General features: G+C 42.3%; 1 protein-coding gene across 1 annotated transcript; it reads right to left on the bottom strand.

The window, feature by feature from the left end:
• Positions 1 to 1,033: 1,033 nt before the first annotated feature.
• CFAP58 (cilia and flagella associated protein 58) lies at positions 1,034 to 118,983 on the bottom strand. Its single transcript, XM_062214771.1, has 18 exons — positions 118,927 to 118,983; positions 113,615 to 113,896; positions 111,096 to 111,244; positions 107,209 to 107,365; positions 105,811 to 106,005; positions 102,144 to 102,281; positions 100,028 to 100,187; positions 95,352 to 95,434; positions 90,144 to 90,335; positions 74,877 to 75,038; positions 74,043 to 74,189; positions 64,744 to 64,884; positions 63,762 to 63,985; positions 60,594 to 60,705; positions 58,366 to 58,470; positions 9,522 to 9,641; positions 7,134 to 7,267; positions 1,034 to 1,183 (listed from the first exon to the last, which is right to left on the bottom strand). The coding sequence occupies exons 1-18, from the start codon at positions 118,933 to 118,935 to the stop codon at positions 1,072 to 1,074; spliced, it is 2,622 nt and encodes an 873-aa protein (XP_062070755.1). The 5' UTR covers positions 118,936 to 118,983; the 3' UTR covers positions 1,034 to 1,071.
• Positions 118,984 to 126,865: the final 7,882 nt, after the last annotated feature.

The raw sequence follows: 126,865 nt of genomic DNA on the forward strand, positions 1-126,865 counted from the left end.
AATGGGACTCTCTGTCTCTATACAAAGGGGATATTCTAGTGATTTGCTCCCATTCTTCCTGTACATCCCTGAGCTACTTACACCTCAATAATTTTTAACTTACAGGGGTCAAGTTATTGTGAGAGAGATGGTGGGAGAGTCCTCACACAATGCTATTGAATGGACACTCTGGAGGGGGAAACTGCACTGATGTTCAAATAGTTGTGGCTTTAACAAAAGGGAAATGTAGAGGATTTAAGGGCTCCAATTGCTGGCTGGCAGCCTGGGAGCCAAACCTTGCTCTAAGTAACCTTGTTGTTAAGTGTGAGGTCTATAAAGGATGGTCTTTTGGAAGATACAGCCTCAAACCTCACATTTTGTAGTCATGGGTCCCCTGAATCAAATACATATGTTAAACATTTCTCACAGTAGTTTTAAACTTTAATTACATATTCTACCAAAGCAAAGATCAAAATCTCTACAAAGGTTCTCTTTTTTATGATGAAGTATTTATTGATATGTCTCTTTGGAATGGATTTTCCTGTGGCCTGAAAAGAAATTCCACATAGAAATCATTCTCATAACACTTTGTCAAAAATACTTGCAAATTTGCCCTTCTTTCTCATCACATGCAATGACTTGTTAATGAAGAATAATTAAAACATTGTTATTAATAAAGGATGAGGGGATGAGTTGCATTTCAAAAAATATTATTTAAAGATGAAATCTTCAAGTTCACCAGTGTCTATAATGGAGAGATTAAAATGCAAAGCTTCATCCATATGGAGTGTCTAGACCTGGTGCATTTCAAATCAATCAACGTGGTGGAAATAGAAGATTTGCTTCACGCGATGGGTCAGCCTGATTGAATGTAGCATTGCAATCTGTTAATATCCATGTGGACCAGGTAAAACGTCATTGCTCTTAACAGGTTCACATCTACAGTGTTTCTGCATTTCTTTCCATCCGGAAATCTGAGCACCTGATTTTCCTAGATATCTGTGATCCAAGGGGTCATAAAAGAGATTCCTCCAAAATGTTCCAGAGCAAGTTTCATGAGCCGCTGAAATGAACCCGGCCAGCAGCTGCAAGTTAGGATTTCACCTTGGAAAACTTGTCAAGGGGAAATCCACCCCCAGTAAAACGAGGTCCAGTTGGCTTGGCCATTGAGAAGGTGCTGTCCACGTGTATCCTGTCTCTGTTTCTGTGAGAGAGGAGGCGAAAGTTAACTTCCTTAACATCCGTTGCCGCTTCTAAGTTTGATGTTCTCTAAGTTCCCAGGGTGAGTTAGCCACTGAAAACTACTTTGATTAACGCTTCTAGTCTTCAACAAGGTGACTGTTTAAATCTAATTACGTGTCCCCTAATAATACATAGAATTATAGGAAGACAATTAAATGTAAAATGTGTTTTCCTGATGTTGATCTTAATGTGGTCAGAAGACCTCATTATAGCTCAGACACTGTGGATTTGGTGACTCCCAACATGTAATCATCATTCCGCTTTCAAAAACATTTGTTTAGTTCCAGAGATCAGTCAGAGGAATCTTGATCTTAGCTCAATTATAATGACTAATTTTATCATCCATCAACTTTTGTATTCCAAAGTTTAGGTGGAAAAGCTTATAAATATTTATTACACACAGATATCTTCATCAAACTTGGACATTTATAATATACAAGTTTTCCTGTAACTCTAAATAAGCAGCAGTTATTACTAGAAATAATTTAAGATACAAGAAAAGCTGGCAAAGGCAAATAAGATAGTATTTGTGGCAACAGATAAAGGGAGTTCTACCCTAAAATCTATAATGTATTTTCTATATAGGATCTCCTTTAAATAAGCACACATACACATGCATATTTAGGTTTCCAGCAGAGGGAACTCAGTTTTACAGAAGTTACCTATGGTGTAATTAGGGGTTCTATTGAACACCTAAAGAATCCCTTTTCTACAAAAAAAATTAGGTAAACTACTAAGGCCAAAACCAAATAGATTGAACAATGAGGAATGATTTACCCTGGGGAGTGAATTCTGCCTTTTGTAAAACAACTGGACAGGTGCTGCAGACTCTAGATCAACCCACAGAGTCCAGAGTAGGGGGAGACAGAGGCAGGCAGGGGCGTGGGTAGGGAGCAAAGAATGAGGAAAGTATGCTTGAGAAAAACAAAAGAAGGTAAAATGTTCAAAATGATAGGAGCTGCTGTCTTAGGAAGGGCATGATGGAGAGAACATCCACAGAGATTATTCTAAATTATTCCATTTGGAAAGAACCTGTAGAGGACTGGTTAATCAACCCAGCTGTCTTTAAGCAGAATTGATTTCATTATGCGAAAAACTCCCTCCATAAATAGGACAAAAGCTTTAGCCCTGAGTGAGTGAATCAGCAAACAGGATCCCTCTCGGTACTTTGGCAACTCCTCTGGCTCTTGACTGCGCTACAGGCAGACAGAGCTCTCTTTCCTCAGCCCTCTCTTGCCTTAAATAACCTAAATTCCCCTCTCTGAAGGAACTTACGTTTAATGCTTCTGGCTTGGGATAAGCTGACTAATGGGAATACTGTCTCCTTTACATTATCTTTTTAATATATTTATAGACCATTATAGCGACTCCCCACAGCCTTCTTCCTTCCAGCCCCAACCGGCTCAGCACTTTTGCTCTTGCCTCTGCCTATTTTCCTTTAGCCTCTGAATCTTTTTTGCAGCTCTCCTGCAAACTCATCTCTCTGCCAGTTTACAGATCCCCAACTAAATGAAACCAATGAAAGCCTACCCAGGTCAAAGAGGCCACAAGCAATGAGCATTTACGAACAAGAGGAGGTCAAGCAAAGGCAAAGGTAGTAATTTTTCATGCTTCATTTTTTAAAGATTTATTTATTTATTTATTTGAAAGGCAGAGCAACACAGAGAGAGGAAGAGACAGATCTTCCATCTGCTGGTTCACTCCCTAAATGGCTGCACAATCAGGTCAAGGCCAGGCCGAAGCCAGCAACCAGAAATTCCATCCTGGTCTCCCATATGGGTGGTAGGAGCCCAAGCACTTAGACCAAAGACAAAGATTCCAGGGCTGTACAATCTAAGAGAACTTCCTATTATGATGGAAAAGCTCTGTGTCTAGCCATCAGGCACATAGTGGCCAATACACAACTTAAATGTGGCTAGCACACTAGAAGAACTGAATTTCTAAATAGAATTTAATTGGAATTCATTTAAATTTCTACAGTTGTAAGTATAGGTTACAGCACGGTGTAGGTTAGGGGCAGCACAGTGCTACAGGAGGAGCTATTCAGAAGGGTTGAGCCAACAGAGGGGCCACTCCTCTCCATGTACTCTGCGTCCAGAAAACTGCCATATGATCGGTAAAGTCCAAGAAGACAAGCAAAAGCCCCTGGGCAAAGCAAGAAAGTCAACCAGCTCTGCAAAGATGATAAACTGTTGAACCAATCTGGCTGTTTAGAACTAGGGAAATTACATTGCTGGTTACAAAATGGACTGAATACATAAACTCTAGATGAGTGAGCTGATACACTGGGGGTGGAAAGAAGATATTAGAGGGGCTGGCGCTGCTGCGTAGCAGGTAAAGCTGATGCCAGCATCCCATATGGGTGCCAGGTCAAGTCCTGGCTCCTCAATTTCCAATCTCTGCTATGGCCTGGGAAAGCAGTAGAAGATGGTCCAAGTGCTTGGGCCCCTGCACCCACATGGGAGACCAGGAAGAAGCTCCTGGCTCCTTGCTTCGGATCAGCACAGCTCCAGCTGCTGCAGCAAATTGGGGAGTGAACCAGTGGATGAAAGACTCTCTCTCTCCCTCTCTCTCTCTTCCTCTCCTCTCTTTCCCTCTCCTCTCTGTGTAACTCTGACTTTCTAGGTTTTTTTTATTTTTAACTAGTTTTTTTAGATTTATTTTATTTATTTGAAAGAGTTAGAGACGTAGATTCAGAGAGAGAAGTCTTCCATCCACTGGTTTACTCCCCAGCTGTGCAAATCTAAACCCAGGAGCCAGGAGCTTCTTCCAGGTCTCCCACATGTTGGGCAGGGGCCCAAGGACTTGGACCATCTTCTACTGCTATCCCAGGCCATAGCAGAGAACTGGATCGGAAGAGAAGCAGCTGGGACTAGAACCGGCGCCCATATGGGATGCCAGCACTTCAGGCCAGAGCGTTAACCCACTGCACCACAGCACCAACCCCTGACTTTCAAATAAATAAATAAATCTTAAAAAAAAGAAGATACTAGAAATTCTATTTATACTTTTATCTTTAAAAATTGTAAATAATGCTTTACTAATAAATACAAACTGACAGTAGTGTATGCAAGTAATTTTATAAGTTAAGCTCTATTGGTGGCAAATTTAAAACTATTCTAAAATTAAAATTTTACTTTATGATCAGTTTAAGTTCATAATTGATCAAAAATATAGGATTAAGTGTCAAAGGGATTACATAAATAAGACCAGTGTCTGAAAATAATAATTGATAGAATTAAAAAGGAGAGAATGATCCTACATGGGAAGCAGGATACACAGCAGACTCATAGAATGGCAAATGTCCTAAACAGCTCTGGCCTCAGAATCAGTCCTTAAGGCATTTGGATCTAGCTAAAAAGCCCATGAGAGTATTTCAGGCATGGAAAGCCAAGACACTGTGGCAAAAAAAAAAAAAAAAAAAAAGAAAGACATAAATGAAAGATCTCTGTGAGTGAGATCCCAGTGGAAAGAAGGTTCCTTTCTCTGAAAGGAGGAGAGAACTTGCACTTTGCTTATGGCCTTGTCTAAATAAGATTGGAGTTGGTGAACTCAAGAGGCTTTCATAGCCTTGGCAGCTCATGACAAGAGCCTAGGGTGATTACTGATGCCATAAACAAGAGTGTCAATTGTTAAATCAACAACAGGAGTCACTGTGCACTTACTCCCCATGTAGGACCTCTGTCCTTAATGTGTTATACTATGTGAATTAACGGTATAACTACTACTCAAATGGTACTCTATACTTTGTGTGTCTGTGTGTGTGCAAACTGTTGAAATCTTTACTTAATATATACTAAGTTGATCTTCTGTATATAAAGATAATTGAAAATGAATCTTGATGTGAATGGGATGGCTGCGGGTGGGAGGGAGGTTATGGGGGGGAGCCACTATAATTCAAAAGTTGTACTTTGGAAATTTATATTTATTAAATAAAAGTTGAAAAAAGCAAAAAAAATTTACTTTAAAACTATTTGCAGCCGGCGCTGCGGCTCAGTAGGCTAATCCTCCGCCTTGCGGCGCCGGCACACCGGGTTCTAGTCCCGGTCGGGGCACCGATCCTGTCCCGGTTGCCCCTCTTCCAGGCCAGCTCTCTGCTGTGGCCCAGGAGTGCAGTGGAGGATGTGGGCCCTGCACCCCATGGGAGACCAGGAGAAGCACCTGGCTCCTGCCATCGGAACAGCGCGGTGCCCCGGCCGCAGCGCGCCTACCGCGGCGGCCATTGGAGGGTGAACCAACGGCAAAACGGAGGACCTTTCCCTCTGTCTCCCTCTACTGTCCACTCTGCCTGTCAAAAATAAAAATTTAAAAAAAAAAAAAAAACTATTTGCATACCTCCGGAAGTAGCAAGTTCAAAAATTTATTATTGATAAGTGGGTGTGATTGAAAGCTTGAAGACCTCAGAACCGCACACCTGCCTCAAGTAGAAACCAGAAACTACAGTGTTTCCACTCCAATACTCATTTAATTCACACCACTAATAATGGTTTTTTTCTCAAATTTAAATGTGCATGATTATCGCCTGAGGGAATTGTTAAACTGCGAATTTCTGGGGTAGGAGTTTGGTCTATCAAGTAAGATGCCTGCATGCTCTATCAGAATACCTTGAGTTCAGTGCCTAGACCCTGACTCCAGCATTCTGCTAATGTAAAGTCTCAGAGACAGCAGTGACAGCTCAAGTGATTGAGTTCCTGCCACCCATAGGGAAGACCTGCATTGAGTTTGCAGCTTTGGCCTCGTTGGGAATGAACCAGCAAATAGGGGTGCACAATCTCTCTTGCGCTCTCTCTCTCTCTCTCTCTCTCTGCCTCTCAAAGAAAAATTTAAAAGAAATTGCAGATTTCTAAGGTCCATGCAGAGCCTGTTGAATTCCAAATATCTGGAAACCTGCATGTTTGATAAATCTCATTGATGACTCTGAATCAAATAGCTGCTAGACTCTCACATTAAGATAGACTTATCTAAATCACAGCAGTATTTCACTCTACTAAGGAACTGGCATCTAAGTGTGGATTTATAAGAAGGGCAGATTTTTACTGGCAAATGAATTTGCATCCAGCTACTTTACATAGTTGTTCACCACAGGGAATCATAGGCAGATGCACTCAAGTCATATTTCATCATCCCTGAAATGTCCATGTGGATGAAATACCAAAAATGACTTTCAAGCCATAATGTGAGTCACTACACAATTAACTAGATGCTTTTGGCAATTCCACACAACCAAAGCAAGGTTCAAAACCACTGATTCATTCCCACCCACCACACACCTTCAGATCAGACAAATGCTAAGAGCCAAGTGAAGGGACCCTTTTCAATGTGTGAACATCCTGAAACTCAAGATGTTAACCTGACATCTGCATCACCACCTCCCAGGAGGATGATAGCTCATGTCAGTCCCCCACACAGATGCAATGGCGTCAGTCACTGGACATGAAATGTGGTCCAGAGATTATTTATTTAAAACTCATAATTCCAGGGGCACAACTACATTATTAGAAAGAACACTGTTACAGCCCTCTCCCCCCTAGCAAAAGTACTTGTGATTTTCAACGTGAACATGTTTCATTCAGCCCGTACAAGGCTAATTCCGATCCTAATGTGCAAACATAGCTAGAGCATGGATTATTTCCAACCCATGAGAACAATGTGGACAGCAATTCCATGCTGCTTCCTCTATTCCGTGTCAGAGACATCAATAAGCAGAATTAGACACAAGTGGATTCCTTCTAGCATCCTAAGGAGGATCTTTTCTGATTCATACCTAGTTAGTGACCTGGTAGAATATCAGTTGCTCACCCGTTAGCTCAGTTTACCCCTGTGAAAACTGCAACTCTGCAACTGTTCACCAAATGTTTTCTCTTGAGCAAGTAACAGGCACAGCAAAGTTAGAACACCTGACTAATTCTTACCTCTGAATGAGTTCTTTACGTTTCTGAGCGAGATACTTCTTCTTTAAATTCATCAGTTCATTGGTGAGTTTCTCGATCTCATACTTATATTCTTGGCTCTGTGATTCATACATATTCAATTCTGAAGACAAAACCTAGCGTGGAAAAGAAGGCAGTGTTAACAAAAAGATGTGCAGTGAGACAATATTCCTTTTCTGAAAAATCTGTTTTAGTCTGCTACCACTTACCTTGGTAGGGCTACGGGTTCACAACTATGTCTGGGTGGAATAGTTAATCACATGTTTCCTGGCTAAGTAAGGGCTGATGATGACTCAAATCGAGTGACAGACCTAAATGACAACCCTGCCCCAAAGGAGAACTCTCAGGCAACATTCAAACCAGCTCGCAGATGAGCAGTGAGTAGAGGAATATTGTGAGTAGAGACAGAAAAACTCCCAGACACGCCGTCTGAAATTGCTTTTCAAGCCTTTTCTTTGAAAAGCATTCAAGAAAAACATCACTAGAGAGGTGGGATTCATCTGAGGATTGTGGTAAAAATGATTCTGAAATCATCCTGCCACTGCCGCTAACTAGGCATTCCAATTGATGCGCTTGCCAAGATTGTTGTTCCGCTCAATGTCTATCGCCTCCTGGTTGTGTTCTTTGAGACCATTCACATGTTCTGCCTTTATCCCAGCTCTGGGCCACTTGCCTGGAAGAAGCAGGGAGCTGTGACATATGCACAAGAGAGCCTGAGGCAAGAGAGGGTCTGTGGTGAGAAGCCTGACTATCCCACTCCTTCCATGGCTACGTTCAATAGATGCTCTTGTCTCGACAAGAGTAGGAATTATCTCATGCAAATACGGAGGAAAGCATACCAAAAGGAGGGTGTGCTCCCCACCAAACCCAAAGGCAGCAAAGGAAGGCTGTGGTCCTAAGGGGCATGTAATTGCCTCAAGTTCTTTTTCCCTTTGCTCTCCATTTTAAAGATTTGCATAAAAAAGAGATCTTTGCCTTTTGAGCACTCATCTGCTTCTGAACTCCTCTCTCTTCATTGCTGTAAAAATGATTCTGACTGTGTGTTCCCAGCTAAAGAATGTGACCTTCATGCTGGAGGGGGTGCTGTCTCAATAGTTAAACTCTTAGGAACAAAGACCCCGTTTTTAAACAATTGGGTTTAAATGGAATTTCCCAAGAGTCCAGATAATAAGGACCAGCTGGGGGCATGCTCAGCACCACCGACCTTGGACCCTCTTCCATGAAGTCTCACATTTCAATCCAAGAAAAAAAATCTGAATTTCCTCAGATAAAGAATTAAAGAGGCAAAAGGCCCCTGTGAGCCCCACTTCACAACAGCCCAGAGCTAAGTGTGGGTAAGATGCACGTGTGCACTTCTCTTCTATACACACCCCTAAAATCAAGAAAATAATCTTTTGTTTGAAATATTCAATTGTTTAAAGGAACAAAAACAACCAAAAGACTATGCCTTAAGCAAAATTCAAACTATGACTCAGGATTCTCTTGTGAAATGAACATTCAGGGTGATAAGTTGAAAATTAATGTTCTAATTAGATTTCTGTTTCATCTGCCCTTTTAAAGTAGAGGATGTGATTTTACAATGTCCTATTTTCAAAAGCGTTAGTGCTATGCCAGTGAGGTGGCAACAAGTGTTACCTTCATTGGGTAGGTAAGCGCCAGAGTTCAGCTAGCATGTACTGCCTTCAGTAGACATGTATGTGTAAAACTTCTCATACGTGCCAAGAACATATAATACTTGCAGAGGTAAAGTTCAAAGCTCAAAGGGTGAGCACACAATTTTTCAGAAAACTTTCAAAAGGCACAGACAATTGTAAAATACTCCATCCCCCAACTGAAGGGAATTATGCTAACAAAATTCTTGCATGATCTTATTTCTCTTCCTTGGCTACTTATATGATATGTGGTCAGGAGGCAAGGCCTTGGGGGCTGGGGAGTAGCTTGAAATTTGTGCACGGAGTGGCGGCAACCAGCTCAGGTCCAGGGGTCTGTTTCCACCAGGGGAGAGTGTGCAGCGGTTTCCTCTGTTCTTCTCTACCACCCACATCCTCTGAACATCCCAAGATCATCCACATAGATCCTGACTCAAATTTCCAAGTGATTGCCACCATCTTCTCCCCAATGCTTTCCTCACTTGCTCTCTTGCCTCTTTCGGAAAGGGAAGATTTTGGTGTCTAACAGCCTACAAGCTAGCAGAGGGCTAGCGTGGAGCTGGGGCCTGTTCCTCTGGGCCAGAGCTGTGAGGAAGCTGACCTGGTTGGAGGCTGGCATTTGGGAGAGCAGCTCGTTGCGCCAAGCCAGCGGACTTGTCCAGTGCATTCCCCCAAAGCGTGGCCTCCTCTGGGCCGGGAAAGAGCAGAGGCCAGTACTCACTTTCAGCTGCTTGGTCTTCTCCCGCAGCGTGTGCCGGTAGATCTGCAGCTGTTCCGCAGCCTCTGGGCCAGGCTGCCGGGCCAAGACGTGCTTTAGTTCCACATACAGTTTCTCCTTTTCCTGGTGGGCAGCAAAACCAGGAGCAGAGATAAACAGCCTCATCAAAGCAAGGAAGAAAGCCTTCAACAGCATGGCCAGGATGATTTGGCTGCAACTTGATTACAGATTCGCTCAACCGTGCACCCAACCAACCCTGAGAAGGGTCTAGGATGGCCCAGTTTTCAGATACAAATAATAAGATAAATGAGTAGGAGAAAGTCCCTCTCCCTGGAACACGACTGTGAGACCAGGTCAGTGATGGAAGATGTCCACAGAAGGTGGTGGGCAATAAAAACAGGGAGTAGCTGGTTTTTGGTGGAGGAGTTAGGGGAGGTTTTGCAAAAATGTCACTTGAGTTACTCTTCCAAGAATGGTTAGGAGTTTCCCCCAAGCAAGGAGAGAAAAAAAAGAGCCTTGCAGACCAAATGCCAATGATGGGACATATAGTGAGTCCAGTTCGGCAAGGGTACAGGGCAGGAGGAAGGGGGCAGGTAGACAAGTAAGCTGAGGCTCACAGGCTGAAATCAGAATGTGGGTGCCATTCAGGTACTGGTTGGGGACCACACCCGTTAGGCCACTGGGAGCTGGGGCTGAGCCATGACTGGGTCTGTGTTTAGGGAACCGACGCTGGCAGTAAGGCACAGTGCAGAGTAAGGGAGTTGCCCAGGGACCCATTACAAGCAGGAGGTGAAGAGCACTGGACCTGGCTTGCCTGGGGTGGAAGATGGGGAGATGGAGAGATGTGAAGGCATCGCTGAGGCAGAGTCAGCAGATCTGGTGATAGGTCAGACAAATGGAAAAGGAAGGGACAGGAGCCAAAGATGTCTCTGAAGGCTCTAATGTGGGCAGTGGTGAGGCGAGAGAGGTTGGGATGAGGGTCACACAGGTAGGGGAGGCTAGAAGAGGAGCAGGTGCTGGGGAAGGGAAAGGCTGAGCATGAGGTCCTGTGTAACAGCCACAAGAGGAGCTGAAAATGGGGGCCCAGTGTGGAGAAGCAAAGGGCACGCTGAGCCAGGACAATCAGATCTCTGAGCAAACAGGAACACAAGGGGTAGGTAGAGAAGGAAGATAAGAGGGAGAGCCACAGAACATCTCCCAAACAAGAAAAGGCAGGAGAAGGCAGGCATCTGAAAGGGTGTGAAAGGGGAGGAATGAGTGGAGTGGCCAGGGCATCAGATGAGGTAGAAAGAAACCAGAGCAGGGCCACACACAGAGGCTACCAAGACATCCTCACTGGCCTCAGTCAGACAGGCTGGGAAGCAGAAGTCACACAGGCTGAAGAACAAATCAGAAGGAAGACATTGAGTCTTCTAAGAAATATGACAGGGGAAGAGATCTGGAAATGAAATGAGACAATAGGCAGAAATCCAGGGAAACAGGGATATTCAAATTTCTAGAACAGAAGGAAAGGAGTTCCTGGGAAACCAGAACAAATTAGAATTCTGTAACATAAACATTAAATAACATGGACTTCCCACTTGTATCCTAGAGTCTAAATGCTTATAATGCCTTCTCATACGCTTGAACTAAAGATCCTACATATGAGCAAAGATTTATTTCTAGTGCCTCTCCCCTCTAGATTTCCCTGTCTCTAATGTGCCATACTTTGAGCAAACATTGATAAAGGTGAGGATGTCTACTCAGTTTCTGCATGTATTCATTTCCTTGCAGTAATTATGTTAAAGAAAAAAGGACGAGTTTAAAGTCCTCTCATTAAATGAAACTGCCAGCCAAAAGGAAACTAAATTTTACCTAGAGTTAAGTATTCTTGGCATTGTCAGGAAATAATCTATTTTTGCTGGAGAACACAAAAGTCATTAAAAAAAAAAGTAAAGGAAAATTCATTAACTAGTCATTGTTGCCATTTGGTTTAGTTTCCTTTTCCTCGGTCAAATTATAGAAACTTTATTGCAAATAACACATCTCTGCTTACAGAGGAGTGTATGCAACTTAAACACCAGTTGGATGGAATGAGTGTCTAGAGAAACACATGGAAAAGTAATACTCACCATTTAAGAAATAATTCCAGGAATGACAAGGAAACCCAAAAGCCTGCGCTAAAGAAGAAAGCTCTAACAAATAGAATTACAAAGTGATGATTTTCTTTTGCTGTTCAACACCTCCTGTCACACTTTACAACATAATCTTGGCAGTAAATGGATGTAGCAAGCAATGAGAAAGATATCGGGAGGTGAGTTTATTTTCTATAGCCACTTAACGCCTGCACTGTTGGAAAAATAACTCTGACAAGGCTTCAAGATTCAATTTGGAGAGGTTAATACATATGTGGAGAAGCCCATGAAACTGTTTTGTCCATTTCTTTCAGCTCACCTTTCTCTATAGCAGAGTATAGATCGACTTGAAAAGTAAAGAACCCCACAATGATGAAGAGGAAGCAGTCTGGTTTGGGATGTAATAATGTCTTAAAATGAAAATACCATCTTACTCCAAGAACCTTGAAATATTACATAGGTGTCATTCTTTCCTATTTCACTTAGTAGGTAGGGAGGAGACACAGGGAAGAAAGTTTTGGAGAAACAATTGCTACTACCTCATAGGTGATAGGTCAACAGGAATTAATGATGTGCCCAAAGTCCCTCAACAAGTCAGAATCCCAGTTACGATAGACCCAAGAATCACTTTTCCCATGCAACACTTCCTCTAGGGCTTGAATACCTTTACCCCTCTGAAAACATCTGGGCCAGACTGAGCTACAAAATCCCTGAAGACACCTGATAACATCAACAGAAGAATCAAGCCAGAGGTGAAGTAAGTTTCAAAACTATGGTAGTGGCCAGCATTGTGGTGTAGTGAGTTAAGCCATCATCTGCAATGCCAGCATCCCATTTGGACACTGGTTCATGTCCAGCTGCTCTACTTCCAATCCAGCTCTCTGCTAATGTGCCTGGGAAAGCAATGGAAGATGGGCCAAGTGCTTGGACCCCTGCACCCATGTAAGAGACCTGAAGGAAGCTCCTAGCTCCTGACTTTGGCATGGGCCAGCCCCAAGCCGTTGCAGCCATTTGGGGAGTGAACCAGCAGATAAAGACCAATTCATAGCTCCTCTAATAATGACTCTGTCCTTTTTTCTAGACCCTGTCTAGCGTACTTGGGCCTCATTCCTTTGTAATCATAACCTCTACTCTACCACCAATGGCTCTACTCCCAACCTGTGTGTACTGATGGTCCTCTTCCCCACTTAATGCTGTATAATTGTTCAAACCTGGTAAATGCCACTCTTAGGATCATTGGTTACTATCCTCACTCTGTCTTTTATGACCTTGTCTAAATATGAGCAGAGTCGGCAAACTTGGAAGGCTTCCATAGCCTTGGCAACTCATGACGACAGCCTAGGGTGATTACTGGCGCCATAAACTAGAGTGTCAATTTGTTGGGTCAACAACAGGAGCCACTGTGCACTTGCTCCTCATGTGTGATCTCTGTCCTTAATGTGCTGTACATTTTGATTTAATGCTATAACTAGTACTCAAACAGTATGTTTCACTTTGTGTTGCTATGTGGGTGCAAACTGTTGAAATCTTTATACTAAATTGATCTTCTGTATGTAAAGAGAATTGAAAATGAATCTTGATGCGAATGGAGGGGGAGAGGGAGCGGGAAAGGGGAGGGTTGCGGGTGGGAGGGAAGTTATGGGAGGGGGAAGCCATTGTAACCCATAAGCTGTACACTGGAAATTTATATTCATTAAATAAAAGTTAAAAAAAAAAAGGACCGATTCATTCTCTTTCTCTCTTTGTCTCTGGCTCTGTCTCTGGCGCGCTCTCTCTCTCTCTCTCTCTCTCTCTCTCTCTCTCTCTGTAACTCTGACTTTCAAGTAAGTAAATAAATAATTAAAAAGAGAAAAACTAGGGTGGAAGATATCAGAGGTAGAGCGTGACTCAACTCTCACCTCGTCACCTCCAGCACCTGAACGAGCCTGCCCATGCTCTCTAATAGGAAGTACAGTTTGCTGATATAGTGAATCATGGGGCCATTTGCCCTGTCTTCTTCTCTCACTTCTAGTTATTTTACCCAGCCTGTAAAATGGATTGCGACGGCTTTATTCTAAAGAATAACCGAGTGATTGAACAGTGAGGGCCCACAAGTGTGGAGAAAAGTAAAGAAAATGAACGAATTACCATTAAAACTGTCTGAGTACTCAAAGTCAAAAAGTTCTGAAAGTTAAATAAGCCAGGACAGTGATGCCTGTGAGTTCATTCATGGCGGGTGGGAGGAATACCAAATGCGGCGTCAGGGACTGAGGCGGCAGAAGCCATGAAGAGCAGAGGCAACAGGACTGGGGGCTAGTGGATGGAATGCATTGCCAGGCTTCAACAGGCACACATTTTGGTCTATGCTTGTAGTGGAAAACCTAAAATGATAAAACCAAAGTGATGTCTAGTCAGCATTAACATTCTAGTCATGTGTATCATACAGATTTGTATTTTGGGGAACCATGCTAGTAATTTAGACAAATATGGAGTGCTTGATGGATTGAAGGTCTTAAGTACGATTGTCTTCCAATTTATTTCTCTCCTAACCCTCTACAAGGGCCAACCAAGCTCTTCAAACATTGTGCAATGGTGTGTATAATAACCCCATTTAGAGACAAAGCGTGCAATTCTATTATAAAGAGAATCTATCTTATGCAACAGAGACTCATTAGCTGCCCAATGTATATTGTCTCCATAAGCCAGCAGTGGCAGAACCAGCTGCCTTGTAATACATATCCTGTCCTTCTTCATTAAGCCACATCCATTTCTCTTTAAACCTAGACAATTAATTTGTCACTTGGTTGGAGGCACCATATGTCAATGAAACATAATAAGAACATCATAAATAGTTTATTACTTCCCCACCAGCAGAAGATTGCATCTTCAGGTTAGCATGTCTTTATTTATTCAGAGTCTGTTCATAATGTCCATCAATACTACTTTGTAGCATGCCTCTCTCCTTACATTACTTTATGAACAGCTATACCAGAATAAACCTAGACTATGAACACTGAGGGACCGGCCTTCTCTTTGGCATGTCTTGAGAGCACTAACCATGCTATGTCCATCCTTGAAATGATATTCTCCTCCCAGACAGCCCATTCTTAACAGTTGGACAAACTGTCAGGCATGATTATGGATTCTTTTGCTGCAACTGTCTCTGCCAACTTATTCTGGATAACAGCACATCTCATTGTCAACATCGGCTGAGTGCAGTGGTAAGAAATTAATTACAATATTAGCTTCGAATAATGCTGTCATTATTTGGTGACAGTCTGTAACTCCAGTTGCAAAATGCATATACAGAATCACTCAGACTTCAGGTGCTTGTGTTTTATCTGACAACAAATTAAAAGCCGACATTCTGAACAGTCTATGCAAATAAGGGTCGGTGCTGTTCTGGGTTTGATTCAGAGGAAGAAATTGAGTCTCTCCCAGAATGCCTTTCCCCATCAAGCTTTCATAATCACTGTGAATACTCCATCTTCTGTTTTGCCTCTCCGGCTGAAAACAAAAGGCAGTTCACACTGAACGTGCACCTCAGCACCCCTTCTTTCTCAGCTCACCTGCTTCATGCAATGACTGACTGAGAGGAGCTAATTTATTCTGTGTTTCATTGGAATCTGTGTTTGGCAAATGCCAGTGCATGGATTCCACTCAACCTGGCGTCATCAATTTGCATGGGCAAAAGTAGGAATAATTGCCTCACTCTCTGAACTAGCTGATGCATGGCAAGCAGGCAACCTCCTCCTGACTGAGGACACATTTATCTACACCCACCAGGGCAAAAGCCACCCACACAGGTACTGGAGTATCAGGTACTCTGAGGGAAGGGACACCGCCTCATCTTCATTGTCAACTCACCCAAAGGACTGGTTCAACATAAGACTCGTTCTAAAAACAAAATCCCATGACCACAACTTCGGAGAAAACCTCCTTCACTGTATATACTGAAAAGTTCTAAAAGCTCTACAAAATGGCAACTGACACCATCTGTTACATCCTGCAGTGTTTAATTTTATGAACCTATTCTTCCTCTCCAATTGAGTTATGAGTCTATAAGGTCAAAACCTGAATGGGTAGATGGAGGGATGGATGGAGAGAGAGAGAGAGAGAGACTTTCTACCTACTTTTATGTTCTGCTCATTCTAGGTGTATAGTAATTTTGTTGATTGAAATTATATTGACGACATACATTGACAACAAATTATGTCCATCACATTTTAGTAGTCTACATCAATTAAGGTGTAAATATATTTGTGCTGAGAACTTTTACTTGGATTAGACCATTGAATAATATCTTCCAGTTAGCAGGGCCTACATTATCCACCCAAGGAGCTGGTATTATGAGTGTCATAAACTTAAGCTAAAATTTTTCTTTTTGTATACTGTAAATAATTCAGAAATTCACTTGAAGTATCACACGGATGTCTTAGTAAAATGTTTATTAAAGTTTTCTGATAGTTTGAGAGGTTTCAAACACTCTTTCAATTCATAAAACTTGCAAAAAATATTCAAATCAATTAGTTCTGAAAATACCACATCTTTGTGCATGTACATACCAGTACACATATTTGAAAATGCAAGCACATCAAAGAAGGAGGTACCTTTCTCTGAAGGGAGGAGAGAACTTCCACTTTGACTATGACCTTGTCTAAGTAAGATTGGAGTTGGTGAACTCAAGAGGCTTCCATAGCCTTGGCAGCTCATGACAAGAGCCTCGGTGATCACTGATGTCATGAGTAAGAATGTCAATTGTTAAATCAACAACAGGAGTCACTGTGCACTTACTCTCCATGTAGGACCTCTGTCCTTAATGAGTTGCACTATGAGGATTAACAGTAAAACTTGTCTTCAAACAGTACTTTATACTTTGTGTATCTGTGTGGGTGCAAACTGTTGAAATCCTTACTTAGTATAGAGTTGATCTTCTGTATATAAAAATAATTAAAAATGAATCTTAATGAAGAATGGGATGAGAGGGAGTAGGAGGTGGGATAGGAGTGGGGGTGGGAGGGCAGGTATGGGGGTGGGGGGAGAACCACTATATTCCAAAAGCTGTACCTATGAAATTTATATTTATTAAATAAAAGCTTTCTTTAAAAAAGGAAAAGAAAATGCAAGCATAATTCTCACACTACATTCTTCAAGTAAATAATGTGTTGACTTTTTAAACAGCTTCCTAAACACAGAAATTCTAATTGCACACATAACTCTCTTCTAGAATTTTTTTAAATGCAATATATTTTTGTCTCTTCGCTTGCTTTCAGTCCTTTTTCCATCTTTCTACCCCATCCATAATTCTTAACAAAAGACTAAAGCCAGGTTTGAAATTTTAAGCAAAATTACTTCCCCCTCTAAATAAAAGCAACTCCAGAACACTGTCTAATTTATCTGGAAATGCCTTCTTTCATTAGTGGGAAAATAAATTACAAGGTCTACAAACATATTACATTTCTCTCTAGCTTTAAAAAGGGAAAAATAATGGCTAATACCTTGGGGCTTTCTTGTTTATTGGCTTTATAAGAAAATGTCAGTGCAACTGAACTCTGGACCCATCTTGTTTATGATGTCATGAAGTGGAAAAGCCCCCTGGAGAGAGTGGGAGATGCTGGAATTGGGAATGAAACAGAATTACACAGCCAAGTTCCTCATGAACGCACAACTAGTTGGTTACACAGGGGTTCTAGGCTTCAGCTATAGATGATTAAGTGTTTTATGAGGCATAAAAGAAATCTGCATGCACTAACCTTCACCACTTTTGTTAACAATAGGAAAAGTATTTCTAGAGTTTTCTAACATAAACAACATAAGCTTTCGGAGAGATCTTTTTGCAAGAGATTTTATTCCCCAAATGAAAATAAATGTTTGTGAAATTCTGTTCAAAGCATACAATTCCCTCAACTTGCCTGAATTTTGTTACCAAGACTGTTTGCTGTATCTTTGCACCTTGCTTAGAAACTTATCATATGTGAAGAATTTGCTCATATTAAATCATGATAATATTGACTTTTCTTAAAGCTGATAATGAAGCAGGTCCTGAGAGGGTCAAGCCAACTAAGTATTTATTTAGTACTAGTTCTATACAAATGATTGTGTGAGGTTCATACAAAGTTAAGAAGATCCAAAATGTAAGGAGCTTACTATCAAGCCAAAGAAAAACAAATATCCAAGTCATTATGAAATGATCAGTGAGGCCATGACCCCAGAGAGATATGAGGAATAGCGGGCATTTATAGGTAGGTTCAAAGGCAGAGATGATATCCATTTGTTGGGCCATAGACAGGGAACTATTTCATATAGACCTTGGTGGGAGTATCAGTAGCAGTAATAATATTTGTATGTATGGGTCAGAAAACATCTTTACTGTCAAAGGACAACCTTAATACACAAAGTCACTTGATGTTGACTGACCCATTGTAAATGGCATCTATCATCTCTATGATGATTAGGTACCCCTGGTATGCACGGATGGTTTAATATAAAAAAATCAATAAATGTGTTACCTCATATTAACAAAATGAAGAATAAAAACCATATGATTATCTAATAGATGCAGAGAAAACATTTGATAAAATGCAACATCCTTTCATGATAAAAAAAAAAAACCTTGAGCAAATTGAGTTTAGAAGAAACATTCCTCAACACAAACCCAATGCCAGCATCATATTGAATGGAGAAAAGTTGGAAGCACTTCCACTAATATCTGGAACCAGACAAGGATTCCCAGTTTCACCACTCTTATTCAATACCATCCTAAGGTTCTAGCTAAAACATCACATTAACAAACTAAAGAATAAAAACCATATGATTATCTCAATGGATGCAAAGAAAGCATTTGATAAAATACAACAGCCTTTCAGGATGACAACTTTAAGCAAATTAGGTATAGAAGAAACATTCCTTAACATAATCAAAGCAATTTATGACAAACCCATGGCCAGAATCCTATTGAATCGGGAAATGTTGGAAGCATTCCCACTGAGATCCGGAACCAGACAAGGATATCTACTCACCATTGCTATTCAATATAGTCCTGGAAGCCTTAGCCAGAACCTTAGGCAAGAAAAAGAAATCAAAGGGATATAAATTGTAAAGAAGGAGGTACAATTATCCCTGTTTGCAGACGACATGATCCTATATATAGGAGAACCAAAAGACTCCACTAAGAGACTATTGAAACTCATAAGAAAGCTTGATAAGTTTGCAAAATATAAAATCAACACTCAAAAATCAACAGCCATACACAATGCCATGGCTGATAAAGAACCTGTAAGGTCAGTCCCACTCACAATAGCTACAAAAAAAATTAAATACCTTGGAATAAATTTAACCAAGGAGGTAAAGATCTCCACAATGAAAATTATAAAACTTAAAGAAAGAAATAGAAGTAGACACAAAAAAATGGAAAAATCTTCCATGTTCACTAATTGAAAGAATTAATATCATCAAAATGTTCATACTACCCAAAGTAATTTACAGACTCAATGCAGTTGCTATCAAAATACCAAGGACATTTTTCTCAGTTCTAGAAAAAACAATGCTAAAATTCAAATGGATACACTGAATAGCTAAAGCAATTTTTTTAATTGTGTTTGGATTATAAATCAACTCAAACTAAAAACTTAAAATCCCAGAAGTTGTCTTTTCTTCAGTAAAAGATTATTTAATTACCATTTAATAAGAAACTTCTTTACATGTAAAAAGGGTTAGTCTTGGTTATAAAGAAAATATTTGAGAACATTGGGATCTAAGTTGTTTCTTTTCTTGTTTAATTTATGGCTCACTGTTTGCCAGTCTTTGCTACAATGTAACATACTAAAACTTTCTATAAGCTAACTTTCTGCTCAGTCTTTTCCTCATTAACTTTTTTTAACTTTTATTTAATGAATATAAATTTCAAAAGTACAGCTTATGGATTACAATGGCTTTCCTCCCCCATAACTTCCCTCCCACCTGCAACCTTTCCCTTTCCCGCTCCCTCACCCCTTCCATTCACATCAAGATTCATTTTCATTTCTCTTTATATACAGAAGATCAGTTTAGCATATATTAAGTAAATATTTCAACAGTTTGCACCCACACAAAACATGAAGTGTAAAATACTGTTTGAGTACTAGTTATAGCATTAAATCACAATGTATAGCACATTAAGGACAGAGATCCTACATGAGGAGTAAGTGCATAGTGACTCCTGTTGTTGACTTAACAAATTGACACTCTTGTTTATGGCATCAGTAATCACCCTAGGCTCTTGTCATGAGTTGCCAAAAAAGCAATCTTAAATAACAAAAACAAAGCCAGAAGATCACAATACCAGATCTCAATACATACTACAGGCAGCTATAATGAAAACAGGCTGGTACTGACACAAAAATACACATGTAGACCAACAGAACAGAATAGAAACCCCAGAAATTAATCCACATATCTACAACCAATTAATCTTGGACAAAGGAGCTAAAATAAATCTCTGGAGAAAGGACAGTCTCCTCAACAAATGATGTTGGGAAAATTAGACCTACACATGCAGAAGTATGAAACAAGACCCCTACCTTACACTTTATACAAATATCAACTCACAATGGATCAAGTATCTACTTCTATGACCTGATACAGTCAAATTACCAGAGGAAAACTCTGCAAGACAATGGCAATGGCAAAGACTTCTTGAAAAAGACCCCCAGAAGCACAGTTAATAAAAGCAAAATAAACAAATGGGATTACACAATTCTAAAGCTTTTGCACTGCAAATGAAACACTCAACAAAGTGAAGAGGCAATAGACAGAATGAGAGAAAATATTTGCAAACCGTGCAACTGATCAAGGATTAATATCCAAGACCTATAAAGAGCTTAAGAAACTCAACAACAACAAAATAAATAATCTATTTAAGAAATGGGAAAAGGAAATGAACAGGCATTTTTCAAAGGATGAAATACAAATGGCCAACAGACTCATGAAAAAAATGCTCAGGATTGCTAGCCATCAGGGAAATGCCAATAAAAATCACAATGAAGTTTCACCTTATTTTTGGCAATCATCCAAAAACCAAAAAATAATAAATACTGGTGAGGATGCAGAGAAAAAGATCCCTTATATACTGAAAACAGATCTGCCAATATGACCCAGTCATCCCACTCCTGGGAATTGAGCCAAAGGAATGAAATCAGCATATGAAAGAGTTATTCATACCCCCATATTTACTGCAGCTCAATTCACAAATAGCTAAGATATGGAATCAATCCAGATGTCTATCAACTGATGACTAGAGAAAGCAAAAGTGGTGTATATATACGCTATGGAATATTACTCAAGCATAAAAAAGAATGAAATCCTGTCTTTTGCAATGAAGTGGATACAAGTGGAAAGCATTGTGCTTAGTGAAATAAGTCAGCAACACAAATATCATATGTTTTATCTGATATGTGGCAATTACTATAAAATACTCCCCCCCAAAAAAGTACAGGAATGAAATGGACATGTTGTGATTTGATCGCTGTGTTTAGCCCTTGTTTAAACTCCTACAGAATTATGGTCTTTCTACTTTTTACTTGTTGAGTATTATAGTTAGTGGTGCATTAAGCTTGTGATTATAAAGTGGATTGAAATTATTGGGGGAGGGGCTGGTGCTGTGGCCTAATAGCTTAAGCCTCCACCTGTGATGTCAGCATCTGATATGGGCACCAGTTTTAGACCTGGCTGCTCGATTTCCAATCCAGCTCTCTGCTAGCGCATCTAGGAAAGCAGTAGAAGATGGCCCAAGTGGGAGACCCAGAGGAAGCCCCAGGCTCATGGCTTCAGCCTGACCTAGCCCCAGCAATTGATGCCATTTGGGGAGAGAACCAGCAGATGGAAGATATCTCTCTTTCTCCCTCTCTCTCCCTCTCCCTCTCTCTCTCTCCCTTTCTCTTTTCCCCTCTCTGTCTTTCCCCCTCTCTGTCTTTCCCTCGCTCTGTAACTCTCTTTTTCAAATAAATAATAAATCTCTGAAAAAAAATAAATAAAAGATTGAGGGAGGGAGAGAGAGGAAGGCAAATATGATTTATCTTTAGAATTGTACCTATGAAATATATTAAATCTGTTCTCTTTATATTAATAAAAATATTTTAATAAAAAATGTTATGTTTCTAAAATGAATCTGAACACCATATAGAAACTTGTTTAGAAGATTTGAGGGGCGGAGCCAAGATGGCGGAAGAGTGAGGGCGCACACAACAGTTTGGGAAAAGAAATTTTAACAAGGGTGGAGTTACTGTATCCTTAAGAAGAGACTCAGAGGAAAAAACTGCAGAGGAAACTCTTCCGGATCTAGTGGATGTGACACGGAGGACCTACGAGGAGAGCAAGGTGGCCCACTGCCGCGCCGAGCCCTGCCAAGCGGCACAGAGCCACACTGAGCCGCACCTAGCAGCGCCCAGCCGCACCGCGCTGCACCGACCTGACCCACACTGAGCCACACCACGGACAGGGGGGCCACGAGAGTTGGGAAACAGCAAGCCCAGCTACAGAAGCCCACCCACAGAATTTGAGCCCCAGTGCTGGAAGGAAAGGTAACCCGAGACATTGGCCACGAAGGTTACACCGTGGTCTGAGCTCACATGGGGGGGAGGGGGAACTACACCAGGCTGACTGGAAGAAAAAAAAGGGGGTGGGGGGGAACCAGCTGGGACACTAGCCTCTCTCTGCACTCTCCTTACAAACCCCAGAAAGACAAAGAGCAGGGACCACTTTACATAAGTAAAACAAACTCTGTAGCCTAGGCAACACTGAAGAACCAGAGCTCTTTGGCCACACCTCCAAGATGCCAAACAAACGTAGAAACCAAGGTAACAAGAGCAAGGAAGACACTATAATGCCCTCAAATGAAAAAGACACCCCAATTCAAGATTATGAAGATGATGAGATAGAAGAAATGCAAGAAGCGGATCTCAAAAAATTGGTAAGAACATTAAGAAGCTCTCAAAAACAAATTCTTGAACTACAGAAATCCTTAATGGACAAGAGAAAATCTCTCTCGTGAAAATGAAATATTAAGGAGGAATCAAAAGGAAATGAAACAACTAGTAGAACAAGAAACAGTGATAGTGATGAGAAGTCATAATGAAATGAAGAATTCAATAGATCAAATGACAAACACATTAGAGAGCCTTAAAAACAGAATGGGTGAAGCAGAAGAGAGAATATCAGACTTAGAAGACAGAGAACAGGAAAGGAAACAGGCAAACCAAAGAAAACAAGAGGAAATTAGAAATCTAAAAAATACTGTCAGGAATCTACAGGATACTATTAAAAAACCCAACATTCGGGTCCTAGGAGTTCCTGAAGGCATGGAGAGGGAGAAAGGATTAGAAGGCCTTTTTAGTGAGATACTAGCAGAAAATTTCCCAGGTTTGGAGAAGGACAGAGACATCTTAGTACAGGAAGTTCATAGAACCCCTAATAAACATGACCAAAAGAGATCCTCACCACGACACATTGTAATTAAACTCACCACAGTGAAACATAAAGAAAAGATCTTAAAATGCACAAGAGAGAAACATCAGATTACTCTCAGAGGATCTCCAATTAGACTCACAGCAGACTTCTCATCAGAAACCCTACAAGCGAGGAGGGAATGGCGAGATATAGCCCAGGTACTAAGAGAGAAAAACTGCCAGCCCAGAATATTATATCCTGCAAAGCTCTCATTTGTGAATGAAGGTGAAAGAAAGACCTTTCACAGCAAACAGAAATTGAAAGAATTCGTCGCCACTCGTCCAGCCCTGCAAAAGATGCTTAAAGATGTGATACACACAGAAACACAGAAACATGGTCATCAATATGAAAGAAGGTAAAGGAAGGAAACCTCACAGCAAAAGATCACAGGAAACCCAAAAATGATAGGGCAAAGTTACTACTTATTGATAGTCACATTAAACGTTAAAGGCCTGAACAATCCAGTTAAAAGACACCGATTGGCTGATTGGGTTAAGGAACAAAACCCATCTATCTGCTGCTTACAAGAAACACATCTTTCTAACAAAGATGCACACAGACTGAAAGTGAAAGGCTGGAAAAAGATATACCATGCCAACAGAAATGAAAAAAGAGCGGGAGTATCCATCTTAATATCAGATAACATAAATTTTACCACAAAAACTATTAGGAGAGACAAAGAAGGGCACTATATAATGATTAAGGGATCCATTCAACAGGAAGATATAATGATTATCAATGTATATGCACCTAATTACAGGGCACCGGTTTATTTAAAAGACTTGTTAAGGGAATTAAATGGAGACTTAGACCCCAATACAATAGTACTGGGGGACTTCAATACCCCACTCTCAGAGATAGACAGATCATCAGGACAGAAGACCAACAAGGAGACAGTAGATTTAAATGACACTATAGCTCAAATGGACCTAACAGATATCTACAGAACATTTCATCCTACATCTAAAGACTTTACATTCTTCTCAGCAGTACATGGAACCTTCTCTAGGATTGACCACATGCTAGGCCATAAAGCAAGTCTCAGCAAATAAAAAAGAATTAGAATCATACCATGCAGCTTCTCAGACCATAAAGGAATGAAGTTGGAAATTAGCAACTCGGGAATCCCTAGAGCATGTACAAACACATGGAGACTGAACAACATGCTCCTGAATGAACAATGGGTCATAGAAGAAATTAAAAGAGAAATCAAAAATTTTCTGGAAGTAAATGAGGATAACAGCACATCATACCAAAACCTATGGGATACAGCAAAAGCAGTGTTAAGAGGAAAATTTATATCAATAGGTGCCTACATCAAGAAATTGGAAAGGCACCAAATAGATGAACTTTCAAGTCATCTCAAGGATCTAGAAAATCAGCAGCAAACCAGACCCAAAGCTAGTAGGAGAAGAGAAATAATTAAAATCAGAGAAGAAATCAACAGGATTGAATCAAAAAAAAAATTACAAAAAATCAGCCAAACAAGGAACTGGTTTTTTGAAAAAATAAACAAAATTGACACCCCATTGGCCCAACTAACTAAAAAAAGAAGAGAAAAGACCCAAATCAATACAATTAGAGATGAAAAAGGAAACGTAACAACAGACACCACAGAAATAAAAAGAATCATCAGAAATTACTACAAGGACTTGTATGCCAGCAAACAGGGAAATCTATCAGAAATGGATAGATTCCTGGACACATACAATCTACCTAAATTGAACCAGGAAGACATAGAAAACCTAAACAGACCCATAACTGAGACAGAAATTGAAACAATAATAAAGGCCCTCCCAACAAAGAAAAGCCCAGGACCAGATGGATTCACTGCTGAATTCTACCAGACATTTAAAGAAGAATTAACCCCAATTCTCTTCAAACTATTCAAGGCAATCGAAAAAGAGGGAATCCTCCCAAATTCTTTCTATGAAGCCAGCATCACCTTAATTCCTAAGCCAGAAAAAGATGCAGCATTGAAAGAGAATTACAGACCAATATCCCTGATGAACATAGATGCAAAAATCCTCAATAAAATTCTGGCCAATAGAATGTAACATCACATTAGAAAGATCATCCACCCAGACCAAGTGGGATTTATCCCTGGTATGCAGGGATGGTTCAACATTCGCAAAACAATCAACGTGATACACCACATTGACAGACTGCAGAAGAAAAACTATATGATTCTCTCAATAGATGCAGAGAAAGCATTTGATAAAATACAACACCCTTTCATGATGAAAACTCTAAGCAAACTGGGTATAAAAGGAACATTCCTCAATACAATCAAAGCAATTTATGAAAAACCTACAGCCAGTATCCTATTGAACGGGGAAAAGTTGGAAGCATTTCCACTGAGATCTGGTACCAGACAGGGATGCCCACTCTCACCACTGCTCTTCAATATAGTTCTGGAAGTCTTAGCCAGAGCTATTAGGCAAGAAAAAGAAATTAAAGGGATACAAATTGGGAAGGAAGAACTCAAACTATCCCTCTTTGCAGATGATATGATTCTTTATTTAGGGGACCCAAAGAACTCTACTAAGAGACTATTGGAACTCATAGAAGAGTTTGGCAAAGTAGCAGGATATAAAATCAATGCACAAAAATCAACAGCCTTTGTATACACAGACAATGCCACGGCTGAGAAAGAACTATTAAGTTCAATCCCATTCTCAATAGCTACAAAAACAATCAAATACCTTGGAATAAACTTAACCAAGGACATTAAAGATCCCTATGATGAAAATTACAAAACCTTAAAGAAAGAAATAGAAGAGAATACCAAAAAATGGAGGAATCTTCCATGCTCATGGATTAGAAGAATCAACATCATCAAAATGTCCATTCTCCCAAAAGCAATTTATACATTCAATGCAATACCAATCAAAATACCAAAGACATTCTTCTCAGATCTGGAAAAAATGATGCTGAAATTCATATGGAGACACAGGAGACCTCGAATAGCTAAAGCAATCTTGTACAACAAAAACAAAGCCAAAGGCATCACAATACCAGATTTCAGGACATACTACAGGGCAGTAGTTACCAAAACAGCATGGTACTGGTACAGAAACAGATGGATAGACCAATGGAACAGAAAAGAAATACCAGAAATCAACCCAAACATCTACAGCCAACTCATATTTCATCAAGGATCCAAAACCAATCCCTGGAATAAGGACAGCCTATTCAATAAATGGTGCTGGGAAAACTGGATTTCCACGTGCAGAATCATGAAGCAAGATCCCTACCTTTCACCTTACACAAAAATTCACTCAACATGGATCAAAAACTTAAATCTACGACCAGACGCCATCAAATTATTAGAGAGCATTGGAGAAACCCTGCAAGATATAGGCACAGGTAAAGATTTCTTGGAAAATACCCCAGGAGCACAGGCAGTCAAAACCAAAATTAACTATTGGGATTGCATCAAACTGAGAAGTTTCTGTACTGCAAAAGAAACAGTCAGGAAAGTGAATAGGAAACCGACAGAATGGGAAAAAATATTTGCAAACTATGCAACAGATAAAGGGTTGATAACCAGAATCTACAAAGAGATCAGGAAACTCCACAACATCAAAACAAACAATCCACTTAAGAGATGGGCCAAAGACCTCAACAGACATCTTTACAAAGAGGAAATCCAAATGGCCAACAGATACATGAAAAAATGTTCAAGATCACTAGCAATCAGGGAAATGCAAATCAAAACCACAATGAGGTTTCGCCTCACCCCGGTTAGAATGGCCCACATTCAGAAATCAACCAACAATAGATGCTGGAGAGGATGTGGGGAAAAATGGACACTAACCCACTGTTGGTGGGAATGTAAACTGGTTAAGCCACTATGGAAGTCAGTCTGGAGATTCCTCAAAACCTGAATATAACCCTACCATTCAACCCAGCCATCCCACTCCTTGGAATTTACCCAAAAGAAATTAAATTGGCAAACAAAAAAGCCATCTGCACATTAATGTTTATTGCAGCTCAATTCACAATAGCTAAGACCTGGAACCAACCCAAATGCCCATCAACAGTAGACTGGATAAAGAAACTATGGGACATGTACTCTATGGAATACTATATAGCAGTCAAAAACAATGAAACCCAGTCATTTGCAACAAGATGGAGCAATCTGGAAAGCATCATGCTAAGTGAATTAAGCCAGTCCCAAAGAAACAAATATCATTTGTTTTCCCTGATCAGCAACAAATAACTGAGCACCAAAGGGTAACCTGTGGAAGTGTAATGGACACTATGAGAAATAGTGACTTGATCAGCTGTGGTGCTGACTGTTGATGTACAATGTAACACTTTATCCATTTTAGTATTTTTTTGTAAACTCTGTAATTAACACACAATTATTCTGAGGTGTTTAAATCTTAACTGAAAAGTGATCCCAGTTAAATATAAGAATGAGAAAAAGAGAGGGAGGAGATGTACAATAGGGGACATGCTCAATTGGATTTGCCCCAAATGATGGAGTTAGAAAAGTGCCAGGGGATTCCAATATAATCCCATCAAGGTGTCATGTACCAATGCCATCTCACCAGCCCAGGTGATCAATTTCAGTTCACAACTGATCACACTGATAGGCCTAAGAGTCAAAGGGATCACACAAACAAGATTAATGTCTGCTAATACTAACTGATTAAAAAAAGGGGGGGGGGAGAAGGATCCAACATGGGAAGGGGGAGACACAGCAGACTCATAGAATGACAGATGTCCTAAATAGCACTCTGGCCTCAGAATCAGCCCTTAAGGCATTTGGATCTGGCTGAAGAGCCTACGAGAGTATTTTAGGCATGGAAAGCCAAGAGACGCTGGGGAAAAAAAAAAAAAGATGATGAAGAAGAAGAAGACCTAAATGAAGGATCTCAGTGAGTGTGATCCCAGTGGAAAGAACGGGGCCATCAAAGTAGGAGGTACCTTTCTCTGAAGGGAGGAGAGAACTTCCACTTTGACTATGGCCTTGTCGGAATAGGATCGAAGTTGGCGAACCCTAAAGGCTTCCATAGCCTCGGCAACTCATGGCTAGAGCCTAGGGAGATTACTGATGCCATAAACAAGAGTGTTAAATTGTTAAATCAACATCAGGAGTCACTGTGTACTTATGTCCCATGTGGGATCTGTCCTTAATAGGTTGTCGAAGGTGAAGTAATGATATAGCTAGTACTGAAACAGTATTTTTACACATTGTGGTAATGTGTGGGAGCAAACTTTACTTAGTATATACCAAAGCAATCTTCTGTATATAAAGATAATTGAAAATGAAAAAAAAAACAACCCTTGGTTTTAAATTGGAAATTACATAGAAAAATAATCAATCTTTTAAAAAAAATATCTTGCAGAATCTCTGTCATTAATGTGATGTACACTGTTATTTAATGCTATAACTAGTACTCCAACAGTATTTTTTCACTTTGTGTTGCTATGTGAGAGCAAACTGTTGAAATCTTTATATATACTAAACTGATTTTCAGTATATAATGAGAATTGAAAATGAATCTTGATGGGAATGGAAGGGGAGAGCAAGTGGGAAAGGGGAGGGTTGCGGGTGGGGGGGGGGAAGTTGTAGGGGGGAAAGCTTTTGTAATCCATAAGCTGTACTTAGGAAATTTATATTCACTAAATAAAAAATAAAAAATAAAAAAAGAAGATTTGATAGTTATTGATGACAGTTTTTGATGTACATCTTATTGACAAATACTTTGCCTCTTCTTTTTTGGTTTTGCTCATTTCAAAGGTTTGGATTGGACACCACTGAATATCAATTTTTGGAACTGGATCATTAGATTCAAATCATAATGTGGATAGGACAGGTGAACACGAATTACAAAGATTCATGAATAGAGATCAGGTCACTAGGAATGCAGGAATGGATTAATGTCCCCACCAAATTGCATTCATGTGAATTTTTTTAACTTAACTGGCTATTAAAAAGATTTTCCCCTAATCATGGTGATCAGAGCCCTTAAAGTACATAATTAAATTGTGTTTTGCATCTTTGGGGAAAAAAAGCAAAATAAAGATGAGGAGATATATGTTGGAGCAGTCTCCTTAGAATGAGTCAGCATGAAGACACAGTAAACATTTCACAAGGAAAAAAAGGGTTTTCAAAACAGTGAGTCAGGGGCCAGCACTGTGGCGTAGTGGGTAAAGCCACTGTCTGCAGTGCCAGCATCCCATATGGACACCAATTTGATTCCTAGCTACTCTGCTTCTGATCCAGCTCCTTGCTAATGAGCCTGGGAAAGCAGTGAACTATGGGAGACCTGGAAGAAGCTCCTGACTTCAGTCTGGCCTTGCCCTGGCCATTGCAGCCATTTGGAGAGTGAAGCAATGAATAGAATCTCTATCTCTCTATCTCTATCTCTGTCTGTCTCTGTCTCTGTCTTGCTCTAGCTCTAGCTCTAGCTCTAGCTCTGCCTTTCAAATAAATAAAATAGATCTTAAAAAATAAATTTAAATTTAAAGAAAGCAACATTGGCATTTAAAAGTATGAAGGTTTCCAATTGGCCATTTGTCCTTGAAAATATAAACTTTTGGGGCTGGTGCTGTGGCATAGCAGTTTGGGCCACCACCTGCAGCACTGGCATCCCATATAAGAACCAGTTTGAGTCCCAGCTGCTCCACTTCTGATCCAGCTCCCTGTTAATGCAGTTGGGAAAGCAGCAGAGGATGGCCAAAGTACTTGAGCCCTGCACTGATGTGCAAGACCTGGACGAAGCTCCTGGCTCCTGGCTTCAGTCTGGCCCAGCCCTAGCCACTGTAGCCATTTGAGGAGTAAACCAGTGGATGGAAGACTTCCCTCTCTCCGCCTCTGCTTCTCCCTCTCTGTAACTCTGCCTTTCAAATAAATAAATAAATCTTTAAAAAATATGTATATAAACATTTTTGAAAACTAAAGTAGGGGCAGATGTTTGTCCTCCTAGTTAAGATGCCCACATCCCACATCTGAGTGCCTAAGTTCAAATTCTAGTTCTGGCTCCTTACTCTAGCTTTCTAATAATACAGGCTCAAGCAATTGGGTTCCTGTCATCCACAAAGGAGAGCTGGATAGAGTTTCTGGCATGTGGCTTTGACTTGGCCCTACACTTTCCCAGACCCAGCTGGTACGGGCATGTGGACAGTGAACCAGCAGATGGGAGTTCTCTCTCCATTTGTCTCTTTCTATCTCTCTAATAAAATCTAAAATAAAATGAAATTGTGCCCAAATAAATAAAGAAAAAAGTTTTAATAAGATTTTTCCCTTCAACAATTCAACTAAAACTCACAAAACTTTTCTTCTTTAACAAAATTTACAATTTAATTTTAATAATGTACTATTTATTGGAAAAAAATTTTAATCAATTAATACCAGTTAAAATGACTGGAGTTTTCTGATATAACTGACAGTATTATAATAAATTGACTTTCTTCATACATCTGACTTATTTAGTACAATGTTACAGTATTATGTAACATTCATACAAAACATATAAGTAGCATTTATAGCTATAAAGCATACTAATAAAATAAATTCTTATGATGACACCAAGACCTAACTTAGGAAACAGAATAGTAACAATACCAACAAACTACCCATGTACTCCCTTCCCCACCCCTCCCTGTGCCACACACCTGCCACCATCATCCTAGGTGAGCACCATTCTGAATGTTGTTATTATCATTCTCTTGATTGTTTCATATGGTTTTATCACATATCTATTTTTTAGTTTTGCTTCATAAAAATATACCTGAATGTATCTACTTCCTTTTGGCGTGCTTGTTTTCCTCAACATTATTGTTCTAAGATTTATTGAACCATAAATCTTATGGTTATTCTGTGTTTCTGTTCATGCAGTTCCTTTCATACTCTACTGGGTAAGAATTCCACAATTTACCCATTCTCCTATCAGTGGGTATCTGGATTATTTCCAGAGTTTTGGTTTTATGAACAATATTATGACAAACATTCCTGTGAAGATTCCCAAGTTCACAAGTACTAATCTTTTCTAAATATAGACCTAGGAGTGGAACTGATGCATCTTAAAGACATATGAATGTTCAACTTTATCAGCTAAAATTCTCTTCCAAAGTGTTTTAGAGGGGCCAGCACTGTGGTATAGTGGGTAAAGCCGCCGCCTGCAGTGCCAACATCCCATATGGGCGCCGGTTCGAGACCCAGCTGCTCCACTTCCAATCCATCTCTATGCTACGGCTTAGGAAAGCAGTAGAAGATGGCCCAAGTCCTTGGGCCCCTGCACCCACATGGGAGACCTGAAGAAATCTCCAGGCTCCTAGCTTCAGATCCGCACAGTTCTAGCCATTGCAACCAACTGGGGAGTGAACCAGTGGATGGAAGACCTCTCTCTCTCTCTCTCTCTCTCTCTCTCTGTTGGCCTCTCCTTCTCTCTCTGTATAACTCTGACTTTCAAATAAACAAATAAATCTTTTTAAAAAAGTGTTTTAGAAAAATTTCCATTGGTCTGCATTCTTGCTTAGTATTATCAGGAAGTCCTAAGCAAAAGATCCAGTTAAGACATACTCAGATTCCTGAGCCACTGAATTTATGGACAATACATGTTGTTTTAAGACATTAACTTTGTGGTAATATAATCAAGCAACCATTAGCTAATACAGATACCTTTACTTTGTCCCTTTCAAACTGTAAAATGGCACCTCAGTGTGGCCATTTCCTTCCTTATAAAATAAGGTTGAGGGGTCTGTGCTGTGGCGTAGCAAGTAACACAGCCACCTGCAATGCCAGCATCACATATGGGCATCGGTTCAAGTCCCGGCTGCTCCACTTCCAAGTCAGCTCTCTGTTAATGGCCTGGGAAAGCAGCAGAAGATGCCCCAAATGCTTGGGCCCCTGCACCCACATGGGAGACCCAGAAGGCGCTCCTGGCTCTGGCATCAGATCATCCCAGCTCTGGCCGTTGCTGCCATTTGGGAAGTGAATCTGTGGATGGAAGACTCTCTCTCTCTCTCTCTCTCTCAACTCTACCTTTTGTATACATAAATAAATATCTTTTAAAACATAAGGTTAGGCTGGCGCTCTGGCTCACTAGGCTAATCCTCCGCCTGTGGCGCTGGCACCCCGGGTTCTAGTCCCGGTCAGGGTGCTGGATTCTGTCCCGGTTGCTCCTCTTCCAGTCCAGCTCTCTGCTGTGGCTCGGGAAGGCAGTGGAGGATGACCCGAGTGCTTGGGCCCTGAACCGCATGGGAAACCAGAAGGAAGCGCCTGGCTCCTGGCTTCGGATCAGCACAGCGCACCAGCCGTAGCAGCCATTAGGGGGGTGAACTAATGGAAAAATGAAGACCTTTATCTCTGTCTGTCTGTCTCTCTCTCTCTCTCACTGTCTAACTCTGCCTGTCAAAAAAAATAAATAATAAGGCTGAGCATTATTTCCAAGTTTATTCATCATTTGTGTTTTCTGAGAAATGCCTGCTTGTACATGTTGCTTTGCTATTTTTTTTACCGAGTGTCTTTTTCTTATTGATTTGTAAATATGTATATATTCTGAAAACATAAAAAAGAAAAGCTTGTACCTTATTCTCTTTATGATTTCTCTTAAAGGAAGAGACATTCCTAATATGAATGTAGTAAAACATATCCATAATTTCTTTTGTGGTTAATGCTTTTTTGCATTTTATTTAAATATTGCAACCAAATACTTTTAAAAGATGTCTTTCAGAATTAGTATTCAAAGGTTTTTTCTTTTCTCCAAATCTCCTCATAATCCTTTGATATTTAAAACATTTTTGAGATGTCTTCATTTACACCAGTTCAGTTTTTCTTTTACCACCAGATCTGATTTGTCATTGCCTTCATATATGATTTCAGCATTTTTCTAATATCACTTGTATTGACTTTATGGTATCTGACATCTTTTGCAAATTTAACAGTTTTGTTTTACAATTGCTTTGCATTTTATTTGCACTGCACTGTTGGATTTTAATAACATTGGACAGTAATCCTGAAAAGAGGCCAATCATGTCAAGATGGGCAGGAGTTAGTGATATGATGCTGGGGATGATGTCTGAGGTAGAAGAGTCGTCAGTGGCAGGCTCATTAGTGAATATCTTTCTGTTATAATAGCCTTCACTCTCCTGCGCAATCTCACCATTTAGGAAAATTGGACAAAGAGTATCAGAGCAGGGTAAAAGAAGCTGTACCAGCAGCTGTCACTTACAGAACAGGTATTATGGATGTGCCAGCAATAGTTCTAAGATAAGCACATGTTTTATTTCAATAACTCATCACATCAAACCTGGAAGCTGTTTGATGTTATCCTAGTTTCAGGACAAGAAAGCTGAGGCTCAGAAATAACAGTGGTTTTCCCCAATAAAACAAATAGGAAGGCACAGAACCAAGATCGGAACCCACTTAAAACAGAACATTTCATAGCAAGATCACACACACACACACACACACACAACACACACATTGCTTCTTAAAGCCAGTGGAGTGTGACAAAGAGGGGGTGAGAGTAAAGAGGTGAGAGTATAAAATCACCCAGTAAATGGTCTAATTTGGCCAGCATCTACAGTACATGCAAGGAAGGTTGCAAAGCAGTTCCTTACTAGCCTAGAAAGACTATGTCTCTCTCTCTCTCTCTTTTTTTCTTTTTTCTTTTTCTTTTTCTTTTTTTTTTTTTACAGGCAGAGTGGACAGTGAGAGAGAGAGACAGGTGCTGTTGGTTCACCCTCCAATGGCCGCCACGGCCGGCGCACCGCGCTGATCTGAAGGCTGGAGCCAGGTGTTTCTCCTGGTCTCCCTTGGGGTGCAGGGCCCAAGCACTTGGGCCATCCTCCACTGCCTTCCCGGGCCACAGCAGAGAGCTAGCCTGGAAGAGGGGCAACCGGGACAGAATCCGGCACCCCGACCGGGACTAGAATCCCGGTGTGCCGGTGCCACTAGGCGGAGGATTAGCCTATTGAGCCATGGCGCCAGCCGACTATGTGTCTTGAAGAGGCAGATTAACTTGTTTCTAATGTGATAGGAAATATGAAATCATTAAGGGTTTCTTGGTATATAAGATATTACTATTATGTTAATATATGCTATATATTAAATACACAGACCACTCCAATAAATTAAACTATAAGACATAAATAACAAAATGTTTCAACGATGCATAGATATGTAGAAGTTCTAATACTCTTTTCTAATACTCTGTGGATGTCTTCAGTGCTCTTTAGAGAACTGGTGTAAGATCACAGATGGGACCTGAGTCAGGGTAACACCCGGTAGGAGAAAAGAAAACAAGAGGTTGGAAACGGAAGCAAGAGTGTGTGGAGATGGAATTTACATGATTTGCCACTCACTGGGACCTGTGGGGTGGGGCAGAGAGTGGGCATCAAAAGTGACTCAGGATTTCAAGCCTCTGGGAGCCTGGAAAACTGCTGCACCAGGGATGTGCATCCTCAAACCAGCGGAGGGGCTGGCTTCAGGCAGGAATCAGTGAGCTCGAGTGTAAAGAGTCAACAGGACATCTTTTTGACAAATAAATATCAAGAAATATGAGCCCAGAAAGCAGGAGAGCCTCAATAAGTCATCTCAACTCCATCTACATGAAGGTGATAACTGAAGCCTTTATAAAAAATGAGATCCTTGAGGGCAGAAACATTAAAAGCGATGTTCAAGAATATGCCTCAGGGAATAGTTAACATTTAGGGAATGGGTAAAGAAGAAAGCCATGGAAGGAGAGAAGAGGAACAGTGAGAGAGGAGAATGAGCAGACTGTTGAGCCCTGAAAGAAGGCAGGAGGTGAGGACAGACTGTGTGTGACAGCATCCGATGTGGTTGAGGTCAAAAAGCACAAGGACTGAAATCGGTCTACTCAAGTTGTTTAGTCATTCATTCAAGCCTACATTCACAGAACCATTCATTTCTCCTTCATCCATTCTTTTCATTCACTCATTCAGCAAACAGAGTACCAGGTCTTATGCTTATTCTAGAAATTCAAAAAAGACACAAGGAAGGGCAAAGTCTAGTGGAAAAGAAAAATGTATAAAGAAAGGACTATAACTACAGCACATTGTGTTCAAGCATCATACTAGACACATAAACATTGACAAAATGTTATTGGATTTATATTTGGAAAACTTAGGTTAGAGCCTTATTTTCAATCATATACTAAATTTTAAGAAATATTGTAAAAGTTCTAGAAAAACTATAAATGAACCTCTATGAATTCATTTCTGAATGAATAAACTATAAGTGAATCCATGAATGAATGAAAGAACAGCTCATCTAAGCAACCAGCAATTCCCTACCACTCCCATGAGCACACTCACTGAGATTACATCAAGCATACTCAGTCAACCAGAAAGAAATTAACAGCCAAGTTGGTGCCCAAGTAATCATGACAATAAAACAGACCTGTGCACATCAGTACGGTACCCACTAGCCACCTGCATCTATCAAGCACTTGATTTGAACGTAGACAGTGTGAATTGATATTTGTAGTAAGTATCAAGACACACTAGCTGTTGTAGGCTTGGTACCAAGAAAGGAATATAAAACATCACATTCATATCTTAAAATTCATTTCATATTGAAATGATTTATTTAGGGCAATTTGGATTAAATAACATAGTCACTAAAATTCACCTCAATTGATTGTCTTTACACTTTTTTTATTGTGGCTACTAGGAAATTTAAAGTTACACATATGGCTCACATTATATTTTACCGGACAACACTGAAATAAAGCAACAATACTGCTTTAGGTCCAAAATTGTGGAAGAAGAAATACATCCATTTTCACATATGTCTTCTTGGAATGCAAGCCTCTTTGTATATATAATGGTGTGAAACTAGATGAAAGAAGCATGAGGTCATTATGCTGCACAGTTGGCAACTTGGAAAATCAGACCTTACACAAATTGTTCCATAAAGCACTTAATAAAATTTTAGGGAAGTAGAAAATTGTGAATTAAGTTCTTCATACAAAGTAGATTCATTTCCAAAAGACAAGAAGGTGAGAAGGTAACATGAAAAGTAATCTCCATAAGGAACTGATCTGTAGTTTTCTATCTCTTGTGTTCTTGTTGTACATGGATTATCATGGTATTAACTCATGATACTTCAGCAGTCCAATGCTGTCTACTCTTGACTAGAAAGTGATGAGTCTAGTGTCACCCTTCTGACACTTAGGTCATGTGGTTCAGCCAGGGGGGTGTATCATGGTCCAAGAAAGTGACCAACAAGTAAGGTTGTTAGTATCTCTCAGCTGTTGTGAGGAGCATAGGAGGAGGTAGTTACACACTCCAGGTCAGTACTCAAAATCCCCCTACCCTCTTAATGCTCAGCTCTCACATCCTTGACTTCAAAAGTTCCCAAGAAACTGCCTTCCTGGGCTGCCCATCCATCCACCCAACACTGTTGTCATGAAGTGGACCTCCAAGGCCAAGAGAACTACTCTGGGATAGACAGACCCCTGCCCCAGCTGGGGAGAAGGGGCTGACAGTGAGAATGCAAAGCCAGAACAGAACCCTCTACAGCAGGAACAAGAGGAAAGGCTGAGAGGACAAAACAAAGATTAATTTCATATTACTCTCCAAACCAACCAAAGCCAGAAAGTTAAAAGGTAAAAGAACAGTGGTTCCATGCATCCATAGCCCAGGGGTCACAATGGGTGGCTCAACAGATGAATGGGTCAGTTCCTATAAAAGAAAAGCAAGGAATGATACCAAGATGTAGCTTGAGTCATTTTTCTGATTTAGAAGACATTCGAGCTGTGTCAGAGCTGGCAGAAGGAAAAGATTTCACAAGTCAGAGAGCAACGGTAATATTCAACATCAAAGAGGAATTGAGGCTTCTCCAAACAGGTGCCATTTGGATACATATCGATTTCAGAAATGATCCTTACTGAGGGACCCTTAAATAACAAGGAAATTCTGATGAGCAAATTTGAGGGATAGGGGCTGATATGCCACAGTAAGCACTGGCATATTTTTTGCTTCTATCTGGTTGACATATTACACCTAAAATTCCACAGCCAGTTGAACATGAATGTCATTAATTCCAGAGCTGGCTTTGAAATGCTCTAACTCCAAGCTCCCCCTCTTGGAATGTAGGCTGCTAACGTATCATTTCTCTCACTCCTTTGCTCTCTGCCCTCGCTGGGACCTATAATCACTCAACCCTCCCACTCCATTCAGCCCATTAGCCTCCTCCTGCCTTTCTTGTTTTGCTTCCCCACCTCAGCCCCAGAGTCAATACTCACCAGTGCCCTCAACAGCACTCTCAACTTGCTCTTCCTGACCTTAGCTGCACCTGCCATGCATGCTCCCAGTCTGACTCCCTCCCGCTCTCCCGCTGCTTGGCTCTCAGGCCACCCAGTTCTGTCAGGGTGCGTGGCAGAACTGGACAGAATGGGGCCATTACAAACTCGAGCCCTGCACACTGATTTGTTCCCTCCTGCTGCTCAGCAGTTCCCAGCTGCGCTTCTTGTGAACATCCAGATATCAACTCCTCAGCAGCCTCTTCACACTTAGGACCCCAATTCTACCTCCAGCTTACTGACTGGCTCAGCAGACGACCCGATCTGTAGACAGGCAGTGCCTTCAGAGGCCCCGAGCTTCAGCATCGGGCTTCAGTGCCACACAAACCCTCTCTTCCTTGCTGTCGGCGTCAGATGACCAGCTAGCGTCTTTACCCCCTCTTCTGGTATGCACGCACAAGGAAACCTAGGCAGACACCCAGCCAGGCACACGCACAAACTACCGTCTGTGTCCACCTTGGCTGGCCCCCTTCTCCTGTGCTTGCTCGTGCCTCTCATCACCCTGACTCTCACTCCTCTCTCTAACACGTGTTCTGAGAGTCGGAAGAACACCTGTCACTCCGCTAGAGTCCGGGAGCGGGGCTGAGACAAAAAGGGACGGAGGTCTCACGTGGTTTATTCTAGGTGTATGTCTAAACCGTTTGAATCTTTTACAAGAATGTGTTGGTGATTAATGTGGGTGTGTTTTTACCTTTTCGTCCTTCAGTCTCTCGTGGCCAAACGTCTCATACAAGTAATGCAGGTCTGCTGTTGCCATTCTCTCACCAGAGCAGAGCCCCTTAGGAGCCCAGCTTCCATGCCAGACCACCCCCCAGGACTAGACTCTCAGAGAGCACCAGTGGGGCTGCTTCCCGCCCTCAGTGCTGCTTCTCTTGTCACATGTTCACAAGGACGACCCACTCCCTCCTTGAAGTTCATTTCCCCAGCCTCTGTGCCTGCCCTCTGAGTTTCCCTGCACTATCAGATGCATTGGTGAGAGACCCGGCCAATAACCACATATGCTCTCCCCTCCCTTCTCTCAGAATCAAGGGAAGTAAGTCTGTCTAAGCAAGGGATACTTCTGAGAGATGAGCTGCAGAATGGGGAGCCTCCAAGCGTGCCTCTGCACAGTGTCATCCTCTACACACAACTCACACAAGCACCTCTGCCATCATCTCCTCTCTAGGGAAAAAGCCCAAGATGACAAAGCCAAGCCAAAGTTTCCATAGCCCTCAGCCTTGCCGAGGGGCCTTCCTGTCAGCCATCTTCCTCCCACACACACCAAGGCACACAGGACCAGGTCCCTCCTCACTTAGTCTCTCTACTCCACCTCCATCCATTACTTCTGCCTCATAGGGAAGGGGAAAAGAAAATCCTACCCGAACAGGATTCTGAAAAACGAGGAGGGGCTCAGTGCCCGAGAGGGCAAGGATGGATATTCTTTGTGGGGAATTCCATCTCCAACTGCAGAAAAGAAAATCTCTCCTTAAAGAGCCACAATTAGAGAAATGTTTTAAATGTGTGTGTTAGAAATTAAAGAGTGTGAACACAAAGCCAGGTAGTATATGTAGAAGAGCTTTCAAAATGTAACTTGCTAGATGAACATTAGACCTCTATCATCATCCACCTCACAGAGTGGTCAAAGACCAAACAAGACAATATATGTAAAACGGTTTCATCAGCTGGAGAAAAAAAAAAAACACTTATATATTATAATTATCCCATGATGTTTTGCTTCTAGCAAGATTAATAGCCAGACCATGGTAATATTGAAGAAAATTAAAATATCTGCTAATTTCTTTTGAGTCCACATTTCTGGAACTGTTTATAAAGTGAGAATTATAATTAATATCCACCCTCTCACTTCTTTTCAGATGAATAGATTACAATCAACTTCAAACTCCCTTATTATACAGACAAGTTCCTGGGAACTATCAATTAGACCACGAGACTTTGAATTGGAGGCCTGAACATCACCCTTTGTCCCCTGCCTACCATCACAATTTTCTCTTGCAACTATTTCAGTTTCCTTCATTCCAATTTCACTGGACATTGTAACATCACAATTCCCTTGTAGCAGCTTTCTTACCATTGTATCTTATCTTTAGCTACCCTGATTTCTAAAAACTCAACATCATTTTCACTATTCCAACTAATTTTTTAAAATAACAAACAGCCCCTGGCCTCTGCATCCCTCTCAGAATTTCCTCCTCATCACTACAATGGGTCCCACCTCTGACTGGTTAATATTCTGCAAAACGAAGGCTTGGAAGAGCAAGCAGTATAGCTCAGGATTTACTTTTCACAACAACCTGCACAGGCCTAAGCTGAGCTCTGCCACTGGAAAGCCAAGTGGCCTTAACTGTGTTACTTAACCACTCTCCTCCACCCTGTGAATCAGGCGCTTTGACTCTCACTACTTCACAGGGGAATCACGGGTGCTCTGAGAGGCTGAGTTACTTCTCCAAGGCCGCAAAGCTGGTCACAGACGAAACCAAGACTCAAAGTTAGGTCCGGGCTCTCAACGTTTATGCCATCCTGCCCCCTGTGCATGTTTTTGAGTAATAACAGGAAAAGTCATTTTAACACCTCAAGGCTCAGTCCAAACACAACTTCTTTGTCCTTGAAGAACTCAGTTTTTATTCATCTCCCCTGCTTTTAGCACTTTGGTACTTACACCTGTTTTAAGCAGCGAACACCTTCCTATGTACATTCCTAGCCAACGACTGTACTGCACAATTAGGCACTCAGTATTGTCAGTATCCAGTAAAACAGGACTGGGTATAATTGTATATTGTTCATAAATGGAGCCTTTAAGAAGTGCCCTGGATTTTCACACACTGCTCCTAGAGACCAGTCTCATTTCTTCCCGGGTACACCTCAGGAATCTTCTCAAATAGACTATAGATGTCTTGCAGGCAGGGACCATGTCTTATATTCCCATGTGTCTCACAAACTTCTGCAGACAATAGAGATACCCCCAAACACCTTTTTGTTCATGATCAATCTTCCAAGCAATTTACCTTAATTGAGAGTGTGGAGGAGGTGGGGGAGGGACGAGAAAGTCTCTGAAGGTATTCAGGACAAGAGGATATAAAGCGGAATGATCTCCCATCACTGTCTCTGAACAGACAGGCCCACTGGGGTCCTCAATACACCAGTGGAGATTGTTTCTCATTGTCAGAAGTCAAAAGCAAACTGGGTGTGATGGCATCACCATAATGCTTAATATGCTGCACATTTGGCACCTGTTCCAGAGCAACTGTGTCAGGAGCTGCAGAAAGGTCTCCGGGCATATAGGCAGCTTCCAGTCTGCCTCCTCCATTAAATACACCCCGGGTAGGGAATGCACATTTTTAAATGCATGAAACATGAGCCAGTCTTGACACCCATCTATCAGAGCTGTTTTCAGGATAATAAAATCAGCACTGCCATTATAAGGAGAGAGAACTTGATGACCCACTGGAGGTTTCTTCCAATCTAAACGATTCTATAAATTCCACTAAAATCATAAAAAAGCAGATTAGAAATTCATGTAGGTGTTTGGACTATAAATACAAATTAATTTCTGCTCCAGCTGCAGTTTTTCTGATCCTTATAAGCAGCACCTCCATCTCTGAGATATTTCTGGGTGAAACACTAACCCAGGAGCTAAAGATAGACAGGACTCCTCCAGGTTTTTGTTGGCAACTGTTTTCTTCTAATTCCACAAATAAATCTGTACCTTGAAATGAACTGAATTGAATCTTGCTGCTGTCCAAAAACATTTATCACTGAAGATCTGTTTTGTTTGGAGAATAAGATGTAACTGTATACAGATCCAATAAGAATCTAAATGTTCCACTGAGAAATTCTTTATTGAAAATGTTTTGTTTGGACTCTAAGTAATCTATTTAGTTCCCTTTTCAGTTACTAGTCATATTATTACTATTTGTTTTTACTAAAAAGCACTATCTAAACACTGTTCTTATAAGAGGTTTAAATAGTTTCTAATATCAGAAACACATGCTTTTCTGCTTCTCTTTTCATTGTAGGCAATTTAATTCCAAATGACCCTCATAGAAGAGAAAATTAACTCTTTGTAAATATTTCCTCACCTAGAAAATAGTAATTGTTAATATTTTTAGATTAATTATCAACGAATACATTTTGTGTTCACATACTTGCTCTGAATCAGGATGAAGTCAGAGACCAAAATAGAAATGAACATGTGGGTGTGGAGCATGTTTCCGAATGCACAGATTAAAAATTCACATCCCTAAGGGAATGTGCTCACTTATGACACCACAGCTGTTTCACTTAAGAAAAAAATATGTCCTGCAGCAACCTATGATCTCCCAAATAAAAGGAATAAAATATTCAAGGTAAGAAAAACATAGCAGCAATAAAATCCAAAGGTAGTACCAGATGCCAAGCATATTTAAAAACCATATCTGACAAAGGATTTAAAACAGAAAAAGGGATCGGGACCACTTGAATACTTAAATGCAAGTATTTCCATTCAAACTCACCAAAGAAAGGAGATGATGATACATTTTTATAAAAATAGCCCCTTGTATCCAGGATCCTGGACAGTCCACTCCCATGATTAGCCTAGGCTTAGTCATGTGACTTAGCAAATACAACACAAATGGAGACCCAAAAACTGCTTGCACTTACTTGCTACTCTTGGCAAACCTAAGGCTGCTCTATGGGAATAAATCTGTGCTAGCGTGGTGGAGACACGGTTCAGTCATTCCTGTCACTCCAGCCAGCTGCCAGCACCAACCTCTGTACATGTGAGTGATACCCATAAACCAGCTGCTGGCCAATGCCACAGCTGAGTGAGTCCAGGCAAGCAGAAGCCAGCTGAGTGCAGCCCAAATTGCCAACTGACAGAATCACGACCCAATACATAACTATTTTAAGCCACCAAGCTGGAGAGAGGTTATTATCAGAAAAGCTAATTGATGGAGGGCGGGTCGTCACAAAAACCTCTCTAGGGTGCAGTAATTAATGGACCAGCCCACCAGAGCACCCTAAAAGTGGGTGAGTCTATGCAATTATTCCTGAGAGTGAGTTCACCTATTAAATCCTGAGTAGTACTAAGACATTTATAAGCTACTATTTTGTAGTCCCTTTATAACATCTAAACCTAAAGTGCAATACCATGGTAATAACAGAAAACACTTATTAAATGCAAACATGGAGCTATATGCTTGTTAAAGATGATCATGTTTAATCTACACAAAAACATCTTTCATGTAAAAGGTCATTACTATCTGTATTTCACAAATCAAGAGTTGAGGCTCAGAAAAGTGAAGTCAGTTGCTCAGGGTCACACAGCATTATGAGTGATCTTGGACTCGAAAGTAATGATGTGCTCAAGTCAGACCTCTTTTATTTCAGCTTTATTCATTTATTCATTTATTTATTTGAAAGGCAGAGTGACAGAGAAAGAGGAAGAGACAGGGAAAGAGATATTTCATCTGATGGTTCACTCTCCAAGTGCCTGTAACAGCTGGAGTTTGACTAAGCCAAAGCTGGGAGTAAGAACTCCATCTGGGTTTCCCACATGGATGACAAGGGCCTAAGTACTTGGGCCATCATCCACTGCCTTCCCAGGCACATTAGCAGGGAGCTGAATCAGAAGTCGAGCAGTCGGGACTCAAACTGGCACTCCAATATCGCAAGTGGTAGCTTAACCTGCTTCACCACAATTTCAGTCCCACCGATCTCTTAAACACTATGCTTTTCTACTGGACACTACCCCATGTAAGGCTTCTCTAGTCCACTGGGCTGGGAATTTCCTAGGCCAGGAGACCTACTCTCTCTTCCTTGAATCTTACTGGCCAGGAAGAACAGACCCAAAGAAGCTTAGCCACGTCATCAAAGATGCAGAAGACTTGGAATAGACAGTGGACATAGCAGATCTTGAACAGCCTGGTTGTTCACACAGAGACTGGGAGAGCAAGAGGGCTTCAGCACATGGGCAGGGGCCAGTGGACACATAATGGCCTGGCCACCAGCAATATATGGGCAACCAGACTAGCAAGGCCTCACTGGATGGGTGAGGAGGTAGGAGGAGAAATGGAACCTTAGATGGGAAAATTGGTGGAGGGTTGGACAATTGTGGCTGTTTATGGTGTTCCCAGGAGAAGAGTAAGGTTTCATATCTGCTACTCACTTAGTATATATCTGCCCTTTATCAGTTCAGCCTCCAGAATCAAATCTCCATCTCCTGGAATTCTGGTAGTTTAAAATACCTCCAATCTTAACTCAAAAATGAGATGAAAATGGTGGCAAGGAGAAGGAAGTCAATTAAGACTGCCCTTTTTGAAAATCTCTTGTCTCAAAATGCATAACATAAACACAATCTTTGCTAACCATCTGCATATCTCCATGGGTTGGCTGCAATTACACCTGTTTAAGGTACTTACAGTTGAAGGCATAAACTAGCTTTTAACCTCTCTCTCTGCCTAATCGAGCCTACCAGAGCCAATCTCTTTCCAAAAAACTCCCGAGGCTTGCAGGAGGACTCTAATGCTGTGGAAGCTATTTCTGGCACATTCAGAGAGAACTACTAAGGGAGGGAATATGAAAAGGCATTTGATAATTGAGCACATTAAGTATACCTAGGCAAGTGTGAAGAGACACAGGTTGAGAAACTGATTTACCTTAAATGAAGCTGAACACAGTTGTAAGAAGGCCCAAAACATCTGCATGCTAAAAGGCTGCTCACTTAAAAGAGGTCAGAGGGTCGCCCCACAGACCCACACTAGCATGCCTTTCCTTGGGGTCACCTGCAATGACAGTGATTTTTAGAGGGCCCACAAATCTGAGCTTTAGCTCCCTGACCTGTTAAACAGGGTTGTTGCAAAGATTAAGAAATAAAGTGGTAGTTCCTAGATTTATTATTTCTTTGATCTATATAATTTTGAACCTCTTGCCAACTTCTTAAGTTTTAACACACACACAAAAAAAAGAGTAATAGATAATACTGGTGTGGTATTTACTACATGTCAGGGACCAGTCCAGATGCTCTGCATCGAGTAATATAATTTCCCCAACAGCCCTAGGAGAGAGCCATAACTGTCCCTGACCAACAAATGAGGAAATTAAAGCACCACAGACTCTGCTCACTCTCAACTAACAGGAGATCACTGTCACGAACTCTTGACATCATTTCATAAAGCAGAAGAATGAAGAAGAAAGAGAGAGAGAGAGAGAGAGAGAGAGAGAGAGGATCCCATCTCAAGAGAAACCCCTAAATTTAAAAAAAAAAAATGGATGCAGAAAAAATAACAGTCCCTAAAGTCAAAAAGCAAAATTGGCTTTATGCTACATGGTCCTTACTGTACCCATTTTGTTAGAGATCCATGAAGATCACATTTGGGCCCAGATACTCTCTCCCAGGGCTCAGATCAGGACTGGGGCACCCATGGGGTACAGTGCTTGGAAAAGCATGTGGGAGATGTGCCCATCAGATACTCAGGGTTGCTGTGGTGTAATAAGATCCTGAACAGAGTGGTTGGAACCCATCCTCCCAAGGAGTTCACACTAAGATTCTCTGATTAGAGGTGCTAGTGCGGACCCCACACACAGGCCACATGGAAGTATGCACAGCACCATCTGGAGCTAGCAGAGGCCATCTGTTTTCTGAATAGCCTGTCTCCAACTGCTCCTTCCATCCTCCCTGACACACAGGAATGTGTGCAGCCAGAGGCGGCACTCCCAGAAGCCCCAGGAAGAAGTAACCATGGAGCAGCACCCACCACAAGGTGCATCCTGGGGAGGACTTCTCCCAACATCAGCAGCAAGGCTCTGGAGTTACTGCCCCCTCACCTCATTCTGCCCCTTGACTTTAGAACAGACTAAAAATGCACAGACAGCCTTCTGCTGGGTGGTTGCTGCTCACATGGTATCCCTCAGTCCCTCACCCTCTCTCAGTGAGGGGCACATCATCAATGATTTCAGCCAAGCTTTGGGGAGGACCATCACTGGGTTATTAACCAATACAGCAGCAAGAACTGGGTTTAGTGCAGGCTACACTGCCAGCAACTGGGACAACGTATTAGAATTCTGCCTTCCAAATCCTACAGCAATTCTTTCATAATTGAGCAATTACTTTGGCATTGGGGGAGAGGGGAGTACTCATGGAAATGAAATGTTTTAGTGGCTCTTTGGGGGGGCATTAGAGAATAGTGGTTAGGGCTCTGTTCTAGATTCCCATGACGCAGGTTTATGAGCAGGGTCAGCAATCGTTTTCTGTAAAGGGCCAGACAGTAACTATTCAGGCTTTGTGAGCCATGCAGTCTCTGCCGCACCTGCTCAACTGTAAGGCTGCAGCATAAGAACAGCTCTGGATAATCTGAGAATGAATGACTGTGGCTGTGCGCTAAGAAGACTTTGCTATGGACACTGATTTGAATTTCACATCATTTGTTATATGTCATGGGATAATTTTCTTCTTTTGACTTTTTTCTAATCACTTAAATATGTAAACACACTTCTCAGCATGGCCTTATAAAACCAGGTGGTATGTCAGATGCCACCCACTGGGGGCCATCGTGGAAAAAACCCATTTAGAACCAAAGGTCCAGCATTTCTGAGCTGTCAACTCTGGAGCAAGTTCTTTTTTTTCCTTCCTTTGTAGACTGGAGGTTAAGTTCAGTTCCCTCCTCTGCAAAATGCAAGCAACAATGAGTAGATCAACCCCATCTGGGTTTCCTAAGCAAAATGCCTAGCACAGGGCAGCCAGACATCTCCTCTGCATTCAGAAAATGGGAGCGATGCCTGTTCTTTCCCTCCTCTCTTCAAGACTCTCTGCAGCTTCTGCCAAATCCCTGCAGGCTGCCATCAAGCAGGATCAAGGGTCATCATGTCTCTATCCACAGAGAAACACTCTAGGATTTCCATCCTCACATCAGTAGACTTCCAGAGTTTGCTGGGTCCTACAAAATGCGTCACATCCTGAGTGCACTCCTTTGTCAGTTTCCTCCTGGGACTCTCATTCCCTGGAGCTCAAGAGCAGAGGACATGGCATGACATTGTCACATGCCAAACTACAGATACTGATATTTCTTGAGCCCTGGCCAATTTTCAAGCATTCTGCTAAGTGTTTTGTGTAATTCTTTCCTTTAATCTTCACAGCAACCAATGGATATTACTAAGATGATGAGCTCCAGGGGTTGGGGGCAGGGGGCAGGGGTGTGGATGTTTGGCACAACAGTTAAGCTGCTGCTTGAGACACTGGAATCTTATACTGGAGTGTTGGTTCCCACGTCCAAGCTGCTATGCTTCTGTCTGCCTGGGAAGACAGTGAAAGATGACCCAAGTGCTTGGTCCCTTCTACCACGTGGGAGACCAAGATGGAGTTCTCTGTTCCTGCCCAGCCCCAGATGTTGCAGCCATCTGGGGAGTGAACAAGTGGATGAAAAATTCATATTCATTCTCTCTCTCTCTCGCTCGCTAAATAAGACTTGGGAGGAAATAAAAGATTCTGAGCCCTAGGTTTCAACGAAGGAAACCAAAGGATAGGAAGGATAAGCAACAAAACAGGGTCACACATGCAGTAGTCAGATGTGGGAGCTCCATCCTGGACAGGCCCCCCCACAAAGAAAGAGCCATCCCACTTCTAAATCCTCAGTGCTTATCAGACTGAGGCTGGATCCTGAATTCTGGGGATCCTGTGAAAATGCAGACCCTGAAGCACCAGGCCTGGGGAGCTCCCAAGATGTTGCAGTTCTAAAAAGCTCTCGAGTGATGCTAACGCTGCCGGCTCTAGGACCATGCTTGGAGCAGCAAGGCTTTAGGTGCAGCGGGAAAAGCGAATTTCCTCCACAAATGACCAGAGCAGTGTGCACACAAGGAGGTCAATGAATGTGGTATCCCTGCGCCTCACACCGTGACAGCGAAGAGCCTTTGGAGGCAGAAGGCCAAAGTCTGACTTGTTGCCCCACTGAGTACCAGCCAAGTAGCATCAGGAGGAAGTCTCTTAACCTTCTATGCCTTGTACTCCCTCGTCTGTAAAGGGGAATGGTAATAGCCCTTTTAGGGTTGTGGTGACAACTGAATGAGACAATATATTTATAAAACATTGAGAATAATGTCTCACACATTTCAAGCATTCCCCAAATGTACGATGATCAGCACATTAAAGAGAATACAGACCCTTACCAAAGACTCATCTGAAAATGGGCTATGTGAGCTTTGTTCCCCCTGCACAGCACATAACTTGTACAGGTCCGTTCAAACCTTCCTATCATTCAAGCCATTTTACAGTTAAGTAAACCAGACTTCCACCCAGTCAGTCATAAAATTAAATTACAGAGAAAGTTCACCTTGAAAGGGCAGGACCCAGATGCCGGCAGAGAAGCAGAAATCTCCAGTTCAGCTGGTGATTTATTTATCTGAGGAATATGCCCATTCCCTAGGCCTCTGAGAGGGTGTAAAAGAACACACGTGATGCCTTCCTAAAGCAGCATGAAATGGGAACAGCGGCAAGGTAATGTTGCACAGGGATCACTTCAGAGTGTCACTGTTCACTAGGTAATGTGTTTCCACCCGTCATAACCTCGTAATTAACCTGTCTAGTGACACATCACTGCTTCTCCATGTTAAGGGAAAATGCCTCAATATTCTCTTCCGTGTAATGAGCATTCTATGCAAGATAATTAATTCCATGCTAGCATCCTAGGGGTGCAAGTTCGTGTCCTTTCTCCAAGACTGTATCACCTTCAGCCGAATCATGTATCATTGCACTTCCACCATGGTGAGCTGCCATTCATGGTGTGTTCACCACCACCCCCTGATGTCTGTGTGCCTGGAAGACACAGTGCCTGGCACACAGTGCTGCACTTGGTAAGGGGCTGTGACTAGAACAGAATTGGGGCACCATCTTTTCACTGTTACAATGTGATCATGGCATCTGGTTACTGGACAGAACAAGATGGCAGTAGGTGGGTAGAACCAGATAGGAACTTGGTTGGGCAAATGGACACTGTCCTTCCTAAAGCTGGACTGGCAATTTGTCGCTCAGATAGTTAGTTAGCTGTGTGAGTGTGAGGGCCCACTGGCTGGTGGTCTTCAGGACCTGCTAGGGATCCTGATCTCCTGTCTCAGACACTTCCGCTATCCAGGGCCTCCCCATTCACAATCTGGGGCTGACATGCTTGGCACATGGGGTAGCCGTCGCTTTCTGGAGCGCTCGGGCAGCTTCTGCCTCAAGTGAAGTGGAGTCAGCTTTTCTGCCCCTGGCCAGGGCTTCCTCTGAGGTGGGGGTAAAAACAAGCAAAGTCCCCTCAGCGTGCATTCAGCAGCAGTTCAAGACCCCCAGGGACAACTCAGCCAATGGGGAACAGGAAGCATCGAGCAACCGCCCCAGCTCCCTCCCTTTGGCCGCACAGTTCTGACATAGTTTCTTGTGGTTCCTCAGGGGAATGGCAGTGGCTTTGTGACTCAGAGATCCACAGCAATGCCCAGCACCCTGCCCTCCCTCTGCTGGCTTTGCCTCCTTCCCTGTCTCAGTCTCCTGTTCCCTCACTCCAGCATCTTGGGACCACCCTCGAACAACCAGAACCCAAACTGAGACAGGTGTCTGCCTGCTCCACAGCCTTGTTTACAGTCCCATCGTGCTGTGTACAGAGTCATAGCCCTTGTCACATGACACAGTGGTTACAGCACTAAGAGGTCCTTCAAGTCCAGGACCAAGCCCTGTCTACTTCCCTCAGGATCCCAGGCAACCTAGCCACGGCGCTCAGTAGATGTTGGGCAGATACTGTCAACATGGAGTGCTTTGGGGCCAGTGCTGTGGCGTAGCAGATAAAGCTGCCGCCTCTGGTGCCAGCATCCCATATGGGTGCTTGTTCGAAACCTGGCTGCTCCACTTCCAATCCAGCTCTCTGCTATGGCCTGAGAAAACAGTAGAGAATGGCCCAAGTCCTTGGGCCCCTGTACCCACGTGGGAAGACCCGGAGGAAGCCCCTGGATCCCAGCTTCGGATTGGCGCAGCTCCGGCCATTGCAGCCAATTGGGGAGTGAACCAGCGGATAGAAGACCTCTCTCTCTCTCCCTCCCTCTCTCTCTCTCTCTCTCTCTCTCTCTCCTCTGTGTAACTCTGACTTTCAAATAAATAAATCTTTAAAAAAAAATAGGGTGCTTCTGCTGCCTGTGTATCACAGAGTCAGAAACAACCCTGATCTTTCCAACAATTCAGAGAAGTCCCCTTTTGTTTTAGAAAAGGTCACAAAATAAAATTAAGAGTCATTGGTCTCACTGGAAAAGACTGATGGCCATCTGCCATCAAGCCCACCAACTGCCCCAAGCTGCAGCCCAACTTTTCAGCCTCTGCCGCCTCCCTGGAGAGCCCCACCTCTGAGTGTCCCTAGATGCTGTATCACCTACAGCCTCCTCCTTTCCCACCCTCCCCATCTCCTCTTTGCTTTTTGATGCTGGAGCTCTGCACTTCCACCAAGGAACTACAACAAAGAAATGGATCAAAGAAATGGAAACCAGAAAAGCTAAAGAGGGGGCTGGTGTTTCTTTGCATCTCCTTCTCCCCTGAGCCTTGAAGCTAGACGTTGCAAACTACCCACCTATGGGCCAAGGCTGGTTGTCAGACTCATTTCTGGAAGGTCCAGTGTTCTTGAGGTTGCCAATATTTAAATTTCAGTACATTGAACCTAAAAATCCACATCTAGCTATTCTTGAAAAATTATAGATAGGACAACACTAGCCTTCAGTGGAGCTAGCTCACTCCTAGAGATGGGACCGACAGCCCCATTGTGTGCCACAATCCCCACAACTCCCTTTTGCCTCTGACTATGAGGCCCCATTCTGATCTTTTTCATTGCTCATCTGGTCCTAAGCTTTCTATGCCCTATTTAAGCACATGGAAAAAAGTAGTAGCAGCTGCTGAGTGTTTCTTGTGTATGTAAGTGCCTCTAGCAAGGGATTAGAGATTTCCTCTATAATGCTATCACGCCTTCTGCCCAGTATTTGGAATGCCCTCTTGTTGATGACAACAATGAGGAGGAGGAGGAGGAGGAAATGATACCAGGTAATGGATACTAGTTACTCAGGCACATATGCTTGCCTGAAACTGCAGATACTCCTAAAAAAAAAAAAAAAAAAAAAAAAAAAAAGTCCTTAATTCTGAGAGTTTGAAAGAAGTGAGGAGCAAGTGCAGAGAAGAGGCCACCGCAGATACCACTCGGGGGTGCTTCCTGGAAGGAGAAAGTAGCCTGCTGGACAAAAGCAAAGTCTTTCTCCCCACCCATGCCTGGAATAATTCTGGCAAGAATGCAGACTTCATCTTACTGCCAACGCTATGAAGTTAGGATCAGGAACCACGTTCACGGTAACCACAAGTGTGGAGAGAATGCTGAGAACATCCACACGAATCAGCCTTCCTCAGCATACATTAGGGATGCTTACAATTTGCATCAAGTTTTGCGACCCATGGGGCTGGCACTGTGGCGCAGTGGGTTAAAGCCCTGGCCTGAAGCGCTGGCATCCCATATGGGCACCAGTTCTAGTCCCGGCTGCTCTTCTTCTGATCCAGCTCTCTGCTATGGCCTGGGAAAGCAGTGGAAGATGGCCCAACCCTTGGGCCCCTGCACCTGCGTGAGAGACCTGGAAGAAGCTCCTGGCTCCTGGCTTCAGATTGGTGCAGCTCCAGCCATTGTGGCCATGTGGGAAGTGAACCATCAGATGGAAGACCTCTCTCTCTCTCTCTCTCGCTCTCTCACTCTCTCGCTCTCTCGCTCTCTCTCTGCCTCTCATTTCTCTGTGTAACTCTTTCAAATAAAATAAAATAAATCTTAAAAAAAAAAAAACCTTCCCTTAAAAAAAGTTTTGAGACCCATAAACCCATAGTAAATCCTGGTCTCTTGCAGTCAGGAGTTAATAATGCAAATACAAAGGCAACAGGAAGAATACTTCCCATAACCTCTCCAAGGCCACAGACAGCACCTAAATGACTTTGAAGTGAACCAATTACTGAAGGCCCACAATTCTTGTAACATTTAATCAGTCATTAGACTAATATTTGCGATGACCAACAAGACAGACACAGAAACTGTCTTTGTGAGGGCAGTTTATAGGGAGCAGGGAAGCAAAATTAAACACAAAATTATAATCATTGCATTAAATACATGTGACAAGTGGTAAAGTAAAAGTAGGGAGCTTGCACCAAGATACCTAACCTGGGAAGAGAGTTTCCCTGAAAAGGACATAGATAATCTAAAACCTCAAGGGGTAGTAGGGGTTGCCCAGGCCGAGAGCTTGTCTGCTTCTATTGAGATATTACTATGCGCCTTATATTATATAAGGCATTAGGTTTAGAGAGAAAAAGTAGGAAAAGCCTTTCCCTTAAAGAGCTCATAGTCTAGTAGGGGATAAACAGGTTTCTATCATATCTGCTGTGTGGGAATGATAGGTCTCATCATCAACACATAACAAATTAAGAAGTCATTTAAAAGGCATCCTGGGGACCAGTGCTGTGGCAAAGTGGGTGAAGCCACCGCCTGTGATGACAGTATCCCATATGGGTGCCTGTTCAAGATCCAGCTGCCTCACTTCTGGTCCAGCTCTCTGCTGTGGCCTGGGAAAGCAGTGGACCCTGCACCCACGTGGGAGATCCAGAAGCTCCTGACTTCTGGCTCCAGTCTGGCCCAGTCCTGGCTGTTGCAGCTATTTGGGGGAGTGAACCAGTGGATGGAAGATCCGTGTCTCCTCCTCTCTCTGTGTAATTCTGACTTTCAAACAAATAAGTAAATCTTTTAAAAAGTAAATAAAATAAAAGGCATTCTGATACTCGGAAGAATGCAGCCCAAAAGCTTCATGACAGCAAGATGTTTTATTGCAAGGGCAGAGAATTTCTCTCATAATTTAATAAAGCACATGAAATTGAGAAACTGTCAAATCTCAGGGAACACCTGGGGCTTTACCAAGATAACAAGGTTCATTGTCTGTGTACACAAACGCTGCTAGGGAAACTCAACAGCCAGCACAGGGCAGGCAAGCCATCCAAACGATAAAAGGCTGAATGAGGAATTGATTAAGGAGGAGGAACACAGAATATCAAAATCTGCAGACTAGCAAAAACTACTTAGTGATTAGCAATACCAGAAATCATAATAATAAGGTTAATAATATGTTGTTATTGGTAACTGAACACTCTAAGAAGGCTTTATGCGCATTACCACACTCAGTCTTATGGCCAAGTACTATTATTGTCCCCATTTCACAGAGAAAAACAGAGATTCGAATGAGATTTCTGTCAGATTTGCTGAAACTGGAAGCTACAAAGCATGAGACATGACAAATAAAACAACGCATCTTTTTCATCACAGGGTACAGTTTGCAAGTTGTTCAAGGGTCAAAATCAAAGGGTGGACTGCATGTTGGAGCAGTGAACAACTAGATGGGCCAGATATCTCTTGAAGAGTGATTGGGGCCAGGGGCCAGACTCACTGAATAAGTACACTGGATTTTAGTGGCCAAAAGGAGATAAAAGATGAGGATCTGGGCTTGTGTGGGTGGTGCTGAGACTCCTCCACTTTAAAGAGTCATGCTCTCGGTGAAAAGTTACATACAATAAATACAAATCTACCCTCGGGGACAGAAGGCCACAAAGAAACCCAACTATCTCTCCTGAGCTCTAAGGGGGTGGAAAGCATGGCTTCCCTGAGAACTTGCATCCCTGGGCCTTGTGTAACAAAAGTCTGAGGTTCTAGTATAATTTAAAACCACGTGATCCAAGAAACCCCAATTTAACATAAAAAAATTTATTCTAAGCAAGTGAGATCTCCTAAGGCGACTGGCAGAAACCAAGGAAGGAACATACCCATAAGCTGAACCATTTCCAAGTCCCAAAATAAAGGCTCCCTGAAAATGAGTTCACAATCCAAAATCAAAAACATAAAAGAAAAACAATTTACCATGAATGAGAATCAGCAGTCACAACAAAAACAGGAAACACTGCCCCATCCCAAAAATTTCAAACAACAGATTACTCATGTAAAGAACACAAAATAAAGTCCTGAACTAATGGAAAACATAAAGGAAGTAATATAAACACGAGAAAGGATTAAGATACTATCAACAAAAAACAGATATGTATGAAAAAGAATATCTAGAAAATAAACATAAAATCTTTGAAAATAAAATCTCAATAAATTGGCCATTAGCAGGTAAACACACTTTAAGAATGAATAGATCATTAAGAAGATAAAGCTGAGAAAACATAAAACAAAGAGATAAGGAAAATAAAAAATATCAATGGGTCAGTATCTAAAGAAGAAAGAATTCAACAGACATCCAAGATGAATTCCAGAAGGAGTGGGTAAAGAGAACAAAGGGGAGATCATTGAAACACAAAGTCTCTGATTCAGGAAATCAAGTGAGTTCTAAGTACAGTTGATAAAACTAAATTCATACCAGAGCACACCATGAGGACACTCTAAAACACCAAAGACAAAAGGGAATCTAACAACCAATCAGAAGAAAAGACAGGTTACCTACAAAACAGCAATAATAATTAAACTTCTAGCAGATTTCTCAACAACCATCACTAGACGATAGAAGACAAACAACAAACATCTTTCAAGTGCAAAACTAAAACAGGATTCTGAGTTATAATTTATAAGAAACTGAAATAAAAATGTTTTCAGATGTGCAAAGGATGGTGTTAACCATCGAAGGAGCTGTCACTGAAAGAGTGATGAAAGGATAGACTTTGAAAAGAAAAGAGATGGGCCGGCGCCGTGGCTTAACAGGCTAATCCTCCACCTTGCGGCACCGGCACACCGGGTTCTAGTCCTGGTTGGGGCGCCGGATTCTATCCCGGTTGCCCCTCTTCCAGGCCAGCTCTCTGCTATGGCCCGGGAAGGCAGTGGAGGATGGCCCAAGTGCTTGGGCCCTGCACCTGCATGGGAGACCAGGAGGAAGCACCTGGCTCCTGGCTTCGGATCAGCGAGATGCGCCGGCCGCAGTGGCCATTGGAGGGTGAACCAGCGGCAAAAAGGAAGACCTTTCTCTCTGTCTCTGTCTCTGTCTCTCTCTCTCTCTCTCTCTCACTATCCACTCTGCCTGTCAAAAAAAAAAAAGAAAGAAATGGAACCAAAAGTAAGGAATTGGAGATACATAGAAACAAACTGTGAAAGAACTAATAAACAGAATTGACTCTATAAAACAATAATAATGATGACTAATGCTGGGAAAAGTAAAGTAACATGAATTAAAACAATCCAAGTGCTCATGTTGTTTGTAAAAAGAATAAAGATATTGACCTACTTTTGACTCTTTTAGATTTCTATATACTACACCTGTTAAAAGAAATCCAAGTGAGAGAGAAACAAAGAATCAGAAAGAATTAAGAGAGAGTATTTAAAGATATCTTAGAAACAGAATTACATTGTGTGGTGATAATCATTCAGAAAAAAAAAAAAAGAATAAGGGAATAGCTCTAATAGGAAAGAGGAAGTTATAGGAAGACAGAAAAAAAAGAGGGAATAAAGAAAGCACAATCCAACAAAAACCCAGAACAGAGGCACTTTTTGAACATTTTTTTAAAACATGATGAGTAATACAAAATAAAAAGGTAGAAATAAACCTAAAATTATCAATTAACATAAGTGGGCTAAACATATCAGATAAAAGATTAAGACAGACTGGATTTTTTAAATTACAAGAAATTCACCTAAAATATTAGGATACTAAAAGTTTAAAAGTATAAAAAAACTCAGCTGAAAGAGCTATAAAATCAGACAATTTTAAACTAAAAGCATTACCAGGAAGGTCCATGCACAATATTAAAGAAACAATTCACTAAGAAGAAATGAGAATTGTCAACTTTTGCTCACTTCATTATCATAATGTAAAACATAATTAAAATTTAAAATGACAAAACTATAAGAAGAAATAGACAAATCTCTAAACTTTTTTCACTAATTAGGCAGACTAAAAAATTAGGGAACGTATAGATTTATTTTTTTAAAGATTTATTTACTTCATTTGAAAGATTTTACAGAGAGAGAGAAGGAGAGGCAGAGAGACAGAGAAAGAGGTCTTCCATCCACTGGTTAACTTCCCAATTGGCCACAATGGATGGAGCTGTACCAATCCAAAGCCAGGAATTAGGAACTTCTTCCGGTCTCCCACGTGGGTACAGGGGCCCAAGGACTTGGGCCATTTTCTACTGCTTTCCCAGGCCATTGCAGAGAGCTGGATTGGAAGAAGAGCAGCAAGAACTATAATCGGTGCCCATATGGCATGCCGGCGCCACAGACGGAGGATTAACCTACTGCTCCACAGCACCAGCCCCCTAAATAAATCTTTTTTAGAAAATGCTGGTATTGTGGTGTAGCAGGAAAAGTCACCACCTGTGACACCGGCATCCCATATGGGCACCGGTTCAAGTCCCAACTGCTCCACTTCTGATCCAGCTCCCTGCTAATGCACCTGGGAAAGCATCAGAAGATGGTCCAAGTCTTTGGACCCCTGCCACCCACATGAAAGATCCAGAAGAGGCTTCTGGCTTCTGGCTTGAGTTCAGCCCAGTTCCAGCCATTGCGACCATTTGGGAAGTGAACCAGTAAATGGAAGATCTCTCTCTTTCTCTCTCTGTAAAACTCTGCCTTTCAGATAAATAAATTCATTAAAATGTTATGATACTAATGCTATAACTAGTACTCAAACAGTATGTTTCACTTTGTGTTGCTATGTGGGTGCAAACTGTTGAAATCTTTATACTAAATTGATCTTCTGTATATAAAGAGAATTGAAAATGAATCTTGATGCAAATGGAAGGGGAGAGGGAGCGGGAGAGGGGAGGGTTGCGGGTGGGAGGGAAGTTATGGGAGGGGGAAGCCATTGTAATCCATAAGCTGTACACTGGAAATTTATATTCATTAAATAAAAGTTAAAAAAAAAAAGTTATGATAAAGAAGAGACAAAGTAATGAAGTGGTAGAAATGAGGGCTCTTGAGCCAACCACCTGGGTTGAATCCCAGTTGCAGGGCCTTGGGAAGACTCTTTGTGGCTGTTACTTGTGATCAGTGGAGCCACAGCTCAGACTCTGCACCATCAGCTCCCAGTACCTACACACTAATTACATTCCCTGAATGGAGCATCTTCCTCCCATAATGCAAAGGAATATGATTATCCCCATTTTACAGATGAAAAAACCAAGGTTTGGAAACTTTCTGTGATTCTCCCCAAGTCCTGGAACTATCAAGAGTTGGAGCCGATTCAGGACCAGATCTTTCTGACTCCAAAGTCTGCTTCTCAACTATCATGTTCATCTGCAAGAGACAAGGAAAGCCCCTGCTGGCAGCTCAGGGTAGTGATGCTCAGGACAGCTTTTCACTGCACTCCCAACTTTAGGGAAAAGACATCTTTAAAGGCTGGTGCTGTGGTGTAGCAGGTAAAGCCACTGCCTGCAATGTTGGCATCCCATATGGCCACCAGTTAGAGTCCCGGCTGCTCCACTTCCAACCCAGCACTCTGCTATGGCCTGTGAGAACAGTGGAAAATGGCCTAAGTCCTTGGGTCCCTGCACCCACGTAGGAGACCCGGAAGAAGATCCTGGCTCCCAGCTTCAGATCAGCACAGCTCCAGCTGTGCAGCCATCTGGGGAGTGAATCACCAGATAGAAGACCTCTCTCTCTCTCTCTCTCTCTCTCTATCTCTCTCTTTCTGCCTCTGCCTTTCTGTAACTCTGCCTGTCAAATAAATAAATAATTCTTTCAAAAACTGAATACAGTGGAAAGTAGAACAGAAGGGGAAAATGCCCCTTGCTCATTTCTTCCTGCTACCGGTAACCCAGCGGTTAAGATGGTGGGCTTTGGAACCAGAAATAACACGAATAACTTGAAATTTTTCCAGTATTTATTAGACACTGACTACATACCCAACATCGTGCTAATCTCTTCCAATTCTCACATACAGATTCTGTTGTTGTCCCAGAATACAGATTAAGAACCTAGGAGCTCTGATTGCTCCTCTTCCAGTCCAGCTCTCTGCTGTGGCCCGGGAAGGCAGTGGAGGATGGCCCAAGTCCTTGGGCCCTGCACCCGTGTGGGAGACCAGGAGAAGCACCTGGCTCCTGGCTTCGGATCAGTGCAGTGCACCAGCCGCAGCGCGCTGGCCGCAGTGGCCACTGGGGGGTGAACCAACGGAAAAAGGAAGACCTTTCTCTCACTCTCTCTCACTGTCCACTCTGCTTGTTAAAAAAAAAGATAAAAAACAAAAACAAAAGAACCTAGGAGCAGAGAACTTAAACTCGCACAACTATTAATCGCACAACTATGGCAGAGATGGATTCCAAGCCAGATCATGTGAAACCAGAACTGACAGTCTTATATACGCTAAAGTCTTGGGCTCCAGCTCTCTCCTCTATCAGGTGGGGAAGACGATATTCCCACCCTGAACTGAAGAGGAAATGCCACAAGGTAAAGATAGCAGCACAGTATCTGGGCAAGCAGTAGTGATGATGATAATGATGACAATGACAACGATGATGGAGGAGGAGGACAGGTACTTGCAAAGATAGAGGCCTAACTGCCCCCAGAATAATTTGCTGCATAAAATCTTTGGAAATAAATCTCTCCATTTCATTCACACAAAATCTTCATGTGGACAGATCATTTGTGCTCTGTGTGGGAGCTCATTTTCATCGAGATCACAGCATTTTTATATTATATGAAGATACAAAGAAAAGTATTTAAAAGAATCCGACAAAATTGTAGAGAAGTGAGAAAAAAAAATGCTCACATTACTCAGGCGCAGTAAGTCTAGCTTTGAACTTCATTTTCCAGAATTCTTGAAATATCAGTGATCCTACCACAAAAGACCAATTAATCAGGCTGTGTTTGTTCTCTATGTATGAGTCACTGTTGCCATCTACAGCTAAATGTGGGGCCTGCAATGCTGCCAAATAACTCATTCTAATAGCATCGTCCTGGAGCCCATGGTGCTAAGAAAACATGTGTGTTCAATGAGGACAGAAAATTAAAATGCTACCTGAAGGAGCAGCTCTTTTTCAACCACCTCTTCAGTCTTGCTGATGAGATGCTTCTGCAGGGTGTGAATTTTCTGTATCAGCTCAAAGGTACTGGGGTCACTGGCCTGTCCGAGGAGAACAACAACAAGCAGTGGAGATACCATGAGTCTCAAAGCATCAAGGTCCCTACATTCAATCATTACTGTTTTATTAAAATATGTTGCAGATCTACAGACCCAGTACAGAGAACCAGAACAAAAATAGAATCATAACAGAAGATAAAACGAGATAGTCATAAATACCTGCTACCCCTAAAAAATAAATAAATAAAAGTAGATTCTAGTTTTCCTAATATCTTTTTAGTTAGCCTATAAATCAAAAGTGAATGTGTGTTTTTCCACCAGTGAGTATAGCAGTAATACAAAATAAAGATAGCTACTATGTGTGATGAAGTAGTCTTCACCACTATGCAGACACTATAGTGAGTGCTTTTCATACAGGAACCCATCTTGTTCACACAACAGCCCTATAAGACAGTATTAGTTGTCCCCTTTTACAGATAAGAAAATTGAGGCTGAGAAATCATTTGCCCTGACTAGAAAGAGTCAGAACTGCATTGGGGCCCAGATATTTCTGTCTGCAAAAACTGTGGCTCTTAACTACTATGCTCTAAGGCTTTTCCCATGATCTCCTATGTTGTAGGCACAATAAAGGCTTCTCCTAGTCATTCAGCCTTAGGAGTCTCCTTTTGGCAATTGTCAGCAAGAAGATTCATTAGCGTTTATATGGGGAACACTTCCAAGACGTTGACATGGACTTCTGCTAATTGGCAGGAGAACATGGCCATGGAGCTCAGCCCCAGATGGAGTTATCAACCCATAAAGTATGATGCCCCTTCAGTAGCTATCTGTGTACAATTCAAACAAGAGCTGCAGTTAGAAACTGATGATTGACCTCTAGACTTCGAGCCAAGGCTTCACTTTCAGCAGTACTGACATTCTGAATGAATCTAGCAGCTAAATATTTTCAACTGCCTCCCAGTCTCCATTTTCTAATATTTTTTTGATAGAAATTGACATGGAATTGGAAACTTTAAAGATCTGCTTGGAAACACACAGCATAAGCTAATGTGACGGTAACTGGATTTAAAATCTTCAGCTCCACTTCCCTGGAAACAACCACGTTACTGTTGGGTTAGTAAACCATGCCACTCCTGGCATTTGAAGAGGAATAAACAAGAGTCCAAGAGAAAAAAGCAAGGAGATTTCATTGACTCCAACTTTGCTTAGGAAACACGGAGCAAGGCCAAGTGATATCCATACATCAGGACTACATTTGGCATGCATCCACTTGGCCAGCCTTGATGTTGTTAAAATTCCGGTCTCCTGTTTACATAACAGTTTATAACGCATTATCCTTAGTGTTTTCTTCATTAAGGGGAAACAATAAAAATAAAACCAAAAGCCTACTTGGCTGACTTTCCACCTTGCCCTGCCCCTTCCATCTCCCATCATCCTAACTGTTCATGTGGTGAAAACCCCTTTGGCAGCCATGATGCTGTGTACAGCTGAAGCTGATGGGGCTTCTCCTCCTTGAATAACCAGAGCGTACCTTTGACAGCTGTATACAGTGCTGGTGGTGATGTCCATCAGGAAGTCATCGAATGTGAAGTTGCTGCCCCACCCCCTACTTGTGAGACTTTGGCTGGGTCCCCAGATCATAAGCAAAAGGGATTGGCTAACACAATGCCCATCCTTCAAAAAGAGGGCTACTGCTGACAGATGGGGAAGGCACTAACTGGTCCCTGCTGTGTACCTCCTGGGCCACTCTGGGACTTTGCCATCAAGAAAGTCATTATCCAACGTGGCCCTCAACCCTGGATTACAACTGTGAGCAAAACTAAACCTCTTTTTTTAAATAACTTAAAATAAAAAGAAAGCAAGGAAGGATGATGAAGATGCTGCCAGCCAATATTGCTAACGGCAATTAACAATCTAAGCTTCGCAGACAGCCACAAAATAATGGGTTGATCAAAAATTGCCTAAAAAAAAAAAATGTCAATTGGTAATGCCAGTTTACAGTTTCTACTGGGTCTTCTTTAGGTAAAAAGGAATTTGCCGAGAATCTTTAAAACAAAACCCAAATGCATTACATCAGCCCATAACTCTTGTTGTGCCTCGCAGTCAGGAGCCCCGCTCAGGGTAGAGGGAGAGAACTGGGGACTGAGGCATGCTCTGCCGGAGGGTACCTCGAGCTTCCTCCATCTGTGCACGTTCATGGGGTTCTGCAGCTCCTCCTCCAGGGCCCGGCACCGCGTCCTCTCCTTCAGGAATTCTCTTTGCATGTGAAAAAGCTCCCGCCTAAACAAGACAAACTTTCTTTGGCAAAGAAATTCTCGGCCCATTTGAGTGTCATATTTTTAAATGGTTATATTTCCATGAGGTCCTATATAAGAAGCTAGAATTAAGGAGGCTTTGGTGAGCACGGAGACTGGCCCCCTAAATCTGGGTAAGACATTGGTGACACCAATTCTTGCCTCTTGCCAAATTCAGGAATGGCCTTATCTGTCACCACAAAGAAGTGTCAGGGTGTCAGAGTCCTAATTCCTGAAGTATAGGAAAAGAAGGGGGAGGGAAGGGGAATTCTGAAAGTTTCAATAGACTCTTCCATGTTTCTCAGGGTCCCTATGATAGGAGTAAGCGCACAGTGTGTGTGCCACACATATGGCGCCTGACTGCAAGCTACCAGAGCTCATGTGATTCTGATGTCAATGGGGTTGAGCCCTTCTACCCTCACAAACGCAGAAAAATCACCTGGGGGGCTTTGAAAACATCCCCCAGCCTAGACCCCATCCTAGTGGGATTCAAGCTTGGGGGCAGGGTTCCAAAGGCTTCCAGGCCCTGATGGGACTCCTAGAACGCAGCCAGGACTGAGAAACACTGAGCTGGGAGCTGCGATCATCCTTCATCTGCTGTGCCACACAGCTACACAGATGGCTGGAAAAGTCGCCGGAGAACCAGCTCTGGCAGGAACATACGTCTAAAGTCTCCAGGAATCTCTGCTTAGTGGGTAACGTGCTACAACCATCTTCAGCATCCTGGGGGCTGGCTGCCACCCTATTGAGAGAAAACGTTGTTGGGAGGGGGAGAAGAGGCACGTACTTGGCGTTGACGCGGGCAGCGAGGATATTATTATCTGTTCTCGTCTGCTGTGGGTGTGCAGATTACTAAGACTAAGCTATCTCTTTTTGCTTAATTGCTTCATTTAAACCAATAACACCACTTCCCCTCATTAGTAAGACAAACCATTAGAATTAACTGCATGATGTTCACTCAACAGGGAGCTCAGAACAAGCTGCTTAGAATTAAAAGCATATTTTCAGCACTTTGATTCTCTAGTGTCATCAGAGGAGGAGGGCAGAAGGGGTAGCTACCCTATTTTGACAGCTAACGTTGCACTAGACCCTGCACTAGGCACACTACGTTCTCATGTTTAATTGTAACCACAAGTCCAAAGCTCAGAGGAGTTCAGTGATTTGCCCAAGGCCACACGACTGAGACTGGCACTCATACTTGCTTACCCGCAGTCTTCGTCAAGTTCTCTCCCCCATTGAAAAGAAGAATGAAATCTGTTACCACCCAGCCAGCAATACTGACTAGAAATGGGTAAAACTTGCTCCTCGTGTCTGGGGGTGGGGGGTGGGGGAACCTCATGGCTGACAGTTCAGTGACAGTCTTGGAGATCATCCAGTAGCTACTTAGAATGAATCCATTTGTCTCCCAAATGTCAGTGGTGGTGTCTCTGCTTAGTGCAGTTTATGAGTGATTTTCCAGTCCCTTCCTTATATTTTTTCTGCATTTCCCACATTTTTTGCAATTAATTGGTACCACTTTCAACATCTGAAATATAACCAAATACAACTCTTAACAAATACAAGAAGTATTGATCCATCCTTGACAGTGGGAACCTCAATATCACTGAATATATTCACTGCATCTAGGCATCAAACTGTCTTCTAATCCAATTAATTGATCCAAAGTGTTCCCTTATCCCAAGGTGGTCAAGGACACTGTTCATCTTCAAATCTATGGGGAATACAGATAACTGCTGAGAAAATATCAGAACTCCTCTTTGGTTTCCTGCAATTGCCTATATAAAACATGCTGATGTTTTCCCACCGGGGAAGTAGATCTCGGGTAATGCAAGATTTAAAGAAAGAAGAAGGCATACTAAGGTAAAGTGAAAGCTGCAGAAGATAAATCAAGAGTATAGTATAAAATTTGGCTGCCTTCTAAGGAAATAGATTTTCAAATTGTGATAGAATTAAATTTTCCACCTCTTTTCATCCTGTGCATAATTCTAAGAAAATGGTGTGTGAATGTTACCAGTATTAAATTTGGATATTGATGCTCCTTCTCATTCACACTGCCTTATTAAACAAATTTGAAAGAGCTCATTGGAGGAAAATTTTTTTCTAGAGAAAGAAATAGTTCATATTTGTGATTTCACTTGACGTTTCTTTTTTAAAATCCAGAATAAAGTGGGTTTTTCTTAATGTTTTTGCATTTGCCTCTAGTTCCCTGCAAGAACACTAGTTCATTTTTGTGGCATAGCTAGGGACAATAGATTTTATGGAAAAGTTACTCTCATTATTTGCTAATTAATTTCACCATGTAAATCATTTTGGACAAGGTGATAAAGACCTTCAGTGACTGGCAGGCATGAAAATGAGGTCATTTTGTGGAGTTAAAAGGGTTAATAGGGAGTTAGGAAAGGCCTAGTTGGAATAAGGAACCAGGTGTTTGTATGAAACTTGACATCAACTGATTAGACAAAAGATTTTACCCCAAGAAAAATGAAAAATTGATAGGGAACACAATGGGTCCCAGACCAATAGGTAACAATTAAACATATGAGAAACTAGGCTCTGGCACCATACCAGAACACACCACAGAGTAACATGTCTCAAATGCTTAGCAATTGATCAGGTAGGTGTAACCTGCCTGTTGGTCAGGTCAACAATATTTTTTAACTGTCACATCTCCCAAGTGGTCGACATGGTAACATATGTTAACTGGTCAGGGACTATGACCACTATACCACAGACACAGAAAAAAACAAAGCAGACCCTTGACACACCGAAACTATGTAGAAGAATTGATCAACTTATATGCAGTCCCTATATAAGCTCCCAATATCCACTCCTGGACAGACCCCTCCCTTGGAGACCCCTCTTGGCAAGCAGGAGTCTGTTTCTCAATAAACTCTACTTTCATCGGCTTTGCTCACCCCCCTCTTTTGTCCACATCATAATTCTTCATCACCACGGGACAAGGCACCAACTCTGAATTCCTGTAATAACAGTAAGAGCTCCTACACATCACCGCACCCTCAGCCCTCTGGCTCTCCTACCCACCTGAGTTTGTCAACATTAGCCACACTGCCGGCAAGAATCCCCTTTTCCCGGCGCAGGTTATTTATCTCAAACTTGAGGATTCTCATGTCCTCCGCCCTCTGGTTATACTGGCTCTCGCCTTTATTCAGGACAGACTGTTGGATCTTGATCTTCTCATAGAGCAAAGCTAACTCGTCATTGCGCCGGACAAGTTGCGACCCGAGGATGTCTCTCTCACTGATGACCTAGAAAGGCAGAGAAGAACGTGGCCACCAGGAAACAAAACAGATCCCTCTCCATTGCGAAAGCAACATTCACTCAGTTGATGAGAGCTATCGAAGGCCCTCATGGGCTGAAGACCAGAAATCACCTGTAGACAATTAAAACTGGGCTCTTCCCATCAGCGCTTTAAGTCTCCTTGGAGAAAGAAACCACCATATAAAGAACAATCCATGCTAATAATAATAGTCCAATAATGCAACAATCCTGGGCCCATGAGAGTGTTGTTTTGTTTGCATGCTTGTTTTCTAGCCCGTTATTTCTTTAAAATGTTTAAACTTGAATGATTTTATAGTGAGCTATCCAGTGTCAACTTCCACTACTTCTTACTATCTGGTACTGGCCAACTTCTCCATGCTGGGTCTCTAGAAGAATTTAAGTTTCTAACCCACACATTACACATGTGAGTTACCATATCCCAAATTATGTAATTATTAATTGCAATAATATGTAAGACATTAAATTATAATAGAATACAAGCTCCCTGAAAACAGAAACTTCATTGTTTTGTTGTCCAATGTGTCCCAAGTGCCTGGAGAAGGGATGGACACACAGTAAATAAAGCCAAGTTGAATAGTTGAGTTATTTCATAATTAATCAACACAAGATGGGCCTCTGCCACTGTTTTCCAATAGGGCTAAACAGCAGTGCTTGGAGAGGAATTCGGGTTCACAGAGAGTGGACTCGAACGCTTGTGTCTGCAGGTCTGACGAGAAGGTTCTACCTGGTCTAATTCCTTCTTCTGTCTCAACCGCTCCCCATCAGCTTCAGCAATGATCCGCAACAGTTTTCTCTCTTCAGCTTCTTGCTTTTCAATGAATTGTTTGGTCTCCAGAGCTTGTTGTCTCAGCTTCTGCAGCTCGGCCTGACAAAGAGTGAAAGATGCAGACAAATTTCATTCAATAGCAGCACAAGCCAAGACTACAGAGCCCGGGTTTAGATGTACAGTAGTGCTTCTTGCATTTTTCACTGATGTTTCATTTAACATGGTTTGCTCACTCTCACAAGCAAAACAAGCTAAACACACACACATACAGAGAGAGAAAGAGAGAGAGAGATAGAGAGGGATGCCCATGAAGAAAGAGCAATGTGTATTACAGTGATCACCTTTATTCTGAATTGTGCCCTTGAGGAATTTTTATCATTTTTCTGTGTGTGTGGAACAGGGGCTACATTGATATTCAGCAGAATTTTATCTCTTTCCAGCTAAACACCAGGAAAAAATATAGTGCCAAGGAAGATGTGGGGTTCAGGACAGGGGAATTCTCAGTATGAACCAGCTCCTATTATAGTCCCAACACCACCAGTACATTAACTACAGAGATTAAAAATTTTTTTAATTAATCAAAGATAACAACTAAAAGAAGAAATATCATAGTACAAAAATATACTCAGAATCAGCCCTTAAGGCATTCGGATCTGGCTGAAGAGCCCATGACAGTATTGTAGGCATGGAAAGCCAAGATACCATGGAAAAGGAAAAAAAAAAAAAAAAAAAAAAGACCTAAATGAAAGATCTCTGTGAGTGAGATCCCAGTGGAAAGAATGGGGCCATCAAAGAAGGAGGTACCTTTCTCTAAAGGGAGGAGAGAACTTCCACTTTGACTGTGACCCTATCGGAATAAGATCAAAGTCAGCGAACCCTAAAGGCTTCCATAGCCCTGGCAACTCATGACTAGAGCCTAGGAAGATTACTGACGCCATGAACAGGAGTGTCAAATTGTTAAGTAAGCAACAGGAGTCACTGTGTACTTACATCTCATGTGGGATCTGTCCTTAATGTGCTGTCTAATGTGAAGTGATGCTATAACTAGTACTAAAACAGTATTTTTACACTTTGTGTTTCTGTGTGGGTGCAAACTGATGAAATCTTTACTTAGTATATACCAAAGCAATCTTCTGTATATAAAGATAATTGAAAAAAAAAACCTGGTGTTAAATTGGAGATGGCATAGAAAATTAATCAATTTTTTAAAAATATCATGTAGGATCTCTGTCTTTAATGTGCTGTACACTGTTATTTAATGCTATAACTAGTACTCCAACAGTATTTTTTCACTTTGTGTTGCTATGTGGGTGCAAACTGTTGAAATATATACTAAACTGATCCTCTGTATATAAAGAGAATTGAAAATGAATCTTGATGTGAATGGAAGGGGGGAGGGAGCGGGAAAGGGGAGGGTTGCGGGTGGGAGGGAAGTTATGGGGGGGGGGGGCGGCATTGTAATCCATAAGCTGTACTTTGGAAATTTATATTCATTAAATAAAAGTTTAAAAAATGTATACATATACTCAGATACCCCCTCAACTTACAAAGGTTCTATCCCAATAAACTCCTAGTTGAACATGTCATAAGTCAAAAATGCATTTAATATACCTAACCAGCCTAACCTAGCCTGCCTTAAATGTAATCAAAATACTTACATTAGCCTATAGATGAGGAAAACCATATAACACAATGCCTATTTTCTAATTTGGTGTTAAACAGTTCGTGTAATGTATTCAATACTACACTGAACGTAAAAACATGTGAATGCATGGTTGCTTACCATCAATGTAGTTAGTAAACACTGAAGCATGATGTCTGCTAAATACAATCACTTTTGTACCATCATAAAAACAAAAACATCCTAACTGGAATAAGTCTAGGACCAGCTGTATAGATTCTACCCCTAACACATGTCCAGTCCAAACAGGAAGTTAAGATATGCAAAGGTTAGTAAATCCAGGCAAGAACTTTTCAATATCTTTGTTATCAAGCAGACAGTAAATCGACGTTACAAAATCTCAAAGGAAAAGTCATCACTGGACTGAGGTCATCAGGAATGCCTTCTCGGAGAGCTCACTCTTGATTTTGGCCCTTGAAGTTACATAGAAATTGCAGGAAGGATGGCGAGAAGGTGCTATGGATTGGTAAGCTTCAAAAGGGAAATTCCCTTCATCAAAATGCACATTTACTTCTTTTAATTTTTTTAGATTTATTTATTTATTTATTTTGAAAACCAGAGTTACAGAGAGAGAGAGAGAGAGACAGAGAGAAAATCTTCCATCCACTGGTCCACTCCTGAGATGGTCCCAACAGCCAGCACTGGGTCAAGGCATAGCCAGGAGCCAGCGGTTTCACCCAGGTCTTCCATGTGGCTTGCAGGGGCCCAAACACCTCTGCTGCTTTTCCCAGGCAATTAGCAGGGAACCAGGACAGAGCAGCTGAGACATGAACAGGTGCCCCTATGGGACACCAGCATAACAGGCAGTAGCCCCACCCACCATGTCACAACCCTAGCCCTTACACATTTAGTTCTACTCCACAGGTGTAGCTGTTATGTACAATATAACAGGAACGACACTAGGCCTTCTGCAAAGCTACTCTTCTCTCCATTTTACAAACACAATTACATAAACAAAGAAAAGCAAATAATCTGTCCAAAGTCACAGAGCTAGTAGTAACAGAATTGAGATTCCAACTCAGACCTTTTGATTCTAGGATCTGTGTTTCCTCTATTGTCACCACATAATAGTTCCAAATGAAATACAGAAGATGAGTAAAACTGTGAGGATTCACTGTCCACTTGGGGATGATGACTTTAGCTAATGATGAGATGAAAGTGGAATCTATTTGTGAAAAAAGATACAGGAGGACTGGCACTGTGGTATAGTGGGTAAAGCTGCCGCCTGCAGCACCAGCGTCCCATATGGGTGCTGGTTCAAGATCCAGCTGCTCCACTTCTGATCCCACTCTCTGCTATGGCCTGGGAAAGCAGTAGAAGATGGCCCAAGCACTTGGGCTCCTGCACCTATGTAAGACCCAGAATAAGCTCCTGGCTCCTGGCTTCATATCGACCCAGCTCTGCTTGTTGTGGTCATTTAGAGAGTGAACCAGCAGATCGAAGATCTCTCTCTCTCTCTCTCTCTCTCTCTCTCTTTCTCTCTCTCTCTCTCTCTCTCTCTGCCTTTATAACTCTACCTTTCAAATAAATAAAGAAATCTTAAAAAAAGAAAAAAAGGAAGAAATTTTAAAAAGGAGGGGGGAGGGGATTTCTTTCTATTTCTGCCTGAAGTTTAAAGGGAAGAACCAGTCAGGTCTCTGGTAATTGACAGGTATATTTCCAAAATGGAGGAGCATGTGTTGGGGAAGGGCAGTCAAGAGTCAGGCTCCTGTGAACAAAGGCATGCAAACTATAAAGTACTCGGTGTGTTCACCAGACACCAAAGCATCCAGTGTGGCTGGATCAGTGTGAGGTAGGCAAAAGAGGTAAGGCTGGCAAGTAGCCAAACAAGACTGTGTCATGTGCTGTATAGAGTATGCCATGAAGAATAACAGTTACCATTCATTAAAGGAAAGAAGACTGTGTTTCAGAGTTTCCATGCACACTAAGAAAGAACAAGCGGTATCACCACCCAGGCTGGCACAAGAGGAAACAAGTGAAGAGGAGGAACTTCGCTTTCATTCTTGCCTGGAATCACAAGGGAGATGACAAGACCATATTGAGGTTCCAACTTGTCAATAGCTTGCAGATCAATGATGAAAGAGTAACAATTCTTCTCCTTTGGGACCCTACCATCCAGAAAGATCATCAGGATGATAGAAAGCCCCATACTTGTAAGACTCTATGAACCAACCCAACTCTAATCAAGGTTTGCCTCTAATCCATGAAGACGAACAGTCATTAATTTGTACCTCAGACTTATCCAAACAGTAGAAGATTCTGTGCACCTAGAAATAAATGTGCAATGTCACAAATTAAATGCTACCAGCAATAATAAAACCAAGGGTTTCTCTTATGACATTTTGTCTGTTCATTTATGAAATATATTTTGGTCCAGGGACAAGCAAAAGGAAATACTTATTTGGAAAATATCTGGTCTAGCATTTACCACATGGAGGGATTGTTTGCTAGGAAAGAGAGCAAAGAACAAACCTTTCTGTTCCTATAATCATGCAAGGTAACAGTGACAACAATAATAAAATATCTGTGTAGCTCAGGTTTTCCTTAATAAAACTTTTATTTTCCCAGCTTTGCAACATTCACTGCCCTGTTCCTCAGTGCCAAGAGCTGATCGGAATCCATCAGCAGAACAAAATGAAACCCCTGTTATATTAAAATGCAATCAACGGTGTGTAAAAGTATCTGTCTGAAATGTAAAACCATTCGTGCGTTTGGCATTGCTGGGTACTTTTTTCATAATATATCAAAATCCTGAGTGGTCTCCTTATGTCATAAATTTATGGGCTGCAAACAAGATGTGGCATTAGACGTTAGCAGCAAATGTTAACATCTACAAAAAACCTTGGGTCTGATGCATTTCACAGTTGTAAATCTGAGCTGTCTCCCCTGGAAAGAGGGTAACAACTGCTGTGCACCCAAAGGCCCATCAAACAATAGCCTCAGTGGGCCCTGAGATTTCTGCACCTATGGAAGTATTACTGGTGGGATGAACTTGTAATGAAGTGGCAGGACATGCCTCTCAGTCACTGCAGTAAGTGTTTGTGCACTATATATCATCTAATTTAGCTATGGATGTAAATCATGTCTCAAGAGTCATATTTGTGGGAGTCACCCATTCATACTTGATTCCAAGATTCACTGAATTTCACAAAATTATCTGTTTATATCTAGCAAAACAAATAGGACCACCTGAAGTCTTCTAGCCACAAAAATAATTAGGCTTTGTGGGGGGAGGGAGGGTATGTGCTATGACTCTGATGGTGACAGCTCCCATCCACAGAGTCTGCTAAGTAAAAGGATACTGTGTCCTGAAGCCAGTCCCTAACGTAGTGCTGACTTCTGGACACAGAGAATTTGTGCTGAATTATTCACCTAGAATCAAAGAGCTGTCAGAAAGATGTGGGGTGATTGGGAAGTGATGAGACAGAATCGGGGACTTGTTAGGACTGGAAGGCAGACACTCCAAAAGAGATGGCTCCTTCAGTGCTGATGAAACAAGATTGGGACAGAGTGGGCAGAGGCAGCAGCATCTACAGAGAACTATTGACATTCTGTCATCAGCATAATATACTGACAGTGTCTAGACGCCTGAGGAGTCAGCAGCGGCTGAAAGCAGTGAAAACAGGAAAGAAAACATGGAAGGAGCAAGATTTTTGTGTTGAGGGGATTGAATTAGAACGGCGGTCACCTGCTATGACAATAGTTTGTCTATCAGCTTGGAGAAGCTGTAAATTGGGCTATTCTGTCAAAAGGCAACTCGTGGTGTCCCAAGCAGCCTACGACATGCCACTCCAGAAGGGATTAAGTAGCCATATAGCTTTGTAGAATTCACAAAAATAAGATAACTGTCTCTTAGAGCAAAGTCACTAGCAAATTCACCCTTTCCTCCAGGGTTTTGGTTTGCAAACTTCAGATGCATGAAATGCAAAGACCTGTGCAGAATGTGATTCAAATTCCGAGGCTAAAAAAGCCAAAGCTGAACCTGAACATTTGAGCTGTCATGTTTTTTCTTAAGAATGTCAAACAGGTTTAATGATAGGTCAAAATTAGCCAGTTGGAGTACCATTTCAAGTCACCCTTGAATAACCTCAAATAATAAATCAACCAGGCACCCTTTCTCTTCCTCATTCTTGCCTTAATGGGAAACTCTGGGAGCTAAAGCATCCTAGTTCCACAGTAAGTCCAAAGCAATGATCCTCCTCTCCTCTCTGATCCAAAGGCACCCAGACCTAGGATTCCCCATAGCAGCAGACTCTCCAGAGCAGAATTTTAATTATCCTCCATGCCAATATGGCTGGCCCAGGGGCAAATAATAGGATCCTATTTTCCTTCACTTTATTATAATGCTTCTTCAGAGCTACATATGTAGATGCTTGATGATGAAGAATGTAACTGATACCAATATTAACTAAAGTCAAACTCTAAGGAATTGGGAATAATTTTTTATAGGGCACTGCTTATTCTAAGGCAGGATTTTGTAGAAGGCAATGGGTCCCCATTGGGCCCCATTATGGGATAGTAGTCTTTTGACTAGAGCCTTACGTGGCAAGTAAGATGAGATTCAGCGTCATCCCTCAAAGAGAAAAGAGATGATGCACCACATGGGTTACACCAAACTCGTGCTATCATGGTCCATGAGATTCACAGTGAATCATGTTTACAATAAAACGCCTCTGATTCCTCCAGTGATAGATTAACCCTATCCTGTGACAGGCTCTGGGGTAAAATAAAAGCCAGTGCTTTGGTGTAGATGGTAGAGCTGCCGCCTGCAGTGCCTGCATCCCACATGGGCACCAGTTCAAGTCCCAGCTGCTCCACTTCTGATCCTGCAAATGCACTTGGGAAAGAAGCAGAAGATGGCCCAAGTGCTTGGGCCCCTGAACCTGCATGGGAGACCTGGAAGAAGCTCCTGGCTCCTGGCTTCAGATCGGCGCAGCTCCAGCCATTGCAGCCAATTGGGGAGTGAACCAGTGGATGGAAGACCTCTCTCTCTGTCTCTCCTTCTCTCTGTGTCAATCTGACTTTCAAGTAAAATAAATAAATCTTTAAAAAAAAAAAAAAGAGTGAATCAGCATATGAAAGTTCTCCCTCTGTGTCCTCCCTCTCTGTAACTCTGCCTTCAAATAAATAAATCTTAAAAAAAAAAAAAAACTGCTTTCAAATAGAGAAAGAAGGGTAAAGATCAGGATATTTTTAAACTTCAGAAAAATAGATGTTTCTATATAAAAGTAAACTTGAATGCGGATTTTCTTTTCCATCATAAATGCAGTAAGGGAGGTGAAAATCTCAACTAACTATATCAATTACTGGGCTGGCACTGTGGCATAGTGGGTGAAGCTGCCGCCTGCGGTGCCAGCATGCCATATGGGCACTGATTCATGTCCCGGCTGCTACACTTCTGATCCAACTCTCTGCTATGGCCTGGGAAAGCAGTGGAAGATGGCCCAAGTGCTTGCGCCACTGCACACACTTGGGCGACCCCGAAGAAGCTCCTGGCTCCTGGCTTCAGATCGGCTCAGCTCCGGCCATTGAGGCCATCTGGGAAGTGAACTAGTGGATGGAAAACCTCTCTCTCTCTCTCTCTCTCTCTCTCTCTCTCTGCCTGACCATAACTCTGCCTTCCAAATAAATAAATGAATCTTTAAATATATATATATCACTGGTGCCATGGCTCAATAGGCTAATCCTCCACCTAGCAGCGCCGACACACCAGGTTCTAGTCCCGGTTGGGACGCCGAATTCTGTCCCAGTTGCCCCTCTTCCAGGCCAGCTCTCTGCTATGGCCCGGGAGTGCAGTGGAGGATGGCCAAAGTGCTTGGGCCCTGCACCCCATGGGAGATCAGGATAAGCACCTGGCTCCTGGCTTCAGATCAGCTCGATGCACTGGCCGCAGCGGCCATTGGAGAGTAAACAAACGGCAAAAAGGAAGACCTTTCTCTCTGTCTCTCTCTCTCTCTCACTGTCCACTCTGCCTGTCAAAAAAAAAATATATATATATATATATATGTATGTATGTATGTATGTATCAATTACCGGCCAGCGCCGCAGCTCAATAGGCAAATTCTCCGCCTTGCGGCGCCGGCACACTGGGTTCTAGTCCCAGTCGGGGCGCCGGATTCTGTCCCGGTTGCCCCTCTTCCAGGCCAGCTCTCTGCTGTGGCCCGGGAGTGCAGTGGAGGATGGCCCAGGTGCTTGGGCCCTGCTCCCGCCTGGGAGACCAGGAGAAGCACCTGGCTCCTGCCTTCGGATCAGCGCAATGCGCCCGCCACAGTGTGCCGGCCATGGCAGCCATTGGAGGGTGAACCAATGGCAAAAGGAAGACCTTTTCTCTATCTCTCTCTCTCTCTCACTGTCCACTCTGCCTGTCAAAAAAAAAAAAAAAAAATATATATATATATATATGTATATATATATCAATTACCATATCACTTGTGTAAAGGTACTTTTGTTATTGCATAATCTTTATCAAGCCAAATATGCCTTAAGCTAATTGAATGTAGCAGTTCTATTTCCCTGAAAACCTATCATTAAGTTGACAATCCCATTATTAAATTGAGAGTACATGTTTCAGTCTACAGAGTCTTAGAATTAAGGAAATACACCATTAAACCTATGTGATACTAGACACAGTTTTCAAGATCAGAACTATCTTTGAAAGCTAAGATGTACAGACGCCACGGTATCTAGTCTCCCATTTGTTAACAGTTCCCATAAATGACTCACAGCATCTATGGGTAATCTGCATATACATTTTCAAAGTAAAAGTGGCATCATTCTCTTAAGAGTCCCTTTTTTAATTCTTTGGTCAAACGGATTATTAGGGAAATTCATTGGATTGGACAGGAAAATGAAACACAAGAGGCTTAGTGAAGAGTATACTAAAATATATTTGGTTAGAGGATTTGAAGTGGTATATATTTATTTGGCATGTATTCTTGGGAAGAGTATGTTATGTTAGTAGACACAGAATGCTCTAAATTAGTAGGTTTAAAAGGATATGGCTTGGTAAGACATGCGAACAAAGGTGATTTCTAGAGGAGCAAAATTCTTCAGCCCACTAAGATCTAGGGAAATATGAACCTGTTGGGAATGAACCAAGGGAGAGCAAAACTCTGACAACGAGGAGTTAACAACATTGCTGGTAGGAAAGTCTCACACACAGCAAGCAAAAAATTATCAGGAGCAGGGAGACCAAGCATCACTTTTAGAAGGCCCAGAGAAGAGCCTGGGCAGGTGAATGTGGGCTGAACTGGGGCTATAAATGCAAAGGATAGTAGTGAGCCTGCAAGTTCAAGGACTTCGTTGGCAAAGAAGACCTCCTAGGTTATCTTCCACTGATATGAACTAGGAATTTATGCATCTCCACTACCTGCCTCGCTGTTTTCCCTGGAAGCATTTTCTGTAAGGAACCCCGACCTGAAGACCATAGAGCTCATCCTCCCTGTGCCTTGCATGGCTGGGTTTGGGTACCTGGCAGCTGGGACACAGGCAGCCTGGACTCTACTCCCTGCCCCTCGCTGCCTTCAGGGAAAGGTCAGTGGACTCCTGGCCCCCTGCTCTGCAGTAAGGTCTGTACCTTCAAGGTTTCCTTCTCTTTTTCTATTCGCTGCTGTTCCAGATTCAGCTTCTCAAGTGCTGAGTCTTTGGCAGAGATTTCTTCCTTCAGCTGATCTACCTGATGGGTCATAATCTTTAACTTCTTCTTCATTTCTGTGATTTCACCCTAACAAGATGAAAGGAGAAATGTATGCAAGTGAATTGAACAGACATCAGCATCCCTGTGGAGGTCCAATCAGGTGTAAACACGTTTAAGGGCAGCTCTCTCAAAGCAGTGGTCTCTTGACCAGTTGTGACTGGACTGTTCTTTGTCTGCTTGCTCATCAAACTCAAATCACTTTATAGCATAACTCTCAACAGATGTAGTCTCATGAGATATATATAAAGTGTACATGACAAATACACACACACACACACACCTGCATGCACACACACTTTGTATTCCTCATCTTAAGAAAGGAATCAGAAGCACAACAAACACTATAACTAAAATATTTCACAGCAAACATTTGCAATTAAATGAGTCTGTTGCTGCCCTCTGAGTCACGGTAGCCATTAGCATTTTTAAAAATCAAAGAAGAATGGCAATGCTACATAATAATTAAAAGGAGGAACATGATCTCCACATCCTATTAAGTTGTGTCATTTCCATTTCAAACAACCTAATAGTTCTGCATAAATTGATCATCTTTTTCAGGTAAATTCCAGGAGATTTCTTTCTTGGTCTAAATTCTGCCACTAAGATAAGTGAAATGGGGGCTGGCACTGTGGCGTTGTGGGCTAAGATATGTGAAACTGCTTGAAACCAGGGCCAAGAGGAGTCAAAATTAAAAGACATAAAAATATTCTTTACCTGAGCCTCAACCAGACTTTTGCTATACAGATTCCTGTCTGACCTCACAGCTTCGTACAGTTTCTGTTGCTGTTTTAATTTGCTCTCTGATTCAGCTATTTTTTTCCTGTAGTCAAAGATCTGCATTTCACGGATTTTGATGTCTTCCATGTTCATGAGGACCTGGAGAAGAAAGCAAGGATATGAATATAATTAAATAGCCAGCCTGTGTTTATGGGTTTGGGACAAGTGGAGTCTTCTACCTAAGGGACGCTGCTAGAGATGCCAGCAATCAGAAAATCTGACTGTGGCTATAATCACTGCAGTGCAACATGGAAATTCAGTGCAGCTGATTAGGGGCAAATATATGCTTTATCTACTCAGAGCTCTGCTCAAGTATAAAGACTTAACGCAACTATTTTGTGATCACAAAAGGGGGGGGGGGGCGGGCAGGGAGAAGAAATTCTTTCAATCTCATAAACCTCTCCTGACCACCTCACCTACCAAAAAAGAAAGAAAAAAAGCCACAGGCTTAAAATAGATCTTAATATAAAGCACAGAGAAAGATAAAAGATAACTTAGTTATGTGGCCACACTGGCTGCTTTATAAGGTTACCCGTGAAAGAAGAGTGGCCTTTGAACGTTGATAGCAATCATAACGCTGTCTTGCCAATGTCAGACTCACTCCATCAGGGGAACTCAAAGGACCTCATAAAAATGCATTCCACTGTGCACAAAGCACTTCCAGGAAAGCAAGGATGCCAGGATGACTGCCTCCTTTTTGCAAGTATGAAAAAGAGAGGCCTGAAACTCCTCTGTGAGCCAACAGCTCTCAGCGAGCAATCTCTGTGCTAGAAACTATGTTCTTGAAACTCTCAGCTGTGGGGTCGCCTGACAGTAATTGTTTTTGTTTTTATTTTTAAGGACAAGCTTCTTTAAAATGAACAGAAATGTTCGTGAGGAAAACCACTTGAATCACTAACAGCACCGGGTCAGTAACAGCAAGAACACACACATACAGGGAAAACTCTTAAGAAAGTTTCACAGCCTTTTAATGGCATTCTCTTAATTGGTGGTTACGATTGGAAGAGCGACACTGAGCAAAGTGACAAAGAACTGAAGGAAGGGAACATCCCTGAAGGAACCCCGCGAGGAAGGGTCCTCTGAGAAGGGCCATTTTACCTCGCACCTAGAGGTTGCAAAGTGCCTCTTAGATATTTACCATGAAGATGCTATTGCTTCTCATTAGAGTGCAGGCTCCTTTGAGCAATGTGTTCTCAAGTTGTTGCATCACGAGAACCTCTGGCTTCACTTGTGGAACTAATATTACACAAAAGACACCCAGAAGCCCCATCCCAGTGCTCCCCCATCAGAGTTAATGATGGCTATTATTTAAAATATTTGTCTTCTAGATCTCTAAACAAGTACTCATCCAAGTTTTCTTACAGATATTTACAAGGCGGGATTAAATTTTGGTGAATGCCTTTCAATTATATTATTTTGTACTTTTTTTTCCTTATTGGATCAACTGATGTTATAGACTTGAAATAAATTTTTTTCTTTTAAAAACATTTTAATTTCCTTATACATGGTCCCAAGTATAAATGTGAAATGTACATTTATTTTCTTTTCCTTAGTTACTTAGATCTTCCTTCTCCCTTCATCCTATATCTATACCTCATCTATACCTAACACAACCAGCATGTGCCTTGCAAGTTTTCTCTTTGAATTCTGCACACTCTATTCAAGTCTATAAACATAATAATCATAGCTCATATTCATCAAGTACTTTCTATGTACTGGTATTTTATATGCATTAGTTCATTCAATCTTCACAAAAATCTTACAGGATATGTATTGCTATTATCCCAATCTTACAAAAAAGGAAACTGAGTTCAAAAGAAGAGATTCACAAAATTGTTCAACTAGTAAATATTAGATACAGGGATTTGTTTCCCTTTGTTTTTTGTTTTGCTTTTTGAGTTTTCTTTTCAGCCAAATGGAGTCTTATTATATACACTTTTATGCACTTTGCTTTTTATCACTCAATAACACCTTGTGGAAATCATTTGAAATAGCTGTAATTCGTTCTCTTTAAAGGCTGTGTAATATCCTACAGTGTGGGTGCACTATCATCTATTCAACTCTTCCCCTCTGATGGGCATTAACTTTTTTTTCACTTTTTTACTACTCTGAACCAGGCTGCAATAAACATTTCTGTACATGAGTTCTCATGTGCTTGTGCTTTTACTTCTGTGTGATGGATTCCCAGGAGAAGAATAGCTGGCTCAAAAGATATGTGGATGGATAGATGGATGGATAGATAGATAGATAGATGGATAGATAGATATTTAACTTTAATAGATATTGCTAGACTGCTTTCCGAAATAGCTGTAACACTTTATATTTTCACCCCACCAGCAATAGTTTTCTTAATAGAAAACCATCCTTGAAGCTTCAGAATAAACTCTCTTTGGTCATACTGGATGATTCTTTTAATGTACTGTTGAATTTCATTTAGGATTCTGTATAACTATTGCTAAGTGATATAGGCCTACAGCTATCTTTTCAGTTCTATTTTAATATCGAGATTTCTGCCAGTTGCATAATGTGAAAGTAATAGTGCCTTTCTGATCACTCATTCATTCACTTACCCACTTACTCATCCCCTCAATGAACATGTGGCTGTGGCTAGGCAAGCACTGTACAAGTACAAGTGATACAAAGAAGCCATTCCCTACACTCAAGCTCATCTCCAGTGAGTGACTCCAGCACAGAATAGTAGATACCACCAGTAACTGAGATGTGCCCTGGATGTTAAGGTAGAATCAAAGATGAGGTTAATGGATACCTTCTGAAGATGAACCTGCACAGCTTATCTAAACAATTAATGTTTAGAGATTTACATCATTTGTGGGAACTGGCTCTTACTTCCTGGTCCTCAGCATCCCAACCAAGGACCCCAGGATCTCTCCTGGGCATGGAATCTTTATATGTTATCATTGTGGAAGGTATGAGTCAAATCAGTTATTTCCCTAAATACCACAAAAAGCACAAATAGCACTTGTTCTGAAGTCTTGAAGCCCTCAGTGAGTGGTGGAGCTAATTCTCTTTCAATTTTTTTAGTAGCTCCCACCTGGAGTCAAATCTTGATGCAAACATGTCCAAGAGAAATACCTTCTTCAACACATTTTTTTAATTTATGTAATTAGAGTTATACAAAGTATTTTATAGGAATTTACTGTTGATTTAGTATTATTAGTAATTTCAATTTCTGTCATCCATTTGGTGTATAAACAAAATGGGTCAAGGTGAGAAGAAGTTGTACAGACTCAGTGGTGAACAGCTTGGATGGTTGTTTGGGGCCTGGAAGGGACAAGATTAGAGAGAGCTGAAGACAAGAATTTGGGGGAGAGGCATGTGGATGAATCTAAAATGAAAAGAAATCCCATTCCTTCTACCATCATTTCTTTGATCCACATCCTCAAAATTCTTAAAAATGAGTAGCAAGTGGCCTTTTAAGACATCAACACTGGTAATTAAAATGTGTAAATTAGGAATGAATATGAAACCTAAATGAGGTCCCTTTCTATGGACAAGGCATCATCCTTGTGGGGGTCAATGAAAGGAACAGACTGAAAATACTTTGAACCATGTCACCAGCCTTCAGAATATCAAGCAGCACATCAGAGAAAAGGAAAAATTGCTTGTTCAATCACTTTTTTTTTTAACAGGCAGAGTTAGACAGTGAGAGAGAGAGACAGAGAGAAAGGTCTTCCTTCCGTTGGTTCACCCCACCAAATGGCTGCAATGGCCAGCGCACTGTGCCGATCAGAAGCCAGGAGCCAGGTGCTTTCTTCTGGTCTCCCATGCAGGTGCAGGGCCCAAGCACTTGGGCCATCCTCCACTGCCTTCCCGGGCCGCAGCAGAGAGCTGTCAATTTACAAAACAATTTATTTCTAAGGGTTGGGACTCAGTTTTTATCTTGATGGGAATCATTCAAACCAATGTCATGTAGAAGTTCGAATTCACACAATGTGGAGGAGTCAGTTTAGGCGGCAGCCAAACGTCTCATGAGCAAGCTTCCCCTACTAAAGGTGCTACATCACAGGACTTATGATGCCAGCCATGGGGCTGCAGCCTAATTGATTGATTACACCCTCAGGTACCTCAAACCAACTCATGAGAAAAATCACATCCACATATAGAACGTTTTCTCACAGCCAGTGAACTGGAGCACCTAGCGTTTGTGGGCCTGCCTCAGAGAAGCCCAGGAAATGCTTACGGTGCAGGGTGGGGGTACAATCCCGGTTTATAACCTACTCCTACCTTTTCTTTTTGTGTCAAAACAACCTGCCAATAGAAATAAGGATGAGATAAAAAATCAATAACGCATGCTGGAAAACTGCAGCATAGCCAAAATACCATATAGACCAAGGCAGGATAAGAAAGTAGGTCATTGAATTTGGAAGCCTTTAACTTAGATTCAATGAAATATCAGTACAATAAACTTCTCCGGCAAGTTTTTCTGACTTCATGTCACCAGTCGAAGTGCTGACGGTGCCTTCACCTCCCTAACGAAACTGAAAAACTCACTCTCTGAAAATAAACATCTGTGTGCCCTGGCATGTGAAATTTCGTCTTCCCTGTTTTTCTTGCTGTTTTATTTTATCTTCTAGTTTGAATTTAGAGAGGCATCTCAATGTTTCTATCTTCTTTTATGCCACATTATGTGATAGTATAAAATGGGGGATATAACAACACCTACCTCAGAGGGCTATTCTGAGGATTTAAGTGAGAAAATATACATTTGTGCCACCAGTAAAGTATCTAGCATATAGCAATTTAAGCACTTAATAAATATTAACAGGTTGTTATGATAGGTTACATGATGTCATATTATAGAATACTAGTACTGAACAAATCAATTTGATTTTTCTAGGAATCAAATCCTCTTCTGAGGGAAAGGAGCGAAATGCTGCAACTTGCTTAAAATGACACAAAAAGCTTATAATTTGGGCATGTTCCCTGGATGCCTCTCTCTGGGAGTCCACCCCAACATCAAAGGACCAGGAAGTTTATTTCATAAGAAAAATCTCTATCTTTGGGCAATGTTTCTTTCATCAACTTTTCTTTCCTTGCTTCCTTCCAAGCCCTGCAAAGTACATTATTATTATTCACTTCTTGGAACCTCTGTCTGGAAGAGCCTTGCTTGACACTTATTTAGGTAAATGAGCAAAGAGATTTAAAAAAAAAAAAAAGTAGGTAAGTATTCATTGCAAAAGAATGGTTTTTGGCATATAAAATGCCTGGGAAGTGATTGCCAGAAGTTTAATATTTCAAATGAAAAAGGAGTGATCCTAAAATGAGGTAAGGGCATAACGTGTAAAATCTGCAGCCGATCTAACAATGATCCAGACACAGTTTTAGTGAGAACTTGCAAAAGTTCAGAAAGGAGTAAATATGGTACATCACAACTTACGATGTCATTCCTCGTGCCTCTTATTTATCTGAACAGTAAAATTTAGAATGTGGCAAAGGAAAAATCATGATGATAAAAAGTGCTGAAATCCTGGAGAAGATTATCTTATGGTTCAGCAAATATTCGCTGCTTGCCTTGTCCTACAACCTCATGAGAGGAATATATTTCTCAATGCTGTTGATGTTGGATTTGACCATGTGACATGCTTTAGCCAACAGGATGTCAGAACATTAAGTGAACAGAGAGACAAGAAATGTTCTTATATGGGTGTATGTATCTTTCAGGAATCCTGAAGGATGAGAAGCATGTGGTTCAGAACTGGGTCCAACCCACAGCCCAAAGTTATGCCCAAGGCAAGCCCAGCCTATATCCCGAGGACCTAAGTCAACTGCAGATTCGTGAGAACAGAGTGCTCAATCTTGTATGCCACTGAGATTTCATGGTTGTTTATTATGCAGCATTATTATGACGAAAACAAACACATAAAAAAAGATTTGGGATTCTGAGTCATTTAATTATGGCACAAAAGGGGATCTTTCTCATTTGCAAATGCCAAGCTAAATTAATCAGTTGTAACAAAAGGCTTCTGGCATCTTACATTTCACTTTTCTTTCTTTAAACCAGAAAGAACCAGAGGCAAATGTTCATGCAATTTTGGAAAGCAGGAGGAATTAGAGATTTTGCCAGAAAGTTATTTGCAGCTAAAAATGCAAAGGACGATTCAGATAAGATGACCCATCATGGCAACAGGTTTCACATGAATTTGAAGAGAGAGCAGACCCATAGTGATAAGGTAATCTATACTTGAAGAAATATTTATTTATTTATTTATTTATTTATTTTTTAGGCCTGGGGACGCCCGCAGGTGTGCTCCCGAGGCCGGCCGCTGCCGCTAGCTAGCACCTGGGGGTCAGTTGGCAGCGGCGCCTGGGAGCCTCCTAGAGCCAGGAGTCTGGCAGGCTCCGCGGGCGAATGGCATACTTGAAGAAGTATTTAATACAAATATTCAAAAGCAGATCTTTCACTAGCTAATTCAGATATCCAATTATGCTTTCCATTCATCCTTCTAAAAAATATTTGAGGGGCTGGCACTGTGACGCAGCGGGTAAAGGCCCCGGCCTGCAACACCTGCACCTTATATGGGTGCCAATTCAAGACCCAGCTGCTCCACTTCCAATCTAGCTCTCTGCTATGGCCTGGGAAAGCAGTGGAGGATGGCCCACGTCCTTGGGCCTTGCACCTGTGTGGGAGACCTGGAGGAAGCTCCTGGCTCTCAGCTTCGGATCAGCTCAGCTTTGGCCATTGCAGCCAACTGGGGAGTGAACCAGCAAATGGAAAACCTCTCTCTCTCTCTCTCTCTCTCTCTCTCTCTCTCTCTCTCTCTCTCTCTGTAACTGTCTTTCAAATAAAATAAAATAAATCTTTTAAAAAAATTTGAGTACCTACTTAGCACGTAAGTCATATGAAGAACTGAAAATTGAATGAGATTTGCCTCCAAGAAGTAGGTAGGATGAGGCACACATGAAAATAATGATAAATAAGTTCATACCATAAGTTCTCTTACTTTATTTTATTTAAACTTCCAGGGAAGGGAACCAAGTATAGAGGGCTAAGAGATCACTTTCAATAAAGCTCCTTGGAGAAAGAAGCTTTTGGTCCTTGAAAGAAGAACAAATTATTATTAATTTTTTATTTTTTAATAAGTTCCTAATATATATGTATTCATTTTGGAAAATTTGCAAATTTTTGCACTATTTTCATAATTCACTATTTTCTATGAACTTCAAAAAAAATTTTTTTTGAGAGCCAAAGTTCCCATCTGCTGGTTTACTTCTCAAATACCAACAATATCAGGAGCTGGGTCATGGTCAAAGCTGGTAGTTGGAAACTCAAACTAGGACTCCCACATGGGTGACAGGAACCCAATTACTTGAGCCAGCATCTTTGCTTCCCAGGGATTGCATTAGTGGGAAACTGCTGTCAGGAGCTGGAGCTTAGACTCAAACTCAGGTACTCTGATGTAGGGAATGGGCATCTTAATGGTGTCTTAACCACCAGGGTGAACTCCCACCTCTCTGTGAATTTTTCAAAGCCCTTCATATGCGTGGATTTCCATTTTTTTAACTAAAATAAGTTTATCACTTAATGTCACTTTCATGAACTTTTTGAAGTACTGGTGTACAAAAATGGAAACATTCAAACAACCCATATCTCTACCCACAGAGCTAACCACAACTAATATGTTAGTGTATTTCCTTCCACTCTTTCTCCAATTTAAAAAAAAAAAAGACAACATAATTTCTGCTTTTTCTTCTTGCCTAAACTCTCACAGAGTACTTTTCTTTATCATTTATGGGAAACACACACACAAAGTTATCTTCTTCCAAGATAACTCTGGATGAGAGTGCCCTGGCTTATTTTTGCCTGGAATGTGGCCAGACTGCATGCACAGTTCCTTCTTCATCTCCATAAAATATCTTCCCTGTATAACTTTGATTTGCGGCTCAGACCCACCATCAGAAAGCAACCCTCTGTAGATTGGTTTCTATTCTCTGCCTTTTTCACCTCGTATCATCTCTGATAATCCTGCTTCATTTATTTTCTGCACTCTAAGAGTGCACCCCACTTCACTGACTCCCTTTTCCACAATATCAGTTTCGCTCTTTACCAGCTTTGGTGTGGATTTGAAATCCTGCAGTCTTTGTTTTCATTTTCTTTGGGTTGTGTTTCTTCCATTTATTTAAAAGAGCTCTTTATTTTATCCTTCTCTTCCTTTTTAGTTTATCTTTGCTTTTCCCTAGAGGAAATGCCATCTTGGACTTATGACCCAGGTTATAAACCTACATTGCACGGGGGTCACCCTGTCTATTAACAACAGAAAGCCTGGCATCCCCATTCCTTGTGCTAGGAAATGCAGTGTCTCTTCTTATCCTTCCAGAAGTCCCAGAGGGATCATTTCCTCCACTTATTATGGCTTCAAGTGTCAATTTCCATAGCATTCTGGACTCTCAGTTAGCGTCTTGCCTCTTACCCATGCTGTCCCCCTTCTGGGACATTATATCACATCTCTCACACCCAGGCCAGTCCCCACAGAGCATAACCATGAGTGCAGGGTTGAAGTAACAGATGCTACTCAAGATGTGAGGTACAAAGTACAGTGAGGAACTTAAAAGCCAAACACTGGACATCCCTGTGCTCAGCAATTCCCCATGCTTCTTGCCTCTGAGGACTCTTCTCTGGTCATCCCTGCCAGAAGAACCCAGCCCACTTCCCTGATTTTGGCGTTGCCCTTCCTCCTCTCTCGTCCTTGCCCATCTCCTTTCTGTTTCCTGCACCACCTTCACCCCTTCCCAATTACTGTTACCATCCCTGTATTACTGTGCTTCACTCTGTTTGACAAGGCCTCACTAAAAATCATCCCAATACAAGTATCAAGCTATCTTTTATTGGACAAAGACAGCTCTTCCCATTAGAGGACCTTGACACCAGGTCTAATGTATTTATTCTCCTTGAAGAAAGCTAACCTTTCCTCTGCATTTTCTTCTATTAGGTTAAAATTCATGAAATCATTGATAGTCAATTGTTATAAAAATGACTGTTCAGCCTAAAGATCTAACCATAGGTGAGCTTTCAGAGCCAGTCCTTCACCGTGGGGCTCCCAGAGCAATACCACTAAAGTGAATAGGTTTGCCTGGGTTCAGTTCTCAGTGCCCTGGGACACTGGTAGAAACCACTGTCAAAAAGTTCTGAACCAGAATTTTAAATCTCTAATAAAATGTATAGCTATAAAAATGACATTTAAGAAACTGGATGTAATTAATATGTTGTACATTAGAGCAACCGATTAGCCATAACTAGTGTAACATTGTTGAAAATTCAGGTATTCTTTACTCTAATATTTTTTCACAATTTAATGTGAATCTTACTCTAATTCAGTCAAAATTTTAGAAAAAAAATATCAAACGGGGGCACTTAACAACTTAATCAAGGTAAAAGGAAAATGTAGTACCCACAGTTATCACTGAATATTTTATTGGAAGGATTTCTGCTGTGAACTTTAGAACTCAGGTTCACTCCTTGATATGGTGAAGGGAATGATTAAGACTGTGAAATAAATTTTACTCCTTATTATGGTATAAACCAAAAAAAAAAAAAAAAAAAGAAACCACTGTCAAATCCACAGCTGGAAACACAGTGGGGGGCAGGGTCCCTGTCCACATCCCAATTTCTAGTACTCTAAGATGTGGTGGTATTACAGGAACCCCATGCCCACTCTTGTTTCCTCTGAGTTGATGAAGCATATGGAAAACCTAAGTCCTAGAATGCCCAAGCACCAGGGTTGGTTCTCTGTGCCCAATCACACCTCTAAGTCACACTCTTCAGAATGCACTGGGCCGTGAGCGACTCCCCAGCTGCCTGCTCAATTGTGCTCTGAGTTTGCCATGTTTTTATGACAGTAGGGCAAAAACAATTGAGCACTAGGAAGGGAGAGAGTGATGTTAACATAATGTGTCAACCTGATGCAGGGAGCCCAGATTATTTCCAGGTCTGTCTCTAAGAAAGCCTCTAAATGAGATTAGCCTTTGAACTGCAAACTCAGGAAAGCAAATGGCCCTGCCCAGTGTGGGTGGGCATCACCCAATCCATTGAGGGCCTGAATGGAACAAAAGGCAGAAGAAGGAGAAATTCTCCCTTTTTGCATCCTTCCAAGTTGCTTGAGCTGGGCCATCACATCTCATCTTCTGCCCTGGCACTGGGATTTACACCAGCAGCTCCCCTGCTTCTCAGGCCTCCAGACATACCGAGTTACACCACTGGCTGTCCTGGGTCTATGACCACATGAGCCACTTCCTTATAGCAAACCTCTCTTTACATTTCTATACATTGGAGATTTATATCCGGCTTGTTCTTTCTCTCTGAAGAACCCTGACTAGGACATGCAGTGGCACCTGATCCACTCTCGGGTAATACCAATGCTGAGTCAGGGAAGGTATGGCAGGGGGCACCGAGGCCTCTTCTTGGCTCTTCCCAGGTGGTTGCTGTGGTTTTCTCCATTGAGCAATGCTGGTTTCTCTTGTCTTGATATTAATAGGAAGCTCATGTCAGCCTCTGTGTCTGTTGCTGTGAAATCACTTCATCTATGCCTACACCTTACTGACATTTCACAAGAAGTTCAGAGTAGCTGCATTCAAATGCCACTTTAAGGGAAACTGTTGGACTATTTACCAACAGATGTATTTATTTATTTATTTGTCATTTATATAAATTTAGTATGTATCAAAGATTGTTCTAAATACTTTACAAATATTAACCTCAATTAATCCCCCTCAACCACACCCCACCAAGTATGCCTCCAATCCTTTTTGTATGCACACAGACAAAACTGGGGTCAAACCATGTAAATACTTGTCCATTGTCTGTCTCAGATTCAGATTATGAACATGTTCCCTATTTTTAAAACATAGTTTACAAACACATGATTTAACATCCACATACATTATATCAAAACTTTCTTTAACATTAGCTTCTTAATTTCATCAGCTTACACTGTTAAAAAACAACCCCCAAACCTCAGCCTTCACAAAGACTTAGTTTTTGCTCACATTAACGCCCCTGAGGTTCACAGCAGCCCTGCAGGCTGATTTCTACTCTTCATTATAAATCAAGTTTTGAAGAAGATTCTTTTATAAAAATATTCACATGTCTAATTTTTCCTCAGATTCAATTTTTACAAAAGAAATTTCTGGCTCAAACGGATGAACTTGGGATGATGTGTACTCACTTTAGAAGTAAATGAAAATGTCATTTTTGTGGCATCTTCCCCAACTCTTCCTGTTAGTCCTATAAATAGGATGCACAAAACAGAGGCTTTTTGTTTGTGGGGTTGGCATGGGGGCGGGTATGGACACCAGAAAGTAAAGATAGGAAGGAATATGGGGAGGGGACACAAGGACATAAATGCCCTTAATGAGAAGTCTAGAGGTGACACAAGCTGCTGCAGCCACTGACACAAGCTGTCACAGGCTAAGCAAAAGACAGAAAAATTGTAGCTGATAAGTAATATTTTAAGAACTTGTGTTTAAATTATTTAAGTGAGACATTATATAACCTTAGGCAGTCAAACACCAGAAACTGAAAAACAGCAAAACTGGTACAGGTGCCTCTCCTTTACTAGGAAGCCAATAAAACTATGCAGTTTTGTATTAAAATCAGTGGAGAGAGTCTCATATTTTGTGGAACTCTAGTGTATTTGCACATAATTTAAATGGCTTTTCTCCTATTTAAAAACAATAACAAAGTAAAAAAATTTTAAAAAGTAAAATCAGTGACGGCATTCTTTTTACCACTCGTCACCTACCCATGAACGCTGAGATTTGGGGGTTATTTGTCGTAGTGTCAACTGATGACTAAGAAGCAAGTGTGCTAGTCTAGTCCAAGCATGGGACTAACAGTGTCTGAACTGATCACAATACTTTCCAACTCAGGAAAACCATTTGTGGAGCTCCAGAGATGATGAAGTCAGAAGGGAAACAGGCTCTGCTCCTGTGGCTCCCAGTGCAAAGAATGCGAATCACTGGGGGATCTCTTTCCTGCCCCGATGGGGTACAACATCTGTGTATCCGTTCCTCTACCTACTCTGTAATGATCTGCTTGGCGTTGAGTTAGTCTCCCAACAGTGAAGCTTGTTTTCCATTCTCTTTATGCATGTGGTTCAAATGTTGGCTTTCCCCTTAGCATAATCATTGTTGAAATTTCACTTCTTTTTTTTTTTTTTTAGCAGCTTAAATTTATGGACAATCTTATCTAAAAGCCATTTAAAATAAAACTCTTAATAAAATTTCCCCATGTGGACATACAATATGTACGCACATATAACATAGCATAATAGACCAATATCAAAATTCAAAATATCTGGTTGAAATAAGATTCCTTAAAATCATGACATAATATAGACCAAATCTGATCATTGTTACAAGGTGATTATTCAAGTCTTTGAAAATAAGCACATAGTTAAATAACCCATAGCTCTTCATCTCCTCCCTCTCTTTTTCCACTCTTAGATTTAACAGGGATCACTTTTCAGTTAAAATTTAAACACCTAAGAATAATTGTGTGTTAATTACTGAGTTCAACCACTAGTACTAGAACAACAACAACAACAACAAATACTAAAAAGGATAAAGTATTACATTGTACATCTAAAGTCAGGACAGGAGCTGATCAGTTCATTGTTGCTTATAGTGTCCATTTCACATAACAGGTTTCCCCTTTGGCGCTCAGTTGTCACTGATCAGGGAAAACAAATGATATTTTTCTCTTTGGGACTGGCTTAATTCACTCAGCATGATGTTTTCCAGATTGCTCCATCTTGTTGCAAATGACTGGGTTTCGTTGTTTCTTACTGCTGTATAGTATTCTATGGAGTACATGTCCCATAATTTCTTTATCCAGTCTACTGTTGATGGGCATTTGGGTTGGTTCCAGGTCTTAGCTATTGTGAATTGAGCTGCAATAAACATTAATGTGCAGATGGCTTTTTTATTTGCCAAATTAATTTCCTTTGGGTAAATTCCAAGGAGTGGGATGGCTGGGTTGTATGGTAGGGTTATGTTCAGGTTTCTGAGGAATCTCCAGACAGACTTCCATAGTGGCTTAACCAGTTTGCATTCCCACCAACAGTGAGTTAGTGTCCCTTTTTCCCCACATCCTCTCCAGCATCTATTGTTGGTAGATTTCTGAATGTGAGCCATTCTAACCGGGGTGAGATGGAACCTCATTGTGGTTTTGATTTCACTTCTAGCTGGCGCCGTGGCTCAACAGGCTAATCCTCTGCCTTGCGGCGCCGGCACACTGGGTTCTAATCCCGGTCGGGGCGCCGGATTCTGTCCCGGTTGCCCCTCTTCCAGGCCAGCTCTCTGCTGTGGCCCGGGAGTGCAGTGGAGGATGGCCCAAGTCCTTGGGCCCTGCACCCCATGGGAGACCAGGAGAAGCACCTGGCTCCTGCCTTCAGGTCAGCGCAGTGCGCCAGCTGCAGCGCGCCGGCTGCGGCAGCCATTGGAGGGTGAACCAATGGCAAAGGGAGACCTTTCTGTCTCTCTCTCTCTCACTGTCCACTCTGCCTGTCAAAAATTTAAAAATAAATAAATAAAAAGAAATTTCACTTATAAAGCAAAACAAAACTTCAACATGCAAAGCAGGGGCAAGCATTTGGCAATGTGCTTAGACTGCCACTTATGACACCTGTATCCCATATCCGAGTGCCTGGGTTCAAGACATGGATCTGCTTCCAATTCCAGCATTCCTACTAATGCACACTCTGGGAGACAGCAGGTGATGACCCAAGTACTTGGGTCCCTGCTACCCACATGGGAGACCTGGATTGAGTTCTGGGTTCTTGGCTTCAGCCTAGCCCACCCCTAGCTATTGTAGTCATTTGGATGATGAGCCAGAGGGAAGAAATATCTCTTTGTATCTCTCTCTCTCTCTCTCTCTCTCTCTCTCTCTCTCTCTCTCTCTGCCTTTCAAATAAGTAAAATTTTCCCAAGAAATTCAAAAGCACCATAAAACACTAGAATTTACTGTGGGTCTCATTGAGGAGATAGAAGACATTGTATAACAGCATTTTGCCAGGAGAAAATAAAAACTGGTTCAAGGAGTCTTTTCTTCCAAGCTGTCTTCTCAGCCTCCTAGCTAAAACTTTTCTCCATTCTCGACCCCTATCCCTATGCCTGCGCCTCTGTTCTGTGCTATCAGTGATTATACTGAGAGGACTAGTTGAACTTCTTGTGCACAATGCAGGCAATGTGCTAAAGCAATTGGTAAGAGCAAAGCCCAAACCCTGAAACCATCCTTGGAGATATGTCCTTGTCTCCTCTCTCTCTTGAGCTGTTTACAAAAAGTAGGGAACTGGCCGGTGCCGTGGCTTAACAGGCTAATCCTCCGCCTTGCGGTGCCGACACACCGGGTTCTAGTCCCGGTTGGGGCGCCGGATTCTATCCCAGTTGCCCCTCTTCCAGGCCAGCTCTCTGCTATGGCCCGGGAAGGCAGTGGAGGATGGCCCAAATCCTTGGGCCCTGCACCCGCATGGGAGACCAGGAGAAGCACCTGGCTCCTGCCTTCGGATCAGCATGATGCACCGGCCACAGCAACCATTGGAGGGTGAACCAACGGCAAAAAGGAAGACCTTTCTCTCTGTCTCTCTCTCTCACTATCCACTCTGCCTGTCAAAAAAAAAAAAAAAAGTAGGGAACTAGAAGTCAGCTACTCCATGTGTGGATGTCTACCAGTGGGGGTAGAGGAGTAGGCTCACAGTAAGTTAAAACAAAAATGCTCTTTGAATATTGAAATGCCTTGCTGATGGCAGGACTCGTGCCTGAACTTGAGGTCATTTCATTTGGTGCTTTCCTCCTAAGAACTAGTTAGAATCCTTGCTCCGGGGAGGCAAGCATTGCAGCAACAGGTGGGAGGTGAGAATAGAGGGTTGAGAGGTGAGGATGCAGCAGCACGTAGGAGACCAACCCAGGGATACTACACAGGTGGGCAGTGGAAAAGACGGGGAAGTCTGAAGTTGGAAGAGGAGCCCAAATGTGGGACTGAGATAACATCCAGCACAACCCTTGTCCATTTCAACACATGGCCCAGCATCAGCCTGGGACAGCTTTCATTCTATCCACATCATTCCTCTTAAATCTACAGGTAAAGCACAAGCAGAAATCTAAATGGGCCATGTTGGCAACAGTCGTGACCACCATAAAAGCACAGGCAAGAACACGCCTGGGCTCCACCCATCTCTCGGAGCCGCCTACCTTTTGAGTGAGGTCACTGGCTTCGTTGATGTACCGATCTCGCTCCTTTTCCAGCTGAAAGATAATCCTTCTCTGCTTCTGAGCCTCACTCTTGTAGTTCTGGATTTCTTCCTCCAGATTCCTCTTGGCTTGCTCATGGAGCTTCACCAGGTCCGTCTGCTTCTGGGTGGCACTGATTGCCTTAAGCATATTCTACAGACAAGGGCAACAAAACAGCCACATTACTCAGAAGAGTTTGAGGGTCTGAGGTTAAGCTTAGCCCCTTCCTTCTTCTTCAAATAATGTGATGCTTTGGCTTTTGAAAGAATAATCATATTCTCTACAGCCCAAGAGCCTGTTAGGTTCATTTTACACAAGGCACGTTAAATAAATGCACTAAAAGCAATCACAACATCCCTACAAAGTGGACAAAATAGTGCTCTCATTTAAAAATGGGAAATTGAATCTGAAAGGTTAACCATTTGCCTACAAGTTCATACAACAGAATCAGGATTTGAATCTATGGCTGGCAGACCCACAGTCCATGATTTTAACCTCCATCCCAACTATAGCCTGAGGTTAGCACAACTGAACATAACCATGTAACTCAGACTTTGACTACAAAGTAAGGTAAACAGCATCATTAGGGATGCAGGGACCTGCAATGCCAGCATCCCATATGGGCATCAGTTTGAGTCCTGGCTACTGCACTTCTAATCCAGCCCCCTGAGGGAAAGCAGCAAACACCTAAGTTTGGGCCCCTGCACCCACAAGGCAGAGCTGATGGTGTTCTGGGATTCTGACTTTGGCTTCAGACCATTGCAGCCATTTGGGGAGTGAACCACTGGAAGGAAGATAGCCTCTCTCTCTCTCTCTCTCTCTCTCTCTATCTCTATCTCTTTCTCTCTCTCTCTCTCTCTCTGCAACCCTGCCTTTCACATAAAAAAGAAAGGAAAAGAAAAGGAAAGGAAAGGAAAGGAAAGGAAAGGAAAGGGAAGGGAAGGGAAGGGAAGGGAAGGGAAGGGAAGGGAAGGGAAGGGAAGGGAAGGGAAGGGAAGAAGGGAAGGAGGGAGGGAGGGAGGGAGGGAGGGAGGGAGGAAGGGAGGAAGGAAATGCAGATATCTAAAATTAACATAGAACCCAAAATAATTTTACTCCTGGGGTATATACCCAAAAGAAACTAAAGCAAAAATGAGTCACAGATGTTCATAGTAGCACAATTCACAAGAACCAAATGATAGAAACAACTAAAGTGTCCATCAGCTGATGAGTAGATAAACAAATATGGCTTATCCACACAGTGAAATATTCTTGAGCTATAAAAAAGAATGAAGCACTGATGCATGCACAACATAGCTGGAATTTGGAAACACTGTTCTGAGTGATGCCAGCCACAAAAGGTTACATAATATATGACTCCATCTATACAATATCCAGAAAAGTCCAATCCATAGAAAAGGAAAGATTAGTACTCTCTAGGGGTTGGGAAGAGGGAAGAATGGGGAATGACAGCTAAACAGGTACAAGGTATTCTTTTGGAATAATGAAAATTACCTGGACCTAGATAGCAGTGATGGCTATACAACATTGTGACTTTCTACATGTTACAAATGGTAACTTGTGCCTTATGTGCATTTTACCAGGATAAAAAATATTAGCCCAGTTGCATTTTTTTTTATTTTTTAATGTAGATGCTCCAGGGTTCTGATTCAGAGGGTCTGGGATGGAACCTGATATGGTACGAATAGGCAGGCAGCTATTTAGATCTAGGTGAGCGAGAATTTTTGCAGCCCTGCCATATAATGTTCTCTCTTTACCTGTCGGTATAACATGCCCACCTACCCAAGAAGCCCCCATGTCTCATCCAGAACCAAAAAGGGGAGATGCTATGATAGCTATGGTTGCTAAACTCTACATAGACATGCCATGAAATTCCCAGATGGCTTCACACATGCTAAGGCACTACCCTCTACCTCGTAAAAGAGGCTAAAAAAAGGGGGTAACCTCTTTTTGCCCCTAACCACACTTGGGGGTGCAATTCAGGCTTCTCTCTCTCTCTCTCTCTCTCTCTCTCTCTCTGGGCACGTCTGGCCCTTTCATGATGGGTAGTTCTCTGTGTGGGAAAACCCACATGTATGTTTTCTTTCTTACCTTAAATAAATCCTTTTCCTACAATGCCTCTGCTTGAAATACTTTTCTCTGTGAGTGGAAAGAACCTGGAGTGAAAATTAAGTTACCCAAGCAGACATTTGAACGCAGGTACCTAGATGATTTTTTTAAAGCCGCATTGGCAGTTTCTGATGCTGCAAGGCAAATGCCTTGGGTTGGCTGCCCCTGTTCCTCCAAAATGCGGTTAGTAGCTGTGCCATCTGGCAGCTGTGTTCATGCAAGAGGCCACCGCTCCAGCCATCACTGAATGGACACAAAAATCCTTCCCAACTACTTTTCCAATCAGGCCTTTAGATTTTTGCAATTCAGTAGACAATGTACACTTGGGAGTTGTTGGTGACAGGCTTTTTTATTTTTTCCCACATGGGCTGGAAAACAGAGAATGTCTTCACTGAAAGAGGAATGAAACAAAAACTCAGCAGCAAGTCTAGTGGCGGAGAGAACGGGCTTTCACTCCAGCAATGCCAGGCCAGGTTCCTTCCAGTGTCAGAGGCCCAGCCCTATCTAAAGGTTCTGTGAGGTACCTTATAGCTCCTCCTCAGAGCTCTGACAAATACAAGCACACAGTGAGGTCTGAAAACTACTGGACTATAACCAGGTAAAAAGCTCACATGGAGCTTGGAGCTCTTGTAGAAAAGAGAAAACATCAATTTTATTCTCAACTGTTGGGTTAAACATTTGTTTCATAAATGACAAAGCCAGAGTGGCCACCATTCTAGTGGTTAAGACACTCGTGTTGCACACCAGAGTGCCTAGATTATTACTGACTCTGGCTCCGGATTCCAGCTTCCCGCTAACGCACACCCTGGGAGGAATGGTGATGACTCAAGCAATTGGGTTTCTGCCACTCATGTGAGAGAACTGGACTGAGCCCCCAGCTCCTGATTCAACAGTGGGCATTTGGGGAGGGAACCTGCACATTGGTTCATATCTCTCTCTCTCTCTCTCTCTCTCCTTTCCTCTCTCTCTCCCTCCCTCCCTCTAAAAAAGAAAAGAAAAAAGACAAAGTCACTGCAACAAGACATTGAAAGAACCAAAAATATATTCATGCTCTGCTTCTCAAAGTCATGTCAGTCATTCTTTCAAGGAAGGTGGCATTGCAAATAAGTGCGAAAGAATGTATTATCAATAAAGGTTGATTGCACACCTGTAGAGTCTGGAGCTGTGCCAGGCACCAAGAATTCAAGGCCAGGGAAAGAAAGAAAACAAGAGAAAGTATGCCTTGCCCTCAAGGAGGAACTGACATTAATCAAATACATATGAAATTAGGGGCCAGAGTTGTGCCATAGCAGGTAAAACAGCCACCTCTGACACTGGCATCCCATATGGGTGCCAGTTGGTGTTCTGGCTGCTCCACTTCCAATCCAGCTCCCTACTAATGTGCCTGGGAAAGCAGCAGAATATGGCCCAACTATTTGGGCCCCTGCCACCCAGATGGGAGACCTGGATGAAATTTGGCTCCTGGCTTCGGCTTGGCCCAGTCTTGGCTATTGTGGCCATCTGGGGAGTGAACTAGTGGGTGGAAGAACTCTCTTTCTCTCTCTCTCTCCCTCCCTCCCTCTCTCTCTCTTCCTTTCCCTTTCCCTCTCCTTCTCTGTAACTCTGACTTTCAAATAAATAAATAAATTTTAAAAACAATAAAAAATGTGAAATTAATTGTACTACTTGTCCATGTAGAAAAACCTGTTGTTTATGTTGTGTGTGTTAAAAATAAATTTAAGGGCCAGCACTGTGGTATAGTGGGTTAAGTCATTGCCTGCAGTGCCGGCATCCCATATGGGCACAGGTTTGAGACACAGCTGCTCCACCTCTGATCCATCTCTCTGCTATGGCCTGGGAAAGCAGTAGAAGATGGCCCAAATCCTTGGGCCTGTGCATCTGCATGGGAGACCTGGAAGAAGCTCCTGGCTTTGGATCAGCACAGCTCCAGCCATTGCGGCCAACTAGGGAGTGAACCAGTGGATGGAAGATCTCTCTCTCTCGCTGCCTCTCCTCTCTCCATGTAACTCTGACTTTCAAATAAATAAATAAATCTTTGGAAAAAAGTTTAAGAACATAAATTCAATACTACTGTTTATCTGCATGAATTTGTAGGTTCAAGGAACAATTTCCAGGATTGGAGGTAGAGGAAGAACTTCTGTGATCTTCAGGAGCGCTTAGCATGTGGAGATCTAATCTCCTGCCATTTTATGGGATACCCTAAGTAGTGTACTTTAAGCTGAAGTATAATCTATATTGTTAAGATGTTTTTCAATTCTAGAAAACCTAAAGAAGCAAGGAAAGGCAGACTGAAAAATGTAGCCATTTCTCCTTTGGTAGACACCACTGGGGTATCTGTTAGAGCAGCAGATGTCCCCCTCCACTCCTGGCCTGTGGTTTCTTCCTCCCTGGAAGAATCCATAAGAAGGAAAGTTTATCCTAAATCCTGGAAAGGATATAATCCCCGAAGAGTGACTTTCAATAAAGGAAATCTTCTGGAAGGAGGGGAGGAAAGAGAGGAGGTCCTGTCTTTGACAGAGGTCTCCAGGGTTTTGCCTCCAAGCTCCTCCAACCTCTCCCTCACCTCTGGACCACACTGAGCTCAAAGATGAAAAGGATAAAGACTAAAAATAAAAACAAAAACACATAACCTTGAGAAGATTTTCACATCACCAACCTAGCATTTGTACACCATACACCTTAAAATTTAATTAGCACTCATTTATAATTTTTAGATTAGCAATAGCAGTAGACTATAGATATTAAATTCAGAATTTTTGTTCAGCTTTGCTTAGGATGACAAATAATACAGCAATGGAAACAGCTCCCACAAAACACTGTGAAATCTCCTGCTGGTTTATATGCTAATTCTCCAAAGTCCTTTTGTGTTCACAGGTGATAATAGAGCTTGAATTCATGGTCAGTGAATGGTAGCCTGTAGACAGCCGCTTAGAGGGAAATTGAGCACTGTTATTTATTCTAATCCACTTTTGTTTTCTTTCCACATACAACTGGTTATAGGCAGATATAATAGCAGTAAAGAAAAGCATGCATTCACCAGTGTTACTGCAATAAACTCACCTTATTTAGTATGTCCCTTTCTCTCAGAAGCTCATCCAGGGCTTTCTTATCGAGTTCTGCTTGTTTCTTTGAAGTCTCCAACTCTACATCCCCAGGAAGAAAAACACTAATAAATGTAGAGTCAACCTAAGAGAGGATCTGAAAAGCCAGAAGCACAGTGACACAAACACGGATTGACATGTTTGCTGCAGCTGTAAAACTACTAATGGACCTCGTTATAACTCTGTGGGGTTCATCTTCCCGACTGGTAAATAGATGGAAGCCGAAGCTCAGACAGATGAAGTCGTATGCCAGAAGTCCACAGCCAGGAGTGGACAAGGCTGACATTAGAAACTTGCTTCCTCTGACTCCCAGAAATCTTTGCTCTTTTGCAATCTTTTCTACGGTACAAGTAAGTAGAAATACAGAATGAAGCTAGAAATACAGATAAACAAAAGTGAAATTTTAATTCAATCATGATCAGTTTAGATTAGAATGTTTATATCTCTTTCCAGTCTTTTTCCTATGCAAATAAATGTATGCACATATAAACAAATATATGTATATATACATTAACATGCCCCCAAAAGGAATCATGCTACACATACTATTTTGCAGCTTACTTTTACAATTATAAAACACAAAATAAACTATTTTATATATTATAAATGTGTATCCACATCAGAATTTTTACTAACTCCATGGTTTTTCACTGTTTAAAAATGTATAATTTACTTAGCCAATACTCCATTTTATCACTTAAGTTGTTTCCAATATTTTTGCAGTTATACACAATAATTCCATGAAAGTTCAAGTTCATTTTTTCTTCTAGAAGAGGAAGTCTTGGAACAAAGGTGATTTTTTAAAAAAGACATTTCTCTCCTAGTGCCATATTTCTCTCTAGAAATCCCAGCAGTTGAAATCCCCACCCAAACCACACTGGGCATTCTCATTCTCCTTCATCTCTGACAGTCTGGTAGACTTTTAAAACCAGTATGCTAGTGTTTAATTTCTATCTCTTTGATTACTGGTGAAGTTGACACCTTTTTCATGTTTAATGACCACTTTTGTGTATTTCTGTTTCTCAAAGTGCCCACATTTGCCCTGTGCCAATTGTCTTTTTTTTTTTTTTTCTTTTGACAGGCAGAGTGGACAGTGAGAGAGAGACAGAGAGAAAGGTCTTCCTTTGCCATTGGTTCACCCTCCAATGGCCGCCGCAGCCAGCGCACTGTGGCCTGCGCACCGCGCTGATCCGAAGCCAGGAGCCAGGAGCCAGGAGCCTCTCCTGGTCTCCTATGCAGGTGCAGGGCCCAAGAACTTGGGCCATCCTCCACTGCACTCCCAGGCCACAGCAGAGAGCTGGCCTGGAAGAGGGGCAACTGGGACAGAATCTAGCGCCCTGACCGGAACTAGAACCCGGTGTGCCGGCCCTGCAGGCGGAGGATTAGCCTATTGAGCTGCTGCGCTGGCCTATGCCAATTGTCTTATGAATTGTTTTGAAAATTCTTAGGCCGGCGCTGCGGCTCAATAGACTAATCCTCCGTCTTGCAGCGCCGGCACACCGGGTTCTAGTCCCGGTCGGGGCACCGATTCTGTCCCGGTTGCCCCTCTTCCAGGCCAGCTCTCTGCTGTGGCCCGGGAGTGCAGTGGAGGATGGCTCAAGTGCTTGGGCCCTGCACCCCATGGGAGACAAGGATAAGCACCTGGCTCCTGGCTTCGGATCAGCGCGGTGCGCCAGTCGCAGCAGCCATTGGAGGGTGAACCAACGGCAAAAAGGAAGACCTTTCTCTCTGTCTCTCTCTCTCTCTCACTGTCCACTCTGCCTGTGTAAAAAAAAAAAAAAAAGAAAAAGAAAATTCTTCATATGTTATAAAGAGAATAATTCTTTGACAACATCCTGATCAATTTGTCTTTATTTGTAGTCTTTTACCACATATAAAATTTTAGCTTTTACTTCAGTGAATCTTTAAATCTTGGCTGTATGATTTTATTCAACATTTGGTGTTAACCTTTCCCCCCCAAAAAAAATAGTCTATTATCATGCTATCATTTTCTTAATAATTCATAAGGCACACTGCTATAAAACAATATCTGATCTTAGATGATTATCTTGGGCATTTTCTGTCCTTTCTACTCTCCCCTCATCTTGATCTGTTTATTTGATATCACCACTATTTGATTATCCAACCTTTATCATACATTTAAACAACAAGTAAGGCAAATGTTCCCTTACCACTCTACTTTTCAAGAATTTTATAGCTATTGTCAGGTGTTTATGCTTCTGGAAAATTTTAGAACCAGTTTCCAAGTCCTATACAACATAACTCACTGAAATTTTTTTGGAAATATTAAATGTATAGATTCATTTGGACAGTTTTATATCTTTATCATATTGAGTTTTCACATTCAAGAACTTTTCTCCATTTTTCAAGTCTTCTTTTATACCCCTCAATAGAATTCTGTAGCTTTTTTATATATAGGTCTTGCAGTTATCTTGGTAACTTCACTCATAGATATTTTATTACTTTAGCTGCTCTTATGAAAGGCAATTTTCCATCATGTATTCTAACCGAGTCTTTGGTATAAAACAAGTTATTAATATCTATATATTTATTTTATAACCTGCCACCTATTGGGCTCTTTTGTTTGTTCTGATCATTTTTTTCAGTTCATTTGCTTAGTTTTGTAGTAGAAAATCATATGGAGGAACCATGATCCTAACCATTATGGCCAGTGCCACTCTTTGATTGAGTATATCAAAAGGAAGCAGTGCTAAAGAGGAGTGACCAATGTTGACAATATCTGTAAAGTAATCAGAAGAGAGACCTGCATGACTTTTGTCATGGACAGAGAATTGGACTCAATGCTGAAAGGATAAAAAAAATTGTTCAAAACTTCAAAATATTGCAAGCAGAAATACAGAACCTTTGAATAGGGGAGTGCTGGCGCCACAGCTCAGTAGGCTAATCCTCCAACTAGCGGCCCCAGCACACCGGGTTCTAGTCCCGATCGGGGCGCCGGATTCTGTCCCAGTTGCCCCTCTTCCAGGCCAGCTCTCTGCTGTGGCCCGGGAGTGCAGTGGAGGATGGCCCAAGTGCTTGGGCTCTGCACCCCATGGGAGACCAGGAGAAGCACCTGGCTCCTGCCTTTGGATCAGCGCAGTGCACCGGCTGTAGCGTGCCGGCCACAGCGGCCATATATTGGAGTTTGGGTTGGAGTCCTGGCTCCTGGCTCCTTGCTCCATTCCTGCTGATGTGCACCCTGGGAGGCAACAGGTAATGGCTCCAGGTGGTTGGGTCCCTGTAACCCATGCAGGAGACCTGGACTGAGTTTCTCTCTCTCTCTTTCTCTCTTTCTCAAATGAATAAAACCTTTTAAAGATGTAAGTTTAAGTAGTCTAAGGAATTCCCCTTATTTAAAAATAGTATTTCTTGGTATCTAAGAATGAATGTGCATTTCTCAAAGACTTAAGTGATAAACAGTTCTAATATCTTATCTACAGATGTAGATTGTACCTGGCTTTTCACGACACAATGCGTGCTTTTGCATATGGTGTTTCATTCAGTGATTTACAATTCGGCATCCTTCATGTGGTCAGTGAGACCCAGGTGTCTTTGTCCAGAGCTGTTTCTGCCATGCTGAATTTGACCAGTACACCATATTTTAATTACACTCTTATTTAGAAAAGAAAATATCTGGATGAGGATAAGTGGCATCTAGTAAGCACCTTCCAGGTGCCAGGCGCTATTGGCGAGTGCTTTGGGAGCATGAGCCCGTTTCAACCCCCAGCAAGCACATGGGATGGAATTGGGACCTAAACCCAGGCAGCTCTGACTCCAGAGTTTGCATCCTCACTGATTTTTCAGTCCCTCTCCTGGCACTTAGATTTTCCTTCATAGGTCAGTGTCAGCTGTATGAAGCAGGGATTCATCATTTGCTAAAGCACCAACAGAGAACAGATGTTAGCAACTATTTCTTCCTATGCCACTGACTCTTTGATACAATATGTTGCTAACGAAGGCCAGTTCATTCTGGTATATCCCATCTTCCATAGATCCAGACAGAAGAATGTCCCAGTTATCTACTCCACTGACAAAAGTGGAACAATATTTTCGGCTGGCTTTACATCGTGCTAACATAACCTTTTGAAAACTTTTTTCTAACATAAGAGAATTTAAGTTTTCCAGAATGATGTGCCATCCATATTGACTGTTAATCCATTTTTGTGCTTTTTTATTGATTTCATTTGGCATGGTTTGCATGCCATGGAGCCCTGGGTTGCAAGATGACTTTAGTGGCCGGCGCCGTGGCTCAACAGGCTAATCCTCCGCCTAGCGGCGCTGGCACACGGGGTTCTAGTCCTGGTCGGGGCGCCGGATTCTGTCCCGGTTCCCCCTCATCCAGGCCAGCTCTCTGCTGTGGCCTGGGAGTGCAGTGGAGGATGGCCCAAGTGCTTGGGCCCTGCACCTCCATAGGAGACCAGGATAAGCACCTGGCTCCTGCCAGCGGATCAGCGGCGGCCATTGGAGGGTGAACCAACGGCAAAAAAAGGAAGACCTTTCTCTCTGTCTCTCTCTCACTGTCCACTCTGCCTGTCAAAAATAAATAAATAAATAAATAAATAAATAAATAAACGATGACTTTAGTCACTAATGAAATGTTTATAAATTAATAAAACAAAGCACAAAATTGTTTACCTCTCTCAAATCCCAAGATCTGATTTTTCAGGGTTTCTCTGTTCTGCTCCACTTCTGCTTTTTGATCTTCAGTCTGATGCAATTTCTTATGGATTTGTTCCCTGATTTTGTTGAGCTTCCCGATGTCGAGGCGCATCAGATGGACTTCTTCCTCTTTGGCCTGTGATTAACAACAGAGAATTATTCAGGACACTGAGTAAATAAAGAACCAGTGATTGAATGATGGCAAACTCAGAATCAATAGAAGGAAATTCTTCCTATGTCAGTGTAAGGTTGTTCTATGTGATTAAATCAAAACATAACACTGATTTTGAAAGAAATTGAGAAAATATTCTCTGAATAAAATTTGTATCTACACAAGCTAAAAATAATGAAAAGATGATAAAATTTGGTGTCTTAAGGTACCATAAATTGTGGTATCAAGCAAAATAAAATTACTGAATCGCAAATATCATAAACATGAATTTTATAGAAACATTGTATTCAATGAACAGTTTTCATGAACTTAAAAACTGATCTCTCTGAGAAGGTTATGAACATGCTATAAAATATTCAAACACTCTTTTGGAGCCATGAAGTCACTGTAGCCCAACTGCATCCACTAGAGAAGGGGTCTTCCTTTCTCAAAGTGTGTTAGTGGATGGATGTACAGATGGACAGGTGGACAATGCAATAGGAAGAGGCAAGTCCTCATAATGGCAAAAGGTACCCCCAAAATTATCCTAGAAAAGAATAGTACCAGATATTCATCAGGTGTTTGAACTTCAACCTATATGGCTTTACACATTAATTAAATCACTTTTTTAAAAATGTGAGCCTTAGAAATGACTGGAAAAGCAGCTGGAGAGTCTTCTGCAAACAAAGGTTGGCAATTATCTCAACTCCTGACCATGAGGAAGAGACCTGAAATTAGCTGTGCATGTTAGCCTCAGGTTACTGCCAGAGGCCAAAACCTACTGGGCTGAGAATCTAACAGACATGGTCCATCTTCAAGATGCCCCCATCATGTTAACAAAGGCAAGAATTCATGACATAAGTATTTTTACTTTAATTTCACGTTAGGGGCTAATATATTATTCTGACTTAAGGAGTCATTTCACTTCTGCTTCAACTTACTGCATTCTCATAAAAAATGGTTTTGAGTCAATCCATCATGGACTGCTTTAAAAATTCCTCAGGCTGAGGCCCTATAGAGTTCAAGGTGGTTGACTTTAAGGTCCCTTTCAGTTCTAAAATGTTTGAGTGCAATGATTATTAACCCAGGCCCCAGGGTTGGACTTCAGAAACATCTGAGAAAATTCTATTTCCAAGATGAATTCAAAACAAGAAGCAAGAGGTACAAATAAGTGTGTGCATGCATGTGGACATGTGTGTTTATCAGATCCTCAGGAGATTGTAACACACAAAAAAGTTATGGTTCACTGTTCAAATCCATGTAGTCTCGATAGGCTACTCCTTTTATGCCCAGTATTATAACATAACTGAACTAAAGGATGTGGGTTGTTTCCAAATTAAACTGATAAACACAAAATTATTCAGTTAGTCATGTAGGCACACAGTATATATCCAATACACATAATAAGTATAAAATTGTTACTCAAACTTAATTTGCAACACTCTCCAATGAGAACAGAAAGGAGAATGGAATCCTTTCTTGAAATAAATTTGGATAGTAGAAAAATCATGACTCTATAACCCTGAGTGTAAATATCCATCGGTATCAATCCGTCCCCCGAGTCCTGCCACCCCACCTTCTCTGTATATGTAGTGAAACATATCTGAATTCTTTGCTACTCATGCACATGAATGGTTTCCAGCTCCGGGCAAGTGGGTTACTTGCAAGGTTAGTTACAGAGATGAACATCAGTTCTTGCTTTGGAACATATTTGCATAATCATATGATCAATAATCAGGTTCATGATTTCCTAAGAACGAAAGTTATCAAACTGTCTGCTTCCAGGCCTAAAGCAATCACTGTAGGCTCACACCTGCCTCTGATGGCCCAAGGCTCCAGTGGAGCTAACACGGGTTATCCAGGCAACCACAAAGGCAAACCTGTGTTCGTAAGCAATGAGAAAGGAAGTACTAGGGGACAGGCATTTCACTTGGGGTTTACTTTGAGCTCCAACGCCTTCTGCTGGTTTTCCTGGGTTAACTGCTCACAAACCAAACTGTGCTGTTCGTTCTCTTGCTGAAGCTTCAAATTTCTCATCTGAAACTGCTCGAGTTCCTTTGCAGCTCTCTCATTCAATATCTGAAAGGTGTGGAACAGGCTGGTTAATGCTTTTTAATCTGATTACAGTATCTGCATACACACACAGGAGGCCCCCATGCCTCCTGGGAAGATAACAGCCACCACACTTTTCTGTCTTTGTAGAAATTGTTCTTTTTCCCTACGGAAAGCTCTCACACACTCAAATATGATGAATGTTAAATGGCTGAGGAGAACGGTGCCTTCTAATGAACAACACAGTGAGCGTAATTTTTTTTCTGAGAGCCTTGGGAAGTCTTGTTCGCAGGTGGTGGATAAATATTTTAATGCCTGTTTGCCATTTGGCAGGCTTTGCGTATGCAACAATTGCTATAATCATTGCAAATGAGCTAGAGATTCAAACTGGTTTTATAAGCTACATCTTCAGAAGCAAGTCTTGCATTAACATGCCTACAACATTTCCATGAACAGAACCATCCTCTAACACCAACACAGAGGCAAGCCCCTTTAACCCAACTGAAGTCGAAACCATGCAATAGCAGTGGAGTGACTTCTATCTGCTAGATTTTCCTCTTCCCTACCATGAATGTCGTGAGCAGACATGGTTTTATAGAAACAAAGAATTTTACCTTGGAGGTCATTTCTATTGGGGGAATATTAGGAGCAGGAGATAGAAAGTGAGCAGAGAGAATGGTTTGGGTACTTAATTCAAAAATATAACTCCCATGCATGCAAAATTCAAGCATGGAAAGAATTCATCCTATTTCCCATCAATAGGGACTAAATAAAATGTAATCAGCTATGCTAAATATGCGATTGTGTCTTACAGGAGTCTTGTATATTGCTAAGTAAAGCACTATAGTTTTATTCTGATACTCAAAAGCCTTTCAAATTTCATGTTCAGAGACATCTCACATTTTTCTTTTGGAGACTGCACACTCTGTATTACCCATTTGACTTTTGGCTTTATATAAAATGAATAAAGCAACTGGCAAAGACATGCATTCTAATATCTATGTTTTAAAAGTAGAAAAATACTGAATGACTTGCTAATTCTTTGGAGCTAACACCCAGAGAGAAAATATTTTTAAGAAAAGATTTTAGGGCTAGTACTGTGGCACAGTGGGGTTAAGCTTTGGTCTACAGCACTGGCATCTCATATAGGCACTGGTTCTGGTCCTGGCTGCTCTACTTAAAGTCCAGTTCCCCACTAATATGCCTGGGAAAGTGTCAGAAGATGGCCCAAGGGCTTGGGCCCCGGCACACATGTGGGAGACCTGAAAGAAGCTCCAGGCTCCGGGTTTCGGCTTGGCCCAGCCCCGCCTGTTGTGGCCATCTGGGGAGTGAACCAATAGATGGATGATCTCTCTCTCTCTCTCTCTCTCTCTCTCTCTTTCTCTCTCTCTCTCTCTCTGTCTCTGTCTCTCCCTCTCTCTCTATAACTCTGCCTTTCAAATAAATCATTTAAAAAAAGATTTCGCAATTATATGAATTGCTTCTTTAAGAAATGAGAAGACAATAGAATTACTAATATTTGTGCTAACTTAAATCATTATAATAGGGAAAATGTTAAAAATAGTGCCATAATAAAAATGCATAAAAACTGAGCATGGTTTCCTAAAGTTGAAAATTAACAATAAATTATGAGGCTGGTGCTGTGGTGTAGCAGATAAAGCCACCACCTGCAGTGCCCACATCCCATATGGGCACTGGTCTGAATCCTGGCTGCTGCACTTCCCATCCAGCTCTCTGCTGTGGCCTGGGGAAGCAGTAGAGATCCAAATCCTTGGACCTCTGCGCCCACTTGGGAGACCCAGAAGAGGCTCCTGGCTCCTGGCTTCAGATCACTACAGCTCCAGCCGTTACAACCAGTTGAGGAGTGAACCAGCAGATGGAAGACCTCTCTCCCTCTCTGCCTCTCCTCTCTCTGTGTAACTCTGATTCTCAAATAAATGAATAAATCTTTAAAAATAAATCAATTAAAAATTTAAAAACAATAAATTATGAGAAAGGATGTTTGGCATAGTGATTAAGATACCACCTGGGACACCTGCATCCTGATGGAACGAGGACGTAAGCCTCAGCCACTTCAGGTTCTTGTTACCCCTGCCTTCTTTCAAGAGACCAGTTCCATCTCACACCCTGTAGTGTTCCCCACCCCATCCTCTGCATTCTTCCCCAGGTTTGGAAGCCAGTGGGACAAACCTGAAGAACCAGTATGGAGAAGCTCTACCTTCTGTGCCCCACCCCGACTCCCAGTCCACCTAGGATATAAAAAGGCCCAGCCTGCTGGGGTCTGGGCCCTCTGCCATGTGTTCTTTTGGTCTGTGTGCACTCTAGTAGTTGGTCACCCACCTCTGCAGATTGATTTTCTCTGAATTAATTCGGTCTGGCTGTGAGTTCGTATTCTGTTTCCTGTCTCTGTTCTGCAATCTTTTTTCTCACATTTGGTGCCCCGTGTGAGGAGGCACCAATCTGCATTCTTTTCCTTACACAGCTCCTATCAGAATGCCTGGGTTTGCATCCCAGCTCCAGCTTCCAACTCCAGCTTCCTGCTAAGGTACACCCTGGGAGGCAGTGGTGATGGCTCAAGTAGTTGAGTTCCTGACAACCAAGTGAGAGGCTCTGGGCTTCAGCCTGGCTGAGCCTCAGCTGATGTGGGCATTTGGAGACTGAACCAAAAGAAGGGAGAGGGAGAGCTCACCCTGTCTCTTTGCTCCTCAACCAAATAATATAATTTTAAATTAAAAATAAACCATGTTATATGCATATCATGGAATATGATACAGCACTGAGAGGTAATGGTGTACTGAGCTCTGTCCAGTAGTACTTTCTGCAATGGTGCAAATGTTCTCTACCTGTAATGATATGGTATTCACCAGCCATATATGGGAACTGAGCATCTGAAATTGTGCCAGTGCAAATGGGGAAAGGAACTTCTACTTTCACTTAATTTTAATGAATTCGATTTAAACAGCCACATGTAGCTACTGGCAACCATATTGGACATTATAGGTCTACAACTAAATGGCAACAACATGAATGAATATCCCAAACAGAATGCAACAGAAGGTATACATTAAAAAGTATGTCCTATAATATTTCATTTCTGTGAAGTAAAAAAGCAGGTAAAACTGAGCTCCGCTTAGAATTCAGGATAGAGATGGTCTTTTGGAGGACACAATGACTTGGAGGGGCTTCAAAGGGTTTCTGGGATGCTCTCATTGTTCTTCTGTTTCTTGGGATGGGTACAGGTAACCAAGATGTGTTCAAATGATGAAAATTCAGCAAGCTACATGCTTGTGACACATATTTTTTATGTATATATTATACAGTAATAAAAAGCTAAGAGGAAGTTAATTAACCCTTTGGAACTAGGGTGGAAAGAGGGTGTAACTACCCAGGATGAGCACAAAAATCAACTTACAGTGTTAACTGTTTTGTTACCATCACCAGTAGTGAAGGGATGTCCACAAAAATTCAAAATGCACCAGCAGACTGTGAACAAAGGAACTCTTACTGTGTTTCCTTGGTTTTCCAGGGGCCCCTGGTACAGCCCACCCCAGCTCACCTTCTGCTCCTTCAGCTGCTGCTCCAGTTTCTGAAGTTCCTCCTTGCTCTTCTGCACATACTGCTGCAGGGCCTTGATCTCTGTCTGCCTGCTGTCCATATCCAACTGAATCTGCTTGAGCTCTTTCTCTAGTTTCTCCTTCTTCCGCGACTCCCGTGAAGCTTCATTCTGACGTTGCTGGATTTCTTGTTGAAACTAAAGGATACAGAAAGGAGAGGAGAGATGGGAATGACCCCTTGCCATGGCAGATCTCAACCAGCCAAGCCCCTGTGCCCCAACCTCTCAGGCCTGTGATTTCCAGGGCAGTCACTTTACAGTATCATTTTCCCCTGTAGAACCATCATCCTTGAGCCCCAATATTCACATTTGTCAGGAATATTCTAAATTATTTTTCAGGGCCTTGACACCAAATGCCTACCCTAATGGTAGCCAACATATCCACAATAGATTATTAAAAAAATCAACTTCGGGCCAGCACCATGGCTCACTTGGCTAATCCTCCACCTGCGGCCCCAGCATCCCATATAGGCACCAGGTTCTAGTCCCAGTTGCTCCTCTTCCAGTCCAGCTCTCTGCTGTGGCCTGGGAAGGCAGTGGAGGATGGCCCAAGTGCTTGGCCCCTGCACCCGCATGGGAGACCAGGGAGAAGCACCTGGCTCCTGGATTTGGATCAGCGTAGCTCTGACTATAGCGGCCATTTGGGGGGTGAACCAATGAAAGGAAGACCTTTCTCTCTGTCTCTCTCTCTCACTGTCTAACTCTATCTGTCAAATAAAAAAAAATCAACTAAATATGCAGGCCCAGAATCCTAACGACATTATACCTGGAAAAATTTCATCCAGTTCTCCACCATTAGAGGCTTCTAAAAAGTGTGGTTGGCTACCTTAAACATGAAACTGTGTTTCACATTGTCCTGGACATTGCTAAACAAAGCACAGTAGTTTCACCTTGGTGTCCAAATTCTATTAAAGTCTTTTTCACACTAAAAGAAGTCTTGTGTTACTCTCCTGGAAACTGCACAGTGTGTACTATCTAATTTATTTCTGGCTTTATATAAAACTGTCCAAAAGGATTTGGTTAGGTGGTTTTTCTAACTGAAGGGCCAAAGGAACTCCTCTCCAGCACTTTTAGATGCTGGAACCTTGGCCTTCACAGGGCACAGCTGCTTGACCCAGAATTCTAAGCAGGGAATCCCTGCTTTCCTGACTTCTGAGACAGTGGAAGTGGAGAAAAAAATGACTCAAGTAAGACCGTTCTCACAGGAATCAACCAGAGAAAGAAGCAGAGCAGAAGATGCTCCATTTGGGCACAAGGGAAGAACAAGATGGGAAGAGAGACAGGAAAAGCACTGGGAATCCCTCCACAGTCCTTTATCTTGCCCTGCGGGGCAGAACGCACCTGACTGATGACTTGCTCTGCCTCTTCTTTGGATCTCTCTGTTTCCTGCTGCTGCCCAGTGGTCTGAGCTAAGGACTCTCGTAATTTCACCACTTCTGACAAGAGCTGGTCTCGCTCTTTTGTCACTTCTTCTTTGAATTTCAGTAAATCTCGGATACTGAAAAGGAAGAATACAGGAGTCAGGCTAAGTGGCCATCTGCTCACAGGCCCTTCAGATCACCCCCTGAGCTCCTCTTCCAAGTCAACAATGAACACTGTTTATTTAGTCGTTAAAGAGAAAGATCCTTATGCCCTGAAACAGGAGTTGTTAACTGAAAAATAAGAAATGCCAATAATAATATGCACAATATAGTCTCTTCTTCATTTTTAAAGAAATAAACAGTACCTATTTGTGTGTCTTGTGTGCATGTATGTTTAATGGGCATTTTAACAGGAGGCTAGAAAAACAACTCCAATCAGGTAACTGGCTATCTCTGAGGAATTTGAGGTGGAAAACTTGGGAGATCATACTTTCCACACCTTTGTATTATTCAAGTTTGTTGCTAAGACTGTATTGCTATTGTCAATTCTTGTAATTAACCCTAAAGAGATACCAATTCAAGACATTATTTGTTTTACATATCCACTGGAGGGCTATAATCACAGTCATAAAGTCTAACATGAAACATAATTGTAAGCAAATAGTATGCATCACCACTTTTCTATCCATTCACCCAAGGAGAATAGTTTTTCCCAAAGGGATGAGGCCCAAATAAAATGTTCCCAAGAACAAAATTTGGAAAATCATTCAGGATGTTGGTTTTTGGAGAGTATGTGATAACGTTCATTGATTTGAATTGTAAACCAGGTACCTCTGCATTTCAAAAACCGATTCCACACCATCTGGCATGACTTTCTGCAGAATTTGAGCCTGCAGAAGGGAAGAGCTGAGACAGCTATGACATCAGCAGCAGAATGAATCTGGATCAAGGCAGCTCTCAGAGCTGACACAGCAAAGAACATGCCCTGAGGACTTGCAGCTGACAGTCATCAAATGACCAATCAGAACAAGGAGGCCAAAGTCCTGGTGCAGAGGGTTAAGTAACCACCTGTGACACTAGCATCCCATACGAGCCCTGGATGGAGACCAGGCTGCTCTACTGCTGCCTGCTAATGTGCCTGGGAAAGCAGCAGAAGATGGCCCAACTGCTCAGGCCCCTCTCACCCACTGGGAGACCAGAAAAGGAGTTCCAGGATCCTGGTTTTGGCCTAGCCGTTGTGGAAATTTGAAGAGTAAACCAGCAGATGGAAGATATCACTCTCTCTCTCTTTTTTTGGACAGGCAGAGTTAGACAGTGAAAGAGAGAGAGAGAGACAGAGAGAAAGGTCTTCCTTTTTCTGTTGGTTCACCCCCAAAATGGCTGCCACAGCTGGCGCACTGCGCTGATCCAAAGCCAGGAGCGAGGTACTTCCTCCTGGTCTCCCATGCGGGTGCAGGGCCCAAGCACTTGGGCCATCCTCCACTGCCTTCCCGGGCCACAGCAGAGAGCTGGACTGGAAGAGAAACAACCAGGACAGAATTCAGCATCCCAACCGGGACTAGAACCCAGGGTGCCGGCACCGCAGGTGGAGGATTAGCCAAGCGAGCCACAGTGCCGGCCTCTCTCTCTCTTTTTCAAAAAATAAAACTTTTTTTTAAAAAATGGGGATTTGACAATGTTTATTTGCCAGCACCTTTGATTTAACATAAAGTTTCAATTAAGAACCTTCACATCTGCACTTAAACTCTTCTCCAGCAATAAAACCTCAAATTTCAAGGTTGCTATGAGGAGGAACATCTGAGCACGTGACTGCAGATAAAATTCTGGGCTGAACAGTCACTATAGTTCCCCTCCTCAATCTCTTCCAATTAAAAAAAAAAAAAAACTCATCCTATGTGAATCTATTCCCTTGCACTGCTCTTCAGTACTGGCTCTGAATATGCTTGACTTTGTCAAGAAGAAGATAGGGTCCATCACTATAGGGATCCCATCTTCTCTTTGTTTTTCCTAGTCCCTCCCTCAACAGCTATGCTTAGATATATCAACACTGGATCAATGAATTGGGAAGGCATAAGAAACTGAGAGAACACTTATAATTGGTTGAAGATGCCCATGGAAATGTATGCTCACTCCTGACTCATTAACTGATGTGATGTTGTGCGTGCTCTACCCTGGGCCAGACTCCTGAAGGGGAAATTAAGTTGTCTTCCTCCAGGAAGTTCGCAGCCTAATGAGTAGAGAAGCATATCAATAAATGATTTTGGCATAACATGATCAGCGCCATACTGGAAACACATGCTGGATCCTATGGAAATAGAGAACATATTGATTCTTCTAGCCTAGCCACTAGGGTCTTGAGGTGGAGAGGGGGCTGGAATAGAGATGTTGATGGTGATGAAGTTAAGACGGTGCTTGAGATAGGTCTTGAAGGAAGAACAGGAGTTTACCACGGGAAGAATGGAAGAAGAGGCATTCCACACATAGGAAGCAGAGTGTGCAAAGGCACAGAGGCATGAGCAACATGGTGTGGCTGCACATGAGGCTAGAAGAGCCCAACTGGGGCAGATTTATCAAGGGACCCATACAACATTCCTGGGGAGCTGGGTCTTCTCCTTTGGTTATGGTGGCTATCAAACATGCTAATGCTGGGGATAGGGGCATACACATTTCAGAAGCATAAATCTGGTAGCCTTGATGAAATAAAGAGGGAAAAGTCTTCCTGTAGACAGGGAGACCAACCAGAAGGCTACAGCCAAGTGCAGCAGACAACGGGGGGCATGAACCAAGGCAGAGGTGCTGGTGGTGAGATGGAGGGAAAGGTGATGCTGGGAAGATCAAAGCAGCAAGACAAAGCTTTCAGGGAGGAAGGAGTGGCAGGGTGAAGAGCAACCCTGTTGTTGTTGTTGTTGTTTTAAGATTTACTTATTTATTTGAAAGGTAGAGTTACAGAGAGAGAGGAGAGACAGAGACAGAGAGAGCTCCACTTTCATTGGAAGTGGAGCAGCCAGGACTCGAACCAGTGCCCATATGGGATGCCAGCACAGCAGGCTGCTGCTTAACCCACTGTTCCACAGCACTGGCCCCAAGTAATTCTGATTTCTGGTCTAGAACTTGAGGGCATGGTGAAGGTGTTGAGGAAATTAATCATGACATGCAAATGAGAAAAGCTGGGACTCTAGGATAGCCAGTTCTGTTCTATATGGTTTGAGAGAAATATAAATTTGCTCACTTTAAAATTATAGTAATGACTTTTATAGAGCCATAAGTTTAATACAACCACAAATAAGAAATTCTGTGTGTGGAGAAAAGGAGTATGAAACAGGGGCAGGTGTTTAGTTAAGATACCGCTTGAGACAACTGCATCCCATGTCAGAGTACCTGCCTTTGAGTCCAAGCTCTGTTCCTGCCTCCTGCTATTGCTCACCCTAGGAAGCAACAGGCTCAAAGTAGTTGGGTCCTGCCTTCCATGTTGGAAACCTGCATTGAGTTCCTGACTCTTGACATCAGCCTTGTCCAGCTCTGGCTGTTGCAAGTGTTAAAGAGTAAACCAGCAGATAAAAGATCCTCTCCCTCTCCCCTCTCCCCTCTCCCCTCTCCCCTCTCCCCTCTCCCTCTCTCTCATAAATAAAATCAATAAAAATTGGAAAAGAAAGCCATCTGTGGAAAGCCATCAAAGGAGAATTGGATTTTGGTTGGTTTTTTATATTTGTTTTTTTTTTGAATCAAGTAAATTTTTTTCATTGATATATAGTAATTGTCTTGTATCACAGAGAATATTCAAGAAGACACCAGCAAGCCCCAGGCTGTCTATTGAAGAAGGTCTCCACAAAAGCAAGTTCAATGGACATCAAAAAGGCAGTGACCTACTTGCTATCTTGGTCCAATGTCAGTCCAGACCCTTGCTCGACTAGTTTGGTCATGTTCACTATTTCCTCTTTCAGGGCAAGAATCGTCTCCTCCGCCTTCTGCTCCTTATCATAGGCTGAGTCCACCATCTTCCAGGCCTTTTCAACTTCCTAGATGGGCCATGGGATATCAGTGAGAAAAACCAAACTGGGTTCCAGGTGCATGATAAGCTAGCAAATAAAGTACTACAGTGTAGTAGTCATTTATGGGGAAAGAATGTTATGTGTTATATGTTACACATTGTGCATGAGTTTGTCCTGACTTACTGTCCAGCATGAGCTAGTCAACAGTGAGCAGCACTAGGAAAGAGGGGGACGAGCAAAGCACATATTTCCTTGGGTAGGTGAGGGTGGCTACAAGACTCACACACTACCAGGGCTACTCTAAGGGGATTGTTTCTGACATAAAGATGTTGGCAGGGTTACAAAATTAAAACTGAAATTTTATATGCTTTCCAAGTCCAAATACCTACCCAAAGAAAACTTTATCACATGAAGAATGGTCATAGATCCAAATCCTAAACTGGTAGATTAAATTGAATCTCTTGGTAGATTTACATATAGAAAATATATTTTGTCCTCAATCCCAAGTGAGATTCTGGATGGCAAAGTTATCTTTAGAACAACCCAGAGTGACGCTGTTCTTCCCTGTGACCTAATTGTACACAAAAACTTTGGTAATTCCGGCCGGCGCCGCGGCTCACTAGGCTAATCCTCCGCCTTGTGACGCCGGCACACCGGGTTCTAGTCCCGGTCGGGGCACCGATCCTGTCCCGGTTGCCCCTCTTCCAAGCCAGCTCTCTGCTGTGGCCAGGGAGCGCAGTGGAGGATGGCCCAAGTGCTTGGGCCCTGCACCCCATGGGAGACCAGGATAAACACCTGGCTCCTGCCATCGGATCAGCACGATGCGCCGGCCGCAGCGCGCTACCGCGGCGGCCATTGGAGGGTGAACCAACGGCAGAAGGAAGACCTTTCTCTCTGTCTCTCTCTCACTGTCCACTCTGCCTGTCAAAAATTAAAAAAAAAAAAAAAAAAAAACTTTGCTAATTCCAATTTCTGGAAACCCAGACCCATGCCTTCTCATCTCAAATGCTTTTAGGGGAGAAATAAAACCCATAGCAGAGAATGGAAACAATGCTTTATACAGGCTTGGCTTCCCTATTGCTATGAGAAGCAATGTCAAGTATTAACATAAGAACTTAAAAGTGAATTACAGCCTCTGGAGTAGCAGAGCAAAGGACAGGGCATTGCACCAGCATTGAATTTTACCTCACCACTTAACTTTCCTGCAAAATATTGTCAAGTGGAGTGCCAGCCGTTTAGACAGAGAAGGACCTATAAGCCTTAAGTGAAAATATTCCACTTTCATGTTGTCAAGAAATAAAATGAGTGAATGAGAGTATTTAACTTAATTTAATAAATTCATGCTTGCTATTATATTGAAGAAACAACTCTTGAGTAACCACAGCACATAATGTAGTGACTAAAAACAAAATGTCAATTTCTAGGATATGTTCTTATGTAGCAATCCCATTCTGGCAAAGCAAATGAAGGATATTTAAATGATTTCATAAAGTTTTATCCAAATCAACTTTACCAAATACATGATAATCAATTCATGACTCCCATTTCCATTGTAAACATACAATGAAAATTGATTTTTCTCATCATAAAATAAATAAAAGCCTTCTTATATTGGTTTTTCAGGAAGGAGATGAAGAAAATTACAATAGAGTAAAAAAAAAAAACTCAAAAAACCAGGTAAGGCTTACTTTGTACTGGTCTTGGAAATTAGTTTGAATTGGATGACATCTAGTTGCATGATATCAAGAGAATGATCCAAAAAAATTATAAATTATTTCATATAACTAAGGTGTTGTAAATGAATATGTCTTGATCTCTTATCACCCTAAGATCAACAAGGAACATTTATGTTTTATCTTCAAAATGGTATAACATACTTGAGGATGAAAAAATACAGCAGAAAATAAAGCAACACTTCCTCCATATCCCCCGGGATTGAATCCCCACTCTCCTATCATGAGGAATTGGGTGGATCAAATGAGAAGCAAGGGGATATGGGGAAGGTCAAGGACATCACATTTGGAATTCTCAAGATAATCTCTACTCCAGAAAGAGGAAAAGTAGAAATGGGAAAATATCTTTAACAAGCTGTCATCATGAGATATTTAATTGCTCATCTTGCAATAAACAAGAAGTACTGACATTCCTAATACTGCATTTACTTATCTCTAAGTCTTTTTGCTAACCCATTATTCTCCAGAAATCAAGCAGTAAGGCCCTCCAGTATTTTCCACATGGCGAAATTCACCCTGGAGAATTACTTTCTTTGAAAAAGAGCATTATTCCCTGGCTTAATGAAAGTTTAAATCATGTAAATTTTTTACCCAGCTACTCTTTGACCAGCAGCCTAGAGCTGGGATATTTTAAGGGCAGGCTCGAGCTCTCTGGACCACTGACCTTCTTCAAGTATGCAATGGTGGTCTGATCATCCTGTGAGACCTTCAGGGCAGTGGCGACCTTCGCAGAATTAACCACAATCTCTGCATTTAGCTCTCTGCATTTGGCCATCAGACGCTTCTCATTGTCGTAAGACTTTTTCAGGATGGCATGAAGTTTCTCATATTCAATCCTAAATTTTTCCAGACTTTTATCTCCTGAGAGTTCACCAAGAACCACCTGAAAATCTCTTTCAATTTCCTCAAATGCAGTTTCTTCCAGCACTAGCTTTTCACCCTTATCCTGCATAGAAGATCAAAGATGGGAATCAGCATTGCAACATTTACAAGGAAACATTGCTACCACCTCTGAAGGAAAGACCTGTATACATGCAAAATAAAAGCTATTAACAAGCAGAAAAACTAACATTACATGACAGGAAGTGGTCTTGTTTATGCTCTGATGCATTTATACATAGACAGGTACATAGATTGTGTGTGTGTGTGTGTGTGTGTACAGGGGGTCTTCAAAACATTCATGGAAATGAGTATTATGAAAAAAACCATGCATGGATTTCATAAAATTTTCACCAAAATAAATTTACCTTTTAATTCCACTCCCCATGAACTTTTTGAAGTATCCCCATGTGTGTGTGTAAATATACACCCACTATATATATACATTATCTATACATACAACATATGTATTAAAAATATATATGTAGAATATATATGCATTAAGATAATAATATTCCCTACTACATGATGTAGGATTAGATTAAATAGTGTTGATGTTAAACACTTAGCCAAATACCTGGCAAAGAGTCAGTATTTAATGAATTTTAGTAGCTGTTAAGATTCTGGGGGCCAGTGTGTGGCATAACAGGTAAAGCTGCCACCTTCAGTGCTGGCATCCTGTATGTGCGCTGGTTTGAGCCCTGGCTACTCCACTTCTGATACAGCTCTCTGCTATGGCCTAGGAAAGCAGTGGAGGATGGCCCAAGTCCTTGGGCCCCTGCATCCACATGAGAGACCTGGAAAAATCTCCTGGCTCCTGGCTTTGGATCAGCTCAGTTCCAACCATTGAGGCCATTTGGGAAGTGAACCAGCAGATGGAAGACCTCTCCCTCCTTCACTCTCTCTGCCTCTACCCCTCTGTAACTCTGCCTTTCAAATAAATAAATAAATCTTAAAAAAAAAAAAAAAGATTATTCCAAACCCTGGTCTATTTTCACTGGGTACTGCTTACTTTCCTGAGGACTGCCGAAGGGAGTCATGGCATGTTGAAGTCAGATGTGCAGAGATCTTGGCACAGATACTATTAAATCACACTCACAGTGAAACCAATCTGAAATATGGACTGTTTTTCTAACCATTTCTGTCCCTTAAAAAACTAGGGCCTATTGGAGTGACTGGATTCAATTCCCAGCTCCAGCCTCCTGCCAATGCAGACTCTGGGGGGCAGTGGTGATGGTTCAACTAATTGGGCTCCTGCCACCCATGTGGAAGAACTGGACTGAGTTCCTGGGTCCTTGCTTTGGGCCTGGCCCAGCCCTAGCAGTTGAGGACATTTAGGGAGATACATTGGAACTCTTATTTCCCTACTGTGTTCCCCATAAAAGATGTTGAAGTCCTAGCTCTAGCACCAATGATGGTGATCTTATTTGGGAATATAGTAATTATGTATAATTAGTTAAGGTGAGGTCACACTGGAGTAGGTGGGTCCTCACGCGGTATGACTGATTGCCTTGTGAAAAGGAGAAATCTGAACCCAGAGATGATGATGGACGCAGAGTTTGGACGAATACAACTGCAATTCAAGAAAAGCTAAGGATTGTCAACCACTACCAGTAGCCAGGAAGAGGCAAGGAAGGATTATACTCAGTCTCAGGGGGAGTACAGCCCTGCCTATAGGTTTGGGACTTTTAGCCTCCAGAACTGGGAGGCAATAAATTTCTGCTGTTTTAAGCCACTTTGTTTGTGGTATTTTGCCATGACTGCTCCAGCAAACGTGTACACCTACTTCGTGCTAGATACAGCACAATAATAAAAAGAATGGCTATAGTTAATAAAGGTATTAACTCAGCAAATATATACTGAAAATCTACCTTATGTAAGTTCTATGGTGGATTCTGCTGGAGATACCAAGGTAAGAAAAAAATAGCTTGGGGTGGTACAGCAGGTTAAGCCACCACCTGCAAAGCCAGCATCCCATATGGAAGCACTGGTTAGAGTCCTTGCTACTCTGTTTCCAGTCCAAACTCCTGCCAACATGCCTGAGAAAGTAGCAGAGGATGTCCAAGTACTTGGGCCTACACCACCAATGTGAGAGACCCAGATGTAGATCCTGGCTCTAGGCTTCAGCCTGGCTCAGACCTGGAAGATCTCTCTGTGTCTCTCTCCCTATCCCTCATTGCTCTGTATTTCAAAGAAACAAAGGAAGGAAGGAAGGAAGGAAGGAAGGAAGGAAGGAAGGAAGGAAGGAAGGAAGGAAGGAAGGCTACCCCACTGGGAATTTGTGCTTTAATAGCTGGTGGGGTTTATTACGCAGATGATGGAATTATAGAATTTTGACCCTGCCACAAGATGAATTCAAAACTCTATAATAACCCACAAGAAGACAGAATTACCCCCCCCCCCCGCGGCAAGAATAAAGCAAATTTCATGAAGGAATTAGCATTTGAGTGGGCTCAAGAAGGACAAGTGGAATTTTTACAGGTGGATGAGGGGAAAGGACACTCCCAGGAGCTGAGCTGGCAAAGCTCAGGCAAACGCTCAAGGCCTAGCAATCATCCAATCAAGCTAAAGTATAAGAGCTAAAGCAGGGAGAAGGTAGCAGAAGACTGGTTAGGAGGTTAGGGATAGACTGGGGGCACTGACTAGCACTCCAAGGGACATGGAATGCATTATTCTGAAAGCCATAAAGAATCACTCAAGACTTTCACATACAGGACTGCTAAGATCTGCAGGGCCTTATTTATGTTTGCAACCTATGCTTTGATATTCTACACTAAAAAGGGCTTTGGCATCAACATTCTATAGCTAATCAAAGAAACTGAGACCACCTCTAATCCCCAAAATAAAGAAAAATGCCAGTTCCCTTTGAATACTTTGGGTAAGTAGTCCAGTTCACCTTCAGTTTTGACAATTCTGTCTTGGCCTATATGGAGAAAGTCTACACATTTTTGATTTTCAAAAATACTTGTATTGTTAATAAATCTCAAAAGATGACAAGCAAACATAACCCAGTCTTTGGAGATTAGATGTGGAGTCACAAGCATATCCATAACATTTCGTGTAATGACTTTAGTATGAATTTTAAATTCAGTAGAGGTTTTCTTCCTGACTAAAAACAGATCGTTGCAAAGACCACAATGTAGCAATTCCATGAAGAAGGAAAAACTCACATTAAGGAAATATGGTGATGCCGCTGCTCTGTTCTTCCCCCTTGTTGATGCTAACATGAGCACACACAAAAATTTATCACAACAATGTTCTCAGTTCCATCCCTGCAACTGGCATTAATGTCAACACTTGATCACCAGTCTAATGATTTGTTTGCAAACCAGGTTTTCCCTATACACCTGACGCTTAGCACAGGAATGGAAAAACATCAAAGAAAGGAAAGTTCGAAAGAAAAATTGATGAACAAAATAAACTTCTTCATAGTATTATTAAAAAGTATGCTAAGAGTAAAGAAAAAATAATCTCTTCTTTGTGACCAATAAACAGTTGGTGTCTATACTGTTATAGCATATAATGGTATCTATCTTCGAAGCATAGTATCAACATGAAGTGATCAAAGAGAACCTGCCACACTCCTTCCTTCATTCATCACCTATCCATTATTTGCTATGTGCCAGGCACGGAAAACAGCTGCAAAATGTGATGGGGCCAGAATGGAAACAGAGAAGCACGAAAGGAGGGGTATGGAAAAGTTGGCTGAGGTCCAGTGAGAAGAAAAATAGAAGAGGGGGGGGAAAACAAGAAGAAATAATGAAAGGAATGGGAAATAATTAGTTCACAGCATTGGTACTTGGGGCTTATGTATGCACAATGAAGAAGAAGGAAATAAACCAAGATGACTAGTGGGAGAGAAGAGGAGAAACACTCTCAAAAGGAAATAATGGAAAATAAAGGCAAACTGGAAGCTGCAAGAGGAGTGTACTGGGAAGAAAAGAGACAGGTGAATGACGTATGGGCAGAGCAATGTGGCCTCGGCAATAAGGATGTCAGACAGAAATGCAAGGGTGGGACCCAGAGAGTGCGCAGGATGGGGGTTTGAAAGATATTATGACAAGGAAAGGAGGATGTTGTTGACCACAAGGAGACGGAGTGTACAAAGGCGGACAGGAAATACGGGAGATGGCACATGATGGAGATGGAGATGGTAAAGAGGGGACAAGAGAAGCGGTTAGAGGGGACTGAGGGCATGATGGTGCTGAGAGGAGCGACAAGGCCTGGCTTAATGGGTGTGGGACCTACTCTGTTGCAAAGGGTTCCTGCTCAGAAGACCCCACCCTTCATTAAATGCTCACCTCTCCAGTATTAAAGGTCTTAATTTTTTAACAAGAGGCACTGTGCTTCTATTTTGCACCAGGTTACCAAATCATGTCTGGTCCTGGCTGTGACTGTGTGATGGGTGAAGTGGAGAAGAGCTTTGATGGGTGATGAAGGATTTGGGGAAGGCCATGGTGGGTGCAGGCTGTGACTGGCAAGCGATGACAAGGACCTGAGGCTGCTGAGATTATAAATGAGGGAGCTAAGGGGCAGGCAGGAGATCACTGAAGGGTCCTAGAAATGACCAGAGGTCTCCCCTCTGTGAGGCTGAAGACGCAGTGTGCTATAATATGGGGGAGTAAACAGAGGCTACAAGATGTTAACACAGGGGTCAGTGACAACACAGGGCAGCGGCTGAAGGGCCTTCCTGAAGACACGTGACAGCATAAGGATCAGGGTGTGACAGGGGGGTCAAGAGTCGGTGAATGGGGGTCTGGGCATGTGAGAAGCCTTCTCCAGGTCCGCCAGTCAGGTGACACATCGTCGGTATTTCTGTGTGCCTCTCTCTTGTGACACCACCTTCTGCCTAAAACACGTCAGGCATGGGTCTGTGGACTCCAAAAATTTCCTACCGCTTTAGGCAGAGCCCCACTTTAATAGTGGGTGCGGAGTGTGTCCGCACCGCTGAAGGCAGGACGGGAGGTAGAGGGCCAGGGCCAACAGAGAAAGACAGGGGAGGTAAAGGTGCAGGCAGAGAAAGGCTGTTGATGAAGGCACTGTGACAGGAACGATGGGTCGAGCGAGAAACGACAGGGAAGGGCGCCGACTCCTGACCTCGGCCATCTTGACGCTCTCTGGGGCGGCCTCAGGGGCTGCTGTGGAGATCGCAGACACCGGGCCGGAGTCTGGAGAAGGGGCTGCGCTCTCTCCTCAGGGTCTAAAACGGCGACACGGTATCCCCATGGCCGGCTCAGGGCCGGAATCCGGCGCTCGGCGCGTCCTCCCGTCGCCTGGCTACTGCCACGCCCACTAGGGGGAGCGCGCGGACGTAGGAGAGGGGCGGGGGCTCGGAGGCGGGGCCCCGGAGCGGAGTTCCTCAGGGGAATATGCAAATATAACCCGGAGGGGGCGGTGCCTCTGGGAGGCTGGGAGGAGTCCACGGTGTGCGCGCCAGTCAGAGAGGGCGAAGGGGAAGAGGCCGCTGAGGAAAAGGACGGTGAGGAACCCAGGAGGAAGAGCGGGGACTAACGCTGAGGAGCAAACGTGGACGGGAGAGTTCCGGACGAGGTTTGTGACGAGAAGGGAAGGGGATTCGGCCTTACGAAGCAGCTACTGCGTGAGACGTGAGGGGAAAGAAGGGCGAGCAGACACAGCCCCTGCCTTCCCTGGCTATGAAGTTCAAGGGCAGCGGTGAGAAAACCAGAGGGCAGAACCCGAGACACGCCGCCCGCCGGGAAAATGTGTGTGGAGCCACGCAGTCTCTCACAAGTATCTCCCTTCTGTCTGGGACGCCTCTTCCACAACGCCTTCCCCTCCTCTCGCTTCCACACTCCCTCCGCTTCCTCCTGCTTTGGACTTGGGGTACAGATTTGAAGCCCTTAAACTCTGACTCATGAAAGGGACAGAGCCCTCTCTGACTTTTGTTTTTTCCCTCGATCCCCAACGCTCATCTTCAACTACATAGGCATTCTGTGGTATTGTGCTTCGGTGTCTATTTTTTTTTTTAAGATTTATTCAAATAGAATGACAGAGAGAGGTATAGAGAGAGAGGTCTTCCATGCGCTGGCTCACTCCCCAGATGGCCGCAACGGCCGGAGCTGCGCCCATCCTAAGCCAGGAGCCAGGAGCTTCTTCCAGGTCTCTCACGCAGGTGCAGGGGCTCCCATTCCATCCTTTTCTCAAGTGTCATTTGCATTAGATAACAAGATTGACTCTGATACTCCTGTACTACAAACAGTGCAGCCATGGCCATCATTGTCAGTGGTCCCTATGGACAAATAATTGAGTCTTTCTCAATCTCAAAGCATAAAAATATTCTCCATCATTTTCTTCTTTTAGCTTTATAGTTTTACTTTTTCATGTTCTGTTCTCCAGGCCATCTGTATTCGCACCTTTATATATGGTGTGAGATAGGGATCCTATTGCATTGCTCTCCAAGGAGTGAGCTATTTTTCCAGCATCCTATATTAAACAATCCATTTTTCCTAAATGGTTTGGGAAAGGTGCCAAATGTAAATGGGTATTTCTTAGCTCTCTAACTTGTTTCTGTGCCAGTACCACAAGATTATTACTATAATTTTGTAGTCAGTCACTCTGATTGAAAGGCAAGTTTCCTCCCCACCACCCAACCACCACCTTGTACTATGCCAAAATTGTTTGGCTATTCGTGAACTATAATGCTATCAAATAACTTTTAAAATATTTCTCAAGTTCCTCGTGGGAAAGTTTCATTGAAAGTGCATTGCACTGATTATTTAAGAAAATGGACATCTATACAATGACATCTCATCCATGATCTGAGACTATGTATCCAGTAGGCAAACCAAGAAAATATGGCTGAGTTGTAATGGAGCATGAAGGTAGTCAGAAAAGTGGCAGATGAACCAGAGGGGTGAGATGAACCAAATGATGAGCCAAGCTCATAGAAACATGGTAGAGATAAGCAAGCAATATAATTTGGGCTGCTCTGAGTGTTTACAGGAAATCTGATCACACCCTGAAAACATCAGTTTCTGGAGTCACCATGACCCAGAGAGACTCCACAACCTTCCCGAAGGTCTCTAACAACAGAAAAAGACCTAGGGGGCCCCTGTCACCCATCTCTCATATAGCATGATGTATTGGCCTATGCATCTCCATGAGTTCTAGGAATCTCCTAAAGGGTCGTAAGCCGATGTTCTGCAAGGTTCCCTACCAACAGGCTCAGGCTGACCACAGGAACCACCAAGGTGATGAAGGCAGAGTCACTGTCCACTGCATTCACATTCTGGCATTGGGAGAAAGACAGAAATTACAGTTATCTCTCAAAATATGATGGAATCATTTAGTACATTCCATGTCTATAGAAAGTACTGTGGGAACTCATGGAATCTAGATACTGATATTGAGAGCAGTACTTACAATATAGGGAAAGAAAGACCTGAACATAGACAAGCAGGGATCCTCAAGGATGAGAAGCCACGTGACACATTCAACTCACAGGAAAGGGATGCAGGTGGGCACCAATATGGATCAAAGAAAGGATGAAAGGATGAGTGATTAGGCAAACCCATTTATGCAGATGAAACAAACTGTTTGATTTCCAAGTTTCCAGTTTCTGGAAGACTATTCTGTCATCACGCTGCTCCCTGTGTTGTCGTAAGAAAAAGCATCACTAGGTGGCATCATACTACCAAAAGTCCTCCCTTTCAGCACCTCCAGGACAAAAATGCCCACCAAGACAAATAAAAGGGCTTCTAGTCACCTCATTTTTTACACCCACTTGATTTATTTATTGAGCACCTACTTCATGCCCAGCCCCATGCTGCAGACCATAGAAAGAGAATACAAAAGGAGTTGGAAGATAGGTTCTCCTCCCTGAAGGATCATAAGGGAAACATGCATGTCACCTCTCCCCCAGAAAATGTTTTTGAAGACAATCTGAGTCACAATGCAGTGAACACTGAAATGGATGCCAGGACATAAGGTCCTATGGAATCAGACCCTTCTGACCTTCTGGGACCTTTTCCCATCTCTCCTGATTATCACAGGTGTCCTATAGTTTCTTAAATACGTCACGTTCCTTCTCACGGCCTGGAATTCATGCTGCTGATCTCTGGAAAACAGGACCCTCCCTCTTTACCTGGATGATTCCCATCCATCCCTTCTTCAGATCTCACTTCCTCAGGGCAATCTTTTCTAACAAATCGCCCAACACCAGACCACCTTGTAAAGTGCTATCTGTTCTACCTCCTGGTCCATCCCACAATGGTAACAAGTGATCCATTCATGTAAACTGTAAGTGCTGGTTTAATACCTGTCTTCCTTACCAGGCTGTCAAACAACAAAGGGACAAAGATCACATATGTTTTGTTTTTCCTGTCTCCTCCGACGTCATAGATTGTATTGTGTCTCCCCAAAACTCAAATGTAGAAGCCCTAAAGCCCCCTCCTTCATACCTCAGAATGTAGCTAAAGAAGTAGTGCCTTTAAAGAGGTGATTACCTTAAAATAGGGCTGAGAGGTGGGGTGGACTCAAGTTAAAATGACTGGTGTCCTTGTAAGAAATAGAAATCTGGACACACAAAGAGACACTAGGAATTTGTGCACACAGAGGAAGGACAGAGAGAAGACAGTCATCTACAAAGCAAGAAGCGAGGACTCAGGAGAAATCAAACCTGCCAGTGTCTTGTTCTTGGGCTTTCAGCTTCCAGAATTGTGAAGGAATAAATGTCTGTTGTGGAAGCCACCCAGTCTGTGGTACTCTGTTAGAGCAGCTCTGGTAAACTAATGGAACTATTTGGATGAGCTCTAAAATAAGGAAGACCAGCATATTAGGAAAATGAACATGGTAGACAGGGCTCTTGAGTTTGGCCTTAAATGATACATATGAGTTAGAGACATGGGAGAAAATAAAATCAAAGAATGGGAATAAGGCTGGGCAGATAGATAGCAAGGCAAGAATGCCAAACTCCTGCTACAGAGAGAGTGATGTCCTTTTCAGGGACTAATGATCACCAATGTTGAGAAGAGAGCAAGGACAGAGAGCCTCAGAAGCAAATACAAAAGTGACTGCAAACTCATGGATCAGGGCCAGCCAAGGACACACCCCCTTATTCTGCTAAGTCACTCAAATGTACAATCATGAGCTGTGACCGCTGCAAAGCTCCTGTTGAAACCTGAATATAACTGTCTTTTATTCCTATCCTCCTCAGACTACTAAGCTGTATGCCTTAACAGTCATAAGAAGAGCATTACTTGCACGGTAATACTCTTCTCTTCAACAGCACCCAGGGAGCACATGAAATAAACAGCAACACTGACTTGTAGCCCTGCATGTAAATTCCCAGCCTGCAATGCAAAGTATCAGTGCCCTAAAGGACACCTGCTCCTCTGATGGGTCAGAGTGGGCTTGGAGGCTATGCAGGGGGAGTCTACACAATCTGCTGTCTCCTTCTCTGAGACTAGAAACCCCCTACTAGAAACCACCCACCTACTTTCCTCCTCAGAGCCATAACTAAATGGCCCAGGGGTGCAGACCAAACACACATCAGCCAATTCTATTGTTTTCCTTTAAGGGAATGTATAACTGGGACCAATAGTTGCAAGTCAATCACTACTGAGGCCTGAACTGAGTATGTGGAGCCCAGGAGGGGCAGAGGCATTCGGTTTTCATAGAGAAAAGGATAAAGCAAGTGAATGAGGAGGGAACTCCACAGACCCAAAGAGAAGGAGAGAGTGGGCAGGTGGCTGCTGCTTTAGTTGTTAATGCCTCCTCACAGGCTAGCAAGAGTCCCTGGGGAATCTTGGGTTCTGCTAGATATTTTATATCCCCCTCGCAAAATTACCTTATTTGTTCAAGCTAGATGAAGGGTGTTTCCAGTGTGTATGCCCTCCCTTCCCCCTAGAAAATCCGAAACCCAAAAAACAAGAGCCCTGGCCTATTTGCATAGGCAATCTTGTGGTATCACTGGATTTAGTATCCATGAAATCTAAAAACTACATTTGGTTCCCCAAACGACAGGGTAAAAACTGTCCCAGTCATCATGTGTAGCATTTCTCCTCCAGGCTATTGTGAAGATTAAAAGCCCACGTGTTGCAGAAGATTGTTACCATTTATCAGCAGACCCTGTGGTCACCTTAGATGACAGAGTTGAGTCCCAGCTGGCTAGTGCACTCCAAAACCGTGCAGGGCATATTTCATTCCTTTAATCTTCTCCTTTCCCAGCCTGCTGCAAACCTAACTTAACAGAACATCTGTTGAGCATTTGACATCGGTTCCCAAAGGGTCTCCAGACAAATTCTACTCTTGATACTCGAGGAGAGAATGAAGCTTGGGCAGATTTATTAGGAAGCCTAAAGGGTCAGGCACAGGGGAGAAGCTGTGAGGGAGCAGCCACTGCAGGTGATCATTTTTATCAGGAGAAGGAGACAGTAATGTCATAACCATCCAGTCATCTTACCTGCATTGAATTTTATTGGCTTCACATCAGCTGCTGTCTCCCAGTTAGGTTACTTCGGGGTATGACTAGTTAGGCTCGCCCTTTTATTTGGTTCTTCTTGCCCAAAAGACCAAATTTGAAGCTTGATGTCCTACCTAGGACTGGTGAGGACTTGCACAAACCAACCAGCTGAACAGCCTGGTTAAAAAGTTGGAGTGGCTCCACACACAAATACGTAAATGAATAAATGAGTGAGAGAAAAAGTAAATACTGGAATACAATCAAATGTTTAAAAATCAAAGCCCAAATACCTTTAATGATGGGCCAGTGTCCTGAAAAGTGCTATGTTTTAAAACACCTCTAGACTTTGTATGTGCTGATCCCTATGTCACCTTTGTTCAGTAAACTGCTTGACAAGTCAGCTAGTGTTGCCTCCTCCAAGAAGTCCCCCCCAGTTAAGTACTTCCCTCTTGTGCTGCTAGAAAAGCTGTCAATCCTCTGTCAATCCTGCCTCGTAATCGTTTCCTTCTTGCCTCCTCCATCAGGCTGGAAGGGTCCACTTGTTCTTTAATATATCTGTGGTCTTCACCTATATGTAGCAGACACTAAAAACAAAGTCTGATGAATGAACAGGAAATACAATTAGTTCATACACTCAGGCGCACAGCAATTCCTCTTGGGAGTGATTAGTGACAAAGGGAAGTTGAAAGCTGTTGGAACACAAACATTTAAGATTCCCAAGATAGTTAAGCAAAACCATTTCCAAGAACACACCAGGGTTCCAAACAGAAGTATTAAGAATTACAATAAAATGCACTTATCTCATTTTTCTCCCTATCCCTAATGTTAAGTAACAAAGAATCGTGTCTTATTTTTCTTACCTACAGAGTGGGACACATATATTCATAGAAGGTCCGCAATAAAAGCTCACAAATTGTCATAGGCATCTATAAAATGAAACTCTTTGCTGTGTTAAAAGAATAAACTCCTTTTCCCAGCCATTAGGTCTGTTGCTTTCTTTCAAATACCTGCTGGCAGATCTACTGATTTCAGCAACAGCAAATTCCTGCTAAGCATCTACCAGGAACAGTTGCTCTTTGAAGCAATGCATGGGAGGCAAACAGCCTCAGGTCCCCTTAGGGAACTTGAGTACCAGTTTAAACTAAAGCAGGACAATTTAAACCTCTGGGACTTCAGAGACCAATCTAAACTACCAGAGTATTTTAGAATCGAGCACCAAGGTCTACAAACTTTCTCTGTAATGGAACAGGTTAAGAAATATTTTGGGTTTCACAGGGCGCAGTCTCTATGGCCACTACTCAACTCTGCTGTAACAGCAGAAAGTAGCCATAAACCACACATAAAGTAATGGGCATGGCTGTGAGCCAATAGAACTTTATTTACTGAGAGAGGTGGCATACCGGACTGGGCCTGCCAGCCGGAGCTGGCCAATTCCTGATTTAGCACGGTGCCTGGCATAGAGTAGGTGACCAAAATATTTGCTGAAGGGATGAATGAATAAGTCAATGAAGTTTCCCCTAAAGTTACAGCATGGTGATTTGTTTCAAATTCCAGTGTACTACTTTCAGATATCAACTACAGCGAGGGAAATGAATACTCATTGACCAGAAATAAGCTGGTTAGAAATTTTCTGGCAGTTTTTTCCTACTCCAGGTGGTATATGTAGACAGAAAATTAACACATAGAAAACAGTAACAGCTTTCGTAACAGAGATGTAGGCTAGAAGTGTGGTTTAAAGGCCGGTGCCGTGGCTCAACAGGCTAATCCTCCGCCTAGCGGCGCCGGCACACCAGGTTCTAGTCCTGGTCGGGGCGCTGGATTCTGTCCCGGTTGCCCCTCTTCCAGGCCAGCTCACAGCTATGGCCCAGGAGTGCAGTGGAGGATGGCCCAAGTGCTTGGGCCCTGCACCCCATGGGAGACCAGGATAAGCACCTGGCTCCTGCCTTCGGATCAGCACAATGCGCCGGCTGCAGCGCGCCAGCCGCGGCGGCCATTGGAGGGTGAACCAACAGCAAAGGAAGACCTTTCTCTCTGTCTCTCTCTCTCTCACTGTCTCTCACTGTCCACTCTGCCTGTCAAAAAAAAAAAAAAAAAAAAGTGTGGTTTAAAGAAGCATTTCCTAATCTTAAGAAAAGAAAAGAAATGAAGCAAGGCAAAACTACTTAAGGGGCCAGTGATATAGTGTAGTAGGTAAAGCTGCCGCCTATGATGCCAGTACACCATACAGGCACCGGTTTGAGTCCTGGTTGCTTCATTTCCAATCCAACTTCCTGCTACTGGCCTGAGAAAAGCAGCCATAAATGGTTGAAGTACTTGGGCCCCTGTCACCCATGTGGGAGACCTGGAAGAAGCTTCTTACTCCTGGCTTCAGCCTGGCCCAGTGCTGGCTGTTGGGACCATCTGGGGAATGAACCAGAAGATCTCTCTTTGTAACTCTGACTTCCAACTAAATAAATAAATCTTTTTAAAAAACAAATAAAAAGAAAGAAAGAATTCCTTCAAACTGTGGATGTTGGCTCATTAGTAAATTATGGCCTGTATTTTTTTTTTTTTACCTAAACAAGTAAGAGATGAGAAAAAAAAAGAGAATATAACAAATTGTTATCACATAAG

This window comes from Lepus europaeus, chromosome 17, assembly GCF_033115175.1.
Source record: "Lepus europaeus isolate LE1 chromosome 17, mLepTim1.pri, whole genome shotgun sequence".
Taxonomy (NCBI): Eukaryota; Metazoa; Chordata; class Mammalia; order Lagomorpha; family Leporidae; genus Lepus; species Lepus europaeus.

Coding starts and splice junctions, on each gene's coding strand:
- CFAP58 (XM_062214771.1), bottom strand. Junction 90,336..95,351: donor AAAGGGACATACTAAATAAG/GTGAGTTTATTG, acceptor CCTTGTCTGTAG/AATATGCTTAAGGCAATCAG. Junction 60,706..63,761: donor GCTAATGTTGACAAACTCAG/GTGGGTAGGAGA, acceptor TGTCTTGTTTAG/GCGGGAGCTTTTTCACATGC.